General features: G+C 49.7%; 5 protein-coding genes and 1 non-coding gene across 13 annotated transcripts; 3 read left to right on the plus strand and 3 right to left on the minus strand.

Moving 5' to 3' along the window:
- Positions 1-16,884: 16,884 nt before the first annotated feature.
- Positions 16,885-27,697, minus strand: TMEM130 (transmembrane protein 130). 2 transcript variants are annotated; one of them, XM_036315208.1, is made up of 8 exons: positions 27,363-27,697; positions 24,262-24,567; positions 22,184-22,343; positions 21,322-21,488; positions 20,997-21,081; positions 19,716-19,918; positions 18,696-18,808; positions 16,885-18,274 (listed from the first exon to the last, which is right to left on the minus strand). In XM_036315208.1, the coding sequence occupies exons 1-8, from the start codon at positions 27,445-27,447 to the stop codon at positions 18,089-18,091; spliced, it is 1,305 nt and encodes a 434-aa protein (XP_036171101.1). In that variant the 5' UTR covers positions 27,448-27,697; the 3' UTR covers positions 16,885-18,088. The 2 variants fall into 2 exon arrangements, with proteins under 2 accessions (XP_036171101.1, XP_036171102.1); XM_036315209.1 differs by having other exon boundaries at positions 16,886-18,238; positions 27,363-27,695.
- Positions 27,698-28,637: 940 nt separating this feature from the next.
- Positions 28,638-32,744, plus strand: NOP16 (NOP16 nucleolar protein). Its single transcript, XM_036313096.1, has 5 exons — positions 28,638-28,859; positions 28,946-29,054; positions 29,964-30,030; positions 31,501-31,607; positions 32,302-32,744. Exons 1-5 carry the CDS (start codon positions 28,753-28,755, stop codon positions 32,443-32,445), a joined length of 534 nt encoding a protein of 177 aa, XP_036168989.1. The 5' UTR covers positions 28,638-28,752; the 3' UTR covers positions 32,446-32,744.
- A 1,016-nt stretch (positions 32,745-33,760) lies between these two features.
- Positions 33,761-42,816, minus strand: ARL10 (ADP ribosylation factor like GTPase 10). Of its 2 annotated transcripts, none has more exons than XM_036313095.1 (4): positions 42,534-42,813; positions 41,866-42,067; positions 38,438-38,613; positions 33,761-36,814 (listed from the first exon to the last, which is right to left on the minus strand). In XM_036313095.1, exons 1-4 carry the CDS (start codon positions 42,714-42,716, stop codon positions 36,641-36,643), a joined length of 735 nt encoding a protein of 244 aa, XP_036168988.1. In that variant the 5' UTR covers positions 42,717-42,813; the 3' UTR covers positions 33,761-36,640. The 2 variants fall into 2 exon arrangements, with proteins under 2 accessions (XP_036168988.1, XP_036168987.1); XM_036313094.1 differs by lacking the exon at positions 33,761-36,814 and adding an exon at positions 36,844-37,753 and having other exon boundaries at positions 42,534-42,816.
- A 4,159-nt stretch (positions 42,817-46,975) lies between these two features.
- Positions 46,976-60,861, plus strand: KIAA1191 (KIAA1191 ortholog). 6 transcript variants are annotated; one of them, XM_036311818.1, is made up of 8 exons: positions 48,633-48,752; positions 49,009-49,094; positions 51,248-51,426; positions 54,699-54,825; positions 56,779-56,903; positions 58,947-59,053; positions 59,179-59,315; positions 59,491-59,699. In XM_036311818.1, the coding sequence occupies exons 2-8, from the start codon at positions 49,067-49,069 to the stop codon at positions 59,697-59,699; spliced, it is 912 nt and encodes a 303-aa protein (XP_036167711.1). In that variant the 5' UTR covers positions 48,633-48,752; positions 49,009-49,066. The 6 variants fall into 6 exon arrangements, with proteins under 6 accessions (XP_036167714.1, XP_036167717.1, XP_036167715.1 ...); XM_036311821.1 differs by lacking the exons at positions 48,633-48,752; positions 49,009-49,094 and adding an exon at positions 46,976-47,655; XM_036311822.1 differs by lacking the exons at positions 49,009-49,094; positions 51,248-51,426 and adding an exon at positions 48,127-48,265 and having other exon boundaries at positions 48,639-48,752; positions 59,491-60,861.
- On the minus strand, positions 60,435-95,733 carry SIMC1 (SUMO interacting motifs containing 1). Its single transcript, XM_036311817.1, is given in 11 exon segments — positions 60,435-61,530; positions 61,533-61,775; positions 65,261-65,345; positions 65,480-65,636; positions 67,518-67,646; positions 69,541-69,693; positions 74,416-74,570; positions 76,822-76,891; positions 77,656-77,888; positions 79,251-81,143; positions 95,457-95,733. Coding segments are annotated over 11 exon segments (3,303 nt in total). The 5' UTR covers positions 95,586-95,733; the 3' UTR covers positions 60,435-61,474.
- Positions 86,939-87,042, plus strand: LOC118659412. The gene has a single exon (XR_004968543.1). It is a non-coding gene; the product is annotated as a U6 spliceosomal RNA (small nuclear RNA).
- Positions 95,734-113,907: the final 18,174 nt, after the last annotated feature.

Below are 113,907 nucleotides of genomic sequence, written 5' to 3' on the forward strand. Positions count from 1 at the left end.
TTCCCGGGCCACCACGGTCATTTTGAGTCTGGACCGTGTGACGTGCGCTTCGCAGGATGCTGCCCGTGCGTCAGGGACTGCGGTGCCGTCATCGGCATTGGCTCCCGGCGCGCGGCCATGGGCTCCCGCCCTGATGAAGCCACACTTTGGAACAAGGGAATCGTTTCTCTTCCTGTCCTGCCGGGCGGATCGCAGCGGCTGCCAGCCAGCTTGTGGGGCGAAGCGAAGCGTCAGGACCCGAGGGGTGCGGAGTGGAGCAGGGGCGCCGCCCGCCGACTGGCGCTCCCCAGACGGTGAGATTTCTCCGGAGGAGCCTCTGCGCCTGTGGCCTCCCCATCGAAGCGCCTTTCTTCTCTCCCTTGATGAGATCCAAGTGCCGGCTTTCACCGGCGATGCCCGGAGAAGGCGAGAGGGCGGCCCGGCCTCGCCCACCTCCACGGCCACGCTGCCGACGCCTGTGGGAGGAGATGCTCGGCTTTTCCCTGCGTGAACCTGGCTCTCCTGCAGGTTCGTAGGCGGCGGTGCCTGTCAGAAGTGGATGAATTCTTCAAAAAATTAAAAATAGAGCCACCCTGTGATCCAGGAACCCCAGTTCTGGTTTACACCCCAAGTAATTGAAAGCAGGGCCTCCACAGACATGTCCTGAGGAAGCAGACCCCGTGCCCATCCACAGGCGAATGGAGACACAGAGCGTGGTCCATTGTGCAGTGGACTATCGTCCAGCCATTAAAGGGAAGGAAAGCCGGTCACAGGCCACACAGAGGAGCCTTGGGGCCGGGGGGGCGGGGGGGTCAGGGGGAGGCAGCTGACACCAGGGCTTCCTGTGGCTTCTCAGGCAGCAGAGGCCTCGGCCGAGGAAGGAGAGGAGGGGAGCGGCAGGTGCTTCCTTATGTGGGCGCCTTAGCAGGGTGGGGTCCCCGGTTCCCGTGAGGCAGGTCATGGCCGGGACAGAGGCAGGCCCGGGCACCTTTCGCATTCGGCAGAGCACTCCAGGGGGGCGGAGTCTGGAGGGAACAGGACTAGAGGGGTCCCCATGGCAGCCCCCCGGGACCTGCAGAAGGCTGTGGTGCCAGGGCCTTCCCTATTCCAGATCCGGGGAGAACATGTCTCTTCAGTTTTTAGGCCACTAAGCACGTGCTCATTGGCTGTGGCAGCCCCAGCAAACGTCACGATACCTCTCCATTTTACAGATGAGCGAACCGGAGGTCACACGCCACTAATTCAGAGTCAGGATTTTTTTTAAATATCGTTTTCTTGATTCCCTGACCGGGAATCAAACCGTGACCTCCTGGTTCATAGGTCGACGCTCAGCCACGGAGCCACGCCGTTCCTTTAAGCGACTGCGAGAAGCCGAGGCCACGCGCTCACCTGTGGGAGGTCAGGACGATGCACGGAGAGGCAGGTGCAGACACTACCCGGAGCAGGGAGATGCCCCAGTGTCCCATGGGTGACCCCCGCCCCCCAACAGGTGGCAATACCTGCAAGGCTATAGGGGGGCTGGAAGAGCTGCTTCCTGAGCCCAGCCAGCCCCGGGACAAGAGGGACGACAGGGCAGCTGCTGGAGCAGTCTGTTCTGTGGGAATGAGTGAGCGAAGCAGCCGTGATTCACGCTCTGCTTCCCTCGGGGCTGAAATCTGCAAAAAAATCCCATGTGAAATGTCAGCGGTGTGTGAGCGCCCACCCCATTGAGGCGCGGGGGTAGGAGGCGCCCGCTTCCAACCACCGCCCCCCCTGTGCCTTCCGAGGTATTTGCAGCTGACAGTGTGGGCCTGTTGGAGGCAGCAGGGCCGAGGATACTGCGAGATTGGGGGCCGCGGTGTGACCCGGTAGCTGGCCCTTCTGATGAGGGTGTGCGGGGACACTGGGCTGGGGCAGAACAGCAGTGAGCCTTCTCCACGTCCCTCCCCTCCCCTTGTTGGGAGCCAGCAGCGTCAGGCAGGCCACTAAGCCCCGTCACCTGGGCCCACGCCCTCTTGGGGCCACAGGGCGGGGCCCAGAGCCCATGCCCAGTAGAAGGGGAAGGGCGCAGGCAGGGACAGTGCTCCCACCCTCACCAAGAGGAGGTGCTCCCTCCAGGCCAAACAGCATCTGCTCCCAGGAAAGTCACCGGGGGCCCTGCAGCGCCTCTAGCAGAGAGGTCCAGAGGGCACACAGTCCTGCCCAGGGGTGCCCAGCAGGGCAGCGGCATGGTCTAGCGTGCTCCTCGGTCCTGGTCCCCATCCCAGGCTCCTCCTGCACCCTACCATCCCTGCTGAAGTTGTCCAAGCAAGAGGGTGGGCCTCCTGGGCTCAGCGCTCCAGGCTGGACCCCCGTGGACAGAGGCAGGAGAACTGCCCCCACTCAGCTCCCGGCCCCTCTGGCTGCGAGCGCAGCTGGATGCGTCTGACCGGCTGTCATGGTTGTCATCGGCCCTGGTAACCAGCCAAGGCTGAGAGCGAGTGCCATCACCATGGAAACCGTGAGTCAGGGCCACACTCCACAGAGCCAAGCATGCCAGGGTCTCTCAGGGCCTCGCGCCTGACAACGGGAAGCAATGCTGGCACAAGGCCTCTCCTCGGGACTCATTAACGGGGTGCAGAGGGGGTGGCAGGGCGGGGGCGGGGGAGTGTGGGGAGAAAAGGAGAGGGAGAGAGAGGAGGCGGAGGGAGAGTCGCAGCACAGCCTGGGGACCAGCTGAGGGCTGCCGGGGGCGGAGGGGTCTCTCCTGCCACTTACTGAATGCTAGAGGCCGAGCTCCCGAGACCAGCGCTCCAGGCGGGCCCCGCAGACGCAGCCTTTAGCGGCGATGGGCAGCCAGGGAGGCTCTGGATCATGAGGTTCAGAGCAGCTGCTCGTTCCCTGGGGTGCAGGGAGCTTTGAGACTTGCCCGGGATCTTGCAGTGGGTCCACATGGGAGGCAGGAAGGCAGCGTAGGGGAGCCCATCCCAGCCCGTGAGCCCTTCCCCGCTCACCAGCGTCTGGGGGACAGGGCAGGTGTGGGCCTCGGCTCTGAGGAGGCTGGACCACTCAGGAGCCCTGACGTGGCCTGGGCCCAGCAGAGGACGACCCCCCCCCCCCCAGATCCGCCCTGGGCACCCAAGTGGTGTTGGTGAGTCAGCTACCGGCTTCACAGCACCCGGGCAGCCAGGCTCCCAGGCTGGCCGGTGCCCACCTCGTTACCACACCCTGTGGTGTTTCCTCTGCCCATGGCCTTGAGCCTGACCCTCTGAAAATGGGGCGGAGCCCACCCCCAGGAGGCCCGAGCTGTCTGCACACCCACAGCCTGTAGGTGAGGGCTGTCGCCACCTGCTCACTGTGGGTGACATTTCTCTCATGTCCCGCCTCGTAAGGGCTGGTGAGAGAGGGGCTGCAGAGCTCGAAAGAGGGAGAGCGGGGCTTTGAGCACAGGACCTGCTGATTCTAGAACAGCATCGTCGTCCACTCGTCCGCTGGGCACAGAGGGCGGCTGGGCCATCGGTGGGAGTCACACATCCACCTGGGGAGGCGGCTGGAGGCCGTGCAGCCCGCACCGTGCACAGGTCTGTGGGCACCGGAGGACGGAGAGACGAATGCCAGCTGGGCACGACCCCCTCTGTCCTGGGCCTCGGGTGGGGGAGGGGCCAGGGCAGTGGGAACTTTGGGGTGCGGCTCCTCCGCTGGAATGGGGGTGCTCGGGCCCCTCCTGCAGGTTTGCTGAGCAAGCCACAGAGAGTGAGCTGGAAGGGTCGCGGGAAGGACGGTGGAGCTGCAGGTTGCGGCCGGGGGCAGAGCGGGCTCGCCTGGCCCCTGAGCCGAAGGCGCCATCGAAGTTGTAACTATTCCTTCATTAGAGCCGACGGCTCTCGCCCACCCCACGTCCCAGGAAGACCAGGCGGCATTGTCTTTTCCGCTGGAAGAGCGGACTCGGAATGAGATTACATCTTATACATGTTTAATGCGCCGTTCTCGCTGTTTACAATGCGGCTCTATTAAAATAGCAGGGAGGGGGGAATCGACTCTCAGAGCTCGGTGCGAGAGAATAGATCACTAGTGAGATGAATAATATATTAAGGGGATAATGATGTTGCTCCTCATATTAATCGTATACATCACAGGGTTCTCAGGCTGTCAGCAGAAGTTTAAAAAAAAAAGGCAACTTCTAGTTTCCAGATCGACAAGCCTGCGGCCCACGGGGCATGGGAGCTGGCTGCCTGGCGGCCACGTGGACGATGAAGCAGGCTTTCCGGGCAGGCCGGCCAGGCTGCCGAGGACCCGGGACTCCCCCGGAGGCCGCGGGGATGCTGTGGTTCCCCCCCACACACACACACACATCTCCAGGAGTTTGGGTGAAATTTTCCATCCCAGAGAGCCGCCAGCTGACTCTCACAGTGTCTCCTCCCTCCCCCCACCCCTCCACACATACCCCCGCCCCGCCAATCCCCAGCTGCCCTGCCCTTCAGCCATGCGCTGGAGCCGATGTGTATTTTTGGAAACTGGTCCCTGGGTAGAGCCTGGGGAGTCTGGATAAGGGGTGGACAGGCGGCTGGAACACTGTGACGGTGGCCCTTGGGGCATAGGCTTGGCAGGTTGAGAACAATGTGGAGGGGAAGAGATGTGAGATGTGAGAAGAGCTCGCATGTCCCCAGCCCCGCCCTGGAGATGAGGGCCAATGGGGGTCAGAGTGAGCCCCCCAGGCTTGGGGCTGGCTCTGCAGCTTCACCGTTCAGTGGCTCGAGTACTTGGTGTGGCCTCTCTGAACCTTGGTCCTCTCATCTGTGAAATGGAGGTCGCCCTACACCCCCACCCCCACGCTGCTAGGGCCTGTTGGGATGAAGGCAGCCAGAGCGCACATCAGGGTCAGCACCGTCATCGCGATGGCGCCGTGGTGAGGCCTGGCGGTGAGGGTGACGGCGTTGCCTGTTCCGGGAAGAGTTTCCAAGTAATTAGCTGGTGTTGACAATACTGTCGAGGCTCCTAAAGGGAATAGAGTGAAACCCACACATCTGGAGACAGTGGCAGCAACATCTGGAGACAACAGCAGCAGCCTGTCTCGTGGGCTGTCCTGTGGATTAAATGATTCAATGATTCAAATCACATCAAGAATTTGGAGCTGAGGGCTGTGTGTGCCTGTGTGTGTGTGTGTGTGTGTGTGTGAGTGTGTGTGTGTGTGTACGTGTGTGTGTGTACACAAACGTGTACAGTATTTAGAGCGTTTTCTTTGGGATTCTGGCTGCCATTATGAAACAGAAGGACAGCCAGCATACTTCCCAGGGGCAGATCCTGGCTAGTCATGGGGTGTTTTCCACCTGGTGGAGGTTATAGAGAGGTGAAGACCCAGGTGGGTACCGTCTCACCTCCTGGGACCCAGGTGCTACTCTGATACCTGATCACAGGACACAGGATGGGTGTTTCCACCACTGAGAGGGCCTGGGTAACCCCCCCACACACACATACACACACACACCCTTGACCCCCTGCTGCCCACTGAGGCCCCCTTGCTGCAGTACAGGGAGTCCAGAGGGAGCAGGTCGGGGACTCTGAGCAAGATCAGGAGACTTGCAGGGTTTGGGGCAGGGGCGAGGCATAATCAGCGTAGGTTTTAATCAGCGTAGGTTTAAATAGGAGACAGCACAGGGCTGACGGCAATGATCCAGGGACCAGGTGGTGGTGACTTGAGCCAGGCTGGGAGCTGTAGAAGTGAGAAGAAACAAGCAAATTCTGGATAAATCATCAAGTTGCCAAGGGACTTATTGACAGATAAATGTGGTGTTTGAAAAAGAGAGAGGGGTTCAGGGCGCCCCCCGAGGTTTGGCCTGAAACCCCAGAGGATGGAGTTGTCATCAAATGAAGTGGGGAGGCCAGGAGGAGCAGGGCGTGGGGACCAAAGCGGAAAAGAAACCCGGGCTTCACCCAAGCCCGTTAGGAACCCATTTCAAGAGACAGGAAGAGGAGTGAAGGGCAGGGGAGTGGGACAGCCAGGACCACGGCCCGCCCCCTCTGCCTCCTGAGCGTCCTCTGCAGGGAGGGCTGCCCAGTGGAGCACCCACCCAAAGGCCAGGGCCTCCCGCTGCTGCAGAAACCTCAGGGAGCCGTCAGCGTGACTCCTCACGCCAGCCAGTGAGTGACACAGCAGCGTCCCCTGTAAGGCACCTGGTCCTGCCGCCTTCTCCTCGATGGGCCCCCTGTCCCCTGGCTCTGCACCTCTCAGCCCTGAGCCTGCTCGGCCGTTCTGCGCGAAGGTACCGCTCTCCTGGGACAGAACCAGAATCCCCCTCCTTCCCATCTGCCTGCCTCGCCTCCCTCCCTCCCCAAGCTCAGCATGTGGCTCCAGCTCTTTATCATTCCTCAAAAAGGTCACACATAATGAGCTCGGCTCTGCCTCTGCAGCCGGGCTGTCAGCTCACCTTAGGAACCCCACACCCGGACACGGCCCTTAGATCTTGGCGTCCGGAGGCTGGGGATGAGTCACGTGTGAGTCAGGTGTCCGCCTGAGCCAGCACAGCCTCCTCTTCCTGAGGACCAGCTGTGTGCATAGGTGCACCTCCCATAATCCTCCTGGCGATGCTGGGAGGAAGGCGCCCACGTACCCATTTTGCAGGTGTGAAAACTGAGGTCCCAAGAGGTTTAGTGTCTTGTCCCAGGTCCGGTCATGGGTGTCTACATCCCGGGAGGGCTCTCTAAGCCCTGGGGATGTCCTGTCTGGTAAGAGTGACTGTTTGCCTGCCAGGAAGTCTAGCAATGCGAATGAGGGTGGGACTTTGGGTCATGGCCTGTCAGCTTGACCTCCAGAGCGGCTGAGGTCAGCCACGTGGACAGTTAACCGTGTCTGTGATGGAGCTCCAGTGAAGACTCGACACCACGGCTCAGGGGACTTTCCGGGTGAGCACTACCCTGGGTCGCTGCCAGGAGATGTGAGTGCTGCCCCAGGCGCCCCTGGAGGGAGGGGCCCCTGGAAGCCGGGCACGTGGAGCCTCCTGGACTCTGCCCCCTGCGTCTCTGCCCGTGGCTGACTCGAATCTGTCTCCTTTGCTGGAATAAACCCTCCACAGGTCTCGCCTCGCTCAGTGAGTTCCCCAAGTCCTGGTTTCCTTGGCTCATGGCCGCATCCCTCCAGCCTCTCCTCCGTCGTCACACTTCCCCCGTGTCTCCGTGTCCTCTCCTCTTCTAATGGGACAGCTTAGGGTCCTCCTAACGCCAGGATGGCTTCCTCTGGAGGTCCTTACCTAAGTGTGTCTCACAGACCCGACTTCCAAATAAGTCACATCCTGAGGCCTGAGAGGACATGGATTTTGGGGGAGGGGCACGCTCCCACCCTTCACCAGGCATTTCCCCGAATAGAATCCTGGCTTGACATCTGATGATGGGCAGACTGCACTTGGTCCCCTCTGTGGGCCGCGCGCTGTGCCGGGTGCTGGAGCCGAGGGCAGACCGCCCGCCTCCTTGCCTGCCAGGGAGGGGCTCCGGCCCCGCCATTCCGGAGAGAGGACGGCCGGGTGCTGGAGCCAGGCCCTGGCTTCCGGGGCTCGTGCTCAGGAGGCCGCCTGTGGCTGGAAATACTCCAGGCGTCTGCAGGGCTCTTCCTCTCACTGCTCTCCGGCTCCCGAAATAAACGAACAGGCGACGCTGCTGGCAGGGTCTGCGGAGGAACTCCATGGCAGGGATGCAAATTGGCTGCACACCCAAGAAATCCTTGAATGGAAAGGGATTTCTAGGGCATCACACCTCTAGGAACAGAAGGCGTGGGCGGTAAGCCCGGGGGTGGGGAGGTAAGGCTGCCCTGTGTGTCTGCGGGCGTCTGCGGGCGTGCCGGCTGGGCGCACACCGCACAGTGTGGCACCTGCCCAGGTGGGTGCCCAGGTGGGTGAGCAGGTGGGTGAGCAGGTGGGTGAGCGTGGGGAACTCAGCCGGAACCACAGCACGGGCTTTCTCCCAGCCTCTCCCCTCGCCCCACGCCCGCCAGCCGCTGCAGTCACCTTGTCCTGTTACATTTCAGCAGCATGGGCCTTGGCCCCTGTCCAGGGCCTGGGAGGGACGCCAGCCTCACGCCACTCCCTGGGGATCCTCTGCAGGCCGAGTTCCGGCTTTGGCTAAATCCTCCATCTGCCTCAGGATGCGTCGTCCTGTGCCAGCCGTCCCTTCTCCAGGCGTCACACTGCAGAGCTCAGGGACTCGCTGTGGAGGCGGCTCTTTCCGGCTCCATCGCAGCCTCTGCTGTCTTTAAACTGAAACAAGGCAGCCCTGGCCCAAGGCCATGACCAATTCTGCTTCCGGGAGCTGTCCTGGCCAGAGGACCTCCCTGCCCCTGTCCAGACGTGCCAAGGCTGCTGTTGTCAGAACGCCCCAGCAGGCGGTTGCTAAACAAAGACAGTCCCTCCCTACCCCACATGGAATCTAGCAGGTCTTCAGGCCTGGGGTACCGAGTGGGCCAGGACTGTGCCCCTCCCAGCCGGCTCTGGGGGACTCTCCTAGCCCTTCTCAAGGAAGTCCATCCTCTGGTCTTTCTAGAAGCCCCGACCTTGAGCTCGGGCGGTGAGAATCCAGGCGTGTGTGTGCTGGGCAACCTATCGGAAACCCCTCCCCTTCAGAGGGGAAACCGAGGTCAGAGAGAGAACCAGGAGGCCTGAGCCCTGCCAGGACTTAGTGGTCCCAGAGAATGCGGAGCCCAGGTCTCCTGACTGTGTTGGCCTGGAAAGGAAGGTGTATACGAAGAGAAAGAAGACAAAGCTTAACCACAAAGCAAACAACGATCTAATAGTGGAATTCCAGGCACTGGGACACTTCATTCATTCTGGAATGTTCATTCATTCATTCATTCATTCGTAAGTGTTACGGAACGCTCACCATGTACTAGTTTCAGGACACTGGGCATAGAGTGACAAGCAAGATAGATATGGCCTGTACCCGCCTGGAGCTCCCCCTCCACCTGAGAAGAAAACTAACACAATTAATTGTGATAAAAATGTCATTACTGGGCCCGACCAGCGTAGCTCAGTGGTTGAGCGTCGACCTATGAACCAGGAGGTCACCGTTCGATTCCGGGTCAGGGCATAGGCCCGGGCTGTGGGCTCAGCCCTCAGTAGGGGGTGTGCAGGAGCAGCCCATCAATGATCCCCTCTCCCTCCCCCTCCCTCTCTGAAATCAATAAAAATACATATATTTTTAAAGGTCACTATTGGGATGGAGAACGAAAGAGGGTAATGAGGACCGCAGAGGAGGGCAGCAACCTAACAACGAGCTGATGTTTACGACCCAGCCAGGGGGGAGCCTAGGGGGGTCAGGCGGAGGCAGCGGCAGGCAAGGCCAAGGCTGGGAGCCGAGAGGCCTGGGGATGACAGCAGCTTCCCTGGAGGAATCGCTGGCCACGTGTGGCTTTTCCATTTCAACCACTGAAAATGAAACAGAACCCGGGACGCAGCTCCTCAGCACTCCACAGCCACCGCCTCAGTGGGCAGGGTCGTCACATTTTCATCTTCGTGGGCAGCTGTCCGTCAGCGGGGCCAGACCCCAGGCTGTGCTGTCCGTGGCGGCAGCCGTCAGCCACACGTGGTCGCCAAGCATTGGGAATACAGTTGGTGCCACCGAGGAACTGAATCTCAAATTTATTTCATTTCAGTTAAAATGGAAAACCAGGCCTTTCATTCAGTCATGGGAAGACTTTTAATCATATTTGGAACAAGGCGGGTATGTGCATCTATTTCTCCAACTGTACATTTCGTGAAATCTAAAGTTAAAATATGCCGTGAGAGGAGATACACACGCCAGATGGCGCAGGCGTAGCAGGAAAAAACGAAGGTGCATCATCCCATGAGTTAAATTTATATTGCTTACATGTTGAACGGTGACATTTTGGTTATGCTGCGCTAGAGATATTATTAAAATAACCTGGCCTGTTCCTTTTCTTTTTGAAGGTGAACATTAGAAACTTTTAAATGATACACATGGCTGGAATTTTTTTCTATGGGACAGTGTCAGACTAGGGCCTAGCCCAGCCGTGGGCAAACTACGGCCCGCAGGCCGGATCCGGCCCGTTTGAAATGAATAAAACTAAAAAAAAAAAAAGACCGTACCCTTTTATGTAATGATGTTTACTTTGAATTTATATTAGTTCACACAAACACTCCATCCATGCTTTTGTTCTGGCCCTCCGGTCCAGTTTAAGAACCCATTGTGGCCCTCGAGTCAAAAAGTTTGCCCACCCCTGGCCTAGAGGGAGGGAGAGGGGATGGGCAGTGAGCTGAGAGGTATGCAGTGGGCAAGGAGGGCTGGTTGGCTGAATACAGAGTTTGAACTTCTTCCTGGGTAGTGGGGAGCCACAGCAGGTGCTTGCGCAGGTCAGTGACAGGGGCAGGCATTTATGCCTCGGAAGGATCCCTCTGGCAGCTTTGAGGAGAACGGGCCAGCAGGACACCAGTTGGAAAGCCGTTGTCATCAATGCCAGTGGCTTTGATTAGGATGGTGGCTGCAGGGATAGAGAGTAGCCGTCTGTCTCCTTTTTAAGGGGACGTTGCGGGCGCTTCACCCCAAACTTCTGTGTTTCTTCTCATCAGCGCCCCCCCCCCCCCCCCGCCCCCAGCTGCACAGGGCGCTGGGAAAGTCACTTAGTTGGGCTCATGGTGGTTCAGAGCAAACGGGGACCACCGTCCTAGTCCTAACGAAACAGAAAGGACAGGGTCTGGGCAAGCAACTACCACCTCCATGGAGGGCAGTCAGGAGAGGGAGGGAGGCACAGGCTCCGGGGAGAGCTGGGGCCTGCAGGTTCGGGAAGGGTGAGCTGCTGCCCAGGAGAAGGCTGCCGTGCTGAGCAGCAAGGTGAGAGCCGAAAGCTGCAGGGTGCACAGGAGGCGCCTGACAAACGAAGGCACTGATAACCTTGGGAAGAGCCGCTGCTGAGCGGAGGGGAGAGGGAGGGAGGCCAGAGTGGGTGCACTTCCTTCCGGAGTTGGGCTGGGGAGGGGAGGTGGAGGGGTTAAGTGGAGGGAGGTGGGGGTCCCGTTCAGCTCTGACTCCCAGGCCCAGTGTCAGCATTATTATTACCCCCAACAGACAGATAAGATTAAGGCTTCAAGGGGGGCGGGGGGGGGGGGTTGTGCCAATGGCCCAGTTTTCAGAGGGGCCTGAGATTGGAGCCCGTGCCCCAGCCCCTCCGGCACCTACAGCCGTCCTGGTCCCCACCCTCTCCACCCCTGCCCTCCCCCACTCCCTCCCAGCATCTCATTTTTCTTTAATGAGCCGCCTCTTTAATAATCGCAGTCGGCCTTTTATGAACTAAACAAACCCAAGCTGCAGGGTATTTTTTTTTTTTTAACAAAAGAGCTCATTGAATAAGCAATGGGCCTTTTGCAACTATTTTTAAAGTTGGAGCTGCAGGCCAGGCTGGGAGGAAAATCACAGAGCAGCTCCTGAAGGTCACCCGGCCCCAAGGGCAACACGCAGGGCTGGGCTCCTCCCGGCCCACAGGACAGCCCATCAGAGGCAGGGTCCTGGGTGTGACTTCCGGAACTCAGCTCCGTCCTGCCCAGGGGCGCACAGGTGGCCCCCATCCTCTACAGCATCCCGAGCCTGGTCCCTTCAGACAAGGGCGTCGTGACCCCTACGCCCGGGTCTCTTGTCCAGGACGCTGCTGACTCCTGCCACACACACTTTCCTAAAGGAGATGCCATAGCTTCGCCCATGCCCCCCACTGCCCCACACCCTTCCCCTCCAGGGCCCTCCTCTGACGCCCACAGACGGCTGTTTTGATCAATCCGCCCTCACCCCCAGTCCCCTGTGGGCATGGCTGCCTGCATTTGGGGTGTAGTCACCACACACCCGGGGAACAAGACCTCAGACCTGGTCCCTGTCCTCCAGGAACCCCTAGGTGGGACCAGTGTCCCTGGGGACACATCCCCACACCTAATTCCCAACCACTTTCAAGGCCTCATCTCGGGGAAACCGAGGCTCAGAGAGGTCGGTGGCTGCATGTGGCCGAGCAGGACTCACACCCACGGCTCTTTCTGTCTCCGTGGTTCCTCAGTTGAGACCAGGGAAGTGAGACTGGTCCCAGGGCACACAGCTTGCAAGGGTTGGAGCCCAGGCAGCCCTGCCTGGCTTACCTTGAGGCCTGTGGGGAGGGCTCAAGAGAGGGAGGGGCTTTGCTATTCAGGATGAGGTTGGGGTCTTAGGGTCCAGGCTGGCTCTTCGGAACTAGTGTCCTCCCTTTGGGTCTAGATTCGGCTCTTAGTTCTTGGCTGGGCTATTCATTCGGGGCTGGGCTACACCTTTCAGGGCTTTTCTAGGCTCTCGGGGCTAGCTCTGCCCTTCGGGACTGGGCTCGGCTGTTCGGGTCTTGGGGGGCAGGGAAGAAAAAGGGAGACGGGGCTTGAACTGCTCTCAGCCCTGCTTTTGGGCCTATCGGCTCGCCATTCTTGGGGCCCAGCCGCCCCCTGGTGGTCAGAGCGGCCGCTGCAGCTCAGCTTCTGTCCTGGTCACGCCCAGGACAGGGGGGCCCCTCTGAAGGCGGGAGGAGCCAGCAGAGCCAGGTGGGAGCCGACGGCCAGGCAGCGAAATCCTGCAGGAGAAGTCGCTGAGCGAGGCGGCTCTGCAGCCAGCCGCTTCCCAGCACACAAAGGAGCACAGGGCTCAGGTGCCACCGTTCTCGTGAAGGGGTTGAATCTGAAAATAGCAAGAACGCCCACGGTGTCCATAGTGGGTCTGAGAACAAGTAGGCCACGGCATTGCCCTTTCCTCGCAGCGGTCACACCTGGGGAAGGGCGCGCGTCGCACGGGTGGAATTGGTGCTGGCGGCGTCCTTGGCACCTGCGGGGGTATTGGTTGCTGTTTTCAGCCCCTGGAGCTCAGAATCCGAGAGCGACTCCATGGGAAGCCCGAGCCTGGGGAAGCCTCGTGGTTTTCTGCCAGAAAAGCCACGCTCGACTCCAGAACGCTCATGGCTGTGGCCAGGCCCGGAGTCGGGACTCTCAGCCTCTCGGGACCAGGCCGCCTGCTGGGCCCCGGCCAGATTTCAGGCAGTTTCCCGGGCAGAACGCGAAGGAGAGGCGCCGGAGCGGCACGGGCAGCGGCCCCTGACGGTTGGTGGCTGTGTCGGTGGCTCTTGGCTCGGTGTTGCTTGGTCGTCCACGGGACGGGAAGCCCAAGGGGCTGGGCCTGGCTTTGTTCGTGGCTGCACATCCCAGCACTTGGCACAGTGACATTTGCTGAATGAATGAATGAATGAATGAATGAATGAATTGAATGAAGGGTGAGCCCTGAGGGTCCTGGCCCAGGGTGAGTACTAGCACGGAAGGCTGGGGTGCACGTGGGAGTCCCTCGAATGCCAAACGGAGAGTTTGGACGTGGTGCTCAAGGTTACGCGGAGGCGTTGAGGGCTGTGAGCAGGACAGCGAGCTGATCTGACCTCTGTTGGGGGCCAGAGGCCGCGGTTTCTGTTTGAGAGAAGATGCAGCACCTGCCACAGCCCCATCCCGCACCAGCCGCCCCCGGGATCGGGCTAGGAGTGGCCTGGCCCCAGTCAGATGCTCCTGGGGGACCTAGGAGTGACCCCTCAGGGTCACTGTAGTGACTGGTCAGAAACTACTGCCAAAGTGGGAGCCACTGATTCTGGAAGGGGAGGCCTGGCCTTCCAGTCTTTGCTCTGCGGCTGGTTTCCTCTCAAAAGAGTTTATAGCACCCCCTGCTGTCCATTCCTGGAAGCACATCGGAGCATTTGGGAGAAGAAAATGAAAAGAAAAACAAAGCCCCCATTCCCGTTTGCCGACCACAGTCTCCAAAATACTGACTCGTCACATGACTCTCATGACTGAAATGTCCCCGACGTGCTTGCCATCCTTGTCCCCGCTGTCCCCCTGCAGCGCCCACCTGCTCCCTCTGGGAAGAGACTGCAGGAAGCATGGCCGGGCAGGGCTGCCACCTGCTGTTCGCTGCAGGCAGACAGCCTGTCCGGGCTGGCGCCTGGGCTCCTGGATCAGATTCCTGGGGGCAGCAGCCTTAGGACCCCCAGATGTATCCTTTCCTATGGCTGGAAGAAAGCAGGGCCCCCAGGCGCCCCTGTGTCCCTGTGGGCGTCTCTAGGGAACAGCTACAGGGGTCTGATAGCCTCTGGGCACCATAAGCCCCCTCTAATCCAATCAAGCCCTCAGAATAATGTTTTAAAAGCATATAAAATAATAGGATTACAAAGGAAACCAGTTATAGTGAAATACGGATATCAAAACGGTGATTGTAATGGATCTGCTCCGTGAAATCAGATCAGCGGCAGGACAGTAGCGGCTGATTTTGAAGACACCATCAGCACAGACGACCTTGTGAGATCCCAGCAATCCGACTGTGATGTGCGTGTGTGATTTCTCCCAACGGCAAAGGCGCAGCGGCTGCTACCACCACCACCGATCTTTGCCTGTATTTACGGTGAAAGGAAGTGCACGATGTGATTAAAGGCTTGTGACATTCAAGATGTAATTTCTCCCGTGAATTCTCTCCATGAATCCCTTGGGTGTCGGGCACCCCAGGTTAAGAGCCAATGGCCAGACCCTGCCTGGTGGCCCCAGCTCCTCCCCAGCTCTCTGGCCAAGCAGGTCCCAGCCCCACTTGCTTCTCTGGCCCTGGCACACCCTCCACACTCCAGCTGCCTCCCCCACCCCTTCTGATCCCCCTCCTCAGTAACAACGGTCCCTCTCTCCAGGGAACAGGAGAGAAGATCCAAACCAGGGCTTCCTCTTTGGACAATCTGGGGAGACACTGGGTCCTTTCTTTAGAATATCCCCTTTCTTCTCTTGAATTCTAGACATGCTGAGGACATGAGTTTCTCTTGGTTGGGGGGGGGGGTGCGTTTCCCACCCTCCTTTCCTTGGTGATATTTAATGGGCACCTACTTGGTGCCAGGCGTTGTTCTAGGCGCTGAAACTAGAATAGTGAGCACAGTAGGCAAAGGCCCTGCCTCTTGGAGTTTTTCTTTCACAGAAGGAGACGGATGAAATAAATAAATTAGTAAAAGTAACAGAATGTTAGGAGGTGACCCATGCTTTTAGGGGTCGGGGTGTACGATGCGGGTGGCAGGAGTGCTGGGTCAGCCTCACTGAGGAGGCCACACTGAGCAGATGTGAAGAAGGTGAGGTGAGTCCCGTACACGTGTGGGGAAGAGCATCCGGCAAGGGAATAGCCAGAGCAAAGCCCTGAGGAAGATGGAGTCAGGGATGCAATGCAGGGTCAAGGTCCTCAAGGTCAGAGGGTCAGGTCACGCAGTCCCTGGGGCCACTGGAAGGACTCTGAGCTGGGAGAGGATCAGGGCTTTGGGCGGAAGAGGACACGGGCCTGGTGTGGTTCTGAGGCCGCTCCGGGCCGGGTGAGGGGACGTGGAACGGGAAGGTTCTGTGGGGGGTGGACAGGGCAGCGGAGACAGGAGAAGTGGTTGGATGTAAGATCTGGTTAGGACTTCCTATTGGGCAGGTGGGACTGTGACAGACAGAGCTACCAAAATGGACATGGGGAAAGCGTACGTGTTTCCTGTAGCCGCCGAAACAAATACCACAGACTGGGAGGCATCAAACAACACAATCCTATTCCCCCCCAGTTCTGGAGCCAGACATCTGAAATCGAGGTGCTGTGAGCCGAAGTGTCCTTCCAACATTTATCTGTGAAGCCCTCACCCCCAGCTCCTCAGAACCCAGAGACGGGGCCTCTAACGCGGCGACTCGGTCAAAACCAGGCCTTTGGGGTGGTCCTAACCCGATCTGACTGGGGTCCTTATAAGAAGAAGAGGTTAGAACCCAGACACACAGAGGGGCGACCATGAGAGGACACGGGGAGAAGGCGGCCTTCCATCAGCCAAGGAGAGACGCCTCAGAGGAACCCACTCTGCTGGCACCTTGATCTTGGACTTCGGCCTCCAGAACTAAATAGATTTCTGTTAAGTCACCCAGCCTGTGTCCTTCGTTGCGGCAGCCTGAGCCGACTAATGCTACAGGCACACCTCGGAGAGTGTGTGGGTCTAGCTCCAGAACACCACAATAAAGCCAGCCGTCATCTTTCTGCTGGCGAAGGGTCTTGCCTTCCATTTGTAAAAACCGCGCCATTTGTGAAGCTCAGTAAAGCGCCGTGTGCCTGTACACGAGTCTGCCTCGTGCCTCTCCCAGCTTCTGGGGGCTGACAGCTGACCACCAAGTGTGGGTCAGGGGAAGGGTGCATGTGCCAAGAATGCTGAAGTCCCAGGAAGTTCTCTCACTGGCTTTGCTCACTCGAAGTGGGGTTTCCCAGAGTGGTAAGCAGGGGGCAGGGGAGGGTCCGTTCCCACCCGCGCCCAGCTTGGGGGATACCCGCTGGGTGCTGGCGGGAGAGCAGAGGCAATGAAGACAAAAGAGAAAGTTAGGAAGGGTGTGGGCCCACCCAGAGGTTTTCCGGTCAGTGTGGGCCTGGGTCCAGCAGCGTCAGCAGGGGTCTCGTTAGAAATGCCGCATCGCAAGCCCCACTCCCCCCACCCCGTCCCGAATGAGAACATGTCATTGAACAAGCCCTCCCGTGACTGTCACGTACCTCCGAGTTCAAGAAGCCTGCAGGAGACGGGGTTTCTCACACTTGACGCCCTGGAACCCCGAGGGCTGTGGAAACACAGGGGGCTGCCCCTCCCAGGTGCTGAACCAGGTGTGGGCAGGGCCCAAGAATGTGCATTTTCAACAAGGGCCCAGGCGTGGCACATTCCCACTCTGATCTGGATCTGCCCGGAGCACCAGACTCGGCTGCACATTGGTCACCCAAGGGCGCCTGGACCCACCTCCGAGAGACCGTCATCAGACCGTCATCATGATGCGGCCCGAGCAGCAGTTTGAGAATCACTGGCCCGGTCCCGAGGCCCCAGACGGCAGCTCCTTCCAGACCACTTCACCAGAGAACACGCCAGGGACATCCCGCCGCGGCCAAGAACCACTCCCACGTCACGCGTGGAAAGAAAGCGCTCGGCCTCCCAGCACATGGGTGGTTATACTCAGAGCACACGAGCTTTATTCAGCAACTATGGCAGTGTTTCATGAGGATGAGCTGCACGACTGTGTTTTCTGTGCAAAGTCGGAGAGCAAACAATTACAGCAACAGGGCCCGGCCCTCATGCCCTGCCCTCCCCCCGCCAAACAGGCCCAGGTTGCTCCTGGCACCCCTGCACGGTGGGCTGGGGCCTCGTGACTCTCCTCTGCACCCATAACCTGCTCCCTCCCTCTTCTCTGCCGGCCCCAGCCACCGGGCTGCAGGGGAGAGGCCTGGGCTTGGTGCCCAGTCCTGCCTTTTCCTTCTCAAGGCCCCTCTGGGGGCATCTGGGCGGCAACACCACCTTCCCCTCCCAGGGATCCTAAGTCCCCACCCGCTCGACTTCTCTTTTGTTTCAAGGCCTTTTCCTCAATGGATGTTAACAGGGTCTCAGCAAAAGAAGGTGCTTTTCTGAAGCACTTCCCACTCACCCAGTATTAGCCCTGCCCCTTCCCAGCCCCCAGTAAGCAGGCAGGGGACAGGCGTCCTTAGAATGGGACCAGGTAGCTGCAGAACCACTCACAAAGGGACGGACCAGGCCCAGGAGCTATTGGGGCCAAGTGGAGGTCAGATTTCATCTTGGTTCTAATTCAGGGTACATCCCAGCAACTGATTGAATACGAAGATCACCCGAGATATCTGTGTGACCTGTGTGTGTGTGTGTGTGCGTGTGAGTGTGCACACGCATGTGCTTGTCTCTATGCATGACCTTTTGTGATGTATCCCTAATCGTTTGTGACCTTTCTCCTAGGTTTCTGACCCAGACAGGGGTGCTTGGGGGAGGAAAGCTCAAACCACACGTGGCCAGCAGACATGCCAACATGGGAGGATCAGGTAGGGACAGCCAAGCACACCTGGAGAGAGGAGGTGCCCAGCCTTTTCAAAGGTGAGGGGGTGGGGCTGACTTGAGAGGGGCTTATAGCGGTGGCTGGGTTGACAGATGGGCAGATGGCTGGGGGATGGTGACTGAGGGGGCTTGTGGCAGCAGCTGGACTGTACAGATGGACAGCTGGCCAGGGCAGATGACTCCGCACACATGAACCCCTCCTGCTGGGTGGCATGCACCACCTGCCGAAAGCGTGGAGTTGGCAGTTAGTTAAAGCGGAGGCTGGGTGGGGAGTGCTCACACTGTGTAAGTTTTGACAGACTTATAGAGGGGTGGCAGCAGCCCGTGGTTCTCACGGACGACCTCCAGGTACTCAGACGGGGTCTCCAGCAGGAAGGGCACGCAGCACATCTGGCAGCACTTGGCCTCAGTGGGTGGCTCTGGGTTCTTGTCAGACATGGGGGAAAAGTCAAAATCAGCCACCTATGATGAACAAAACCCCATGGGTCAATCACCCACCCACCAGGAGCCCCATTAGGTGGCCTTACGAGCTCAGCTGCCTACTGGCAGCATGCACAAAAACCTTTCTGGCACCACACAGCATGCCACTGTGTCCTGGGCTTTTCTGCTTCCTGGGGTTCCCTCTTTCAGTGTCCCTCTCCCTTACTAGCTCCTGGGCACAGCTGCCAGGCAAGAGCTAAGTCAGATGGGAAGAAGCCAAATCAACAATTTTGCCTGGTCTGTGGATGCCTCATGGGCACATCTCCCCCAGCCCCAGGGTCTCGCACTGGATCCAGACCCTTCTAAGCCCTCTGGCCTTGCCCCCATGTCTCTCCATACAACCTCTCCATCATCGTCCTCTCAGGGCCTAGAGGTCCAACCTCCCACCCTCCTTAGCACCCACCTCCACCATGTCCTTCTGCTGAGTAGTATTCCTCAGGGTCATGTACATGATAAAGGCCAGCATCATGGTGATAATTGTGGCACAGGGGAAAGCAAAGACAGCTGGCTGGATTCCTGGGAGTGAGAAAGGGTGAAGTCATGGACCCAGGTAGTCAGTGTTGAATGCTAACTCTCAGGAGGCCGCAGCAGGAGAGAAAAATTAACCCCACCAGAGCCTTTTTCTTATGTACACGCATCCCAACTAGGCAACTTCAAAAGGAAAATCCAAGATTTCACAAAAACCAAGTTGCATGTGGCAACAGTGTCGTGACAGAGGTCACGTGCTGGGGAGATGGGGATAAACGGGAGATGGGGATCATGGTGGCGCATTTCATGTGGGCGTGTTCATGTTGGGGACATGTGTGGCATTGGTAACGTGGAAGGGACATTGGTGACAATGGTGGTGGCAGCTAGAGAGCTGAGATGCTGGGGCGCCATGGCAGTGGTGACCTTGGCCCAAGTGGCATGGGCCTGGCAGGAGGGGTGTTAATGGCAGTGCTGAAGGGAGCAGCAATTACATGGTCAGCCCCCCTCTGGGCATTGCTGGAAGGTGTTGGCAGTGCATGTGGTCGTGGTGCTGGTCAGCTGGGCTGGTGGTGCGGAGCTGGCTGTTGTTACTGCTAGTGGTGGTGTCAGGGTGGCGTTGTCCCACAAGGGTGGATGGAGCTGCAGAGGTCAGCAGCCAAGGCCCAGCCCTCCAAGGGCTCTCCTGGGGAAGACAGGCCCCCACCCCCACGGGGACAGGTCAGAGGGAAGCACCATCTAGAATGGACGGTGCTAGAGCTGGCTGTTGGTGGCGCTGGTACAGTTTGGTGGGAGGGGGTACGGGCAGTCATCAATGGTATTGGTTGATCAGTAGGGTTATTGGTGATTCTAGTGTTGGAGGGACTGGCTGCTGATGGCATGAGCAGCATGGGCTGGTGGCAGGGTGGCTGGGTCTTGCTGCCTGTGTGGCTCTGAAGCAGAAGGGAGGTGTACTTACTGGAGGGCCACACCTGGACCCTGTGGTACTGATGTGTCCTGCTGATGACATTCTCGGCCCGGATGCTGAAGCAGTAGTCCCCAGGGTCCATGATGATGGTGGTCACGTTGTAAACTGTGCCGGCCACGGGCACCGGGCGACACTCGTGTTCCTCCAGCGGGAGGCACTCGGACTTGATGCGCCAGCACATGGTCAGAGGGGGGCTGCAGGGAAATGTGGGCGGCGTTTCAGAAAGGCTCAGCAAAGAGTGTGGGCACAGACCGAGGCCAAGGAAGGCCAGGCGGCCAGGAACTCCATGTCCTTTCCAGACAGAACCCCCAGCGGTCCTGGCCTCACACCTTCCAGACTGGGGAGCAGCAGTGGATAGAGGTGGGGACCCCGAGGGGATTCCAGGCCGTGAGGCAAGCAGCCTGCGCGGACTGCTGGCAGAGGCCGAATGAACGCCCCAGGGATGTGCGGGCGCGCTGGGCAAGCCTCCTGGAGGAGGTGGCACTGAGGAGGATCCGAAGGGGTAAGTTGGCCTGTGATTGGCTTAAAGGGGACGAGGGCATTTCATGTCATTTGCCTGCGCAGCACAGGCTCCGAGCTGGGAAACGCAGGTCTAAGGAACGCCCAGTGAGAATTCCCATCTCACACAACCCCAGGCTCGTGTAACACACACACGAGCATCAGGCTGCCAAGCCCCTGGCTTCCCAGCCCGTTCTCCAGGTTCAAGCCCCACAGCCTCCTGAAGGCCTCACAAGCCCCCTCCAGCCCCACGGCGTGTCCTCCTCCTTCGCTCATTCTCCCTCCAACCCTGTCTCCCTCTGACCTGTCCCGTGGGGGAGGGAACTGGTCTTCCCCAGGAGAGCCTTGGCTGCTGCCCTCTGCAGCTCTGTCCACCCTGTGGGCAAACACCCCGGCCTCTCCCTGTCTTGTCGCTTACTACACTCTCAGCTTAATGCTTTCTTGCCAAGAGCTGGGACCCGTCCTACCCAGGATGGCTTGCTTTCCGGGGGCTGGAGTCACATACAGAGGGCCTTTCATGAAGGGGTCCCTCGTCGGCCTTTGCCCTGATGCCCACACTGCAGACAGCCCGAAAGGCCAGTGCCCTCTCCCCTGCACCCTGAGAATGGAGCTGTGCCCACAGCTCTCCCATGGCACAGCCAAGGGGCTGGGTGGCCCTGGCCCTCCAAGACCCCCCAGACTTGGGGCCCCTCAGGATATGGAGCAGGCTCAGGACATCTGTGGGAGAGAGCAGCAGGGCCACAGGTCACACAGTGCACTCTGGGGTTCACTCACCTCCCCAGGAAGTTCAAGGTCACTGTCATCTCCTGGAAAGCCTGAATTTCAGTGGGCCCCATGACCTGGATGCCTCGAAGGGTTTCTGAAAGGGAGAGGGCCCCGTTAAACCTGGTGGCTAAGGACAGATGTCTCGGGGCTCCCGGGCCCGGGCTGTGTGAGCGCCCCTCTTGCCAAAGCCGGGGAGAGTGGGTTTCGGTGTTTCCTCCCCATGCGCTAGACTGAGGCAGTCCAGTGCGCCTTGTGCCCTTGACCAGAGGCCGATGAAGCCGGGGAACAAGAAGCACTGAGCCTGCACCCCCACACACACACCTCCCGGACTCACCCTGCAGCTTCAGCGAGCCTGAGAAGTGCCCCGTCTTCTGCACAATGCCCTTCCCGGCAGCCAGCGCCGCCTGTTCCCACTCCGCCACCACTTTGAGCTTCACGGTGAAGGTCCCCATGATCGAACGGTTATAATAGACAGTAGAGTCTTCCGTCACCATCTGGGTGCTGTAAGGTGACAGGGAGGAGAGAGATGACAGAAGTGACTCACGTGACTTCTTAGAGGCAGGGTGGCTGTACAGTGACAGGCCTCATGAGCAAACCTGTCACCACGGCAGCCGCCTCCAAACCTCAGCATCGCTCACGGACAGATGTTTGTTAGGCTGAGGACATCAGACCTCAGAGCCCGCACGCCACTTTCCAGGTTCATTGAAGGCTCAGGAGCCCTCCCCACCCACCCTCCTGGCCCCATGGGACTCACAGGCTCAGGGGTTCGGGGGACTCAAGTGGGTGAGGGGTCTCCCCTCAGCACCAGCCTTGCATGAACTTGGGGTGCCTGTGGGCTGCCGGGCTCACTCCCCAACCTGCCCCCTGTAGCTGGCTTGTTTGGAGAGGAGTATGGAGAAATGAAGCCGGAACAGGTCCCTCCAAAGTCAAATGGAGGAAAGTCCTGCCGACCTTGGCCTTCCTCAAAGAACTGTTTGGGGCACCAGTGACCTCCTCTACTAGGTTGCAGGCACCTCGAGGCAGGTCCCAGGAGACTCACCATGGTCCCCATGCACCCCAAGCTTGTCAGCGAGCGGGTGCTCAAGGAAAGTTTGGAGTGTGAGAGAGTGAGTGGGTGAAGGCGAGATAGTCCAGGGCCCCCTGCGTGGGACAGTGGGGCCACCACCAGGGGCCAAGGCTCTGGGGCAAGGACATACCCGTCACCGAAGTCCCAGCTGTAGAGAAAGGAGGCGGTCTTGAAGAAGTTGCTTGGGTCGTGGAGGAGGAAGGAAGTTTTAAGGAGTGTCTTGGTGAAATAGGTGCTGGGCCAGGGCAGGGACGCGTTCTGCGTGATGACGAGTTTCCCCACGATGTTCTCTGGGGGAGAGAGAGACCAAGGGAGGGTGGGCCCACGGAGGTGTCAGGAGGGCGGAGCCAGGAGTGACCTCAGGGGCCTGCAGGCAGAGCAGTCGCCCCCCTACCTGGCCTTCCAGCTGTCAGAGCTGGGGGGTGTCGAGAGGGGACCCTGCCGGTCACTGCACACAGAGGCACACATCCCCCAAGTCATGGCGCCTGCCGTGTAGACGGCGTTGAAGACCCACAGCAGGTGGGACGTGCATAGCTTCCGCCTGCACCCCTTTCAACAGGGCCCTGAACTTTCTGGCCCAAAAGATGCCCAGAATCAGAAGGAAATGCACAGCCTTCGAAAGTGACTTCTGGGACATACTTCCCGGCATTAGAGGAGCCTTAAAGAATGAGCAGCTCTACTGATCGCATCCCTACACCCAATGTGCTGGGCTGGGTGGGACCTCCATTCTGTGTCCTTCTCTAAAAAAAATTGAAGAGCTGATTTTTTTTTCCCCCCAGCACAAAAGCAAAGAGTAAGGTGTGCTCAGTGGTGCTCACTTGGAAAATGCTGAAAAGTAGAATGAAAATTCTTATCACTCACACACAACCATTGTTGGCGTTTTTGAAGAACTGCGAAGTATTTGTGTGTGCGTGTGTATATCCATATTAAACACAGTAGGTCAAACTGGTTATGTTTTGCTTTTTTTAAAACATATTTTTATTGATTTCAGGAGGAAAGGAGAGGGAGAGAGGGAGAGAAATATCAATGATGAGAGAGAATCATTGATCAGCTGCCTCCTGCACTCCCTCTACTGGAGATCGAACCCACAACCCCAGCATGTGCCTGACGGGAAACTGAACCATGACCTCCTGGTTCCTAGGTCGATGTTCACCCATTGAGCCACACCAGCTGGGCTGTGTTGCTTTTTAAAATTTTATAAGGCCCTAGCTGGTGTGGCTCAGTGGATAGAGCGTCGGCGTGGGGACTGAAGGGTCCCAGGTTTGATTCCGGTCAAGGTGACATGCCCGGGTTGCTGGCTCAGTCCCCAATGGGGGTGTTGCTGCAGGCAGCCGATCAATGATTCTCCCTCATCATTGATGTTTCTATCTCTCTCTCCCTCTCCCTTCCTCTCTGAAATCAATAAAAATATATTTTAAAATAAATAAATAAATAAAAATTTACAAGCATGAGTGTTCTCCCAGGACATTATGAACTCAATATAAAGGTCATTATTATTCATTACTCAAAATATGTCAATATACTTAACCATTCCCCTCATGGTTGCATACTTAGCTTGTTCATATCTTCTACTATTGTGAACACCGCTGCAATGAACACCTCTGTGCATAAAGCATCACACAAATGGAGGGTTACTTCCTGACGATAAGTTATTTAAGAGATTGTGAATTCCAAGAGAGCGGGGACCTTTTGGAAGGCGGGAAGGCGGTGGGGGAGAAGGAGAGAATGAAAATGAACAGTAATGTTTCTCTGTTGACCCGCTGCTCTCCAAGGGGTTGTATTCATTTACACCCCCAGGGGCAGCAGGTGCTTATAAGTGCCCGTTTCAGCACAGCCCTGCCAGCAGTGGGTACTACCATTTTCCGACCCTTTGTTTTTGTTTTTAACATGTTTTTATTGATTTCAAAGAGAGAGGGGGAGAGAGAGAAACATCAATGATGAGAGAGAATCATTGATTGGCTGCCTCCTATACTGGGGATGGAGCCCACAACCCGGGCATGTGCCCTGACTGGAATGGAACCATGACCTCCTGGTTCGTAGGTCGACACTCAACCACTGAGCCACGTGGGCCAGGCTGATCCTTTGTTAACTCAGCTGACCACGGAGGAGTCAGGGGTCTAGTGTGCATTTCTGTCATTACCAGCCAGGCCGGATGTTTCCCTGCACCCAGAGTCTGAAGGCCAATTAGCAAATAGGAAAGGTCCCCACCTGTGATGGAGAGGACAAGGCGGCTCCTCGCCACCGGCTGGCACATCTGGCAGTCGGCGGAGGTGACCCACACGGAGATGGGGAAGTCCCCAGGCACGTTGCCCACGGCGCGGATGGTGGATCTGAATGCCTCCTCCGTCTTCCCCTTGAGCAGCAGCGGGCTGTGGACCCAGTGGAAGCGGTAGGAGAGCGGGTCGGTGGGCAGGGCCAGGCTGCCGTTGTCGCTGGCCACCAGGCTCGCCGTGATGTTCACCTCTGCCCCCGTGGTGGCAGGGCTATCGGTGACGAGGTGAAGTTCATACAGGCCTAGGAGCCCAGAAACAAAAACTGCGTTTCAGGAGGGGACATGGCAAGCAACAACACTGCCACCCTCTGGGCTGGGTGCCTTCTATTATTCTACTTGGCCGGTGGGGAAACTGAGGCCCAGGCCGCTCACCTGACTCGCCCAAGAGCTCATTGTCAAGCTGGGATTCCAACCCGGGCCTGACTGACCCCAAATCACGTGCTCTTTCCAGTGTCCCAGACGTACTAGTATCTCACAGAGCCTGTGCGTGGCCTGGGCCTGACCCTCCGGGACTTGCATCTCAGCTATGAGAAGAGACTGCCCGCCCATGTCGCAGGAGGAACCCCGCAGCGGCTGCTGAGACGTGCCCATCGCTGCCCACTCCTTTGGACTCGCACATGTCCAACGAAATGCCCCTCGTCCATGGCCCGGGGGGGCCGGGGGGTGTTCCAGATGCTGTGGCAGAAGCTGCCCCAAGAAGATAAGGGGTGTATTTTACAATGAGGGACCCTGAGCCCCCTGGGATCACACCACCCCCTGTGCTCAGGGAGCAGAACAGCAGAACAGGCTGAGTTTCAGTCTCTCTCCCTCTGGCTGGGAGGCGGCTGGGCTGCGCAAAAAGAGGTGCTCAGATAAGAATCTATCCCCTCCTTCATCCTCATGCTGCTGCCCACCCCCAGGCAGGAGTGTGGGCCAGAGCAAGGCTGGCAGGCGGCAGGGCCGTTTGGCTGGCTGCAAATGTTAAGGGCCATCCAGCATCTGCAGGGACAGGCACATGTCACAGCGCATGTCAGCACCAAGGCGCAGATCCGTTGCCATGGAAATGGAATCAGGAGGGCAGACTCAGCCGGGAGGAAGGATGGGAGCCAGGGGCTGTGCCTACAGCAAAATTGTGGCAGACCCTGGAACAGCTCCTGGGAGACCCCTACCTGTGTAGACACAAAAAGCCTCCGAGGGCATTTTTTCTTAAGCATTTTGTTGTTGCTGTTCATCCTCACCAGAGGATATTTTTCATTTATTTTTTTTAGAGAGAGTGGAAGGAAAGGGGAGAGTCAAAGAGAAAGAAACATCCTGTGAGAGAGACACATCCATTGGTTGCCTCCTGCACACACTCACGCCCTGACCGGGGCCAGGGATGGAGCCTGCCATGGCGATAGGTCCTTGACCCTTCCGTCTGAGGGCCGACATTAAGCATTTAAAGCAGAAGTTTCACAGTTCCTGGGTGATGCTGTCCCTCTTCCTGGGGGCTCTGGGAAGTCTCCAGGACATTCAGGCTGAAATGGACCATGAAGGCTTGGCTGAAGGAACCAGGTTCAGGTCCCGGTACCCTACCCATCGAAATCTGTCTTTGCAAGTTTGAGAGTCCGCGTGACAGAGCAGCCAAGGCCTGGCTAAGAGGGCGCCAGAGGTGTCCCGAGAGACCTCAAGCTGAAAGGGCCAAAGCAGAAGGCCAAGTGGTAACTCCACAAAGCAATACCCACCAGCAAGCCCCAGGAGCAACACGTTTTCTCTGACAACACAGTGTGTGGAGCCCTGAACATTCTAGAATATGGCTACATCAGCCTTTCACCGTGCACATGTAGACAGCCCCAAACACTTCTGGGTACCTCTGAAGTCTGGAGAACACACTGACGTCCAGGGCACAGACTTCTGACTTCAACCCCTGGTGTAGGACCAACGCCATGCGGCTGACCCAGACCCCAGGAGGGTGGAATGGGTGTCCGAGCCTCTATTTTTCCCCTGTGGGTTCTCCCAACCGCATTCCCAGCTATTTTGACCGTATCACGGGTACAATAGGCCAGCCTGGGAACCACACATGACTTCCAAATAATTAATTCACTTTTTTGTGTGATTTGGGCCACATTGATCATTTCTGGACGCGTAAACCTAATGGAGATGAGATCCCATTTCTCTCTGAATCTCTGGGGGGAGGCAGGTGATCCTGACCAAGCACAGAATTCCCTTATTTCATCCCTGAGATGCAAGTTCTTATTTTACTTTATGGCTTTCATTGCACGTAATTGCCTTCCTCTCTCCCATTCTTTTAAATTGTATGTGGGGCTGCGGTGGGGGTGGGGGGCGGGGGGAGTGAATGAAAATGTTAGGTAATATTTAACATCCCCTCCCAAAACCGTCCCAACTGTTCCCAACAACTCTAATCTGGACAATCCTTTTTTGTCGCAAAAATGAGTTCGAAAATTTGGTGCTGACTTTGGGGGGGAGGGGGTGTTGTAGATGGTAGAGGAGCGACCAGGGACGTGGGGTGGGACCCGCGGAACCTACCCGGGGTCCATTTTGGAAATATTCCCAGAGAGGAAATGGAGGCTGGGCTTTTAAATCGCATCCCTCCCCCCAAACCAACACAAATCGGGTGAAAGGCTCTCCAGATAAGGAGACGTTTCACAGCAAAAACTGCGGCTCCGCGGGCAGCCTGGCTGCGTTCCCTGCGGGGCTGTGACGTGATGGCGAACCCCGCACATAGCCGGTCTCCCCGCACCATCCCCCCACCTCCATCGGCTACTAGGTCCCCAAGCATCGGGCTGGATTCGCGGGTTACCGCGCACTGTTCCGAGGGCAGCGCAGGGCCCATCCATGGGTGGCAGCACAAAGCGAGGGGCGCGGGGAGCCCCCTCAAGTGGCGAGGCGACTTTTGGGGACAACGGTGAAGGGAGGGAGAGAGTAGAGGGAATCACGGTGGGCGGAGGGGAGGTGGTGCACGCAGGGCGCACGGCGCCAGCTCCACAACCCAGGCTCCCGGCAAGGCCCTGGGCGCGCGGCGGCTCGGGGAGGGCGGGTGCCGGCCCGCGCAGCGCCTTACCTGCGGCCACCACAGCTGGGGCCAAGTGCAGGAGACAGACGAGCCGGAGGATGTGGCTGACGCGCAGCCAGAGGGTCGGGGCCATGGCGGCTCCAGGAGCAGCAAGAGCTGGAGAGGATGCGACTCGACTTCGCGACGGCGGCCTCTCCCCGGGGCGCAAGGCGCGGGCAGTGCGGGGAGGTGCGGGCGCGGCGCTCGCTCGTCCTCGCTGGTGACACAGTGTCGCTGCGCGCCGCCGCCTCCCACAGCCAGCCGCGCCGACCCCAGCCCACGTCAGCTGCTCAGGGCCCCCTCCCGCATCCCCTCCCCTCGTCGCACTCTCCTCTCCCCACGATCCTCCCCTCCGCTCCCCAGTCCGCGCGCCTCGGGTCTGCGCCACCTCCCCTCCCGGGTCTGCGCGTGCCCGCTCTGACTCAGCGTCCCCGGGGACGCACGCACCGCTGCAGAGCCCGGAGCAGGCCCCTTTGGGTTCTTCTCCGGGTGCCTGCTCCGCTTGTGACGCACACGATTTAGAGATGCGGTTCTTCATTCGAGAAACGTTGAGAGCCTACCGTATGCCAGGCGCTGGGCAACGGGTCTTGAACACCCCCTCTAGAGAGAGGGGCTTGAGCACAGGGTCCCTGCTCAGGGAATGACGTTATTCCTCAGTTTACCCTCTCTGCGCCTGCTTAAAATGGTGCTTGTGCTCAAACCTGGCCCCCGGTGATGTCGCTGTCACGGAGGGCCGTGCAAGGATCAGACAACGGTGATGAGGAGTGACCAGACTGCTCCCTGGACATTCCTTGGCCTAAGCAGGCGCTCCCATCTGCCATCACCAAGCAGAGCGTGTCTTTCCTCCTAGAGGATGGCCAGGCCTGGCTGGCCTTAAAGACTGCACACCAGCTGGGTCGTGGGTCCAGCTCGACTTTACTCTGGACCTGGGCAAGGGATGGGGCCCAGAGGAGGGGGTCATACAATTGAGGTCAAGCACGGCCTGCCAGGCGGGAGGAGCCAGCTTTGAGACACTGAGGAAAGAACATTGCAAACTGGAGAATTAGCTGCCAAGGTGCTAGGTGGGGTGCTGCGATGGTTCCAAGGATGCCTCGGGAGTCACGTGGCCAGGAGACGCGGTGTCCCAGGCAACAGCGGGAAGAGAAAACTGGACGTTAAGCCCCGCCTCCTGGTCATGAAAAGGGCGGGGGGATTTGTTGAGTGTTGTCCGCATGCGCTACTTCTCATTGCATTCTGGGAGTTGTAGTAAGAGCACTGTGTCGCTCCGGGGAGGACTACATTTCCCAAAAAGCCTGCCACGCCGTGTGCGCAGCGTCGGGAAGGAGTCCTCTACACCACGACACGAGGTTCTGGAAGCGAGAGGCGCCGAGTCTGAATTGCCTGAGCGGTGGTCGGCGTGATGCCCAAGGCCAAGGGGAAGACCCGGCGGCAGAAGTTCGGTTACAGTGTTAACCGGAAGCGTCTGAACCGGAGTGCTCGACGGAAGGCAGCCCCGCGGATCGAGTGGTGAGGGGCCCGGGTTCAGGAGGCCGCGGGCCTGGCGGGCACGGCCGGCGAGCTGACAGTTCCGCGCTCTCCCTCTTTTCCCGCAGCTCCCACATCCGACATGCCTGGGACCACACCAAGTCCGTGCGGCAGAACCTGGCCGAGATGGGCTTGGCTATGGACCCCAACAAGGCGGTGCCCCTCCGTAAGAGAAAGGTACTGGCTTGGCCCCCGCCCCGCCCCGCCCGGCCGGAACCAGCCGGGTTCCGAACGCCCGCCCGTCGCCTCCCTCGCGCCCTGCCCGGGGTTGCGACCCCACAGCCCTCGGCGCCTCACTGACCGGCTGCGGGTCCCTTCCTCCCTCCCCCAGCACACCCTGGGCCCGGGCTGGAGCTTCTCCGCTTACCTTTTTTCCTCTGAAATTAACTGTGTCCCTTGGCATCTCAGTGGTATTTTCCCGAATTTATCTTTTCCTGCCCCTTCCTTCCCTTCCATTTTCCCCCCAGTCCTCCAGTTATCCTTGGTCTGAGGCGTCTCCTAGGACCAGTTTCTCCCGAGGGAGGATTTCCCGGGCCACCCCTTTAAAAAACAGCACCTTTCCCACTCAGGAACCTCTGTCCCGCGTTATTTTATTTTTTACTTTGCCCCGCGTTATTTTAATTCATAGCACTTGGTGGTGTGTTGTACATTTATCTCCTTCCCCCAACAAAACCCAATAAGTAGTTAACCTAATAAAGGGATTTACTGATGGACTTGGCCCCGTTGCCTTTGGGCAAGTCTCTTTGTCCCCCTCGCTCAGCTGGTGCTGTTTCTTGAACAGACGTGAGGCTGCAGCCCAGCGCTGTCAGGTGGCTCCCCTCATTGTGGGGTTTCATGGATTGTCTTCCAACCAAGTGGCGGACAAGGCTTCCTGTGCCCATTTCACTTCACAGGCGCAGGAAGGTGAATGGCGAGAATCAGGAAACCTCCAGGGCGTTGGTTCTCCTTGTCACCTGTTCCTGCCTGCCCTCCTGCAGGGACTCTGGGGGGGCATGCAGTGGCGCTGGGATGGGCAAGCGCCTCTAGAAGTTTCTCTCACCCAGGCTCCTCCCTTCACCTGCTGGTCTCACTGTTTGTTCTCTGCAGGTCCAGGCCATGGAGGTGGACATGGACGAGAGACGGCAGCTCGTACGGAAGCCCTATGTGCTGAATGGTGGGTGCTGGCCACATTGCTGGGGTCACCATCCAGCACAGTCAGGGCCGGAAGGGCAGGGAGAGAAGCCAGGACCAGAGGGAAGAAAAGCTGGTCAGGGCTCACAGCGTGAGGGCCGTCTCCCCGGCTGGACGTGCAGCCTCCTGGCTAAACTCACGTGTGTGAAGTGAGGTCAGAGATGTTCGGGGACGCTGAGCCAGGTGCCCGAGAGGTTAGAAAAGAAACCCATTAAGTCTCAGGCTCGTATTTCAGCTTCTCCTGAATTTAAGGATGAACAGGTTTTTAGAGACTTCACCCTCTTATTTAATCTTCCCAATGACCAATCAGTTTCATGTTCCTAAAGGCCACAGAAACTGAATATTAAAATAGAAAATAAATTCTGCAGGGAAGGCAGAATACTCTGGAATTCTCTACCCACCCTTCCTATTACTTGTCTGAGATTTTTTGGTTTTTTTTGTTAATCCTCACTCGAGGATATTTTTTCCATTGAGAGTGGGAGGGAGGGTGAGGAAGAAGAAGAGAGAGGGAAACATCAGTGTGAGGGAGACATGTTGACTGGTTGCCTCCTGCACACACACCGACTGGGGCCAGGAGTGAACCCCGCAACCCTGGGACGTGCTCTTGACCAGGAATCGAACCTTCGACCACTGAGCACACTGGCCAGGGCTTACCTGTCTGAGGCTTTTAATAGTTGTGACTGTAGGATTTGAATGGTCAGACATTTGATATAGAATTCCTTGAGGTCCTATCTTTAGTTTCTCTCAGTGATTCTCGTAAGTACTGCATTGGGTTGCATATATAAAATCGTGTACTTACTATGGTAAAGTTTTTTTACTATACGCAGTTTTAGCACTTAACCTGGGTAAGATCTGACCCCCTGGTTTCAGTATTCTCCTTCCTTTGTAGATGAGAAATGGGGCGCATTTGCCTAGCTAGTTTAAAAGCAAAGCCACTGCTGGCTCCACAGCTTGGCTTTCTCCCCTCCAGTGGAACAGAGGTGCCTGGGCCCAGCCTGAGACCCCAGTTCTCATTTGTTGGGACCTTTCCATTTCATGTGTTATTGTAACACTTCAGGGAAAGAGGGTCTGTTTAGAGCCGACAGGGAGCCCTGTCCTGTGCAGGGAGCAACACTTCATTCCCTGTCTCCTGGCAGTGTGTCTTCATCTCTGTCCCAGGACCTGGCACTCAGTAAAGATTGTTAAGTTTGCTGCCTTTTTTTACCCATCTGAGGCCCAAAGAGATGACTTGCCTTTCAGGTAGTTGCCATTGATAAATGATTGTGTCATAGGCAGAGCCTGGGATCCAAGGGGCTGAAGAGGAAGGTTCTAGCACCAAATATAGAGATGGAGGCCAAATCCATCAGATGGCGTAGCAACGCTTGTAGCTTGGGATTGGCAAAGTGGTGACTGGACAGTTCAAATAGTGCAAGGAGCAACACCTCATACCCTGTCTCTTGGCGTCTCACCCCAGACCTCGAGGCAGAAGCCAGCCTCCCGGAAAAGAAAGGAAATACACTGTCTCGGGACCTCATAGACTACGTACGCTACATGGTGGAGAACCATGGGGAGGACTACAAGGTGAGTGGCTCAGGCCCGGCGGAGAGCACCACTTGGGCCCATTGGGAAGATACCGCAGACCATTTGTGGTCTGATCTGCTTGCTTAGGGCCTTTTCCTGCGTGGAAATAGGGCAGACAGACTCTGGCAGTGGATCCTACTGACAGTGCTAATGGCTGAGACAGACTGAGTGGCTATAAAAGTCCATATTTTTATTTTTATTTTTTTAAAATATATTTTATTGATTTTTTACAGAGAGGAAGGGAGAGAGATAAAGAGTTAGAAACATCGATGAGAAAGAAACATCGATCAGCTGCCTCCTGCACATCTCCTACTGGGGATATGCCCGCAACCCAGGTACATGCCCTTGACCGGAATCGAACCTAGGACCTTTCAGTCCGCAGGCCGACGCTCTATCCACTGAGCCAAACCGGTTTCGGCAAGTCCATATTTTTAGCTTCTGTTAAACATGGAAAGATCGGGCTACACTGGCCTCCCCCCCTCCCTCCCATGCCAGTGAGATTAGTTGGCTGTGGATGGAGCATGAGCTGCTCAGCTGGTCCCTGCACCATCTGCCTCCGTTTCCCCACATACACCATGGCTTTTGAGGTGAGGAAGCGGAACCTCTGGGACAGGAAGTGGTGGCCCACCTCCAGCAGAACTAGGATTTGAACCTTTGCCTATCCATCCCTCACGTAGCCTTTCTCCCTTCTTAGGCTATGGCCCGGGATGAGAAGAATTATTATCAAGATACCCCGAAACAGATTCGGAATAAGATTAACGTCTATAAGCGCTTTTACCCAGCGGAGTGGGAAGCCTTCACTCATTCTTTGCAGAAGAATGCGATGGAGGTTGCGTGACTGGTTTACGCCTGCCCCAGGCTGAAGCCTCCTCCTGGACCCGAGAAGCTGGAGCCAGGGTTTAAGGCAAGGAGGGGGGTGTGGCTCAGAGGCTGGCCAAACCCCATTCTCGGGCCAGGCCGTGTCTCCGCTCCGTAGCAGGACCACAGGCAGAGTGTGGGTGGGCGTTTTCTTGTCTGTCTGCAGCTGTGAGCCATAGAAAACTCTCCTGTTGGCTGAGGTTTCTCCTACAAGCCCCTAAGACGTCTCTCCTTGCTGCTCTGGGGAAGAAGGTTTTTACATTATTTCACATGAAGCTGTGAGATGTGTGGTTTATCTTCATCTTACATGTAAGGAAACTGGGGCTTGATGGGCATTAGGGGTGGGGGGTCGAAGTCTGTCCAACTGCTGAGCCTCAGTTTTCACTTGCTTCTCCCCCTTGGCCTCTGAAGGCAGCCCCCGACCCACCTTCAGGCCACATAGACTCCAGCAGTGACTGGCCATGAGGCAGGGCAGGCACGGCCTTTAGGATCTAGTCCAGTGGTTCTCCACCTTCTGGCCCTTTAAATACAGTTCCTCATGTTGTGATCCAACCATAAATACATTTTCGTTGCCACTTCATAACTGTAATGTTGCTACTGTTATGAATCGTAATGTAAATATCCAATATGCAGGCTGGTCTTAGGCGACCCCTGTGAAAGGGTCGTTTGACCACCAAAGAGGTCGCGACCCACAGGTTGAGAACCTCTGATCTAGTCTGTGACAGAGCTCAAGGGCCTTCTTTATTTGACCTTATAACTTTAGTCCTTCACAGCATCCCAAGTTCAGGCCTTAGACTAGCCTGGCCCTGACCTTGTTTCTTTACAGTTCAGGTGCCAATTTTAGGAGGCCTTCCCTATTGTCATCCCCTACCCCCCGGGCTGGGTAAATGTCCTGTAGTTCCCATGCCCAGACTTCCTGTTAGCAATCATCCTGGCATAGCTGCCTTTTAATCTGCCTGACGTCCCCCAGTTCCCTACTAGAGTGCAGGGATCTTGCCTGTAAATGCTGGAGGAGTGGCCTCCATTCTGACCTTAGGCACAGAGGCTGACAGGTCTCCTTGCTCCCATTTCCACGCTTGGCTGACATCCCAGAGCCAGGAGTGGGGGAAAGGTTTGGATACTCCCCAGAAGGTACTGAGACCAATGCTGATGCTCCTTACCACCCACCCGATGTAGGCTGTCGAGCCCAGGGACTGGGACTTGTTGACAAACTATCACAGCAAGTGTTCTGGAACCACCCTCTACAGCTGTCCCTCCCTGAGACTGTAAGCACCCAACAGTCCTCAAAACCAGAATTCCAATGAAACCACACCGTTTTTGGCATTTATTGTGTAGTACCTCAGACACCACCAGCACTAGCTCTTCTGCTGTCCGCCCTTGGTGACCTGTGGGCCTGGGTGCAAGGCACAGGACAGCAAGGCCCTTTACGTCCCAATCTTTGAGGGCAAACCTCCCCTTGTCCCTTAGTGCCCCATCTCCTGGAGGCAGCAGATGAAGAGAAGTTGGAGGGTCTCTTTTCAGAGCTACTAGAAAGGACTCTGAGGACGTGTGAGCAGAAAGCAAGCATGAGGCTCAGTGCCCCTGCTCCGAGGTCGGGCAGCTGTGCGAGGACCACACCACAGGCGAGCTTCAGCAGCTGGTGCGAGATGTTGGCAGTTGCTACTAAACTACATAAGAACAAAGTTTTTCAAAGGCAAATGAAAAGGTTTCATGGAGAACCTGACGCTTCCTTCAGGCAGACAGGCCAGAGTTAGGTTTTCATCAGCACTTCCGCGGAAGGTTGGGGTAGGGGAGCAGTGAGGACTGACTCCGCCCCTCCCCAGTCTTACGCCGGTTCCACTGCATCAGCACAAGCTTACAACGGCAGTTGTGGGCACCAAGAGGTGCTAGAGGCTTCTTGGGACGGGCAGTCTGTCCAAGGTGGTGGTCCCGGCAGCCTCAAGAGCCCTCTTGCCCAGACCATCCACATGTGCCAGCTCAGGGCCAGGTCGGCCCGGACACCTCCTACCTGTTCCCATGTGTAGCCAGGTCAGGAGCTGTAGAGCCAGGGCAGTGGTGGGAGCAGTGCCCCCAGACTAGCTCAGCAACCTCACTGAGATGAATGGCTCCAACTAATGCCTGGTTTCCAAAAGCACTTATTTGGCTCCTGAATCAGTCACAAGGCCGGGCAGCTAGCTGTCCTGAAGAAAGGCTATTGTTCTGCTTTGCCCAATCAGGTCCTGGAAATCAGAGCACATGGGCCCGGTGGCACTCTGCCTCGAGTCTGGCCCAGCAGCCCCAACAGGAGCACAGCTGTCAGCCACAGGCGTGCTCAGGCTGGCCCTCAGCGCCCCTCTGCAGTGTCTTCTGATGCCACTGGGACCCATCGGTTCCGAGTGGTCTTTAAAAGTACCTCAGGTACATGTAGTTGAACTCTATTCAAGTTCACCTCTCCCTACTAGGGCCTTTAAAAATCGTACTACATAGGGACTGATACTCAACAGACCAAAGGCAGATCTCAGTGAGGAGAAAGGCTCCCGCACCAGCACTGGTTCCAAAGGTAACTTTCAAGCACTGGGATCCAGGTGGGGCTCATAGAACACAGAAGTGAAAAGTTGTCAGGAAAGTTTCAAAGGCTACTCTACAATCCAAGCCGTTCCTTAATTGTTTAAAATAAAAGCAGACAAGTCCCTTCTTAATGCAGAAAGTTAATCCGAAGCCCTACAGCAGAGCGAGCTACTCTTCAGTTCTGCCTCCCTCCTTCCCCTCCTCACACCAGCTGAAGAATTGAGCACAAAGTAAACAAATGAAAGGAAGGCACAGAAGCTCTGTTCTCAATGAAAAAGCAAACAGAATCGATAAAAAAAAAAAAATAGTCCATTTGTGGCCACTGGTTATTCAGTGGCCCTGACAGACAAAAGGCTCCTCCTCTTGCCTGCATGAAAGAGAAGTGTCGATGCAGAGACAAAATGGTCCTAACTGGCTGGCCACTGGAAAGAGAATCATGGAATGCGCATGGGCGAGAACACCAGAAATTCCGTCCAGCTCTGCTGTGGCTGGGCACCCACGGGTCTGGGAGGCTGAGTGACATGCCCCAGGCTACCCCACTGGCTGGTCGCTACATCCCATCTCTTTACCTGGATTTACACGATTGAAATTTCCTTTCCCAGAGTCCTCTGCTATCTACACAGAAGGGATCTGACATACCAATGGAGGTACAGTTCATGTGGATCAGTGTGAACTCTCCTGGTATCATTTTATCAAAGGGCAGGGGAGCTACAGCTTGGCTCCTTGACCTGCATAACTTATCACTGTCATTAATGATTCCAGCCATTTTCCTCAAAGATCCAGATTTTCCATGACAATCATCTAGGGTTTTGATAGCAGCACCTAGAAACAGAGGCTAAATCTTTGGCCTGTTCCTTTTATAAATAATCACAATGCAGTTCTAGATCAAGGCCCAGCTCTGGTGGACAGTCCTCAGTCTTCTCAGGAATGGGACTCTGGTCTCCCCCACTTACGGAAACCTGGTCACGGCATCGTTCACACAAGAGCAGCAGCTTCTGTCTCCAGTCGTGGTGGGAAATTCAATGTTTCTGATCGGGGGTGAACACCACTTACTCTGCAGTCATGAGAGGCTGGGGCCAGGCCTCAGCTTGGGGAAGTGGGGAGGTTGCAGACCCTTGCTAGGATCTCCAGGTTTGTCCTCACACTTATCTCCGATGTTGGGAAATGCATCTCTCAGTTTGAAAAAAAAAACCCACAGAAATCACCTTCCTATTAAAATGATGGCCCCAGGGCCAGAGGGGAGGAGACTGGTCAAAGCCACAAGCCAGATGGGCAGAGCTGGGGCTGGAGGACCATGTGGAACAGAGCCAGGGCTCCCTGGGTGCTGCCTAGAACCTGTCTGTGAGGGGCATGAAATTGCCAGGAGGGAACAGCCTGACAGTACTTTCCTCAACCACCAGGACCTGCAGGGGGGGGAGCACTGAGCCCACCCTCTGCCCCACCCCACTAGCCCCAGGGCCACCTCACCAGGAAGGATTCTGCGTGGTTCTTGGCTCTGATGAGGGCAAGGAGAGAAGGGACGTGCTGCCATGCAGCTCCTGCCCCAGGCCCAGGCCCAGGCCAGTGATGAAGAGCAGGAGCAGCAGAGCTGGGCTCCCAGGGCTGGTGGGTGAGCAGGTGGTGCCAGCCTAGGAGAGAAGCTGCAAGAGTAGTTTCCAGATGTGCACGGTGCCAGGGTCTTCAGATCCGGGCCCCACAGGGGCGATGCTGGCCCCCAAGAGGAAGACCTCCCGCTGGCTGTCGACAACCTGCAGACCCAGCTCCTGCTGCAGCTCCACCATGCTCATGGCCTCGCTCAGGTCCTGGTGAAACAGCCACAGTGTTTCCCAACACCCGGCCTCGTCCTCCAGGAAATAAACGTGAGCTACCTCAGGGAACCCTGGGGCCCAAGTTCCCCGAGTGGCCTCTGGACCCCTTGGTCTAAACTTTTCCTCATCTCTGCCTTTCCTCTGTACTAATCTCTCATTATCCTCAACCACTGTGGTTAGAAGTAGCACTTCCTATACATCAGACATTGTGACAAGTACCAAGTCTTACTCAATTCTCACAGTTTAAACCAACTGATGAGGAAATTGGCTCAGAGAAGGTGAAGTCACTGTCAAGGAAACAACTGGCAGAGCCAGATTTCAAACTCAGGTTGGTGTGATGCCCAAGCTTGGGACCTTACAGGAATCCCAGCTGTGTCCTAAACTCGGGAGTGGAGAAGCCTTACAGTGGGCTCACTTCCAGACAAGTCAGGGGCACTGCAGAACGTGGCTGCTGAGGGTACATTGTCATTTCAAGCCTGGCTTAAGATTAAAATGATTTTTCTTGGAGCAATTCATAGAATGCTGGGACCTTCAGTGTTGTCTCCTGTCGGTTCAAAATTGCTATAAATTACAGTTTATATGTAGGATGATGATGTAATTCATCGTCCAAATTGGGGTGTTTCTGAGACTCAAAGTGGGTACTACCAATAATTATACTAGAATAACAGGCATAAATGGGTATTGTCCCAGGCAGACGAAGATGTATAGTCACCTGTTTATATATGTCACGTATTTCCCAATAGGCAGGGGGAATCTGAGGTCAAAGACGCAAGCTTCTCTCCAAACAGGTTGGAAACACGTCCCATGACACGCAGGGACATGGGCACAGGCCATAGGAGATATTTCAGGACTCCATACTGTGGCCGTTTCACCTGCTGCTGAGAATGGCACTTTAGCTCGAGGGCAGCTGGGCCCGAGGCACCACTCTGGCACCTGGGAGAGGTATGTGTAGTGGTTAACAGAGTCTCTGAGGACGATCCTGGTTTTGCCGCTTACCAACTAGAACTCTGGGCACTTGGGGACAGCAGCAAGGCCTGTCGTGGGCTTTGTGGGACTGATGTGAGGTCATGGTTGTCAGGTGCTTAGCACTGTGCCTGGTGCACCGTAAGCACGCACACAAGTGCTCGTTATTATTAGACTTATTCGTTAATCTCCCATCCCTTCCCAGCTTTAGCTCTCTGATCAGAGCCAGAAGTCGCAAGGACATAGCAGAGTGAAAAGGCGCAGGTTTTGGAGTTGATATCCCACTTTCACTGTTTTCAATGTGAACAGCCTTGGGGAGATGACAGAATCTCTGAGCCTCAGATGCCCTGTTTGTAAAATGGGACTAGTATTTCATACCTTGGAGGGTCAGTAGAAGCATAATATGAAAATGTCAAAGCCACACCTGGCATCTAGTTTCTCATTTCTCTAGGATGACAAATGACAGGGAGGCAGCAGGGAAGGCAGACAGGCCGGGGATATGGGGTGAGGAAGGAGCAGAGGCAGACCAGTGGGGGACAGGCTGTCCGCCAGGGCTCTAGTCATGGGCCTGGGCCTGAATCCCTCTCCAGTGCGCCCACCCAGCCCAGCCACATGGATCAAGTCTGACCTGAGCCAGACTCCTGTGGCCCTCACCTGCTTGTTGGCCACCACCACGACAGGCAGGTCAGGGTCCTTGTCCAGCAGCTTGTGCAGCTCCTGCCGGGCCCAGGGCAGCCGCAGCCGGTCAGCCGAGTCCACCATGAACACCAGCACGTCCACCTCGTTCACAAACTCCTTCCAGTAGAAGCGCAGGTTCTGGCTGCCACCAACTGAGGAGAGGCCAGGGGCCAGCTCAGAGCCTCCCTAGGCCCCGGCTCTCTACAAACAGCCCCATCCCCACCCTAATCCAGCTTCCCAAGGCTTCCCCCACCAGGAACAAGGAAAAGACCACAGGTTCCAGAGCCAATCAGACCTGGGTTTGGTTCTGCCTGAGTGCTGGCTCTCCCTGGACAAGTTGCTACCTTCAAATATTAGTCTCCTCCTACTAAACTTACCTAACAGCAAAACCCAAAGGTACGTATACAATGCTCTGTTCTGAGGGCTGGTGTACAGTAGGTGCTCAATAAATAGTACTCTCCACTTCTTCCTCCTGGGCTGCCTTGCCTCCTGCCAATTCCTGGCTTCCTCCTGGGTCAGCAGCTGTGGTCAGAAGCCAGGACTCCCTACCCTGCTTGTGCACAGCCATTCTCCATTCAGTTTCTTTTGTTCAGTCTGGTCACCCCACTTTCTTCCTCCAGAAATGCCATATTCAGTCCTACCACTGGCTGCCCACATACACCCCTGATGTGGGTTGCCTTCCTTTTCCTTCTGTACCCCTGCACAGTCCCGTGGTCACCCTGCAGCCTGGTGTTCTGCTTATAATTCTGACCCTTGTGGATTCTAAGCTCTTTGAGAGTTAGAGCTGTTTACCTCTGGATCCCCCCAAAGCCCTCAGCACAATGCCCCGCACATAGCAGGCACTCAACAGTATTTACTGAGAGCTTACTGGGTGCCAAGCACTGATCCGGGTGCTGGGGAAACAGGTCAGCGAGGCAGGCAGGGGCCCTGCTCTCATGGGGCTCCCTCCGCAGTCAGGACAGACACAGCTCAACACCAACATTTCAGAAAGGAAGGAAATAAAACAGAAAAAGTGGAAGTGGCTGTGGGGGTGCCTTTGGATTGGGGGTCTAGGAAAGTCTCCCCAAGGAGGTAGCATGTGGGCTAATGAGAAGGAACTAGCCTTGGGAGAGGCAGAGAAAGTATTCCAGGCAGAGGGAAGGGCACACTGGGCAGAAGGTAGCCAGAGTGGCTGAGGGAGAGAGGGAAGCCACGACCAGCAGCCTGGCCAGCGCTGAACCACACGGGGTCTGGAAGGCCAGAGTGGGGCTGTGGAGCCCCTTAAGGGCTTTGAGAGTGACTTGATCTGAAAGATACCACTGGCTGACCTGGGACAGACGTGAAAGCAGGAAGACCAGCAAGGAGGCTGTTGTACTGAGATGATTTGGGGTTGGACTAGGCAGGCAGTGGTGGAGGTGGGGAGAAGTGGACAGGCCAGAATCTGGACAGACAAGGATAAAGCAGACAGGACTAAGCTAATTAAATGGATATGAGAGGCGGGGAAGGGAAGAGTTATCAAAGACCCACAGAGGCTCATTCTCGGTGGGTTCCAGGCCTGGCATTGTAGGAGACCACCGCAAGGTGCATGTTCTGAGAGGCGAAAGCCCCAGGACTTCAGCGGGAGATCTGTGGTTGAATCCAGGCTGAAGGACCCTATGGAGGTGCACTGTTACTGGCCAGACTCTTGGGGAACATGAAGACACGGAACCCCTCCTCCCAGGGCTGGAGGAGAGGGGCACCTTCTCTCCTGACAGGGTGGGCCTCAAGGGCAGAACCCCCCTTGACCTTTCTGTGTCCCTGGCACCAACGAGGGAGATGGGGACAGCTTGCTGAAAAGACCGAATTCCAGGTGAACATCAATGTTTGCTACAATCAGGGAGGAGAGATGTAGCCAGATCAGACCAATAGGCAAGTGCCTGAGATCAGAGGAACTGGGCCCAGTCAGGCCAACAGCCAGGCCCTCAGAGTCTGAGCCCCTACCTAGCACTCCGCCAAAGCCACCCAGTCTTTATGGTCTGAGTCCTGTGGCTGACAGGAAGTCTACTGTCCCTCCATCCAGTCTGTGGCTGAACACAGGTGGCTAAGTATTGCTGCCCTCTCTGTCCTGCTCTCCCAAGATCCCAAAAAGCCTAACACCGCGGGCAGGGGGCAGCTCAGACCCTCTCTGATCAACAAGCTCTCCCAGATACCTGCCTGGGGCTGGGGCTGGGCCTGGGGCCAGCAATTGGTCAGACCTGTCCGTCTCAGAGGCTGGGATGTGGTAAATACAGCAGAAGGTGCGCCCAGAGGGAGAGCCCTAAGCCTAGCAAGGGCCTCAGAGGAGGCTTCCCAAGGACATCGTGTTTGATGTAGATCTTGAAGGGTGAGTATTAGTTTATCAAGGGAAGGTGGCTTTCCAGACTGAGGGAACGGTGCTTGCAAAGGACAGAAGCAAGAAGGATAATGTCAGTCCCCTTCAGAACCAAGCAATGGAGCACGGTGCTGATCGAGAGTCACCGTTGCTGGGCCTCAGTTTCCCCATGTCTTAATGAAGGTGATAACTGTTTCCAGTTGCATGGAGTTGCTGGGAGGATTTTATTAAGTACAGTCATGCACTACATGACATTTCGATCAATATCGAACCACATGTATGGCAATGGTCCCGTTAGATTAGAATGGAGCTGGGAAATCCCCATCACCTAGTGCCGTGGTCGGCAAACTACAGCTTGCGAGCCACATGCGGCTCTTTGGCCCCTTGAGTGTGGCTCTTCCACAAAATACCGACTTCTGCGCATGGGCCACGAAGTTTCAATCGCACTGTATGTGCATGCCCGCATGTGGTCTTTTGTGGAAGAGCCACACTCAAGGGGCCAAAGAGCCGAATGTGGCTCGCGAGCCGCAATTTGCCGGCCACAGACCTAATGACATCATAGCAGAACACATGACAGTTGCCTACAGCATTCAGTACAGTAACAGGTTGTACGGGCTTGTACCTAAGAGCAACAGGCTACAGCACAGCCTGGATGTGCAGCAGACTGTACCATGGTCCTAGGCGTACAGGGGAACTCCATGATGCTCGCACAAGGGTAAGATCACCTAAGGAGGCATTTCCCAGGCAGCATCCCGCCCACGTGCCTGTCAGATGACTGGCTTACAGAAAACTAGCTGTCAGTATCTGTGTTAGGCATGTGGGCTTCAGCTGAGTGAGGCACAGGCAGGAGGACCAAGCTGGAGCTGCCTGTTCATGAAGACCCCCCACGTCAGAAGACAGTTTTGTATCCTGTGCCCTGGACGGGGAAGAATTTCATACAGGGGCGCGATCTGCTTCGTTGTGCATTTTGGAGCCACCCCCAGGCAGAGAGCCCAGGCTTGGGTCCCCTCAGGTGATGGGGAGCCAGTGTGTGTGTGCGCGGGGGAGTGGGGGTGGGGTGGGGGAGTGTGCTCACTCTCTAGCAGGTCCACCTCGAAGTCCCGGGTGGGCAGCCGCACGGAGTTGAAGCCCCAGGTGGGGATGTGGCCTTCCAGCGGCGACTTCCCGGACAGCACGCGCAGGAACGTGCTCTTGCCGGAGCCATCCAGCCCCAGCACCAGCACCTCGCGCTGCTCCAGCTCCTCCAGCGCCGGCTCGTCGTCCTCCTCGTCTTCGGGCTGCGGGGCACAGGTCGGGCTGCAGTCTCGCCCTCCAGCCTTGCCCGTCCCGGGGGCAGACCGGAGGCACCACGGCGCGCATCCCGCCCTCCCCCCGTCAAGGGCAGGCAAGCACAGCCTGGTGCCACGGGCGGAGCGTGCCCCTTGGAATCCCGAAACCCCAGCCCCGTTCTGCAGGTCTCCCTGAGCGGCCCCGGCGAATTCCTTACGCCCCGTCCCGGGTCCAAGGGGCCACCGGCTCGCGGAGCCGGCCGAGGGCCTCCCGACAGCCCCGGGCCGCGCGCACTGCGCAGGCGCCGGGCCCCCACACCGCCCGCGGGGAAGCCGCCCCCCCAAAGCCCACCCATTCCTCGGATCCACAGGTCACAACGGCCCGGCTGCCCGCCCGGAGCCGGCGGCGGCGGCCCCAAGCCCTGGACCCAGGCGCTGCCGTCGCTCGCGCGGAGATGCCCGGCCCCGCACTCACGTCCCACTCGTCCCACTCGGGGAGGCGGGCGGGCTCCGCGCCCCACCAGCCCTCGCCGCGGTCCCAGCGCCGCTCCCGGCCGCGGCCGAAGTAGCTCTTCCAGAGAACGAAGAGCACCGAGCCCAGCACGGCCGCGGCGCCGCCCAGCGCCAGCACCAAGGGGCTCAGCGGGCGCGGCGCCATCGGGCCGGGCGCGGGGCGCGGGGCGCAGGCCGAACCAGCGGCCGCCGAAGATGGCCCCGCTGCGACTGCCGCGGCCGCGCCCACCCACCCACCCGGCGCCACACTACAAGCCCCACAATGCACCTCCGCCGGCCCGACAGGCCGCGCGACCGGGGGCGGGGGTGGGGGCGCGGGCCGAGCGCGGGGACCTCCGCCCCCTCTGCGGGTGTGGACTGGAGCGAGGCGGTGCCGGGCGGAAGGGGACGGTGACATCGGCCTCCACCCAGCTCTTCCTGGGCGCCGAGGGCTTAGCTCCCGGCTGCCCCGGTCACCCCTGCAAACGGTGCCTCCTGGAAGGGAAAACCGAGGTCCAGGTCGCACCCCGGTACAGCGACCTGCGTCCTGAGCTTCCCTCAAGACCTCAGGGAGACCCTGGCCGGTTTGGCCCAGTGGATAGAGCGTCAGCCTGTGGACCAAAAGGTCCCAGGTTCGATTCTGGCCAAGGGCACGTGCCCAGGTTGTAGGCTCGACTCCCCCCAGTAGGGGGCGTGCAGGAGGCAGCCAATCAATGATTCTCTCCCCATTGATGTTTCTCTCTCCCTTCCTCTCTAAAATCAATAAAAAAATAAAAGAAAAAAAGACCTCAGGGAGCAATGGCTACAGTACCTCATCTAATTTGTGGTTGACTGGCTTTTTCAGGAGCACTAAGGTGCTCACTGGGAATTTATTTCAAAGGGAGAAAACTAACCCAAATTGTTTTCAAATGCCATCTTTTTTTGTTTTTAAATATTATTGATTTCAAAGAGAGAGGGAGAGAGAAATAGAAACAGTAATGATGATAGGGAATCATCGATCCGCTGCCTCCTGCACTCCCCACTCTGGGGATGGAGACCGCAACCCGGGCCTGTGCCCTGACCAGGAATCAAGCTGTGACCTCCTCGTTCATAGGTCCACGCTCAACCACTGAGCCACCATCGGCCGGGCTCAAATGCCATCTTTATGGAAATGATATATTGTCATAAATGAAGTCGACATAATCTGTGTGCAGACATTCAATTAAACATACTAATTTTGATTATGCAGATTTTAAAAAATATTAGAGCCAATTATTTTACTTTTAGTATTCAGAGATTTTTTTGTGGGTCCCCAAAAAGCCTGTAGACTTACATTCTGAGGTGCTGGGGGCTGGGACTTCAGCATATGAATATTGGTAGGACACAACTAAGCCCAACACAGGGACTGTGTCCTCCGTCCCAGTGTACCCTAAGCACCCAGCATAGTGCCTGGCAAAAAGTAAGACACAGGGCCAGAACCGGTTTGGCTCAGTGGATAGAGTGTTGGCCTGCGGACTCAAGGGTCCCGGGTTCGATTCCGGTAAAGGGCATGTACCTTGGCTGTGGACACATCCCCAGTGGGGAGTGTGCAGGAGGCAGCTGATCGGTGTTTCTCTCTCATCGATGTTTCTAGCTTTCTATCCCTCTCCTCTCCTCTCTGTAGAAAATCAATAAAACATATTTAAAAAAAAAAAAAAGTAAGACACAGGAACACAAGTTCTATCTAACTGCTCCAGACTAGCTGTGTGACATTGGCCTGATTCCTTCTGCTCTCTGCACCTTAGTTGCACCATCTGTAATATTAGGTTGGATGAGTTGGTTTCTTTTTTTTTTTTTTAACCTTTTCTAAAGATATGATTTTATTGATTTTAGAGAGGAAGAAAGGGAGAGAGAGAGAAACGTCAATGTGCAAGAGAAACATCTATCAGCTGCCTCCCATATGCACCCAACTAGGGGGACAAACCCACAACCTGGGCATATGCCCTGACCAGGAACCAAACCGGCAGTCTTTTGGTGCATGGGACGACGCTCAACCAACTGGGCCACACTGGCCAGGCAAATTTTTAATTTTATTGGTTTTAGAGAGAGAGAGGACGTGAGGAAGATTTGTTGTTCCACTTATTTATGCATTCATTGGTTGGTTCTTGTATGTGCCCTGTCAGGGGGTCAAACCCAAAACTGTGCGTATCGGGTGCCCGCTCTAACCAACTGACCTCTCTGGCCAGGGCAAGTTGGTTTGCAAGGACAGTCTGACAATTGAGTCTCTAGCCCAGCATCCTTAATCTCTACAATGAAATCTTTCTCCCCCCTCACCACTAGAGGGAGACGTGGCTTCCAGTTTTTTCTTCCTTTGGAAATGTACCTGTTGTCCCAGGGATTTTAAAAAGTGGAGGGGCTGCCCTGGCTGGTGTGGCTCAGTTGGTTGAGCTTTGTTCAGTACACCAAGTAGTTGCCAGGAAGGCAGCCCATCAGTGATGTTTCTCTCACTGATATTTAAAAAAAAAAAAAAAAAGTGGAGACGCTGAGGCCAAGGACAGCCAGCAGCCAACCTGCCGGGTAGATTACTCAGTCTTGGGCTTGAATTTCAACTCTGGCTTCCTGGCTGAGATACCTTCGCCAAAGTCCCCCTGAAAGCATTAGTTTCTTCAGCTGCCAATTGGGCAATGGAGACGGACAATCCCTGAGCACTGCTAGGTGGATGCCTCATCTATGATGACAAAGGGGGCCGGCTTCCAGGTAGAGCTCCCAGTCTCGAGAAATGCAAATGCCCCCTCTTGCTACCCTCGTAGTAACCCAGTTCCTGTCTGCGGAGGGGTCTGGCAGCTCTGTCTAGGGAACAGGCCTTTCTGAAGGCTTGGCCTGGCCCGAGAGGGGAGAGGTCTACAGGGAGGCAGGTGACCCCTCCCCCATGAAGTGGAAGGCAAGAGAGATCCTGGTCAATTCTAATTTTCGAGGCTCCATGTTTACTAAAGTATGAAATGCCCAAGGAAGTACAAAAAGACAATTCAGGGTCAAAACTAATTTAGAAAATTAGTTTCCTCATAAGTGTATGTTGTAACTATACATAAAAAGGCAACCATATTCCCTGGTCAGCCACACGCAGGGCTCCCTGACCAGTGTCTGGCCCCGGAAAAGAACCATGCAGTCAGACCGTATAGAACTTCCCAAAGATGCTGCTGCCCTTGGGGAAGGAAGGTGGCCGTGCACAGAACTGGAAGCAGCTTGGTTAAGGACAAAAACCAGAGTCAGGAGAAAAGCACAGAAGAGGAGTGGGCGGGACTTCTGGTGCCACACGGGAGCCCTGCAGGAGCTGAGGACGATGTCCTGACTTTAGGCAGCTCAGAAGGTACCCTTCTTGGGTTTGTGGATTCAGTCATGACAGACTGAATCCTCCTTAACTACGCAACCAAGACACTTATTAAACTCATTTAGCCCAGCTGGAGTGGCTCAGTGGTTGAGCGTCAACCTATGAACAAGGAGGTCGGGTTTGATTCCCAGTGGAGGCACCGCAGGTTGCGGGCTCGATCCCCAGTAGAGGGCGTGCAGGAGGCAGCCAATAAATGATTCTCTCTCATCATTGATATTTCTCTCCCCCCCTCCCTTCCTCTCTGAAATCAATAAAAAATAAAATAAAACTAGTTTACTTGCATGGAAAGCTTGGAAGGGAGTCCAGGCTTTAGATGAGTAAGATCCCCAATTTAAAAAAAAAATACAATACCCATTTAAAGGGGAGAACCCCATCAGATTGTGATGGTTAAAAGTTTATAGTTAGTCTATTTCTTTGTGGAAAACAGCAATTTTCGCACATGGCTACTACCTGCCTCGATCATGCCATAGTTTCAGACATCAGTACTGCAAAAGTCAGAGATAAAGTTAAGTCAGAGTCAATAACTTCCAGGAAAGGCTTCCATTGTCTTTTATTTGAGGATAAGAATGAAACAAGGTGATCCTGCCTTCTGGTTCATAGAAGGCTGCAAAGTGCTGTTTCCTCGCTTCTGACGGGCGTGATGTGCATTCTGTCCTGCTGATGGAGGAGGGCAAGGTGTCAGCTTTGCTTCCACGGAGGGTTAAAATGATGGCATATACTATTCTAAAAGTTCCGAAATAACACTTTGAACACACACACACCACATTGCAATGTAATTGTTGCTATTCACAAGCTACTTTTAAAACTTAGAAACGACTTTAATGTGTGATGCAGTCAGGTGAGGTGGCCTGGTGATGACATTCAAGTTTAAAGTTGTCTGGAGAAAGCCTCGCAGTCCTGCCAGTAGACCTGGCAAGTGTCAAATGCTGAAATCTTTTTATTTTTATTTTTTTAAATTTTACTTTATTGTTGACAGTATTACAGATGTCCCCCATTCCACCCCCCTTATGCTCTTCTCCTCCCAGCCCCTGCCCCACCCCAGGCCTTCCCCGCACTATTGTCTGTGATCACTGGTTATGCATACCTGAATATGAATGCTGAAATCTAAATATGAGACCTACTCCCCAGCCAACCACAGCCCTCAGAGATGAGGCTTGATGGCAAGCTTGGAACGTGGGGTAGAAACATGTCGCTTTATCATGTTTGTAAACCCTACAGGGAAAACAACTTTCTTCCTTCAAGTTGTGACATTTGAGAGGGCATCTCTTCAGGCGTCACTTTCGTTAGTGTTTTAACAGGGAAATGACATTCGGAACCAGCTTGTCTAGGGGAGGCGGATGGGGTTTGCCCCCTTTTTTGGTTTTGCTACCAGTATGAACCCTGACTAACCCAGTTCTTGCTGAAAGAGGGTCCCTGCTCATTGCTTCTCTTAGATTCTAATCTAAGACTTAGAAGAACAGCGGGATCTTGGGGGCCTTTCCGATCGTGGACTACAACTCCCAGCATGCCCCGAGCGCCTTCCGGACCAAGTCTCGCGTGACTTGAGCGGCTCGGGAGGCTTTATCACGAAGGCGGCGGCCCAGCCGGCATTTTAGGCTCCCTGGTCGGTTCCCGAGGCTTTTGAGTCGCGATTGACACCACAACGCTCACGCCATGGCTTGGATCCCGACTGCGGCACCACCTCTGGAGAGACGCGGGTCCTCGGAGCCTGTTTAGTACCGGAGCTCGGGCTGTAGGCAGCTCCGCGGCGGCCACGCAGGTATGGAGGTGGGCCGGGCCGGGCCGGGCCCTCCCGGGGGCTCCATCCTCCGCGGGGCCAGCGGGGAGCGCTCCCCTCTCCCTCCCCCTCCCCCAGGCTCTGGGGTCCCGAGCGGGCCTTCCCTCTGACGCTGTTCCGCGCGGGGCCTCGCCTCTGCTTCCTCCGACCGGACGTGCCCGGGACCTCCCCCCGCCCCGCCCTCACCTCTGAAGCCCCCACTGCCCTGCCGCCGGCTGCCAGGCCCCGGCCCACCCTCCGTGATCTCTCCCTGCTCGCTGGGTGGGAGAGGGGCTGCGTCGGACCCGGCCTTGCAGATCCCGGAGACGTGGTCGTGCGCCCGGTGTCGGGGACGCGGGAGCTCCGCGGGGGCGGGGGCGGGGCGGAGGTGGCAGGGGCGTATCTGCTCGGAAGGCGCCCGGACCCGGGGGGGGGGGGGGGGGGGGCGCACTGTGGTGCCTGCGGTGCCCTTGAATGAAGAACGTACGTCGTTTGCCTCTGAGCTGCGTCGGGATAGAGGGGCCGTGTAGCGAGTTGAAAAGCAACTAACTCTGCTTTCTCGGGGCTTTGCTTGAACTCCCCGGCGAACGGGATGCAGCCGCCTGCCTTGCAGGTGGGCCGCTTATCGGTGACCAAGGACAAATCACTTGCCTCCTGGTTTTCAGTTTTCTTTTTCTTTACGTTGGGGATAAACAATGCCCGCTTGGCGGGATTCTGCAAGGGTTCAAACACAAGATAAGTGTTGTATAAAAACCCATATAAATATTAGTCGGCGTTAGCAACAAAGAATGAATTTACCCTCTGTGCTACCTAGCCCCTCGCCGTGGGGTCAAGTTATCGGCGGAACCCTGAGCCGTAACTTAACTGACAACCAAACCAAACCAGACTTCTAACCCTTCTGCCGGGCGGGCAGCCCCTGGATGCATAGGAGGCTGTTTGGCAGGTGCTGACGGGCCGGCCCGGTGCTCTTTGCTTGTTGTTCTTAGAACCTCTGGAATGGATGGACTCTTCCCGAGAACTTAGCTCACGTGCAGCAGCTGGAGTCTGGACCATGCTCCTCACTAATCTCTCTCTGGCAGCATAAACATCATTCTGCTCGGGTAAGGCGACCTTTTCACCAGGTGTAGTGTTTCTGTCCTATCATAGGTGTTAAGGTCAGCCACAGGTGTGGTGAGATCGTTGCCATTACCTTTTTTTTCTTGCCTTGGCATGTTGCTCACCCATTGGCTCATTTGTGTGTGTTGTTTCAGCGTTGTAAACAAGCCATAACACGCTTTGTGTGCCTGTCAAAAGAACAGCGCTGGAGCTATTCTTTGGTGTTCACTGTAAGAAAATGCTTTTTGTTATTCTCATTAGGTGGCAGGGACTCAGCTCTGAAATCTATATAGAAAAAGTACCCGGATCCGGTCTTTCAATGGCTTCGAGACCATCAGAAGTGCCTGGTAAACTTAATTCTTTTTGGTAAAGTCAGTTCTTCTTGGTGAAATCATGTTTGGTCCTCAACGGTGCTAGCCAGAAACCACTTTTTCTGAACCACATATTGAGGGTTACTCTTGGTTGCCAGTAAAGTATTTAGATTTAATAGATTGGCATCACTTAAATATTATCTTATTAACTACCCAGGCTGGTAGATAATAACATTATCTTATTAACTAATTAACTACCTGGCTGGGTAGTTAATAAGATAATGAACCCAAAATCTAACTGAAGCAGTCATTTCATGAGTCGTGGGTCTCTGTACAGCAATCATTTCTGGGTTACTGAAGTCATTGGTCCCACCTTGGACTATTTTAGTGGGAGGGGCAGTGATTTTGTAATCAAAATTTGAATCACTCAATTTGAGGTCATCAGCGAAGTATAGATGATAGTGCCTATCTCTTAGGGCTTCGGTAAAGATTAAACATAAAATATGTGAAAATGTGTCAAAGTTAGTGATGGATATGCATTTAATGCCCAGAAAATCTGTAGGATGTTTCTTAGTAAGTATTAGCTGACTTTATCATTATTTAGGAAAGCTATGAGGATGGCTGTTGGAGAAGTCTTAAGATGTTTTTGAAATCGCTCCCAAATTCAGAGGAGTAATAGGGATCTTCCCATGTATCCCGGTATCGATCCTCTCTAGTTTTGACTTCATCAACTTGCGTTTCTGTTTGTCTTTCATTGCTCTCGTGATTAGCATAAATTCTGCTGTGACCATCCCAGACCATCATGCTGCACTTGTCATGTGAATGCTTTGAAGTGTGGGGCGCATGGAGTGTTGCATGTAGAGTGAGCACTGGCTTAGGTCTGTGTTCTAACCCCACCCACACTTGCTAGCTGGGTGTCACCAAGATCTATGCCTCAGTTTCCTGAGCTGGAAAATGGGAAGGGTATCTGTTTGATGAGAATAAGGTAAGATGAGGGATGTAAGTGCCTGTTAAGGAAGGGCATTTGGTAATTATTATTGGCTTATTTTTATTGAGGTAATTTACATACCATCAAATTCACCCATTTAAAATGAATAATTTAGTGTTTTGTGTAACTGTGGCCACTATCTAATTTCAGAACGTCTTCATCACTCCAAAAAGAAAACCTCATACCCATTCCTCCCCCACTCTCTAACCCCCACCAGCCCTTGGCAACCACTAATCCTCCTTCTGTTTTTAGGAACTTATTAGTAATTATTATTGATGTTAATAGCAATAATAATAATGGTAGATACTTGGTTCCCTTGCTGTTTAAATGACGTGTCTTTGCTCGTTTTGGACTTAGTGCCACACAGGCTGATGTTTTGGAGAGTGACTGTGTAATTTTAGCAACAGGAAAATGTCACGTGAAGGCAGGATGTGGACGTTAGTTCTGCATGAAACAAACACTCAGTGAACTTTGCTCCCTGCTGGCAGGGCTGCGGGGCGGGTGCCTGTGTCACAGCGGGGCCTCTGCCAGTCAGGCCCGCAGATGAAGGGCAGGATCAGCTGGCAGCGCTTTGTGAGGTAGCAGGGTTGTCAGCAGTGTCTGGGCTGGCGGTGGAGCTGCTGCTTAAATCCTGCAGATCGCTCGGAGCGGAGCGGTGGCGCCGGGCAGCGTGCTTTAACCATTTCTCGTCACCGCGCTCCTGTTTTCTGTGGTGCGGTAGGGAAGGCAGAGGGTTTGCAGTCGAGCCCCAGCTGGCTGCTGGCTGTGTGAATTGGAGCAAATCACTTTACCTGTCGGCCTTTCCTCCTGTGAAATGGGAGTAAGAACGCCATAGCCTCAGGCTCGGTGAGTTGAGGGCGGTGGTAGTGCTGTGTGTGGGGCAGAGTCTGGCATAAGAGCAAAAGCTTGGGAAGAGACAGGATTGGACTCTGATGACTTAGTGAAGTGTGTGACCTTGCTCAGGTCGTTTAAACCAAGTCAATGGATTAGGGCCGCTGAGTGGGTCCAGAGGAGCATCTAGGTGCCAGGCATAAAGGCAGGGGTTAGTGCTACAGGTTACTTTCCTTGAATGGATTCGCTTTACAGACAAGCTTCACTTGTCCCAGAGTGAGTGTCCCAGAGTTTCCTGCCTACAGATGAGTTTAAAGCTGTTCGCGTGCTCAGTTGCTGAACCCACCCTGACAGGTGTCTCTGTTCTTAGCTCTTGAGCCTAGTGGGCCTCTAGGCAAGATGTCCCTGCCCATCGGGATGAGCCGCCGGGCATTCAGCTATGATGATGCCCTGGAGGACCCTACGCCCATGACTCCTCCTCCATCGGACATGGGCAGCCTCCCCTGGAAGCCAGTGATTCCAGAGCGCAAGTACCAGCACCTCGCCAAGGTACCTGACCCTGCCGATTGCTTCTGGCAAGCCCAGCCTTGCATTCTCCTTCCTCGGCTCCGGCACCCGCAGGGTCTGGCCGCCACCAGTTCCTGTGTGTGTTTTCTGGGCCTCAGCTGGAGTTGGTGGGCCTCTTTTTCTTTTTAATTCAAACTAGAATGGCCATGTGTTCTCCTACCCGAGACTCCTCTGTCCAAACCATCTCATTTGCCGTAGCATTAAAAATGCTAGCTCCATAGTCTGGCTCTGCATGACCCGCTCCTGTCTGCTGCTCCCCCCCGTCATCTGACCATGCAAGTTACCCAAGGTTTCCTGCACTCACCAGGGTATTGGGTGCCTAAGTCTTTGCTTCCACTACTTCATTGCCTGGAGTGTTTACGTTCCATCCTGTTCTCCTCCCTCTTCCCTCTGCCCCTCCCCCCCCGCCTGACAAGTGGTGTCCTTTCAGTCTTAACACAGACACCTCTCCTGGGAGGACTTTCCTCCTGATAAGACTGTCACCGCGCCACTGTACCACAGGCCCCTGTCACAGGCCCTACGTTACTTGCCACCTCCCATTAGCTCTGCGGGGCAGACGCCGTGCCAGTTCTGTGCCCCACCTGCAGTACCAAGCAGAGGACCTGGCGTGAAGCAGGTGCCGAGTGACTGGGGGGAAACAGTTGGCTCTTTCCTGAACACGAGCTGTACTTTTTGTCATGCTCTTCCTCCTGCCGCAGATGCCTTTCCCACATAAGAGCTGCCTTCTTCCTCAGGCCTTGCTCCCACTCCCAAACACTACACGCCTCGTCCCACTGCGACCTGCTCTACAGCCCCTCCGTGCAGGCTTCGGGGGTTCTCACGTGCTCGTTGCAGGCTGTGCTTCCTGGCTGTGGGGGCTGCCACTGTCACTTCTGCTTGGTTCTGTTGCCTGAATAAACGAGGCCTACCAAGTTCAGATGAGGCCATTTAATCTACAGCTAGTTTCACTGAACTTTGAGCTGTGTGACAGCTCAGGGCCTGACAGGAAGTACATAGTGAGCATCCTATATAATAAAAGAAAATATGCAAATAGACCAAAAGGTGGAACAACCGAACAACTGGTTGCTATGATGTGCGCTGACCACCAGGGGGCATGCGCAAAACATGGCAGCCGTAGGCCACGGTGGGATGGTGGGGCAGGTGAGGGGGGATGCCAGACCAAGGCAAGGCACTGGTCGCTGTCATCGGGGTGAGCCTCTGGTGGTTACTGAAAATTCCTTGCTCCCGTGTGTCGCAGTCCCACCTGGCACTTGCACCCGCTGCCAGTGACAGCCCCGCTTGCACCCGCTGCCGGTGCCTGGTGCCAGCCCCACCCGCACCTGCTGCTGGCACCGGCCCCAATTGCTCCACGCCTTCAGTCGGTGCAAGCAGGCTGGTGCCGTCAGCATGTGGGAGCGGCAGTGGCGGAGAATGGGGTTGCAGGCAGGTGGGAGGGGCTGGGCGGGGGCACAGAGGATGGGCCGAGACCCACCCCTGTGCCCACCGCAGCCTCGAAGCCCACAGTTCCTTTCAAGGTGTACGAATTTGTGCACTGGGCCCCTTGTTTACTATAACAGACCTGGGTATGAATCCCATAATGGTCTATATATTAGCAATGACCTTGGGCACAGAGCCTCACGCCTGAGTGTCTCTGCTTGAGAAATAGGAATGCTTTTGCCATGGAGGTATGGTGGGATTAAATGAAAGATGATTGAAAGATCTGACACATATTAGGTGTGCAGGGGACACTGACTCCTGGCTCCCAGCCCAACTTGGACTCGGTAGAGCTGTATTTGATGCCTTTCTAATGGGTCCTCCTCACCCCTTCCCTTAAGCTCTCAGAACAGGGAGCTCCTTTCATCACAAGCTTCCCCTGCAGCTCTGGGGGAAATTCCCCGTCCATTATGTACTGATGTCTGACCCAGTTAGTTGCTAGGAGTAAACGTCCGTGTAGAAAGGACTGGCAGTCCTGGTGAGCCCGACCCTGGCAGCCTGCCTGCAGTGACAGCAGTGGCCTCTGGGGACTGGAGCCCCTGGTAAGCCGGGCTCTGCCAGTGCTCCCAAGGGCGGCACACCCTCCCATTTGTAAAGGCTGCTGTTTGCCAAGGCAGAGAATGGGCTTCCCATTTGCTGTGGTGCCCCAGCTGGAACAGCTGCAGTTTTGAACAGCTGCTCTTAAAGGGAAGCGCAGCTGGACTCATCACATGCATTCGTTCATTGGGCCTGCCTGTCCCGCATCTTCCAAGTAAGGAAGCAGAGGGTTACATTCTACTCCAGTGAGGTCACAGCTGAAAATTATAATCCCTGTTTTGTAACAACACACTTCATACTTCTCCCCTCCTTTCTGACTGTCTTAGTTCCTTTAGGGAAGTAGAGAACAAAGAATAAACCCAATTTTCTCCTCCCTGTTCGTCCTGAGCATGGCATTGGGTTGGAGTGACAGAAGGTGGCGAGCTCTTGGCTCTCACATTAAAGATTAGGAGCTACCTAGAGTTTTTTTATTTTATTTATTTTTTAAAATATATTTTTATTGATTTCAGAGAGGAAGGGAGAGGGAGAGAGAGAGAGAAATATCAGTGATAAGAGAGAATCATTGATCGGTTGTCTCCTGCACACCCCCTATTGGGGATTGAGCATCCAACCTGGGCATATGCCCTGACCTGGAATCGAACCCATGACCTCCTGGTTCATAGGTTGATCAACCACTAAGCCACACGGGCCTTTTTTTTGTTGTTTTGGTTTGTTTCAAAAGAACGGTTAGAGCCGCGGTCTTGGGGACCAGCAGCATCAGTATCACTTGGGAATTTGTTAGAAACATGAGTTCTTGAGGCCCCCCCCCCCCCCCCCCCGCCCAGGCCTACTGTGGGGTGGGGCCCCGCGATGTTTAACAAGCCATGCAGGGCATCCTGATGCTCTGAAGTCTGACAACACTGAGTGAATGCAGCGATGAGTTAAGTCAAAGCCAGCGTACTTACGCCTGGTACATGGTCAGTGAGCAGTAGTGGGTTCTAGCAGCCTATTGGACAGACACGGGAAGTAGGAGACGTCAGCTTCACATTCTGGCTTTCCCACTTTTATAAATTCAGGTTATTTATGTCTTTATCTCTTGTCACTATGGATGATATTTATCTGATCGGGAGGACACAAAAACCCTCCCTTCAAAGATTTCCTCACATATCAGATTCAAGGTGTTTCAGTGACTTCTCCCCAAAGGGGAAAAGTTTAGGTGTGACCCGCCTGCTCTGCTCAAGTGCCTCCTTACCTCTCTTGCACAGGTGGAGGAAGGAGAAGCCAGTGTCTCCTCCCCTGCCATGACCCTGTCATCGGCCACTGACAATATGGACAAGGTCCCAGTGGTGAAGGCTAAAGCCACCCGTGTCATCATGAGTTCTCTGATCACAAGTAAGCGCTCTGCACCCTCAGAATAGAGTGGAAGAGGGCTGGGAGAGGAAGCGTGCATGGGGTTCTGCAGACACACTGCCTTAGCCTGTCCTGACTGTGGCAGGTGCCAGCTCACCAGTGAAGCTCCATTGAGGTGAAGATTTGCCAAATACTAGGCATCCCAGTTGATGTAGATGTATTCCTGCTGCTCTGCTCCTATCGTCTTGTTTGCCCAAGTCCATCAGAATGGCCTGAGGCCAGTGACTTAACTGGCAAGACTCCTAAATGAAGTGAGGAGTCTGGCTGGCAGGTGGAGGAGGGTCCCACCTGCCTTGTCTGTCTTTCTTTTTTTTCTTTTTTTAATTAAGTGGTTCAAAGATGTTCCCCTTTCTGGGCCTTGAGGCAAGTTTGTTGCTCAGCTTCTTTATTTTTAAGGATGTGTGATTTGTGGTCCTAATGAGACTGGCAGCAGGGAGCTTGCATTTTTTTTTTTTTTTTTAAACTTTGGTTCTGCTGTGGGAAGTTAACAGTTAATCATTAGATACTCAGTTCTGCTTGTCAGCAGCAGCCTCTGCCAGGGACAGGGCGCATAGAGGTTCTCCTGGTTGGCTCAATTTTGGAGTCTGAAGTCCTTGTTTCTCTGCTCTGGGAGGCATCGTTTATTCGCGCAGTTACTTGAGAACTCGCCCAAGAACCAAAAGTCCAAACTGCCTTTGGACGTCCTCTCATTCACATGGAAACTCGCCATTTGCATCAGCAACCACTGCTTGTACTGTGCAAGCTGGAGAATGTTCTGGCTGTGCTAGAAGGAAGGCTCGGTCCTCTCCTCCCGGCACAGTGGCTTCCCTATGGAAGATGCGCTTCCCCGGAGCAGAGCGTCCCAGCTCCCCAGGGTGCCGCTGTCATGCAGATAGTCGGCTAATTCACTTCCACGGTGTGCATATTTTTACATGATTGCAGATGTAGTCATACCTTTCTTTCAGTTAATACTGCCATGAACTTCTTTGGATGTTGCTCTAGTCTTACATTGTTAAAAAATAGCCACATTCAAAGTACTGGTGTTGGTGTGTGTGATGCATTAAATCCTTTCCCACCTTTTAAATTTTCAGGTAACTACCTGGTAAGACAGTAAAACATCTTCATACATTTAGGTTTTTTCCTGAGCTTTTATTTCTGATAGAAATAAAATAGTTCCTGCGAAGGGGAATGACTGAGTCATAAAGGACTCTGGGCTCTGGACTCTTGGTCCACAGCTGCCACATTCCTGTGCGTGAGCTGTATTAGGTCGAATCCAGAGTGAGCAAAAAACTCAGCTGTCATTCATTCCACGGGATAAATGACTTATTTACATATTCTTTTAGAGAAATTTTATGACTTTATTTGAGCCAAACTGCCAACATATGCCAGGAAGCAGGGTCTCAAATGCTCCCATAACTGACTTATTGTTTACAATATAAGTCGATCACATCTGTCTGTCTGCTGTGCCAGGCGCCGTGAGGGGCACTTTGACACATGAGAAACGTTGGCTCGGTAGACCTGGACTAGTTCAAGGCACGTTCTCTGGTTTGAATTGAATTGATACCTTGGTGCCATCTAGGCAAAATGTGGCCCGTTTCTCTTTGGTGAAGGTCCTTGTGTGGGTCATGAGGGTGGTGAGCCTCTTAGGAAATTGTATGTGGAGAATGCCAGCTGGCTTCTCCATGTTGCCTTTCTAAACACAAAGGGAATGTCACAGTGTACAAATCGCAGGAAGGTAAGGAGTTTCCCTGGAGGTTTCTGTTCTTGGTGTGAGGGAAGGCTCCCTCTGGTTCTTGAACCTTCCTGTGAGGTTTGGAATTACTGCTGGTCTGGGGAAACCTCCTCGGGCGGCCCGTGTGGCCCTTGCTTCTGGGGAGAAGAGCGGATATCTGCTCTCTGCTCCCCATCTGTGATGGGAGAGCGGGTGGGCATGACTGTCATCTCCTCTGTTCCCAGAACAGACCCAGGAGAGCATTCAGCGTTTTGAGCAACAGGCAGGGCTGAGAGATGCTGGCTACACACCTCACAAGGGCCTGACCACCGAGGAGACCAAGTACCTTCGAGTGGCAGAAGCACTCCACGTAAGCTTGTTTGACAAAAACGACACCGTCATCACTCAGCGTGAGATGTGGCTGTGGTTTAGAAGTTACCAGCTCAGCGAGGTGGGGGTTGCGGGGGATGATGCCAAGAGAAGAGGTGAGGAATGTAGAGCTGTGTGAACCCACCTGTGGTGGCACAGGGGCCCTAAGGTCCAGGGCTCTGACCCGGAAGGCTCTGCTTATCTGCCTATGAAGTGGGGGCGTCTGGTCAGGAGGAGGCGAGGAGCCTCTGTGCTCATGCGTGTGGTGTGTGTGTGTGAGAGAGAGAGTGAGCGTGAGCGCGTCAGGAACAGCAAAGCCAGTGTGGGTCGCTTCTTGTACCAGAGCGATGGGCGCCGAGGGGAGAGGAGCATCGGCAATGCCAGAGGCCAGACACTTGCTGGAAAGAATGGCAGCTCCGTGTTTAAAAGATTAAAAGCAAATGCAGAATTGGGAAGTTTTGCTCTTTATTCTAAAATTGGAATGAAGACTGATTTTTGGTAAGGGTAATGATGACCAAATAGTTGGGTGAATGAAATAATTTCAAATGACTTTAGCTCAAGGAACACCAACCACTCTGTACTTAGCAGTGCCTGGTGATGTCTGAGGCACTCCATCCACTTAGGCTTGTGTTTGTTAATCCTTTGAGGTAGGAACTGTTCTTCCTGTCCTATCAATACAGAGATTGGCGTCCAAGTTCATGTACTTAACCCAGCCGTGGGCAAACTACGGCCCGCGGGCCGGATCCGGCCCGTTTGAAATGAATAAAACTAAAAAAAAAAAGACCGTACCCTTTTATGTAATGATGTTTACTTTGAATTTATATTAGTTCACACAAACACTCCATCCATGCTTTTGTTCCGGCCTCCGGTCCAATTTAAGAACCCATTGTGGCCCTCGAGTCAAAAAGTTTGCCCACCCCTGACTTAACCCCTCACAGCATCTGAGCTCAAGTCTCCTGATGCCCTACTTCTTGGTGTTTCCGCCATATTCCAAAGTTGTCAGAGACCCTGGCTCTTGAAGGCCTCAAAGGAGGATCATGCCCACAGAGGGTAGACGGGAGAGTGAGGTGCAGCGAGCAGCCTGTGGGAGGGATGTAGGACCTGTGGACTCGCATTTCCTAATGAGCATCCCAGATGATGTTTGCACGCTGGGTGTAAAACCACTGCTGTGGGGGATCAGAGTTGGGCCGGCCAGTGTGCGCTGTCAGACAGGACAGGTGCTTCCGGAGAGGGGCACATGGGTCTCTGATTCGGAGAACTTCCCAGGATCCGTGCCTGAGTTCCAGTTGAGCCATTCGCCCTGCATAATGGCAGAGTTGACTTTGGGCCATTTTCTGCATCTTGGCCACAGCACTAGAACACAAAGCCAGCTGAGGTGCCGCTTGCGTAAGCTGCCGTGGAGTGTTTGAGTGTTCAGGCAGGGGCATTGGTTTGGATGTGGTTGGGGCTCGGCATTGGCACTCCGGACATGGAGCACAGAGGCAGTCAGGGAGCCTCGACCTGGAAGAACTGGGAAGTAGACTCTTCCCCCCCCCGGCAGCCGCTTGCCTGTATGTCAGCGGTATGTTTACAGTGCGGAAGGAACCAGGGTGGCTGGTTACGGGAGGAAAAGGTTCAGATGGGCAGGCACCACAGAGGAAGCAGGCAGCTGGAGGAGTAGCATGCCCGAGTCGTGGCTTAGAGAGCCTGGCGTGACGGATTGTCCGTGGCAGGAGAGACAGTAAGGGAAGAGTTCAAGGCCATACTGAGAAGGCACAGAAGGCCTGCAGCTTGAGTTCTGGCTCTTGCACTTACTGGCTGGATGAGGTGGGAAAACTAAAAGCTCTAATGTGGTATTTAGTGCAGAAATACTGAAGCTGTGTTGTAGAATTAATCATTTTTTTAAAAGATAGATGTCTGTCTAGTATGACAAAATCAAAGGAATATCTGTTCTATGATCCAAAATTATTCTGCCTATTAATGTCTTCCTTCTGCCTGAAGTTGGTGCGGACCAGGATGTTTATACCCAAACTTGGCTCACGTCTCTCCTTACCCATCTGAACAGAAACTAAAGCTACAGAGTGGAGAGGTAGCGAGGGAAGAGAAGCAGCCGGCCTCCGCCCAGTCCACCCCCAGCAGCACCCCCCACTCTTCCCCCAGGCAGAAGCCGAGGTGAGCCTGCATGTGCGGACGCGGGGCTGAAGCGAGAAGGGGGCCGTTCCCAGGCTTCTCGCACGAGGCACTTCTCAGGGGCTAGAAAGAGGATCTATTGGGCTGTTGTGTTCTTTCCCTGCCAGAGGCTGGTTCTCTTCGGGCTCTTCCACAGCCCTACCTGGCCCACATTTTAGCACCATGGATTCTGGGGATAAAGACAGAAACTCGGCAGATAAATGGAGCCTCTTTGGACCAAGATCCCTCCAGAAGTCTGATTCGGGTAAGCCAGGGGCATTGGTTTGGATGTGGTTGGGGCTCGGCATTGGCACTCCAGACATGGAGCACAGAGGCAGTCAGGGAGCCTTCCTCAAGAGAGAAAGCGTGTGCGGCATTTACCGTGTGCGGCAGGAGCTGCTTGCTGCTTTTGAAATCGTTTGCTCTGGTTCCTTCTGCAGGAGGCTTTGCCACCCAGCCCTACAGAGGCGCCCAGAAGCCTTCTCCAATGGAACTGATGCGCATGCAGGCCACGCGGATGGCCGACGATCCAGCCACCTTCAAGCCCCCCAAGATGGACCTCCCAGTGATGGAAGGGAAGAAACAACCGTCTCGGACCCATAATCTCAAACCCCGGGACTTGAATGTGCTCACACCCACCGGCTTCTAGAGCTTTCTCTTCCATTGACTGAATCGAGGTGTCTTGCACCCACTTCCTTATTACCCTGGTTCTGACATAGGAATGGTTTGGTTTTTGTTTTTTTAAACCTTAACCTGGGGCTAGAACTGGAGACATTATTGGTTTTTGAGAAACATTAGTGCAAAGCTGTCCTGTGTGGAAGCCATTGTGCATTGCTTTAATTTGAAGTTAGACTGAATACTCTCAGGAGTGATGTATGGAGGCCTGATCACCTGTTTTTGCATTATTTAGCCTAGACAAGAACTTGATCATTGCTTACGAGGTAGATAATGCTTATGTTGTTCCCAAACCAAGACTTCTTGATTCCTTTAAAGACCAGGGTCAGCGAGGGCATGGGTAAGTCAGGGAGTAGAGGTGCTCACTGTCTAGTCTCTGGCCCTCTTGGCGGCTGGTGCTGTGTGCTCCATCCTTGTGGCTGCGGGGACCTACGATCCGTTTGAGATCTGGGCACGAAGAAAAGCCAGACTTGGCAGGGACCCTTCTCCTGCGTGGAGACCGGAGCCCTCGCTCTAGCTTTCGGGCAGAGCCGGTTCCTACTGTGATGCCTCCAGGGCAGTTCTGCTGGGCGGCGCTTCTTTTCACCTGTCAGCAAACACAAGTCTTGCATCTCCTCTGCTGCACTTTAAAGTGAGATTAAGTTAACTCCAATTTGGTAGGAAAGTTTCTAAGGGAGAAAATGCAGCCTACTGCTTTGGTGTAGATGAATGGATGTTAAGGTTTTTAAAATAAAGATGGTGGTAACTATATGTAGATTCTAGTCCAGACATTCATGTGAAACAAGTGTCACCAGGACCTGAAACTTTTTCTAAGAGCCACATGGAAGGATGGAAAAAGGTTCTACATGCAACCGTTGCCCCCAAACGGGCCTCAGACCTGTGTGAGCTGCTGGGGACAGGAGCCAGGGAAAGCACCTGCTCACCCTCCACCGCGGCCGTGGGCAGTCCTTGTCCTGAACTGTCTCAGACTCTGCTGTTCTTGCTTCGGAGGGGTCGTGTCTACATAGGGAGCTGGGCTGAGCCTTCCCCAGAGAGGCCTGCATCTCAAAGGATGAGAACAATTAATTTATTTGTGTCTTCTGTTAAGCTCGTGTCCTACTTGTTTTGACAATAAAATTCCTTACTACTTTCTCAAATGTGCATAGCTGTTGTTTTTGTCCTGTTAAGAGTCGTTACTGCATTCTGCTTACTCATAGCCATGGTAAGCAGGTAAACTTGGTATTTTGAAAAACCATTGCCTTTTTATTGTATCCTTTTAACGTTTTTATAACACTCATCCTCTTATTTCTAACCTTCCATCCTTCCCCCGTTACATTAGATCTTAATAGACTTGCCACAAAATCAAATTCATAGGCAATATAACAGGTCTAATATTGATGTTTGTGTTCCATTGGGGAGAAATGAATGTGTCTCTTTCGAAACGGATCATCAGTACCTTGAGTAACATTTGATGTCTAGGATTTGTTCAGAGGGATTTTTTTCACATCCTGAATGGAAATATTAAACATGTAAGTGCATATAGTATTACCTGTTTCAAAAAGTATAGATAAATAATTTATCAAAAAATATATACACCTTGTATATTTAAGCCATATTTGAGAATAGGCTATGATAGGATTATTTTAAAAAGGTATTACTAAAGAGTTAGAAAGTCATTATAGCCTACAGATAAATAAGATGGGTTTGGTCCTGTAAGACTTGGAACTACTTTCCATACTTTCAGAACTTGCAAGTAGTTGGCGATACAGTTCAGGAGGTATTCTTGGTGCTCAGTGCATAGCAGGGCCTCAGGGGCTGCTCCAGGGCTTGGGGGAGGGCTCTGCGTCGGGGTTCAGGTCCGCAGCATAGAAGAGCAGGAGCTTCAACAAGTGCACTTTGTCTCGGAGCTGGGGGGCCAGGGGCTCTCCCAGCATCTGGACCAGGCGGCTGTGGAAGGCCTCGATCTGCTTCTCCACGTCCACCACTGTGATGTCATCGCCTTGCTGGGGCTTGGGCTTAATCCTTTTGATTATTAAGTCTTTTCGATCGATCACCGAACTCCGTAAATGCTCTGCAAGAAGGAACAAGTCAGTTGAAAAGAACTGCTTTTTATCCCTTCCTGATTGAAGACACTGAAGTCCAATTTTAGTAGCAGGGTCTGGGCAAAGACTTGTCGCCTAGTTACTGGGACACAAGTCAACGGCCAAGTGGGTACCTGTGGTAACTATTTCCAAAAGGTCCATTGTTCTTGTTCTCTCTGGTACTCAAGTTTTTCATATTAAAAAAAAATTCTATTCCATTTTAATTTTCCCTTGGTTTAAACAATGAAACTATATTTAAGATTAACATAACCACTTGAAAAATATTCAAGTGAATTTTGAGTATCTTAAGGTAGATTTTTCCTAAGTATGGAAGAATGGCAAAAAAATACTGAGCTTATATTTAGTAAGTTTATTGTGGTGTTGGTTTATTATAGTAACTGTTTAAGTGAAACCATTTTGTCTGCACTGTAGGGTAGGCCAAATGAGTAAATACATTTGTGCTCAGAAACGGGGGTGTGGGGCGTTGTTTCTTTTAGCCAGAGAATGCGTTCATGGACAGCCCAGCACCCATGTCTTGTGGGGCTGCTCTGCCTCTGGAAATGTTTGTAAAATGTGAAGGTTCAGGTTATACTTCTCCCCAAAGTCAAGGGTCTGTACCAGGGGTGGGCAAACTTTTTGACTCGAGGGCCACAATGGGTTCTTAAACTGGACCGGAGGGCCGGAACAAAAGCATGGATGGAGTGTTTGTGTGAACTAATATAAATTCAAAGTAAACATCATTACATAAAAGGGTACCATCTTTTTTTTTTTTTAGTTTTATTCATTTCAAACGGGCCGGATCCGGCCCGCGGGCCGTAGTTTGCCCACGGCTGGTCTATACGAAAGTAATTTAATCATGGGTAGGGAGTTAGAAACTCTCACTTTCTAATTTCATTTAGCAATTTCATAGGAAAGTAATTCCTCCCAGTGTTTTCACTACACAGACTTTGGCAACAGCCCTGAGTTTGAGTCCTGGCTCTGCCTTTCCTTTCTTCCCAGTCTTTGTGTCCCCATCTGTAAAGGTCAATGACTTTTTCAAGGTCATTGGATGACATAAGCTAGTGTATGTGAATTTGCTTATCTTCCTTCCTCTCTCCATCTTAAGAGGCTTTTCAACCTCTCCCTTTTCTCCCCCACCTTTGACAACTCAGGCTGAGCTCCAAATGTCCTCAGACCGTGTGAAGAGGCAGAGATGACGAGGGAGCCCGCACTGACCAGGACACTGACCATTTCAGGGTGCCATTCAGGGTAGGACACTTTCAAACTACTGAAGCTGGAGAGGATGTCAAGGATAAAATAGCATTGCATCACAGCCCATTTATTCAATACAGGGAGGCTTACATTTGTGAGTGCTTGAAAGTTTATATTTGTATTATTTACTAATTATTGTATTCTTTATTTGTATTACAACTGTAAACTTACTTTTGCCGCCCCTGTATGCTGATCTGAGGCCTGCCTTTCCCTTTTTTGTTTTTTTAATTTTAGTATATTTTACTGATTTTTTACAGAGAGGAAGGGAGAGGGATAGAGAGTTAGAAACATCAATGAGAGAAACATCAATCAGCTGCCTCCTGCACACTCCCTACTGGGGATGTGCCCACAACCAAGGTACATGCCCTTGACCAGAATCGAACCTGGGACCCTTGAGTCCGCAGGCTGACGCTCTATCCACTGAGCCAAACCAGTTAGGGCCCTTTCCCTTATTTGAAGCATAAGAATATTCTGTAAGTAAACCAGAATCCATGTCTATGTTTTGTTTTTTTTTAATCCATGTCTATGTTAAGTCACTATTGCCCATGACACAGGTGTATTTCCTGGGAAGCAAAACAGAAATGAACAAGACGTTTTAAAGATGAACTTTAAACAAAAACAAGCTGCTTTAATATTAAACTTTCTGCTAGATCTCCAAAAGAAATAGTTACAGAAAGCTCAGTGAGGCTAAGCACCCATGGAATTTGCCTTTGGGGCTTTGTTCTGAGTAGGCTATGTACTGTGCTTTGAGAGGGCTAAAAATGCCCCACTACGCAAGCATGTGCTGTGGCCTTGACAATGCACTCTGTTTAGTTACAAGAACTTGAAACAGAGGAGACCCTTGGAGCGTACCCCTGTTTAGGCAAACAGGCAGACCAAGGTCCACTCACAATGCCTGGGCTATGCCTACTCTTTCCTCACACCCACTTGCAAGCGGCATTGGCAGGTTAAATATTACCAACCCCATTCTGTAGAAGGAGAAACGGGTCTAGAGACCAAGTTAGCTGCACAACGCAGAGTAAGTGCTGGGCTTGGACTTAAACCCTGCTCTTCTGTCTTAAATCCAGAGCTTTTTTTTTCTGTCTCTACAACATCAGCCTCAGTTCTAGGCCCGGGAGGGTACAAAGACTTTCTTACCTTCCCAAGTGCCTCTACTGAGCTAAAATCAACGTCAACAGGATCATGCAGATAAATTTCATATACACTTCCTATTGTTTGAGAATAAGATACTGCCCTTCTACCTCTCAATACTTCAGTACAGACCTCCTAAGATCAAGGACATTTACTTTCATAGGCCAGGATAATTATCAAAAATAGGAAATTTAATATTAATGCAGTTCTATAATCTGTTTAAATATCATCAATTGTCCCAATAATGTACTTTCTAGCTTCTTACTTCCTGGTTCAGGACCCCCTCTAGGGCCATGTTTTGCATTTAGTACTCACATGCTTTAGTTCCTTTTTAAAATGGAGCAGTTTCTCGTTCCACCGTTGTTTTGAAGAAAGTGGCACTTTTGAGGAGTACAGGCCAGTTCTGTGAAATCCCTCAAAATGGGTTTGTCTGATCCTCCTTGTGATGAGGTCATGGACTTTTGGCAAGAATATTACATACATAAGGCTGAGGTGTCCTCGGGGCATCACCTCCAGAGGAATGCCAGTTTTCTTCTGCAGTTGCTATCTTTCCTTTTGTAATTAATTACATCACTTTTCCAAGGGCCCCATTAATCCTTGGCTAACCAATCATTCTCATTTGAAGCAGCTCTTTCTCAGCTTCGCCTGGGAGTTGAGCAGAGCCGCTCTGACAGACGTTAGGATGTCTTCTATCTTTTGTAGGATGTACACTTTCACCTTCCACTGATGCGCGCTGTGTTTGCATCATACTGACGATGTTTATAATGTCCATAGTCAGTGAGCAATCGACCCAGCAAAGACATGGCCGTGACGGGCTGGGTCTGTTGCCAGGGCTAGTCAGGAAATGACTGAGCACCTCCCATGTTTTGGTGACTCTTGCTCACTCATACTGGTGAGGACCTATGTGTTACATACTGTCATGAACAGGTGAGCTCTTCTGTTTCAGAGCAGTGATTCCAGCTATGTCATTCCTTGTTCCTTACAGGTACAACCAAGGAACAATGCTAACTGACTGGAATCCCCGCGGAACTTTAATGCACAGCACTGTCCCCCATGAGACTCCCACACCATCTTGAGCACAAATGCTCCTTACCTCTGAGAACATGTTGATAGCTGGATAACAGAAACTGCAGGTGCTCGACCAGCTCATCCCACGTCTGCCACTGGGTTTTGTCCGACTGTGGAGACAGAGCACTTGCTAATAACCGCCTCCCTCGGTTAAAGGTTTCGTGCAGTTTCCTAGTCACTTGGACATGATGCTCAAAGGTTGGGGAAGGTGTCCTGGCCTGAACTGAAGCAGGGAGGCAGGTACCTGACACTTGAGCAGCGACGTGGAATGGTTCAGGAAGTAGAGGGCCTGGGCCAGAGACAGGGGCAGGCGGGTGGGCGTCTCGCAGCTGTGCAGGAATATGATCTCCAACACTTTGCAGCGCAGAAGGTGGCTTTCCATGGTGGTAAAGAACATCTCTCTGCATGGAGAAGGTGAAGAGGCAGCTAACCGGCACGGCTCTTATTTCCAGGAACACGTTCCACAATTCCCCCTCGGTGCTCTAACATTTGCCCTAAAACAGGCAGCTACAAAAGAACCTCATGGAGGCCTACACACTCACTAAGCCATGGACAGGGCAGACACAGAACCCGATGGAGGTCTGCACACTCACCAGCCCCGTGGACAGGGCAGACACAGAACCCGATGCAGGTCTGCACACTCACCAGGCCCATGGACAGGGCTGACACAGATTTGTTCATGAACTAACAACTGCTAGAAATAGGAGAGCCTTGGTATTTGGAAAAGACCAATTTAGGACACATTAAGAAGAATTACTTCACTAAGAGAGTTAATATTGAGAATAATATTTCCGGATGTTCACAGTGTGCTAGATATTGTTTGTCTCAGTAAGGAACATTAAGATAAAGGATTTTCTAGTATAACTTGGTGAATGCCAATTTGCCCCTTCTGGGAGAGTTTTAAAGTAGGGCCACGTTTTACTTAAATTGTTTTTGTCTATGTTAAATCTAAATTTGCTTATAGTTATGTAGTCCTTCGATTTCTCACCTCTCAGCAGAATCTGGGCCTAAATGTTGACTGGTATGAGTTGGACCCAAATAATGTGGTAATGGGAGCACAGATCTATGCACACCTCCTCTCTGACCTTTCACAGACTCCTCCTTTGAACAATGAACCTGGGATTTAGAAGTCCTGGGTTTAAATTTGGATTCTGAATCTGATTAGCTGTGTAACCCTGGATTAGTTATTTCACTACATTTAGTATTTTTCTCGTCTTTTAGTACCATGAAAATATGAGAATGTGACCATGCCTGGTACATTGTAGGGACCCAATAAACACCTGTCTTAATCTTAGCAGGGTGTTTTAATTAAATCTTTATGACTAATATTTGGTAGGACATTTTCTTCTAATGGAGGAACCAGAGCTGTGGAAGAATATTCTTGGCTGCCAACTGGGAGCATCGGGGTTGGGGGTGAAAAGCAGAGAACCGAGGGAGATAATTTCTCCAATGCCCTCCCATAGTTACTTCCTGTACCAGCAAGTGTTTACGAATTCATATTCATTCCAGTTTGTCTTCCTCTGGATTCTAAAATTGCTGGTTCAAAGAAAGAATCATTAGTTCTAGCCAAGAACTCTCTTTCTTTATCCCCTCCTTATTCTGGTCTCTGGCTTATTCCGGAATTCCTTATTCTTACTCTCTGGGCTCATGCTACAGGTCCAGCCCTGCTCATTCTTGGTCATCTCTAATATTGGACATGCCTGTTTCATTCGCCTCTCAGGCCTCCCATGGACATTTATGCTAGGCTCCATGGCTGAGGGTTAGGGAAGAAGGTTGTGCTTAGCAGGTGAACCTTGAAGGATGAGTAAGATTGTTAGCTAAATGGGTAAAGTAGGAAAATTTAGGTTCCATTTAAGGTAGCCCAACTTTTCCCAAAAAATTACGACTTCGTTGCAAATAATAATAATTCATTGAAAACTGTCTTCTTGCCCTAACTGGTTTGGCTCAGTGGATAGAGCATCGGCCTGCGGACTGAAGGGTCCCAGGTTCAATTCTGGTCAAGGGCATGTACCTTGGTTGCAGGCACATTCCCAGTAGGGGTGTGCAGGAGGCAGCTGATCGATGTTTCTCTCTCATCGATGATTCTAACTCTCTATCCCTCTCCCTTCCTCTCTGTAAAAAATCAATAAAACATATTTAAAAAAAGAAAACTGTCTTCTTTTTATAGGTTATAGAAACAGGAACTACCTCCCCACTCCCGCTCCCCAATTTAACTACTGTTTGGAATTTTCTTTCAAAATTATGTTCCTGGTATAAAACAGAAAAACAGAACTAAGACTCACCTCTGACTCCTTTCCGGAATGTCCAGCACAAACCCAAACATCATCTCGGCAATTTTATTCGAGCTGCAGGTGGGGGTCCTGTCCACCTCCACGGCTATGGACAGCATCCTCTGCAGTTGGCACACAATCCTGAGTCCAGAACAGATACGGGTGAGCAGGAGGTCGGAATGAGCCACCTGCTGGCAGGGAGGAGGTCCCACCAGCGTTCTACAGGGTCTTGTAAAGCACACAGTAGGTCAGGGAGAACTACTCAAGCCACCAGCATGCTTTTTTTGTTCAGCAGTTTCACCTACCTGGATCCCTTTTGCCAGATCATACTATCTGAACCTCTCAGAACCTGGGGTTGAGCTGCAAAAGCAAGCTGCTTTTAAATTCAAAGATAGAAACATACAGTTATAAGGATCTAGAGTACTTTGAGGATCATCTATTCTATAATTTTTGCTATGCAGATGAAGAAATGGGTCCAGAACTGCTTCCAAGTATTTGAATCTCTTCCATACAGGTGGAGACACAGAGGTGGGGAAAAGTAGGCTAACAGCTGTGAAACGCAGAGCTTATTGTATTATTTATTAATTATTGTATTATGTCTTTTTCCAACTGCAAACCTGCTTTGCCCACCCCTGTAGATATTTACCATATAGTTTTCTCCTATTACTGATTCCTTTACATTAATCTTTTGCTCAGTTCATTCTCAGAACTTCAACCGATGGAACGAGGCCCTCTCCCATGAGACCTCACCAGCTGATATGGCAGAAGGAATCTGGACAACCTCTCAGAAAGTCCACCTTTTCTAACATGCATTATTATTGTGATGGAAGAGAGGGCTGTTGGCAGAAAATCTGTAGGCGGTGACACAATAGGTGGACCAGAGGCATGGGCCTTAGATTCTGGGCCGGCAGTGACAAGCTGTTCACCTGTTGACAAATTACTGACAGGCCTAGTTCAGAAAGTTGTGAGTGCTCTGAGGGACATCTGGCAGACAGGCGGTCATTAATGATAAACAGTAGTGCCTATTATTGTTGGTAAGATCTATTAGTATTCACTTATAATCAATTTCTCATTACTATTATTTATGTGAGATTAGCTTCCCTTAAAGGAACTATGTGGGCCTCTCTTGGATCTGTAAACTGGGGTTCTGGGATAGCCCTACTTCAAGGCTGCCCAAGTCAAAGCTTTTTTGCTCCAAGACATTCTCCATTTTGATACAAGATTGTCTCCTAAGTTAGTCAAAACCCATAGGCCTTATATGAAAATCCGTGCAACTAGATTGTAATACAGCGTTGTGAATTTAAGCACAAATGCTGTGTTTGAAAAGCCGAGTGTGACTGATTTCTCACAGTATGACTGACACAGGATAGAGGGTTACTTGTATAAGGGCAGCTCCAGCTGCTAAAATCTTGGCATCTCTCAAAAAATACCTAGACCACTCTCAACCCCATAAAAGAACTCCAGGAATCTCTTTCCGGTGCTGAGGTCCTGGGACCGGCCTGGTCTGAACCACTGCTGTTATAACCTGGTCTGAACCACTGCTGTTATAACCTGGTCTGAACCACTGCTGTTATAACCTGGTCTGAACCACTGCTGTTATAACCTGGTAGAACCGGCAGGCTGAACGGCCAGACTCCTCCCAGGACTGGAGGAGAGAGACGCAGGTCCTCGAGGACTAGAGGCTGCCGATCGCCCACTACCCATCCCTTCTCTTCTGTCAGTGAAGCTGAAGGATGTGCAGCTGTAACTGCACTGTCTCTTGGTGTCCAGGAAAGGGAGGGCTTGTATCCTCGTTTTTTGTTTCACTTCAGTTTATAAATTTGTGTTCACTTATGGAGTCCTATCCATCTAGGGGAAAGCATCTGCTGTTGTTCTACCTTTGGAATTAGAAATTTAGCCTTTGATCAAACAAGACAGTCTTTAGTGAGAATCATTCTGTTTCAGGGCTTGTTAACTTGGGGGAACTGCTCTTAGGGAGTGGGGCTGTTTCTACAGTCAGTCCCAGCAGCCCCAGAAAGGCAGCGTCTGCCCTTACACCTGAGTGGTGTTCTTCGTCAGAGGAGGCTGGGGAGAAGTGTGGCTACTGCTGGCCTTCATGGTGCCTGTTCCCGAACAGGTATGACTCCCATTTGGGGGCTGAGTTAATCCACCTTCCGTCACCGCTTTAACCAACCACTTGATCACATCTCTGCAAGGGAAAACAGATAAGAAAACGTTTAAACTTTTGTCTGATTGTATGGTGCTCAGAACTGCAGCCTTACCCTGGGCTCCTAAACCCCTAGGTTTCCCCAATGGCAACAGAAGGCCCTTAGGCTATTTTCAATGTACGTAAGTCTACTGGAAACCATACACTAAATGCAGTAGGGTTATACATGTAACTAAGATACCAACATTTACTGAGTTACCATCATTGAAAGGTACCTCCAAGGTCTAAGAGCACTATTTCTGGCTTCCTGACCAGAAACATCCCTTGACTAGGTGGTGAGCTGAAGTGAATGACCACAGAAGTCCTTGCTGGCTTTCACTTGTTAGGTGTCATCTATTAATGCTAACACTCCAGGTTTAAAGTATGTACAGTAGAGTCATATTTTACACAGGGTGTAGGCTCTAAAGGTCAGCAAGGCAAAAACATCTTATACAGTCAAAATTCCTTTGATGATCACTTAGGTAACCAAGGCAGAAATGGTGGATTGAACACACACAGCTAACTTTGTATCTTTCAAAAATCCCACTAATAAATACTACAGTAAATCATTTTTAAAAATCTACAAGGAATGAGAAAAAGAGGTGAAAACAAATCATGAAATTTTAGAAATCAGGAGGAAAATGAAGTATATTCACATAACAGAATATTATATAGTAGTGGAAATGGATAAGCTACAGTGTTAGGTAACAATATGGACAAATCTTAGTATTCTGTAATATTAAGTGAAAAATAAAAGACTTTTTAAATAACGGATTACATATAGCATGATATCCTTTTATATATAGCTAAAAATAAAAATATATACTTTGTAGGAACACATGCAGATGTAATAAAACTACATAAAAAAAGTAATCGAAGTAACTTATAACTTCTTAACAGTGATTCTGGAAGCTAGAATACAATGGAAGATTTCCTTAAACTTTCTGTAGGAAAGTTATTTCTTTTTTTTTTTAATTCAATCTTTATTGTTCAGATTATTACAGTTGTTCCTCTTTTTTCCCCCCATAACTCCCCTCCTCCCAGTTCCCACCCCACCCTCCGCCCTCACTCCCCACCCACTGTCCTCATCCATAGGTGCAAGATTTTTGTCCAGTCTCTTTCTGCGTCCCCCTCACCCCTTTCCCCCGCAAGAATAGTCAGTCCACTCCCTTTCTATGCCCCTAATTCTATTATAATCACCAGTTCATTCTGTTCATCAGATTATTCACTTGATTTTCAGATTCACTTGTTGATAGATGTGTATTTGTTGTTCATAATTTGTATCTTTACCTTTTTCTTCTTCTTCCTCTTCTTAAAGGATACCTTTCAGCACTTCCTATAATATTGGTTTGGTGGTGATAAACTCCTTTAGCTTTTTCTTATCTGTGAAGCTCTTTATCTGACCTTCAATTCTGAATGATAGCTTTGCTGGATAAAGTAATCTTGGTTGTAGGTTCTTGGTATTCCTCACTTTGAATATTTCTTGTCACTCCCTTCTGGCCTGCATAGTTTCTGTTGAGAAATCAGCTGACAGTCGTATGGGTACTCCCTTGTAGGTAACTGACTGTTTTTCTCTTGCTGCTTTTAAGATTTTGTCTTTGTCTTTTGCTCTTGGCATTTTAATTATGATGTGTCTTGGTGTGGTCCTCTTTGGATTCCTTTTGTTTGGGGTTCTCTGCGCTTCCTGGACTTGTAAGTCTATTTCTTTCATCAGGTCATCAGGTAGGGGAAGTTTTCTGTCATTATTTCTTCAAATAGGTTTTCAATATCTTGCTCTCTCTCTTCTTCTGGCACCCCTATAATTCGGATGTTGGTACACTTGAAGCTGCCCCAGAAGCTCCTTACACTATCTTCGTATTTTTGGATTCTTTTTTCATTTTGCTTTTCCGGTTGGGTGTTTTTTGCTTCTTCGTATTTCAAATCGTTGACTTGATTCTTGTGATCCTCTATTCTGCTGTTGGGATTCTGTATAATATTCTTTATTTCAGTCAGTGGATGCTTAATTTCTAGTTGGTCCTTTATCACAACCTCGAGGGTCTCATTAGATTTCTTGTAGGTCTCATTAAGTTTATCGGCAGTTTCTAGAAAATTCTTGAAAAACCTTAAAAGTGTGGTTTTGAACTCTATATCTAGTAGTTTGCTTTCCTCCATTTCTGTCATTTGTGTCCTTTTTCTTTGTCTCCGCATTTTTTATGCTTTCCTATGTTGATAAAGTGGTTTTCTGTGTTAAGTGTCCTCTAGGGCCCAGTGGTTCAGCCTCCCCAGTTACCTGAGGAGGACACTCTTGGTGCACCCCCTTGTGGTCTTTGTGCACAGTCTTGTTGTAGTTTAGCCTTGATTGTTGTAGGTATCACTGGGAGGAATTGACCTCCAGGCCAGTTGGCTGTGAGAATCAGCTGTGTCTGCAGTGGGAGAACTTCTGTGCTGGAGACACCACTCCGGGGCAAGACTTGCTTCAATGGGGCTTTGGTGCTCACTGAGTCTGCCCCGAGTATGTCCTTTATGGTTCCACGGAGCTGCAAACTGGATGGTCCCACTCTTACCTCTGGGTACACTGGCTCCTGGATCTCTAGGGAGGTGCTAATCTAGCCTCTGCCTGAGGCTATCCAGCAAAAGTCTCCCTGCAGGGCTTGGGCGGGGCAGGATCAACAGGGCGAGGCTAGCAGTTATGGCTGCTCTCAGAGGCCCTGCTTCTCAGTGTCCCGACAATGGCTGAAAGCCCCTCCGAGAGAAAGCTGCCCTTGAGTTCCGACCAATGCCAGACAGTCCCGCTTCTCCCATATGAGGCTGGGTCCCCAGAGACTCGCCCGGAACTGAAGCTCAGAGCCTGAGACTCCCTCCCAACTGAAAATGACAACCGCGCCCTCAGCCGCCAGCCCGCTCTGCCTGCGCCTCTGTACCTTAGTATTTTACTTCCACACTGTGCCTCCTCTGAGTCTCAGTATGCTTTTCTCTTTCCTTCTAGTTGTAGAATTTCCACTCAGCCAGCCTTCCTGTGGTTCTGGATGATGTCCGTTCCATCTTTTAGTTGTATTTTTGAAGTGGTTGTTCGAGGCAGCAAACTCCGGTGTTTACCTATGCCGCCATCTTGGTTTCTCAGGAAAGTTATTTCTAATCTAAATGTCTACACTCAGTTATGAATCAATTTGTGGGAAGATAATTTCAGACATACAAGATCTCAAAAATTTTACTTCCCACATACCTTTCTAAGATTCTACTGGTGACTGGTCCATCGAAAGGAGGGAGTGAACCAAGAAAGAGAAGAAGTAGAGCAAATAAACAAGAGTCTAACACTAGGAACAGGCAGAAGGAACTCCCTCATTTACAGTAAGGCTTCGCAAAGAGGACAATCGATCCAGATTAAAGGAGGCCAAAATGTTTCACCATAGATATTTGAGAAGAAACTGGTAAGACTAGCCAGTGCAAATAAACATCTGAGGGGAGGTTCAGACCAAATAGTAAAGAATTTGGGATTGATTTCCAATATGCACAAAGAATACAAGGAAACTAAAACTAAGGCAATTATCAACTCAAAGGAAAACAAAAAGGTATCATAGTTTAGTATTGACTCAACTCTGACTAGCTACATAGCCATAGTAATAGAAACATCAAATACTAACCTATACAAAATTATGATATAACTATATTAATGGTACAGGGGCTGGGAAATGTGTGTATGGAGGAAGGAGGTAGGGAGCAAAAAGAGCCAACTCCTCATCTTTCATGTGGGAAATTGATAGTAGCTAGTAATAAAGAAGTCAAGAATTAGCAACACAGCAGGTTATTTAGCCACACAGATGTAAATATCCAAAGAATCAAATGAAAGAGTTGAAAGTAGTTACCACTGTGGGAAAGGAAAATGCAGGTAAAGGGACTGGGGACTAGTATATTTCTTAAATCTTATGGAACTAATTTACCCGTTGTGGGCACAGTTAGAAAAGAAAATCCCGTACAGAGGGGTCATATGGAGACTGACTTACCATCTCTTTTAAAACCTTATCTGTGAGGAATAATTTATATACAATAAATGGCATACAGGTTTTGTGTGATGAGTTTTGATAAATACATACATACATCCATGTAGCCACAACCTTAATCTCATATCCATCTCTTACTGAATCAAAGATAGCTAGTTTTCCCATCTGATAAAGCACAAATGCAGGACCTGGTTTGCATTTTGAGGGCACAAATGTCTATTTTTAAACCCAAGAATCGCTCTGTATAGTGAGTGAGAGGCTCACATCAGGAGAGGTGGGAATGAAAGTGACTGGCAACATTGGCTAGAGTGGGATCCTGTCTCCCGTTACCTACTCTATCCAATGCCTTACATTCACACAGCAGAATGGTTGGCAGAACTGCCCTCATTCAAACTGGTATTTTCTAATTTAAAACCCAACTACGCTCTCCTGTGCTCTTTGAGGATTCTCTACTTACTAATTCTCTATCCCTAGACTGACTAAGAGGAGCTGAGGTTTCTCCTAGATCTCCTGAGGTTGTTTGGACAATAGGGAAATAGACCCAAGGAAGTCTGATGGCCTTGAGAGAAAAATGCAAGCTCTGGTGCCCAGCATACGCTGGGACGGAGAGCATGTGTTTTAGGGCGGTCTGTAGTTTCAGGGACTGGCCCTGGCCCACCATCCTGCTCTGGATGGTCTCGCCCATCTGGTGTTCCCTGGCCTACCTATCCCCCGCCTCCTGCCCTCCCAGTGCTCAGGGGCTGGTTACCGGACGTTGTGGGGCTGCTTGTCACAGGACAGCACCATGTTGGCAATGGACTGCTGCAGGTGCTGGCGCTGCTTCCGCAGGGTATGCTGGAAGTCATCCTCCAGGGTCTGGACCACATAGCGCAGGAAAAGGACTCGCCCAGGCAGATGTTGTCCCTGTGGGAGAGAAATGAGAAGTATTTCATCTCCTGGGTGACAGTGAGCACTGGGCTCTCATAAAGACTTAGTCAAAGGAAGGCCACGAGTCAACAGTATGTCTATACCGGAAAGGGAGAGAGCAGGCAGACTAGGTCATTACAAAAGAGGGCAAATAGGGCATTCCTGGAGGCTCAGGAGTGCAGACTTTCTGATGGTAAGAGATGACCATGGGAAGTGAGTCTCTCACTAAATCTATCAGTTTCAGAATAAACCCTTAACTGTGGCTCTCAGAACAGAGAGGCAGGAACCGGCTCCCCAGTAACTCTGCTGAACTGCTAGATCAAGCAACCAGGACATCCCTCCGGCTGCTGACTTCTATAATGTGAGCTGATGCGCAGCCTTATTGTGTAAGCAAGTCTGCGGTGGGTTTTCTGTTACAGGTGAAAAGACCCTCCCTGAGAAAGCCCACCCGGGCAGGTAGAGAGCGTGGGCTCTGGTGGCACACGGACCTCATTTACAGATTTTTGTTTGATCCTCTTATTAGCTTAGGCCTCTGAGTCTCAGTGTCCCTGTGATTTCTGTGGTCCCCATTCTAACCAAAGCCAATGTCAGTACCTGTCACCCAGCAGGCGGCACGCACAGTCAGCAGCTTCCCTTTCCTAGGAGACAAGTGCTGGGATCCAGGCCTGGGAACTCAGGCTTTGAAATTTCAAAGAATGAGCGGGCACCCAACCATTTCTGGCCTCTGTGGGGACTTTTCAAACACCACAGGGCAGGCATGTTTCCTAGAAACCAAACTCTTGGTCAATAGGAAGAAGAATGACCATTCTAAGTATCTACCATTTCTTTCTTTCTTTGGAGGATGTGGGGATGGGATACCTTTGTCTTCTAAAGAATAATTTTTTTCTCTAATCTTTATTGATATAAATGCTTTTGAAAAACTCAAGTACGTGTGCTAGATTTATGAAGAGTCTTCCAGTGACACCTCTCCATAGCCACTTGTCCCCTCCAGTGCCCTGCAGGGAAGAGCCTGAACTCTTCTGAAGGTTACCCTAAATATCTCTAAAAAAATGCTCTTATCACACTATTTTTTTTTTATCAGCTTTAGACATTACCTATTGGTTTCTGCTATGCTAGATGAGGATTTATCTCATTTATGCCACATCCCAGTTCTCTTCCTAAAATAACTACCTCAATTTATGTTCCAACACCTACAAATAATACATTCTATCTCTATGCTGTAAGATAAGGATACTGTAATAGCCCCACTATTCTCAGAGATGCTATCTCTTTTCACTTCCCAACCTTTATCTTCTATACTTTCCTATTTTCTACTGTCAAAATTAATAAAATTGTCAACCATGCTTTGTAAAAAATTGATTTTAAACATGATAACCAAATAGTGTTCACAGTGTGAGGACCATATTAAAATTATTTATTACACTGGAGATCCATATAGTATTCTAAGAAAATCATTTGTTTCTGGTGAAGATTTTTTATTTTCTTAAAGCTTCTTTTATATCCTTTCTACATTGCTTGACATTATCAGTTTACTTCTTTGACCTCCTCAAGAATGGTGTTGAATTTTGAGAATACCCTTTCTTTCCCAAATTGATTTATTTTGGTATTTTTAAAAACAACTTATTGACAAACCATAAAATTCATCCATTTTAAATGTACAACTCAATGATTTGTTATAAATATATCAAGTTCTGCAACCATCACCATTTTATTTATTATTATTTTTTTAATTGTTGACATTACACATGTCCCCGATGTCTCTGTTTGCCCTCCTCCACCCAGACCATACCCCCCCACCCCCGCTCTGGTCCTCACCACATTGTGGTCTGTGTCCACTGGCCATGCATACATGTCCTTTGGGCAGGTTTCCTCCCTCCTTGGCTGCAGCCCTTTCCGTATGTACTCTAGCCTCTGCCTTTCTCTGCCTGGCTTCATCAGTCATCACTCTTACCTCTCCTCTTCCCATCTTCATTCAGATCTAATTCCTTATTTTCATTGCCATGGATTTATGACTTTCCCTACTCATTTACGATTATTGCTCATGGGACCTCAAGAAAGAGAGGGATAAGTGAATGTCCTCAGTCTTGAATTAGAAGCCAGCACATACCATTTCAGTAGGAATTATCTGATGGGGATGAGAGTATAAAGGAAATAATGGCCAAAGACCTTACTATCAGATTTGTTGTTACTTTTGTTTCTAGTTAAAATTTCCTCTGCAAAAGACACACCCTCGTAACGTTGACGTTACCTCTTCCTCCATGACGTACGTGAGCAGCTTCCAGTCCCACTCCACGGTCTTGGCGTTAGCTGGATGGAGCCTGAAAGTCAAGTGACATGAAGTTAGTGTTCTGGAGACCTTAGTGGGAGAAGGGATGGGATCTAGAAGGTAGAAGCAAGAAGCCTCCTCTTATCCTGAGTGCTTTTGCCCACCCCCCTTTGATACACTACTGTCAACTGAAGGTAGTAGAATTTCTTTTTCTTTTTTGCCACCCAGTGTCCATTTCTCTTTTGGAGGCATTAGTGGCCCAATCTTGCCCGGAGGAAATCAACTTTCATTAGTTAGCCCCTGGCTTTACCACAGGACCCTGGGATGAAGCCTATGAAGCGCACTGAGCCAGTAACTTCTACCCCTCAGCTCGCAGGGACTGTCTCACAGATGGGCTCATGTTGTAGGTTATGCCGATTAAATCCTATAAGACTCCATTGCAGAACTCTTGTGTGATTGTAAAGGAAGCAGATTCCCTCTCCCACTCAGAGTGTCATAAAAGCTAGAGACTGAGAGGGCTACCACATGACGCCTGAAAACAGAAGCAAAGCAGAGCTGAAAAATGAGTCTTTGTAACTGTTTTTGAACTGAATTAAGTCGTTTTATTCCTAGGTTTCTAGTAATGTGCATCATTAAATTCTCTTTTACTACCTGTTAAAGCCAGTTTGGACTGGCTTTCCTGTCAACTAGTAATCCAAATAACACTAGTATACTAAGGCACCCTCTCTAATGGTTAGCTGAATAGAGCCTAGGCAAGAGAAAGCTATGCCCCAGTCTAGGCTCCCTAGAAGGTTTGCCCACATCTAAGATTCATACTGTTGAATTTTCATGAGAAGCATGTAGGCCTCCTTAAGGACGTCCACGGACTCAGAGCCACTGAGCAGGATTTTCTGGATGATGTGAGCCACAATTTCTCTGGGTGGGTAATGCTGGGGTGACACGAAGTCCATCAAAAACTGCACCGTCCCCAGGGGAAAATTTTCTTCAATGGTGTTTGTTACCATTCTTAGTCTTCGATGGGGGATGGGTTCTAATTTTTGACCCTTGTTCTGTAGAGATAAAGAGAAATAAATTAGGATGGGTTTTCTACAGACTTAAAAACAAGAGGTTCTGAAACAGGTTGAAGACAGCAAAGCTTTACATGCATTTGAAATATTCATATATTTTTTTTAAAGACTGGAAGGCCTTATCTAAGAATGTTCAATGACATGGGCAAATGCTTATATTAAGTTAAAAAATAAGAATTCAGTATTATACATATAACATGATTTCATCTGTGTTAAACTGTAGCATAGAAAGCAAAGCACAAAAGAGTCAAGAGCTAGCCTAAGCTGATTTGGGGGTGAGGGTGATAAGATATTTAGGGGTAGCTATAATAGCTTATCAGGTACTGAAATAGAGGAAGAAATATATTTTTAAATATGTTTTATTAGGAGAAGAATCCCATTTTTTCTTTTTCTTTTTTTGAGTTGCTAGTAAATATTAAGTTGTTTTCTCACCCAAAAAAGTATGTATATAAAGTCTGGGAGAGAAAAATGTGAAAGTGGTTTCTATTATCTGGGTAGTGGAATTATAGTGATTTTCTTCTGTATATGCTCTTTTGTATTTTCAATTTTTCCATAATAGACATATATTATTTTCATAACCAGAAGAACAAACATTAAGAAGTTTGATATGGGAATAACAGCAATAATTATAAAACAATTTTTGTACATTGAACTTATCCTCATTTCTCACAACAACCTTAAGAAATACTTATTATTGCCCTGGCTGGTTTGGCTCAGTGGACTGAGCACTGGCCTGCGGACTAAAGGGTCCCGGGTTCAATTCCGGTCAAGGGCACATGCCCAGATTTCGGGCTTAATCCCCAGTAGGGGGCATGCAGGAGGCAGTTGATCAGTGATTCTCTCTCATCATTGATGTTTCTCTCTCTCTCCCCCTTCCTCTTTGAAATCAATAAAAATATATTTTAAAAAAAGAAATACATATTATTATTCCTACTTTATAGATTAAAAAACTGAGATTCAGAACGTAAGCATTTGTCATACATTAAATGGTTTCACAAATAGTGGAAAGATAAAAATGTCAAGTTCATATTGGGCATGTTCTCTCATGCATGGATTCCTGCTAGCATACTAACCTTATTCTAGGTCTGTTCAGAGGGCATCTAAGCCCTAGGGGAAGATAGGTTAGCTCAGTGGTCGGCATTAGTCAACAGAGCCAAATATCAACAGTACAACGACTGAAATTTCTTTTGAGAGCCAAATTTTTTAAACTTAAACCATATAGGTAGGTAGGTTGTTATTAACTGAATTAGGGTACTCCTAAGGCTTAGGAAGAGCCACACTCAAGGGCCAAAGAGCCGCATGTGGCTCGTGAGCCGCAGTTTGCCGACCACAGGGTTAGCTCACCTCTCTTACGTCTTTATCGGGTATTAGTGTCTGGAAGAAGAGGTGATGAACCGGAGGTCGTAAGAAGTACTTCAGTCTATGCAGGCAGGGTCTGTGGTACAACACGCCTGGTGGTGTTCGTGCTTGTATGTGGGCAGACCCGGGGTTGGCAGGCTCTGACATTGCTATCTCCTTTCTGGCTGGAGTTTCTGGGACAGAGAGCCAGGGAATTTTCTCTAAGGAAGTTTTAGACTGTGGAGACTGTGGGCTGAGAGAGCAGCTTGGAGAAGACGGAGCTGAGACATCCATAGGAGTGTCATGGTTCTGTACATCATTTGGGGGAGAGTTAGGCCTGCTTCCTGGCAAGTGTGGCATGTCTCCAGGTGAACGCAGCACATCTGGTAAATGTGAGACTTCTCCAGTTGACTGTGGCACACCTGTTGGTGACTGGGGTGCAGCTCTTGGTGATGGTGGCACATCTCTAGGTGACTGTGGCACACCTCTTGGTGACCGCGGTGCATCTCTTGGTATCTGTGGTGCATCTCTTGGTGATTGCGGTGCATAGCTTGGTGTCTTCGGTGCATCTCTTGGTGACCGCAGTATATCTCTTGGTGACCGTGGTGTACTTCTTGGTGACTGTGGTGTATCTCTTGGTGATCGCAGTGTATCTCTTGGTGACCTTGGTGCATCTCTTGGTGACTGTGGCACACCTCTTGGTGACTGCAGTATATCTCTTGGTGATTGCGGTGCATAGCTTGGTGTCTGTGGTGCATCTCTTGGTGACCGTGGAGCATCTCGCAATGACTGTGACATGTCTCCTGATGACTGTGGCATATCTGGTGGCTGTGGCTTGTCTCCCAGTAACTGTGGCATGTCTTGCAGGTGTGCCACATCTTGTGGATAGGATATGTTTTGAGGTGGGCCAGGTACACGTTGAGGTAGGCCCAGAGAGTCTTGAGACGGGCAGAGTGAGTCTTGAGATGGGCTTGGTGAGTGTTGAGGATGCCATGATGTGTTTTGAGGTCGGCTTGGTGAGTGTTGAGGATGCCATGATGTATTTTGAGGTCGGCTTGGTGAGTGTTGAGGATGCCATGATGAGTCCTGAGGTGGGCATGGTAAATGTTGAGGATGCCATGAGTCCTGAGATGGGCATGGTAAGTGTTGAGGATGCCATGAGTCCTGAGGTGGGCATGGTAAATGTTGAGGATGCCATGAGTCCTGAGGTGGGCTTGTCATATTTTGCTGAGGGCATGACATATTCTGAGGGCATGGCATTTCTTGAGGCAGGTTAGGCAAAGCTTGTAGTTGGCACGGCACAGGTTGTGATGGGCACGACAAGGCTCGTGGTGGGCAGGAGGAGGCTCGTGGTGGACATGGCAAGGCTTGCAGTGGGCATGGCAAGGCTTGTGGTTGGCAAGGTACATCTTGCTGTGGGCAAGGCAAGGGCACCCTGTGATTGCTGCTGTGACCATTATTGCTTATTGGAGAGAGGGAGTGAACATCTGAAGACAGCTCAAGGCCTGCCAAGAAGCTAAAGTCATCTTTGAATGCAGTTGAGCTACAGTTCGGCTGTGCGGGATAAACAGAGTCCCCACTGATGGATGCAGGGGGTTGGGAGCCTTCAAATGTGGCTTCCTCCAAAAGGTCCAAATCCACAGGGTCGCTGTTAATGATTCTCCGTGCTGCAGGCCAAGAGCTTCTGCCTACCCGCCCTTCCATCGCCTCTTTGCTGGAGAGGCTGGCACATGTTTGAAGATTGGTTGACTCCTTCTGGGAAGGAGCAACGGGTTCTAGAGTCAAGTCAAGAGTGGCAATAGGTCTGCTTTCTTCCTCAGCTCTTGTCAGGTCAATCACACAGATTGCATTGCGATCCTTTGGCCTTGGTCTGGTTTCTCTGGTTAAATCAATGAAGTCCTGTCAAAGGATTGTGAGAAGACAAAGGGTCAAGTAGATAGTCTCAGCTTGATCTAAGAAGATAAACCTTAGCTTTTAAAGACAAGCTACAGAAAAAGAGGCTCTAATATAAAAGACTCTACTGTGTGCTAAGAACACGTTGAGTGCTTTCACATGCCTTTAATTTTCACAATGACCCTATCAGGGAAGCATGATCACCTCCATTGTGCAGAGAGGAAACTGAGGTTCAGAGACATGAGGTCACTTACCTGAGGATTATACAGCTAACTAGTAGAGACAAACATGCAAACCCTAACATAGAGAGGGTTTGAAAAATTAAAACAATACAAAAGGTGGAAGGTAAACACTTTCTTTCTGAGCCCAGTCACACTCCCTAGGAAACAATCACTCTTACCTACTTCTTGTGTTCAGATGACTTTTAAAAAACAAATTCTACAAAACTTAGAGAAACAGATATTAAGTTATTTATCCTATTCAAGATCATTGTAAAAAGGCACATAAGCTTCCTGCTTCATTTTGCAAACCTCACATAATACAATAAAATGCAATCAAAAGCAAAGAAAAATTGAAAGGTGCTCCTTGTTTGCCTTGGATGTTCCTAGTTTATGTCTGTTGTCCTAGGGCAATTATTATCAGCACTCCCTTTCACTCTCAAAAGTGTATCGGTGTGTATAATAAATAATGTCATCCTAATTACTAACCAGTCTCACTCATGAATAGAAATGCCAATATCCTCTCTAAAATATTAGCAAATCAACTGCAGTATTTTTTTTAAAAGAGTTCCATTTCTCATCATAAGGACTAACTAGATCAGCCGTGGGCAAATTACGGCCCGCGGGCCGGATCCGGCCCGTTTGAAATGAATAAAACTAAAAAAAAAAAAAGACCGTACCCTTTTATGTAATGATGTTTAATTTGAATTTATATTAGTTCACACAAACACTCCATCCATGCTTTTGTTCCGGCCCTCCAGTCCAGTTTAAGAACCCATTGTGGCCCTCGAGTCAAAAAGTTTGCCCACCCCTGAACTAGATACTCTGATAAACCCATCCAATAAAAGCTAGAATTAATATATAAGCCGAAACCGGTTTGGCTCAGTGGATAGACTCGCTGAAAACCATTCAGATGCGGTAAAGGCATGTAGGGACGAATGGGAGGAAGGAGAGCTAATGTTCTTACACAAGGAAAACAACTCTCCCTTTTTCTGAAAAGCCGTGTAAAAATAAAAAATATATTATATAATAGATTTATAAATAGTACTTCAACAGTGGAAAAGATATACAATTTAAAAAATGAAGGGGTATATACTATAAATTAGTCACAATGTTAAAAACTAAACAATAAAGTTTTCATAAAGCAAAACCAGATAAAAGTAAAAGGAGAAAAAGAATATCCAGTCATTGTGAGAAATTTTCACAAATCTTTTTTGGTCAATTATGAAAATAAAAAATTACTAAGTCTATAAAAACTTGAACATATTTAACAAGCTTTTGCTCAGGTAAAACAATTATCCCCAACCAAATGAAATATTTACAAAAACTAACCATATACTAGTAGTCAAAATACATCTTAGTCAATGTCAAAAGATTGATAATACTCAGACCAAAATACTATTAGGTTAAAAATCAATACAAAAAAAAAAAAATAACTAGGGAAAACGCCACACAACTGCAAATTTAGAAGTATGACCAAATAACGTACAGATCAAAGAAGAAATCATAGAAATTAGAAAAACTTTAGAACTAAACAATAACAAAAATGAGACATGCAGCAATTTAGAAGAAAATTTAGAGACTTAGACACTTAACTAGAAAAGAAGAATGAAAGGAAATTAATGTGCTACATACACATCTTTAGACAACAGAAAAAGAACAGAACAGGCCCAAAGAAAGCAGAAATGAACAAAAGAACAAACACAGCAGAGAAGAGCAGCAATGTCAAAGGTTTGTTCTTTTAAAAGATTATTAATAGTCCTGGCCAGTGGCTCAGTTAGTTGGAGCATCGTCCCATACACCAGAAGGTTTGCAGGTTCGATTCCTGGTCAGGGCGTGTACAGGAGGCAACAGATAGATGTTTCTCTCTCACACATCGATGTATCTCTCTCTTTCTCCCCCCCACCCCCACCCCTTCCTTTTTCTCTAAAATCAATTTTAAAATCCTCGGGTGAGGATTAAAAATAATAATAATAATAAAAGTCCAGCCCTAGTTGGATTAGTTGCTTGTAGCATCCGTCTGTAAAACAAACATTTGGGAGTTGGATTCCTGGTCAGCCTCCTTCCCCAACTCCCCCAAATAAGTAAGACTTTTTTTTTTTTAAATATTTTATTGATTTTTTTACAGAGAGGAAGGGAGAGGGATAGAGAGCCAGAAACATCGATGAGAGAGAAACATCGATCATCCGCCACCCGCATACTCCCCACTGGGGATGTGCCCGCAGCCAAGGCACAGGCCCCTGACCAGACTCGAACCCGGGACCCCTCAGTCCGCAGGCCGACGCTCTATCCACTGAGCCAAACCGGTCAGGGCAATAAGTAAGACTTTTAATATTGTCAGACATCTGATAAGAAAATTAAGGAAACAAAGAGAAAGTACAAGTAACCAACATCAAGAATGAAAAGGGACAAAATTATAGATGTTTTCAAGGTAAAAAAAGATGAAAAAAAAGAGAGAAGATATTACGAATAACTTTGTCAAAAACACTTGGGAACTTAGATGAAATAGATAAATTCTGGAAAAATAAATCTTAGCAAAATTGACTTAAGAAACTGGGTGCTGGTATATGGGAGATCGTTTCATGATTTGCTCCATTTTTCCATGTTTGAAATTTTCCGTAATAAAAAGATATTTTAAAATTGACTCAAGAATATAAAGTCAAAATAGTCCTTTAACTATAAACCAAATCAATAAATTTTTTTCCTTCCAAAAAATGCCAGACCCAGGTGACTTTAAAAAGAGAATTCTCACACTGATGTTTCTCTCTCTCTATCTCTCCCCGTCTCTTCTACTCTCTCTAAAAATCAATAGAGCCCTAGCTGGTTTGACTCTGTGGACTGAAGGGTCCCAGGTTCAATTCTAGTCAGGGGTACATGCTTGGTTTGTGGGCTTGATCCCCAGTGTGGAGCATGCAGGAGGCTGCCAATCAGCAATTCTCTCTCATCACTGATGTTTGTATCTCTCTCTCTCCCTCTCCCTTCCTCTCTGAAATCAATGAAAATATACTTAAACTAGAGGCCTGGTGCATGGATTCGTGCACCAGTGGGGTCCCTCGGCCTGGCCTGTGCCCTCTCTCAATCCAGGACCCCTCAGGGGATGTCGGCCTGCCGGTTTTGGGCCTCTAGTATGCATATAAGATCTTTGGTTAATCTCTTCCCGCCCTCCCCACTCTCCCCTTCCCTCTGAGATTCATTAGTCTGTTCCATGTTTCCATGCCTGTGTGTTGAGCGTCTGCCCCATGGTGGTCAGTACACATCATAGTTACCGATGAATGGTTGAACGGTCGAACAGTTGCTTAGGCTTTCATATATATATAAGATAAATAAAAAATCAATGGAAAAATAAAATGTTTAGTAGAATACACCTGGGCCAGGTGCTTTATGATACTGAAGGTTATTATGACTAAATTTCTTTGATATAGGTCTATTCAGATTGTCCATTCATAGGATTATTAAAACAAAACATTTAAAATTTAAAAAGTATTGGTTCTCCTCTAATTAATCTATAAATCTAGACAAAATTCCAATGGATCCCACAAAGAATAACAGTATGTCCATAACAGTGGCATATATTAAAATTATAAATACACATTAGACTTTAATTCCAAAATTCCACTGTAAGAAACTATCCTACAGACATATTTTTATGAAGAGTTCATCACATCATAATCTAATACACAAAAGAAAAATTCAATTCAATGAGAGACTGATTAGTTTTTTTTAATCCTATATAATAAAAGCATAGTATGCAAATTGTCCCCTCAACCAGGAGTTCAGCAGGGAGTTTGACCAGGGGGTGGGGCAAGCCAGGGGAAGGGAGGGAGTACACTGGCTGGTGGCAGTGGCTGCAGCAGCAGGTGACCGGGGGAAGGGAGGGAGTAGACTGGGCCTCTAGTATTAGATAAGATGCAGCTAATAAAATATGCATGGAATGAATATTTGTGCCAGGCACCATGTTATGCACTGAGAATACCATTGTGAGCAAAATGGACAATAGTAGGAATGATACTGATATTTTTTATAAATTATTGTTTAGTTTTTAATTGACTTCAGCAAGGAAGGGAGAGAGGCAGAAACATCAATGACAAGAGAGAACCATTGGTCAGCTGTCTCCTGCACGCCCCACACTGGGGATCGAGCTTGCAACCTGGGCATGTGCTCTGACCAGGAATCGAACTGTGACCTCCCAGTACAAAGGTCGACACTCAACCACTGAGCCACACCGGCCAGGCCTAATATTTTTTAAATGACAAAAATATATTAAATGGTTTTTAAAAAGTACGATTCCATTGGGAAAAAATTAGACACATATATTTTTATGTACATACACAAAAAAGTTCTGGAACAATACACAAAAACTGTTAGTTATCTTGGGAGAGTGGGAATGAACAGAGGTGGTTCTTACTGATGTCCTGAATTTTTTCCTGTTTATAATTTTTATAATTTAAAATGGGTAAATTTTTTTCAAAATATATGATTGTGTACTTTAAAGAAAAAACCCAGAGAATCCTTGGAGGGTACAGAACTTCCTTTTGGAGTAAAGAAAAATTTATTAAAGTGATAATGGTGGTGGTTGCACAACTCAGGGAACTTTATCTGGTATGGAATTATCTATATATATATGTAAAAGGCTAATATGCTAAGTGTCCGTCCAGTAATGATGTCATGTAGCAAAACCCGGCTTCCTCTCCCTAGCGACTAACCTCCTTTCAGTTTCTTCAGTCCAGGAACATGACTTGCTTTATAGCCAGGTGCAAACATTTTACACTTTAACCAAATGTCTGTGATGCGTTTTCCCATGCCTCATCCTATTCGAATGAAGGGAAGTCCTGCAGTAGGTAGATAGGAGACTCAGTGGAATTCTATTTTCTTTTCATTAGCTGGAAAATGGAGATTTAGAAAGCTTAGAAACTTGACCCAACTGAAAAAAAGTAAAAAATGGTGGACACTGACAATGACTTCAGGTTTTCTCACTGCACAGAATATAGTCAACACTGCGGCAGTTAAATAGCTTACCCTTTGTTCTCCCTGTGTGATCTACAACAATAATCTGCTTCATGTTGATACTGATTGCTGTGTTGCTGACAATTACCTGAAAGAGTAGTTGGGGTGCTTCCCTGGGCTGAAAAAACTTTAGCTAAATCAGAAAGCAGGTCTAATTAAGCAAGTTTATTCTATATATAGAAAAGGCTAAGTTGACTCATGCATGCGCAGTACATATAAAGCTCTCACTGGCATCAATCACATGCATGTTTCTATCTGTCATTGTTGATCATTAATTTGATTGACATTTCCATTATAGAGAAAGGGAGAATAGCGATATTAAAATATTTCTTCTAATTAATTTCCTTTCAATGTGCATGAATCCGTGCACCGGGCCACTAGTATCTTAATAAAGCTATTAAGCTGTTAATGGAAGATGAGGAAGTCATTTTCAGCCTTAAGGGAAACTGACCTTGATTTAAGATCCAAATTATTTTGACATCTGATGTTTTAAATTCAAAATGTAGGTGAATTTTGCTTTCTACTCATGACATATCCATATTTTAATTCCAAAAAGTCTTTATAAAAAAAATTAGCCTGGTGTTTGCTTTGGCAGTACATATACTAAAATTGGAACAGTACAGAGATTAGCTTGGTCCCTGTGCAAGGATGACATGAAAATTCATGAAGTGTTCCATCACCCTGGGTGGGCACTGGTGTCCTCATATTGGGCTTGGAGAAGTCATTCCAGAGACCCACTCTGGGCGTGTGCCCAGGCTCTCTGTGATGCCCACCTGATCTTTAAAAAAAAAATAAGTTAGCCTGGGATAGATTCCGTGTTTATCCCTTGGCTCTCCCATCACAGAGAGTATTTTAACATAATCCTATATAATAAAAGCCTAATATGCAAACAGACTGAACGGCAGAACGACCGGTTGCTATGACGCCCACTGACCACCAGGGGGCAGACACTCAATGCAGGAGCTGCCCACAGCCCACAGGCCCCAGGCCAGCCAAGGAGGGTGCCAGCAGGGGCCCCCTGGTCGCCCTGCAGATTGGCCCTAATCGCAGGCCAGGCCTAGGGGCCCTACCCTTGCACAAATTTTGTGCATCGAGCCTCTAGTGTATATATATATATAAAGGCTAATATGCAAAGTGTCCCCTTGGGATTTCGACTGGGAGTTTGATCGCTCACTATGATGTGCGCTAACCACCCAGGGGGCAGTGTGGAATGAAGGAAGGCTCTGGCTGGCAGCCGGCAGGTGGGGAAGGAAGGCCCCAGCCAGCAGCTGGAAGGCCCCAATCGGCCCTGATCACCGGCCAGGCCTGGGGACCCTACCTGTGCATGAATTTCGTGCACCGGGCCTCTAGTTATAACATAACTTATCAGAAAGAAAGGATTTCTTAGAATACTAACAATAAGAATTCAGTTTCTCCTTAAATAAATAGTTACTGAGCACCCACTCTATTTAAGGCATAAGCTAGTTGCTGGGGATATTGGGGATATGGCTGCGTACAGCAGTGAACTTACTATTTCAGGGAAGAGTGATTTTTAAAAATATATTTTAAATAAATGATAGGGTTTTAAAAAGTAATTTTTAAATTAAAAAACCCTGGTCTGTCTATTCTTATAAAAACACACATTTAAAAAACCAGAATTATAGTTCTGGGTGGCTCAGTTGACTGGAGTGTCATCCTGTACACCAAAAGGTTGTGGGTTCAATTCCCAGTCAGGGCACATACCTAGGTTTTGGGTTCAACTGGTTGGGGCCCATATGGGAGGCAACCAATCGCTGTTTCTCTCTCACATTAATTTTCTCTCTCTCCCCTTTCCTCTCCCTCTAAAATCAATAAAAACATATTCTCAGGTGAGGATTAAAAAAAAAAATTGTATTTTGCAACTTGCATTCTCCCCCTCAACCATTTCTAGCATCCCTAGAGGATGTTCCCTTGGAAATCTGGTGAGAGGTTCACAAATTTACCCCAGGATATTGACATTGAGACTACTGGTCTCAATCTTACTCTCCCTGGGAAGCTTCCTCAGTTTCCCCCAATAGAGATAATAACAGTATTTACCTCGTGACGCTGTAGTGAAGATTACATGAGTTAGTCCACTCAAAGCACATAACAAGGTGTAAGGCATGAATGCCACCTATAGTGGGAGTGATGCTCATCCGGATAACGTGTTCAACCCTATGTGACACATAGTCATTCAGGATCAAAACACTAGCTCCTTGATAAGAAAGACCTGGACCCAAACAAAGTCTGATTGCCAAGAAGAAAACCTCATAAAATGAGTTATACTGCCCTGGTAGGTTTGGCTAGTCAGCCTGCAGACTGAAGGGTCCCGGGTTCGATTCTGGTCAAGGACACATGCCCAGGTTGTGGGCTCAATCCCCAGTAGGGGGCGTGCAGGAGGCAGCTGATCAATGATTCTCTCTCATCATTGTTGTTTTTATCTCTCTCCCTCTCCCTTCTTCTCTGAAATCAATAAAAATATATTTTTTAAATTGAGTTATTCTATGCTTCTAATTAGGAAGACAATGTTATAAAGATATTAATTCTTTAATTAGCTTACAAATCTAATGTAGTGATTTTGAATTGGTGGCAGCTTTGTCCTCCAGGGGACATTTGGCAATGTCTAAAGACATTCTTGGTGGTCACAAGTGGGGGGCTGCTACTGCATCGAGTTGTAGAGACCAAAGATGCTGCTAAAATCCCACAGGACATGTGACAGCCTGCCCCAACAAAGAATTATTGGCCCAAGAAACCCTAATCTATTTCAATCCTTGACAAAATGATTCTAAAGTTCATTTGGAGGAATAAGTGGGCACAACAGCCAAGAAATCTTGGGGGTGGAGGGGGAGAGGAAGGAAGGACAGATAATTGCTCTCCTAGATACCAAAAATATTATCAAACCACAAAAATAAATAAAATTTTAAAACCCACAAAAGTGTGGCTCAGTGGTTGAACACTGACCTATGAACCAGGAGGTCACAGTTCAATTCTGTCAGGACACAAGCCCAGACTGCCGGCTCTATCCCCAGTGGGGCATGCAGGAAGCAGCTGATCAATGATTCTCTCTCATCATTGATGTTTCTCCCCCCCCCTCCCCCCGCTTCCTCTGTGATATCAATAAAAATATATTTTTAAAAATTGTTCCTGGATAACTGATTAACATCATACTTGATTAACAACATACACTCTAATATCCAGAATGTTTTCCCTATACGTCTACAATCAGGGTGCATTTTATAGTTATTGTGTAAATTTTGTGTGTAGTTCCTTTTTTCCTGAAAAGCTATTCTTAAATTGGCAAGTCTTCCATTCAGTGCTGTCTTAGAAATAAGGCAATATAGTCTATGTTAAACGTTAGGCATACTTCACACCATATAAAACATTTCAGATGAATAAAGGACTAAGCATTAAAAAGAGATGGCAAAATGACAGGAAAATAATCAGGACAGGAAAGATTTTTCTAAACATAAAGCAAAGAAAAAAGATGTACAAATACATAAACACAAATGTTATGCTTTATTAAGTAAAATACCACACACTATAGATTTCTAAATTGAGTGTAATCCCAATTTAAAAGTACAAATTATTCAGAAGTTGACAAAATGATTTATCTTTTGAAAGAATAAATATGCAAAGCTCGACAGAAAAATTCTAAAAAAGAAGAGTAATGAAGTGTTTCTTCTACTTTTTATTAAAACAGCATGTAAAAAGGCCAGAATACAAAGTCCACAATGGACACAAAAATATGTAAAACTTTACCATTTAATAAAAGTAATATTTCAAGCCACTGGGTAAAAGGTTGGATAATTCAATAAATGATGAGGAGACAACTAACCATCTAGAAGAAAAGTATTAGATTACCATTTTATCCCTTTTTTTAAACTAATTCCAGGTAGATTAATGAAGTAATTAAATGTGAAGAATATTTTTATATCCTTAAGAGTGAGGAAAGCCTTTCTAAGCATAACAACAAAGACAGAAACCAAATAATAGAAAAGAGTGACAGAACTGACTACACAAAAATTTGTAACTGTTGTGCCTGACCAGAGTGACTCCGTTGGTTGAGCATCATCCTGTGCAACAAAAGGTTGCCGATTTGATTCCCACTCAGAGTTTGATTGGCAGTCAGGGCACAAACCTGGGTTGCGGGCTTGATCCCTGGTTGAGGCACGTATAGAAGGCAACCAGTCAATGTTTCTCTCTCACATCGATGTCTTTCTTTCCCTCCCTCTCTCTAAGCACGTCCTCGGGTGAGGATTGAAAAAAAAAATATAACTCCTGTACAGAAAATCAAAAGTTGTGGGGAAAATGTTAACATGTATGACACAAAGGGCTGTTATTATTAGTTTTTTAGTACAAATTACCACAAACTGGCTGGCTTAAAACAATAGTAATTTATCCTCCCAGTTCTGGAAGTTTAGAAGCCCAAAATCAAGGTGTGTGCAAGGGCAAGCTCTCTTAAAGGCTCACTGGAGAATCTGTTCCATGCCTTTCTTTTAGCTTCTGGTGTTGTCAGCAGTCCTTAATGTGCAGCTACTGCATAACTCCCATCTTTGCTTCCATCATCACGAGATGTTCTTCCTCTGACTTCACACGGTGATAAAGGGGAACCACCCTACTCCATATGCCTTTATCTTCACTGATTACATCTGTAATGACCCTATTTCCAAATAAGGCCACATTCTGTAGTGAGAAGTTAGGACTTCAACTGGGGAGGACCCAGTTCAACCCATAATGAATCTAATATGTACGTAATATTTACACCCCAACAGGCCAGGAAAAGGCAACCTGCTTGAGCATATTCTCTGACCTCTAGCCTCACTAGCTGTTCTTTCACCCCTGGCCTTCACCTGGGCGCAGTACTGTGGTCGTAAGCCAAGGGCGCCCTGGATGTTCTTCTTGTGGCCTCTGAGCCTAGACGATCACATCCAAATCACTATAATCTATGTGATGTGCTAATGACAACAAATTTGTGTCCCTAGTGAGGACTTCCTCCCTGTCCTATAAACTCAGTACAAACATCACACCTGGCATCTCCAGTTGGCAAACCCACAGGTGTCTTGAAACCTTCAAAAGAGTAGGTCAAACGCTCAACCACTGAGCCACACCAGCCGGGCTCCAAGCCTTTATTTTTGCTGCACCCTTTGCTCCTACCTTATTCCCCTAGAGGCAAACTGCGGCTAGCGAGCCACATGCGGCTCTTTGGCCCCTTGAGTGTGGCTCTTCCTAAGCCTTAGGAGTACCCTAATTAAGTTAATAACAATGTACCTATCTATATAGTTTAAGTTTAAAAAGTTTGGCTCTCAAAAGAAATTTCAATCGTTGTACTGTTGATATTTGGCTCTGTTGACTAATGAGTTTGCCGACCACTCTCCTAGACCTTCTCATAACAAATCTGTTCTGTCATTCTGGTCTCAGATCAATTATTAACCCTTCAGAGAGACATTCTTTGAAAACACAATCTGATGTATCCAATCCCACCCAAGTACTCTCTATTATATTGTTCACTTATTTGTGTATTGCTTGTCTTTCCCCTTGAGAACATACTTATTGAAAGAGTGAATCACAACCAAAGGAAAAAAATTAAAAATTAAAACCATGATAGCTCACAGAATCTGGGCCTCAAATCAGCAAAGATGAAAAGGCCTTATTTTTCTTCCTAACACTCTGTATATAACCCGATGTTACATTTGTGTGGTTGTTAGCTGGTTGTCTCTCACTGACTAGAAGGAAATCTCAATTGGTTTGTTCATTGCTGGACCCTCTGCATTCAATAAATACTTACTGAATAAAATGACAATATCTAGGGGTGACTGGGCAGTGAAGGAAGGGGTATGATGAGACTATAATTGATGCACAATTTCTGTAGGAAATTCTGTAGGCAATATATGTCAAAAGCTCTCAAAGGAGGACATGCCTTTTGACTCAGCAATCTCACATCCAAGAGGCTCTTATCCGAAACAAAGAAATGATTATTTATGAGGGAATTCCTCACTGGGTTATTTATAATAGAGAAAATTTAGAAACAACCAGCATGATACCCATTAATAGATTACAAATATAATTATAAATCTGTACAATAAAATACATTAAAAATATTGGTAAAGACATGTATTTATTAATGTGGAAAGAGATAAAAGTACATAAATAGAAAAAGGCAAGATACAAAAAACACACATATATAGCAAGACTTCATTTTTGCAAAAACAAATATTGGGGGATACATGGGTATGTACGAGTATACATGCACATTTACAGATCCAAGTTTGGAAAGACAAACATCAAAATGTTAACATTAAAAAAAAATGTTAACATTCATTACCTGTGGATAATGAGATTAAGGGCAATTTAAATTTTCTTCTTTACATACATTTCTAAATTTTTTTGTAATAGGTCAACCAAAAATTAATCGACTATCTGTACATGTTCTGCGTGGAAAAGAAAAAGCAATAAAGATTATTAAAAACAAACTTTATCAACTTAGTGAAGCACTAAAGCCCAGGTGAAGACCAGGAGTTCAAAATATTAACTACAGTATTGGAGATAGCTTTCTGATTTCCTGAATTTAAGCACGTTGCTTCCCCTCAGTCCATACTGTAAAAGAGAAAAAATAATTGTAAAACTTGTTCCTTTTATTTCATTCCTGCCAAGTGTGAGAAGGTCAGGACTGGCTGAGAAACAACAGAGAGTGTAGCAAAAGTTCTCATCTCTGCTGGGCATTTTCCTTGCATTGCCTCATTGCAAATCTTCTAAGGGTTCTACCAGGAAGGTATTCATGTTCCCAAAAGCAAAAGCTGAGAGAGGTGACAGATCTGGCCAAAGCTCACACAGCTGAGGTCTCTCTGACCTCAGGGTCTTCAGGAAAAGTGAGATAAAGGCTCTTGAGGCTTTAAAACCTTGCAAGTCTCTCAATGCCCCTGATCTTTTACACGGTTATCCGGTCATCCTTATCCGGTTATCCAACTGCCCTTATCTAATTGGCAAGAAAGCTAAACGGAGAAAAGCTTGGAGTTTTTAGAAAGCTGAAGTAAAACATATCCAGAGAAGCAAGATTTAAACTGGGTCTAACTCTCCGGAACTGGACCTTCATTTCTCTTCAACTCCAAAGGCTCAAGATCAAAATGCTCTTGCCGGAGAGCGGACGCGTGTGTGTGTGAAGAGTCACGACAGACACGACAGACGAGGGCAGTGATGGCGAACCTAGGACACACGTGTCAGAGGTGACACGCGAACTCATTTTTTTGGTTGATTTTTCTTTGTTAAATGGCTTTTAAATATATAAAATAAATATCAAAAATATGTCTTTGTTTTACTATGGTTGCAAAGATCAAAAAATGTCTATATGTGACACGGCACCAGAGTTAAGTTAGGGTTTTTCAAAATGCTGACACGCCGAGCTCAAAAGGTTCGCCGTCACTGGACTAGGGTAAGGTGCCACCTGTGTGCTTGAAGAAGGAAGCCGGACTAGGGTGAGGGAAGCGGGCAGGAAGGACCAAGTCCAAGGGGGACTGAGAGAGGGGCAGCAGGAAAGAGGGAGAACCAGGAGGGAGGGCGGCTGAGTGATTCTGCCGTATTTTTTTCCTCCCACCTCTTTCCGCCGTCACTCTTAGGCCTTCGGTGCTTTCTATACGGACGGCCACCAAATCTCTCCCTTCTGCCTGTTCTCGGGACCGGTTTCTCTGGGCCGGCCACCGCCGTGTACATTTCCCGGCTGCTCTTCGCGCCCAGTAGGTTCAGGCTGAATGCAGCACCGCGTCCACATCAAGCCTGCTCCCACTCTTGAACTCGCTCTCCCTTTCCTTCAATCATTATTTCACCCCCACCCCCACCCCCCACCACCAAAAAAAAATATGCACTGTGGACCTATGATGCCCCGCTCACTGCCACAGTGCTGGGGACTTCCCTTCACCTACCAGGTGGCTCACTTCTCCCGTGAAACCCTCTTGTATGTCCATCTCATCTAGAGTCTTTACTGAGATTTACGGCGAACCCCTCCGGCTTGAACCACGCAACACAGCACTGTACGTCCCTGCGTTTTGCACGCCGTTCATTCTCCAGTGACCGTCACAGGGGCTCGCGTGGAGGCCGAGGGGTCAAACTGGCTGCGGGGAAGGGGCGTGAAGGCGCGGAGGCTAGAGCTGCCTGGAAGGGGTATTCGCGTGTGAAGAAAGGTGGTTTCCTTGCACGGCACATGGGAGACCCATAAGGTAACAGGAGCGCGATCCTTCCTCTACCTCGGGCTGAGGGGTGAGCGGCGTCGGGAGGCGGGGAGGCCCGAGGCCGACGTCCTCGGACAGAAGCCTGTCCGCCGACCCCGTGGGCACTCCAGAGCCACCTGTTGGCTCTGCCACCTCCTGGGAGCGGGGACCCGGACGTCGTGCTCTCTATTGTGTCCCCCCTCCCCGAGAACACCTGGCCCGTGGGAGGGGGTCCAACAAGTCTCTGTGGAGGGTTCTAGAAAAGCAGGGACCGAAGACGTCTCATTCACCTTCTCGGGACGAAGGACAAAGACTGAGGAAGCCGAGAGGGAAAGAAACCGGGCAGGTGTTCCCCCGGGTTCCTTCGGGGCGCGGCGAACGTTTGCTAAGCGACAGGAGTCGCCCCCCGCACAGCTCCGACCCCGGCCCCTCCCGCGGCCGCCGGGCCTGCAGCGCCGCCCCATCGGCCCAGGCCCGACTGCCCGCCGCCCGCCGCCCGCCGCCCGCCGCCCGCCGCCCGCCTCGGCTCCCGTGGCCGCCCCGCACATCTGCACCCACCAGCAGCCAAACAATCGCACGCGCCCGCGGGCCGCCTCGCGGTCGGGGCAGCCGCCGGGCCCCGGGGACCCCCGCCCCCGCCCCCGCCGGCCGTGGGACGTCGCCCATGTGCTCGGCCGCCCCTCGCCAGCCCCCGGCCGCTCGGGCTTGAACTCGGAGCCGGGAGGCCAGGCCGCCCCCGTGCGGGCCCGCCGCGCTCCGCGGGGCCCGGAGGCGGCGAGGCGGGAAGCCCCTGCAGCTGTGCGGCGCCACCCGGCGGGCGGCGGGGACGCGGGGGCGCGGGGACCCAGGGCCGGGCGGACGGTCGCGGATCGGCGCGGCGGCCGCGGAGCGCGCTCACTCACCACGGTCCGGCGGGGCAGCGCGCCCGGGGTCCGGGACAGGGCCCGGCGGAGCCTCCGCGCCCGGCCCGAGCGGGTGCCCTCCGAGCTCTCGGAGCCGCTGTCGTCCGAGATCACGATGAAGTCCTCCATGGCTGCGGGCCCCGGCCGGGCCAGCGCGCGGGCGACCGGCGACCCAGGCGGCGGCGGCGGCGGCGACCCGGGCGACGGCGGCGAGGACTTCAGTTCCTGCTGCTGAGGAGACGGCAGCCGCGGCAGCGACAACCCAGGCCATCACCCCGCGGCCCCGCCCCTTCCCGCCCAAGCCCCGCCCCTTCCCGCCCCTAACCACGCCCCTCCCCGCGTAGTCCGCTCCCAGCCCCGCCCCTCCTGGACCCGGTCCCCGAGGCCGCGGGCAGCGAGCAGCGGGCAGCCCCGGGCGCGGTCAAGGCCGTGGTCATCGTGCTCGGTGGTGGCACTCGTCCTCCCTGACCGAAGATAAGAAAAAAGGAAGGAAAGTCAAGTTGCAGCCGGTCGGGGTCGGTGGTGAGGGCGGGCGTCAGAGGCTGCGGCTGCGAGGGCTTCCGCAGCTGCTGCTGAAGGACTCCAGTGTGAAGTGAGGTGTGAACAGGTCTGTGCCTGAGCCCGGGGCCCCTCCAGGGGCCTGAGTCCCGGGCGTGGGCCTGAGTCCCGGGACTGAGGCGGGGGAGGCCCCACTTCTTTGCACATGTGCAAATACATCTGTAAGAGGAATTCTTAGAAGTGTAATTGCTGAGTCAAAGGCGAATTTCCTCCTTGGTCGGCAAACCCTGGCTCGCGAGCCACATGCGGCTCTTTGGTCCCTTGAGTGTGGCCACGAAGTTTCAATCTCACTGTACAGGCGTGCCCAAACGTGGTATTTTGTGGAAGAGCCACACTCAAAGGGCCGCAGTTTGCCGACCACTGCCCTAGTTGTTTCAATAAACGATGCCAAATTACTCTTCTAAATTGTACTAACTTGCAGTTTCATCAACAATCCATGTAATTCAGAGATATAAACTGTGAGATTTAGCCTGGCTGGCGTGGCTCAGTGGTTGAGCCTGGACCTATGAACCAGGAGGTCACGGTTCGATGCCTGGGGTTGGAGCTCCATCCCCAGTGTGGGGCATGCAGGAGGCAGCTGATCAATGATTCTCTCTCATCATAGATATTTCTGTCTCTCTCCTTTCCTCTCTGAAATCAGTGAAAATATCTATATATATAAAAGCCTAAGCGACCAGCCAACTGGTAGCTATGACGTGCACTGACCACCAGGGCTAGCCGCTCAACGTAGGAGCTGCTGAGCTGCGGTGACTTAGCAGCTGTGGTGTTGGGGCAATGTCCCTGGAACCAGAGAGGAGGGAGCCCCATTCCAGGGTGTGTCACCCGAGAACCGCCCTCTCGCAACCTGGGACCCCTTGGGGGAATGTCAGAGAGCCGGTTTCAGCCTGATGCCCGCAGCCCAGGTCGAGGGACCCCACTGGTGCATGAATTTGTGCACCGGGCCTCTAGTTAAAAAATAAATAAACTGAGATATAGAGACTTGTTCAGTTGGTAGTAGGATCAGGGAAACAAACATAATGCACAAAGAGAACCCATGAGGTAGTAGTTAGATGTTATGAATGAGCAAGGTTACAAAAATGAAGAAAGATATACCCAGTAGAGGGAGAGGGGTAGGTGGTTGGTTGGTTATAAGGTAGGATCATTAAAATCAGGATGGGATCTGTGTTACAATAAATGTGAGGGTTTTGGCAAAGTCCTGCCTCTTAGACTCAAGCAAGTAGGTGAAATGTACTAACAGATCCCAATGAAAATGTGTTTATTAGAAGGGGGGTCAGGTCTGTATCAGGTGCTAAGCCCTTTGTGGGGCTGTGATTGCCAAACTTTCCTGAGCTTCAGAATCACCCAGGAAGCTGGACAAAAAAACAGGTTTCTGGACCCCACCCTGGAGTTTCTAATTCAGTACTGTGAGGCGGGGCCCCCAAAATTTGCGTTTCAAACAAGTTCCCAGCGGGTGTTTCTACTGCTATTCTGGGGACCACACGCTGAAAACCAGAGGTCTGGTGGACAGGGAGTTTATGGCCAACAGGTTTCAGATGTTCTGGTCGAGCAGCTGAAATCATCCTTGTTGTGAAGGGATTCATTACATTGTCCTCACCAAATGCCATGAAACACTCAGTTTATTTAACTCCCTGCTTCTCTAGGCTTCGGTGAATCTGCACCACTCTTACAACTTCTCTCGGTCTCTTTACTTGACTGCTGCTCCTCTTCCCACCTCTTAAATATTTTTAAAAATTTATCTTTATTGTTGAAAATATTACAGATGCCCCCCCCCCCGCCCCCACCCCGTGACTCTTGTAGCCTGCACCACCCATCCCAGGCCTTCACCTCACTATTGTCTGTGTCTATGGGTTATGCATATATGTGTATACGTTTTTTGGTTAATCTTGATGTCTCTCAGAGTTCTGTCATAGATCATCTTCACACACTTCTCCCCACACAATCTCAACTATTCCCCTGGCTTTAATGACCATTTTTATGCCAATGACTCCCACAGGTTTATTTCCAGCCCAGTCTGTCCTCAAAGCTCCAGATGTAAATATCCAAATGTCTGTTGAATCTCACAGCCATCTCAAATTGAATGTCTAAAACTGAACTCACCCCTCTGTGCTCCCCCCAACCGCCCACCCCCCCCAAGCCTGCTTCTCCTTCTGTGATCCCTGTCTCAGTAAATGGTGGTACCACCAGCCGGCAATTGCTCAAGTGAGAAAGCTGATCATTATGCCTTATTTCTATCTTTTTCTCATCAACCAATCTTATCTGTTTTACCTCCAAATGTTTCTTGTACCCATGCAGTTCTTTTGGCTTCTGCTGATTCTAGATAAGCTAAGTTCATCTCTGACCCAGTCTATTGTGATAGCCTCCTGTCCAGTCTTCCTGAGTCTATTCTTGCCCTCTTTCATTTCGTTCTCCACACTCAGCCAAAGTGATCTTTAAGAAAGTATGTAATCAAGCCCCCTTGGTGACTTCCTAATAACACGACGTCTTAGTCTGCTCAGGCTGCCATAACAAAATATCACAAACTGTTGGTTTCAACAACAGAAACTTACTTTCTCACAGCTCTGGAGGCTGGAAAGTTTAAGATCAAGGTGTTGGCCAGTTCAGTTCATTTCCTGGTGAAGACTCTTCTTGGGCTGCAGATTTCTCCCTGTATCCTCCCATGGCCTTTCCCCGGGGGGGGGGGGGGGGGAGAGAGAGAGAGAGAGAGAGAGAGAGAGAGAGAATGTCTTGTCCTCGTCTTAGGAGGCCACTAACCCCATCATGAGGGCCCCATCTTCATGTCCTAATCTAACTACTTGCCTCTCGAAGATCCCATCTCCAAATGCCATCATCTTGGGAGTTAGAGCTTCAACATATGAATTCTGGGGGGACAGGAACATAACACTATAAATTTCTAAATAGAAATGTATTTTTATTGTTGTTGTAATCCTCACTCCAGGATATTTTTCCGTTGATTTTTAGAGAGAGTGGAAGGGAGGGGAAGAGTCAGAGAGAGAGAGAGAGAGAGAGAGAGAGAGAGAGAGAGAGGGAAACATCGATGTGAGAGAGACACATTGATTGGTTGCCTCCCACTCCGGCTCTGACCGGAGCTGAGAATGGAGTCTGCAACCAAGTATGTGCCCTTGACCAGAATCAAACCTGCAATCCTTCGGTCCGTGGGTCGACACTCTATCCGCTCAGCCAGACTGGCTAGGACTATAGTTGTATTTTTGTAGATTACACAAATAAATGTTTTTCTATGCAGCAAATATATCATTTTGTGGTAAGTAAATTTTACCTTAAAGAAATGGAAAAAATTGTGAACTGTCATGATATGCATGCTGTAGTGTTAAGGGGTGAAATGTACTGATGTCTGCAAGTTACTTTGAAATGCACGAAAAATAAGAGGGATAAATGTGTAGATGGATAGCTATGAAGCAAACACAACGAAATGTTAGCATCGTCAAGTCTTCATGGTGGTTATACGGGGGCTCACTTTTAACTTTTATGTATATTTGAATGTTTTCATATTACATTGAGAAAAAATTTTAAATTAAGAAAGTTAATGATGATCTTGTCAGAATCTTTAAAAGTTAAAAAAAGTAGAGAGAAGATTATGATGAACCCTGTGTGCCCTACATCCAGCTTCAACAATATCAATCCGTTCTACTTATATTCCCACCCACTCTTTCAACCCTGCCTTCCTGAGTTATTTTAAAGTGAACCCTGGACATCACATTGTTTATTCAGTAGATATTTTAGTTTATGTCTTTAAAAGATAAGAAATATTCTTTCGACAAATCCTGCTTGAGCACATGTGCTGTCCTCTGAAGGGATACAATAGTGAACAACATAGACATGGTCTCTGGTCCATGGTGCTGATAGTTTATAAGGAAGACAAACAATAAGCTAGTAAATACTTATAAATTACTAGAGGCCCAGCCCGCAAAACTGCGCGAGACCCAGACTCCCCCCCCTGCGCTCCCCTACCGCACCACGGGACCCCGACTCCCTCCCACTGCTGCCGCGGGACCCATCAGTGCACCTGGTGAGTCCGGTCATTGGTCCTTACGGCATTACGGTGTATGGCCACAGGCCTTTTATAATATAGATGATAAGTATATAACCAGTTTTATATGTCTTAACTTGTGTGATATATATATATATTATATGAAACAATTTCATTTTTTTTTCTCCATTAACCATCCCCACTGTCTCTAGCAAATCATCTTGCTCCCTGCACAGCAGATTTCCTTAGAAATAGCCTACGCTGGTCCCATAACTGTGCAGTCACTCTCAGTAGCTACGACAGTCTCATTCCAAGTATGATGACTTAGGCTTGCCCATCTGCCCCATTTAAATATTTAAGTTCATATTCATAGCTCTTCTCATTCTGGTGCAGGTGGGCTCCTGGCTACAGCAGCTTTTAGTGGAGGGGGTGGTAATGTCATTCCTTTCCTCTTCGCTTGGCTCTTGCTCCTCCCAAGCAGGGATGAGGAGGAGGGGGAAAGAATGTTCTCAGCAAGGCTGCCCATGAAGAGTTGTTTGTTCTCTTTCTGCTTCTCGCTGCTACTTCAGTAACAGATTTCCCAATGAGTCAGGAGTCCAGATGCCAGCTTTCTTATTTTGGACACATCATTGCTTTCTGGGGCCTCCCCTGTGCACTCTCAACCCAGGAGAGGGGAGCCTCAGTCCCTTTCTCCTGGACACCCTCACCCGTTCCTGCCAGGGCAATCTTGTTGTTGGGGATCACTGTGGGGAGGGGCTTCCTGGGGAGCGCCAGCAGAAGCTTCAAGGCTCAGCCGCCTCCTGTGCTCTCTAGTTGACGCCTTCTGTGTTCTCCAGCTGACTCCCGGAGAGTTCCATGCACAATTCAAGGAGGAAATGCAGGCAGCTCCCACCTTGGTGCCCCTCTCTCAGCACCAACTACCTCTCTTCTCCCTTCCTCACCCCCAAGGGCATCGGGGCTTGTCCAGGTCAATGGTTCAGTGACTTCCAGACAAATTATCAGCTTGCGGAGAGGGGAGAGGAATTGTTTGCTGCCCTTTAAACTTGTGGAAGAAGGGACTGGGGAACACGTTGAATGGTCCCCATCTTCTTCAGCTGGAGAGAAGCAATGGATGGTTGCCATCTATAATAAGTAATGTTCACCCATGGAGAGGTGAACTAATTAAGAAAATTTCAGCCCTGGGCAGTGTTGGTCAGTGGTTGGAGTGTTGGCCTGCACACTGAAAGGTGGCTAGTTTGATTCTCAGTCAAGGGCACATACCTGGGTTGCACATACCCCAGCAACCAATCTGTGTGTGTGTGTGTGTGTGTGTGTGTGTGTGTGTGTGTCTCCCTCCCTTCCACTCTCTCTAAAAAGCAATGGGAAAAACATCCTCAAGTGAGGGTTGAAAAAAAGAACAATTCAAATATCTACTTTTTTGCAGATTTTATGATAAAGTGATTAATATTAGTTGCTGACTTTCAAGTATAAAAATAGTGTTATGAAGTCAGGGGTACAATAGCTTGATTGTATATATCATTCTCATCAGCCATCCTGCCTGAAACTCAGGAAAGACAGCGTTCCTGGTTGTGAAATATGAGTACACCTGAAAAGCATCTTGTCCTTATCTGGCAGCCCAGGTGGATGAATACCGGCCCCGAAGTTGTTTGTCTTAAAACTGTCAGTAGTGCCACTTGTGCCCTCTTGGCCATCCTGGATCTGTCTTGAAATATGCTGTTTACTCTAGACTTCCAAAATGATGGTATCTTTTCTAGAAATTAGTATGTATGTGTATTTTGCTTTTCTTTTTTCTGGGCGATGCCTTATTTCTTTTCCAGATTTATTGAGATATAACTGACCTATAACATCGTGTAAGTTTAAGGTGTACAGTGTGATGTTTGGTACACATATACAGTGAACTCTTCGGTGTGTGGGCCGATGCTCTAACCACTGAGATCACCAGCCAGGGCTAGATGTTTTTAGTTTCCACATATAAGTGAGACTATACAGTATTTTCCTTTCTCTATCTGAATTATTTCACTTAGTATAATGCCCACAAGGTCTGTCCATGTTGTTGCAAATGGTAGGATTTCCTTCTTTTTTATGGCTGAATAATATTTGTGTGTGTGTTTTTCATGTCTTCTTCATAGACTTATTACCTTCACATCATACATTAATCCCCTGTAAACTGAGAGTCTAACACAGTTATTTATTCATCCAATGAATATTGATTTATTGAGTGCCTGCTGGGTGCCAGGCGATTTGCTCAGGCTGAGGATGTAACAGTGAGCAAGAGTCATGGCCTCTATCCTCACAGAACTTTGCAGTGAAGCCGGTATCCTTGTTTGTGAATGAAGAAAACAAATCCTTATCCCTTACTGTCTTTTTTAAAGTAATTTTTTGTAATATATTTTTATTGATTTCAGAGAGGAAGGGAGAGGGAGAGAGAGATAGAAACATCAATGATGAGAGAGAATCATTGACCGGCTGCCTTCTGCACCCCCCTAACTGAGGATGGAACCCAAAACCTTGGGCATATGCGCTTGAAACAGAATTGAACCTAGGTCCCTTCCGTCTGCAGGTTGATGCTCTATCCACGGAGCAAAATCAGCTAGGCTTTAAAATAATTTTAATTAAAAATTTATAGATGAAAAAATTATATGTGAAAATGCAAATCGAAACCAGAATGAGCTGCCATTTTGCACCCATTGGCTATTATTTAAAAAACAGAAAACAAGTGTTGGTGATGATGTGGAGAGATTAGAACCTTCATGCATTGTTGGTGGGAACGTAAAATGGTACAGCTGCTGTGGAGAGTAGTTTGGCAGGTTCTCAAAAAGTTAGGCGTACAATTACCATGTGACCCAGCAATTCTACTCCTAGGTATTTGCCCTAAAGCATTGAAAGCAAGGATGCAAACACACTTATCTACCAATCTTCATATCAGCATTACTCATCGTAGTCAAAAGGTGGAAATCACCCGTGTCCATCAGCAGATGAAAGAATAAGTAAAACATGGTCTACCTGCACAATGGAATTCTCTTCAGCCTTTAAAAGGAAGGACATTATGACATACTAGAAGCCCAATGCATGAAATTCATGCAGGAGGGGACCTCTCGCTCCTAACCACCTGCCTGCTCACTCCTTACCACCCACCTGCTCCCTCCTTGCAGCTTGGCTGGGGCAGGCTCCCTGCTCCTTAGTGCTGCCACGGAGGTGGGAGGGGCTCCCACCACCACGGCTGTGCTTGCCAGCCATGAGCCTGGCTCTGGCTGAGCGGTGCTCCCACGGTTGGAGCGCACTGACCACTAGGGGGCAGCTCCTGCATCGAGCATCGGCCCCGTGGTGGTCAGTGTGCATCATGGCAACCGGTCGTTCTGGTTGTTCCGCCATAATGGTCGCTGGGCTTTTATTATACAGATGCCACAACACGGGTGAAACTCAAGGATGTTGTCCCTAATGGAAATAAGCCAGTCACAAGAGGACATACTGCATGATTCTCTTATAGGAGGGACCTGCAATAGGCAATTCATAGAGACTGAAAACAGAATAGAGGTTGTCAGGGATTGGAGGGAGGGAGAGTTATTTCCATTTGGGATGATGAAAAGTTCTGGGAATGGCCTGGCCAGTTTCCCTCAGTGGATAGAGCACCGGCCTGTGGGCTGAAGGGACCCCGGTTCGACTCCAGTCAAGAGCACGTACCTCAGCTGCAGGCTCGGTCCCTGGTAGGGACATGTGCAGGAGGCAACCAACCGATGTGCCTCTCACATTGATATTTCTCTCTCTGTCTCTCCCTCTCACACTCTCTCTAAAAATCGATGGAAGTATATCCTCGGATGAGGACTAACAACAACAACAGGAAAGTTCTGGAAATGGCTAGCGGTGCTGGCTGTACAATATTGTGACTGTTCTAATGCCACTGAATTGTACACCTAAAATGGGTACAATGGCAAGTTTTATCTATATTTTAACGCAATAAAAATATGTGACTACTTTCCTTTTATTAACCAACTAGAGCCCCGAAATTCATGCAAGAGTAGGCTTTCCTTTGCTGGCTGCCAGCACCGGCTTCCCACCAACACCTGGAACCCGGGCTTCATCTGGTTTCATTCGGAAGGTCATCCGGAAGGATGTCCGGTCTAATTAGCACATTACGCTTTTGTTTTTTTTTTTTGTTGTTGTTGTTTTTTTAAAACACCAAGTACACTTATTTTTATTACTAGAGACACATCGCAGGCAAATTACCCAGAAAAGAATGGACAAACATAAACCATATTCATACCAGGAGTGGCGATAGTAACAACTGATTAGATATGCTTCTGAGTGAAAAAGCATTCAGTTGGACGAAGCATGATAACTCACAATGTTAAAAGGCAGAATTGACCGAGAAGACAGAACAGCCATGTGTCTTTATGGTCTGAATGATATGGCATTAAAATTTATAAAGCAAAATCAGTTAGATGGAAGAAGAAATTCATAAAATCATAGTATAGTGATTTACAATATGACTCAATGATGCCTGCATTACCAATAAATGCCTGCATTACACGCTTTTGTTATTATTGATTAAAACCTTATAGAACCGGTTAAAGGCCCCTTTGACCACCCCCTCCGTCTGGATCCAATGCCCCTCCTCAGTGCTTCCGTGTTTGCTCTTCTAGACTTTTCTTATATTTATCTGGATTCACATGTACTTGTGAAAATGACACATTTTTTGCTTTATCCAAACATTCAGTCTGCTTTAGTATAGAAATGTGAAACCATCATTTACGGTAAAAATGTTCCAAGCAGTAAGGGTTCCTATCTTATTAATGGGGATCTTTTGAGTGGATATGCATCTTAGAAAGGTCTTTTTCTCTCATTTTCCTCTTTTCATTATATGGCAGGTTGGTGCCTGTGGGCCCGCTTTTGTTTTCTGCTGAAGCTGGCCGCTCAGTCCACCCCTTCCCTGGAACACTCTGTCCCCTGCCGGGTTCCAGTAGAATCTCCCACTGCCCGTCACTACCAGCGTTTCTGGACGGCTTTTGTAGGGAGCCTCTCGGTGTACGTCATTTCAGATAAAACCCTTTCTTTTCCTTTCCCCATCCCCCTACCAGCTTCTAGTTTGCCAAGCTCTCACGTGGATGTTAAAGTCTTTGTAAAAATTTCGCTTTATCTTCGACATCCAAAGATGAATCGTCCTCATTTTGAGAAAATTCAAGCAATTCAGAATAGTTACAAAGCAGCGTGTGTAACCACATCACACTTCGCTAGCACCTTTTCAGGTCTCTCCGAAGGGTCAGTCTGCACAGGTGCACGTGTGTACATCATTTTATATGGAAGTGAGATCATACTGTGCCTGTTGTATTGCCATTGGCTTTCTTTTTTTTAAAAAAAAAATATATTTTATTGATTTTTCACAGAGAGGAAGGGAGAGGGATAGAGAGTTAGAAACATCGATGAGAGACGAACATTGATCAGCTGCCTCCTGCACACCTCCCACTGGGGATGCGCCTGCAACCAAGGCACATGCCCTTGGCCGGAGTCGAACCTGGGACCCTTCAGTCTGCAGGCTGACGCTCTATCCACTGAGCCAAACCGGTTAGGGCTGCAATTGGCTTTCTTAAATTAAGAGAAATATGTCTTTATAGTTTTGTGTGTCTGTGAATATAGATCTACATTATCCATGTTATTAGCTCATAAAAATATTCTTAAAATAGTATGACATTTACTCTTCTTTTATAGAAAAGCACAAAGAAGCCAACAAAAGAGTTATCACATTCTCCCATCCCTGATATCCTACAATGAACAGTTTGTAAAATTAAAAGAAACAGCTATGAGACTAGAAAATTCATACTGCAAGAAGTTACAAAATAAAAAGTGAAAATTGAACGTCACCCTCCCTGTCCTAGCTCTTCCCAAGGCTAACTACCTAAATCAATAGGGCTTTTGTGAATCCTTCAAAACATGCGAAATTACTATCTACAAGCATTTCTTTCTATCTCTTTGTTTTCAGCAAAAGAAGATCACACTACACACAGTTATTCACTTTGCTTTTTCCCCCACTTAATACATCTTGGGGACCATTCCCTAACTACAAGATAAATATATCTTTCTCTTTTAAACCCCTGCATAAAAAGTCATTTGTTAGAATGTGCTGCAGTTTATTTAACGAGTTCCCCATGATGGATATTCTGGTTGTTCGTAGGATTTTGTATATTTGTTTGTTGTGTGGTTTTTATTTTTCTATTATCAATAATGCTATACGAGCATCTTTTTTTAAAAATATATTTTATTGCCGAAACCGGTTTGGCTCGGTGGATAGAGCGTCGGCTTGCGGACTGAGGGGTCCCGGGTTCGATTCCGGTCAAGGGCATGTACCTGGGTTGCGGGCACATCCCCGGTGGGAGATGTGCAGGAGGCAGCTGATCGATGTTCCTCTCTCATCGATGTTTCTAGCTCTCTATCTCTCTCCCTTCCTCTGTGTAAAAAATCAAGAAAATATATTTTTAAAAATATATATATATATATTTTATTGATTTTTTACAGAGAGGAAGGGAAAGGGATAGAGAGTTAGAAACATTGATGAGAGAGAAACATCGATCAGCTGCCTCCTGCACGCCCCCCACTGGGGATGTGCCCACAGCCAAGGTACATGCCCTTGACCGGAATCAAACCTGGGACCCTTGAGTCCGCAGGCCGATGCTCTATCCACTGAGCCAAACCGGTCAGGGCTATATGAGCATCTTTGTGCTTATCTTAACAAATCTTGCCAGCCAAGCCACAGAGAAATTCTTAAGCACTGGAGCCTGGGTTAAAGAGTATATGTGTTTTTGTTTGTTTTTATTGATTTTTTACAGAGAGGAAGTGAGAGGGGTAGAGAGTCAGAATCATCAATGGGAGAGAAACATCGATCAACTGCCTCCTGCACACCCCCTACTGGGGATGTGCCTGCAACCAAGGTACATACCCTTGACCGAAATCGAACCTGGGACCTTTCAGTCAGCAGATTGGCGCTCTATCCACTGAGCCAAACCGTTTAGGGCAAAGGTATATGTGTTTTATATGTTGATAGAAATTACCAAATTGTCATCCAGAAAGGTTGCGTCAAATAACATTCCAACAAAAGTGTTGAGAATGTTTGTTTCCCAAAATTCCACAAGCATTGGTTACCAATCTTTTTAGTTGTTGCCAATCAAATAAATTAAAAGTGCTATCTTAAACAGAAACGCCAATCAGAAAGGATATATGCACCCCTATGTTCATAGCAGCACAATTCACCATAGCTAAGATCTGGAAACAGCCTAAGTGCCCATCAGTAGATGAATGGATTAGAAAACTGTGGTATATCTACACGATGGAATACTATGCTGCTGTAAAAAAGAAGGAACTCTTACCATTTGCAACAGCATGGATGGAACTGGAGAGCATTATGCTAAGTGAAATAAGCCAGTCAATGAAGGAAAAATACCACATGATCTCATTCATTTATGGATAATAAAGACCATTATAAACTTATGAACAAAAATAGATACAGAGGCAGAGCAGCCTCGAACAGACTGTCAAACTACAGCGGGAAGGCCGGGGAGGGTTGGGGGGCAGGAGGGGAGGGTAAGAGATCAACAGAAGGACTTGTATACATGCATATAAGCATAACCAATGGACATAAGATACTTGCGGGTAGGGGAGGCCAGGGGATTGTCAAGGGCGGGAAAAAAAGGAGACATATGTAATACTCTTTGTAATATTTTAAGCAATAAAACAATGAAAAAAAAGTGCTATCTTGTTCCAATTTGCATTTAATTTATTATGAATATAGTTGGGATATTTTTTAAATGCTCATTGGCCAATTGTAGTTTTATTTTAATTGTCTGTTCATACACATTTATTTATTTTTTTCTCCTCAGCTGTTCATTTTTTTCAATAGCTGTTAGTAGAATGTGTATGAATAGCTAACATTTATTGAGCAAAGTATTGCCTTGCTTGGATAATTTATTCAATTAGTCCCTAATAATGAACATGTAGGATACTTAAATAGCATACTGCTGTTTCACACATTCTTGTACTTACTTCTTTGTGCTCTGAACCAAATATCTCTTTAAGTTAGGTTTCAAGAAGTGGAATTGCTGAATTAAAGCCGAATTCTCGCCAAACTTTTAAAAACAGCTTTGTGTAATGGGGGAATGGTCCAAGGGGAAAATGAGAAGGAATAAAGGAGGAACTAATAGTTGCTCCTAATTGCAAGGCCAATAGGCTTTACGTTAGAGTTGAGCTCTCAGGCTCAACTGTCGTTATTTCCCATCCTAGCTGCTCTCATCAAAAAAGTGCTGAAAACCCTAAATCTCCCTCTCTGGTTGGGTACTCAGGCCTCCTGGAGTCTGAAAATTCTATGGGGGGGGAAAAAGAAAAATAATGATTTTGTAATTTTCAAGTGAATAATAGTATCTCTATATATAAAACCCTAAGCGACCGTCTGACCATCCGACCGTCCGACAGATCGCTCTGACACACAATGGCCACCTGGGAGCAAATGCTCCAGCTGGCAGCTATGACGCGCACTGACCACCAGGGGACAGCTGCTCAACGCAGGAGCTGCTGCCCTGGGGTGACTTGGCAGCTGTGGTTCTCAGGTGACGGCACCGGAACCAGAGAGGAGGGAGCCTGATTCTGGTCGTCTGAGAATCACCCTTTCGCAATCCGAGACCCCTCAGGGGATGGTGGAGAGCTAGTTTTGGCCCTATCCCTGTAGGCCAGGCCGAGGGACCCCCCCCACCCCCCCGCCACGGCTCCCCTGTTGCACGAATCTGTGCACCGGGCCTGTAGTTAAAAAATAATTAAAAGCTCATTTGCAATCATTTTATGGCCATGCAATGTTAATATTGGTTTTATATTTCTGTTTACAATTGTCTGAGTTGGTACATACTGATGGAAGAACAGTTGGCATTATGGTAGCTTATGACTTTAAATTGAATGGAGGGGAGGAGTGGGAGAATTGAGCCAGCTCACCTATGGGACTGGTGGACGCCTGGGGAGGCAGAGTTCAAAAGAATCTGTGCACAAAGCAACCCATTCAATCAGAGGAACGTGGACAAAGATGGGGGGAGGGTGAATGGCATCAATCCTGCCTCTGTACCTAACAGCGTGTTCAGCAGCAGTGAGTGCAGTAGAAAGGGTAGAGTGGAGAAGTTTTACATTGCCGACTTGAGTAATAATTGGACTAGGACACCACTTCAGGCCAAATGGCATTAAGGGCCACAATGTCAGCCTGAGTTCTACAGGAGTTTCCGGTGACACTGCACTAAACCAGGCATCCCAGGAATGCGTGGGGGCAGTTTGGACCAAGTATAAGGTCTGCCTGGTGTTAGCAAAGAACTGGAGTTACTAACACCATTTTGTACAACACAGTTCTCCAAACAGACATTTTCTGCATTAGCATTTTCAATAGGCAAAATGAAAAAGACAAAAATTGGGTGGCTGTTAATTGTCCTAATATGTACTTATTTGAGCATTATGAGTGTATATACACACACATATATATAATGTTAAGCTGTCTTTTCTTTTTTCCACTGTTACTTTATTGTGGAAAATATATAAGATAAAAATCTACCACTTGAGTTTTTATTTAACCTTGTCACTACATATACATATTCATTCTCCTATATTTGCAGCAATATTATGACTAGGGTTTTGTAAAATTATAATTGGCATGCACTATTATTAGTTTCAAGAGTTTTGATTTCTACATTTCCCATACCGTAAATAACTTTCTGTTTTGCTACTCTGTTTTTATTCTTATTTCCTCTTGCCTTATGCACTATCATGTAACCAATGTCCTTTGAAAAGGTGTGTAAGCCCACAAATTTTTCTCCATAATCATGTAAATATCTACAAAGGTATTCAGAAACATGTACATACACATATAAATAAATATATAAAATTCCCCTAGCTGGTTGACTCAGTGGATAGAGTGTCAGTCTGTGGACTGAAGGGTCCTGAGTTCAATTCTGGTCAAGGGCACGTACCTTGGCTGCAGGCTCCTCCTCGGCGCCTCCTTCCCTCCCTCCTCCCCCAGCGGCGCTCCTCCTTGCTCCCCTGGCCTCTGGGGAGGAGGGAGGGAGGAAAAGAGGCAAAAGTGAGATCATATTTCTCAGTTACTTTATTCTTTCTTGCTTAATTCATTAGGGGAACCCTCCAGACCACTAGCTAGAGATCCAACTTGACTTTTTATTTTATTTATTGATTTATTTTTTATTTTTTAAAATATATTTTATTGATTTTTTACAGCGAGGAAGGGAGAGGGATAGAGTTAGAAACATTATCAGCTGCCTCCTGCACGCCCCCTACTGGGAATGTGCCGGCAACCAAGGTACATGCCCTTGACCGGGATGGAGAACCTGAGACCCTTCAGTCCGCAGGCCAACGCTGTATCCACTGAGCCAAACCAGCCAGAGCCCATCTTGACTTTTTTTTTTTTTTAATGTTTTTATTGATTTCAGAGAGAGGAAGGGAGAGAGAGAGGGATAGAAACATCAATGAGAGTGAATCATTGATCCACTATCTTCTGCACGCCCCCTACTGGAGACCAAGCCCACAACCCCCGCATGGGTCTATCCACACCAGGGAGGCCAACTTGACTTTTTAATAGCAACGTAGTTATCCATACTTTGATACACACATTTATTCATCTTCCTCCGTTGATGGACATTTAGGTTGCTTTTAAGTTTTTGTTATTACCAATAATGCCACAATACATATTCTGACAGATTCATCCTTAGATTATTAGGACAGGCTCACTAGATCAAGGGATACGTATATTTTTGTTTTTAATGTGTAAGGCCCTGCTACTTGCTTTAAAAAGCTGTGTGGCCCTGACCGGTTTGGCTCAGTGGATAGAGCGTCGGCCTGCGGACTGAAGGTCCTGGGTTCGATTCCGGTCAAGGGCATGTACCTAGGTTGCAGGCACATCCCTAGTAGGGGGTGTGCAGGAGGCAGCTAATCGATGTTTCTCTCTCATCGATGTTTCTAACTCTCTATCCCTCTCCCTTCCTCTCTGTAAAAAATCAATAAAATATATTTAAAAAATAAATAAATAAATAAAAAGCTTTGTGTAGATCTCATTTGAATCTTGAATCAAACAAGCCATAAAATTGAGCCATATGTACTACCTCTTCGCCGGGAGAGGTCAGACATAAGGATTCTCGTTCAGGTTGGATCACACCTGGTTTGGTGGCATTAACAAGGCTTCTCAGGATCTTATCAGTTTACCAGTAAAGCTCCTGAGAAGAGAGGGGACGGCAGGATCTGAGCTAAGTTGGACCTCTCCATTGGCTCGGGACAAATCTGGTTATTTTCTTGGGCACCAGTCTAGCTTGGCTGACGATGCTGTGTGAGTGTGTGTGTATTCACCATTTATTGCTCATCTCGTTAGGGATTGAAGGAGGAAATACATCTTTACTCAGAAGTCTGATGTTTATATTAGATTTTGCTTTATAGGCTCTGATGTGAGATATGTAAAAATTCAGTACTTCTTTGTTAATTGTTCTTTTATTGATATGAAATATCACTATTTGTCCTTCTTAGTGCTTTTCACCTTGAGTTCTACTGTTTGTTACCTTTAATATTGTAACATTTATAACATAATCTTTTGTTGGGTATGCTGGGAAAATATTTTGATATTTAAACCCCTGCGTTTTTGTCCAGTATGTAACCCTTTCTCGTTGTCACAGAGTACAATAGAGGCAAATTCTTGGCTCGTGAATGTCAAAGCTAAGGCTCAGTGTAAGGCATTCTGAGCCTGATTCTTTGCCCTCGCTCAGAGGCAAGGAGAACCACGACATGTTCTGTTTGGTCTGATCTATTTCCTCAGGCGTTACTTCCCTCTTTTTATTTTTTAATATATTTTATTGATTTTTACAGAGAAGAAGGGAAAGGGATAGAGAGTCAGAAACATTGATGAGAGAGAAACATCAATCAGCTGCTTCCTGCACGCCCCCTACTGGGGATTGAGCCCGCAACCAAGGTACATGCCCCTTGACCAGAATGGAACCCAGGACCCTTCGGGCCTCAGGCCGACACTCTATCCACTGAGCCAAACCGGCCAGGGCATTTCCGTCTTTTTTGATATGTGGTGTTTCTCCTTTTGGATGTTAGAATTTTCCTCAAATGTTTTGACATTCTTGTGCTGGGCATTCATCTCAGTTTTTGAAATTCCGTATCAGCCCGCGTGTGAGTGCAGGATCTGTGTATGGCATATTGTTGCTGTAATTTTAGGAAAGAGACTTGCTGCTGGATGGGGGGTGGTATATTAGTCTTCTGGGATTGGGGACAACCACATTATTGCCATGGGCACTGGGATGCCTGGCTCTCTCTCCCAGGTGCTTACCCTCCCCCTTACTGCTCTTACCTGGAGGCAGAAGCGGGGCTGGTTGTCTTATCAGTTGTCCTCCTCCGGTCTCATTCCTATTTCCCCATGTCCACTTCCTCTGGGGTGGGACAACCTTCAAGTCAGTTTTTTTTCTGAATTATTTTAGGTTCTTATTTTGTCTTTCAAACTGATGCCATTTGTTTTCCATTTTCCAGAGGTTTTTTTTTTTTTTTTTCAGAATAGTTATTGTTTTTTAGAGAGAGAGGAAGGGAGAAGCATCAATGTATCAGCACAACATTGATCACAACCCCTACCAGGGATCCAGCCTGCAACCCGGGCATGTGTCCTGACTGGGAATCGAACCAGCGGCCTTTAGGTACATGGGATGATGCCCACTAACTAGGCCATACCGGCCAGGGCTTTTTAAAAAATACTTCCAGCAGACTATGATTATCAACATCATATCAGCCCTCAATACTTTTGGGTAATTCTCCACTTTTCTGATCAATTTGATTTCCCACTCTCTACAATTATTTATTTCACACCTTTTCTTTTTGTCAGTTTTATTGAGATACTAGAGGCCCAGTGCACAAAATTTGTGCATGGTGAGGGTGGGGGGGCCCTCAGCCCAGCCTGCACCCTCTCACAATCCAGGACTGCTGGCTCCTAACCACTCACCTGCCTGCCTGATCGCCCCTAACCACTCTGCATGCCTGCCTTATTGCTCCAACTTCTCGCCTGCCTGCCTGATCACCACTAACCGCCTCTGCCTCAGCCCCCGTCACCATGGCTTCATTGGGAAGGTCGTCCGGAAGGACGACCAGAATGACATCTGGAAGGTAGTTCGGCTGTGCGGTCTAATTAGCATATTATGCTTTTATTATTATAGATAATTGACGTATAACACTACATCATTTTTAGGTGTATAGCATACTGATTTGACTTATATATATTGTGAAATAATTACCACAATGTCTATATCTCATGTAGATTCAATAAAGAAAATGTTAAAAACGGTTTTGCCCCCTTGTGATAAGAACACTTAGGATTTACTCTCTTAACTTTCGTATACACCATACAGCGGGGCTGACTATAGTTATCTTGCCGAACATTACATCCTTAGTACTTACTTATTTATCTTGTAACTGGAAGTTTGTGTCTTTTTACTGCCATCTTCCAATTCCTCCCCCCGCATCCTCTTCCTCTGAAAACCACAAATCTGATTTCTTTTTCTGTAAGTTTTTTTTTAGATTCCACGTATATGTGAGATCCTATAGTGTTTGTCTTTCTCTGTCAGACTTATTTTGCTTAGAATAGTGTCCTCAAAGTCCACCCATGTTGTCACAAATGGCAGGACTTCCTTCTTTTTCATTGTTGAATAATATTCCACTGTGTGTATACACTTAGTATTACAATTTATTTATCCCTTCATCCGTTCATGAACACTTAGGTTTCTCCTGTGTCTTGGTTATTGTAAATACTGTGGCTATGAACATGGAGGGGGGAGGCACAGATATCTTTTTCACATACTGTTTTTGGTTCCTTCAGGTATATTTCCACAAGTTAATTTTTTTTTTTTTTTGAGC

Source organism: Myotis myotis, unplaced genomic scaffold, assembly GCF_014108235.1.
Source record: "Myotis myotis isolate mMyoMyo1 unplaced genomic scaffold, mMyoMyo1.p scaffold_m19_p_6, whole genome shotgun sequence".
Taxonomy (NCBI): domain Eukaryota; kingdom Metazoa; phylum Chordata; class Mammalia; order Chiroptera; family Vespertilionidae; genus Myotis; species Myotis myotis.

Coding starts and splice junctions, on each gene's coding strand:
- TMEM130 (XM_036315208.1), bottom strand. CDS start 27,447: ATGGCCCCGACCCTCTGGCTGCGCGTCAGCCACATCCTCCGGCTCGTC. Junction 18,809..19,715: donor GGTCCAGGTGTGGCCCTCCA/GTAAGTACACCT, acceptor TCTCACTCCCAG/GAATCCAGCCAGCTGTCTTT. Junction 18,275..18,695: donor AGCAGAAGGACATGGTGGAG/GTGGGTGCTAAG, acceptor TGTTCATCATAG/GTGGCTGATTTTGACTTTTC.
- KIAA1191 (XM_036311818.1), top strand. CDS start 49,067: ATGGCTTCGAGACCATCAGAAGTGCCTG. Junction 54,826..56,778: donor CATGAGTTCTCTGATCACAA/GTAAGCGCTCTG, acceptor CTCTGTTCCCAG/AACAGACCCAGGAGAGCATT. Junction 56,904..58,946: donor GAGTGGCAGAAGCACTCCAC/GTAAGCTTGTTT, acceptor CCATCTGAACAG/AAACTAAAGCTACAGAGTGG.
- ARL10 (XM_036313094.1), bottom strand. CDS start 42,716: ATGGCGCCGCGCCCGCTGAGCCCCTTGGTGCTGGCGCTGGGCGGCGCC. Junction 42,068..42,533: donor CCGAGTGGGACGAGTGGGAC/GTGAGTGCGGGG, acceptor TGTGCCCCGCAG/CCCGAAGACGAGGAGGACGA. Junction 38,614..41,865: donor CGAGGTGGACCTGCTAGAGA/GTGAGCACACTC, acceptor GCCTCTCCTCAG/TTGGTGGCAGCCAGAACCTG.
- NOP16 (XM_036313096.1), top strand. CDS start 28,753: ATGCCCAAGGCCAAGGGGAAGACCCGGCGGCAGAAGTTCGGTTACAGT. Junction 28,860..28,945: donor GCAGCCCCGCGGATCGAGTG/GTGAGGGGCCCG, acceptor CTTTTCCCGCAG/CTCCCACATCCGACATGCCT. Junction 31,608..32,301: donor ACCATGGGGAGGACTACAAG/GTGAGTGGCTCA, acceptor CTCCCTTCTTAG/GCTATGGCCCGGGATGAGAA.